Source organism: Chelonia mydas, chromosome 1 (assembly GCF_015237465.2).
Source record: "Chelonia mydas isolate rCheMyd1 chromosome 1, rCheMyd1.pri.v2, whole genome shotgun sequence".
NCBI classification, from domain to species: domain Eukaryota; kingdom Metazoa; phylum Chordata; order Testudines; family Cheloniidae; genus Chelonia; species Chelonia mydas.
In genome coordinates this window covers 341348206-341485809 of record NC_057849.1, presented here as the reverse complement: position 1 = coordinate 341485809, position 137604 = coordinate 341348206, and the positions used below count along the sequence as shown (strand labels likewise).

General features: G+C 46.5%; 4 protein-coding genes across 6 annotated transcripts in view; 1 reads left to right on the top strand and 3 right to left on the bottom strand.

The window, feature by feature from the left end:
• Positions 1 to 18971: 18971 nt before the first annotated feature.
• Positions 18972 to 19421, bottom strand: LOC102933404 (calmodulin-A). Its single transcript, XM_037902365.2, has one exon. The coding sequence runs from the start codon at positions 19419 to 19421 to the stop codon at positions 18972 to 18974; it is 450 nt and encodes a 149-aa protein (XP_037758293.2).
• Positions 19422 to 24353: 4932 nt separating this feature from the next.
• LOC122461428 (calmodulin, striated muscle) lies at positions 24354 to 27327 on the bottom strand. The gene has a single exon (XM_043521039.1). The coding sequence runs from the start codon at positions 26898 to 26900 to the stop codon at positions 26451 to 26453; it is 450 nt and encodes a 149-aa protein (XP_043376974.1). The 5' UTR covers positions 26901 to 27327; the 3' UTR covers positions 24354 to 26450.
• Positions 27328 to 45178: 17851 nt separating this feature from the next.
• On the bottom strand, positions 45179 to 113615 carry NET1 (neuroepithelial cell transforming 1). Of its 2 annotated transcripts, XM_037889385.2 has the most exons (12): positions 113419 to 113615; positions 76312 to 76378; positions 72271 to 72330; positions 52640 to 52747; positions 51609 to 51776; positions 50696 to 50758; positions 50066 to 50162; positions 49856 to 49932; positions 48998 to 49255; positions 48572 to 48742; positions 47586 to 47772; positions 45179 to 47223 (listed from the first exon to the last, which is right to left on the bottom strand). In XM_037889385.2, exons 1-12 carry the CDS (start codon positions 113580 to 113582, stop codon positions 46823 to 46825), a joined length of 1821 nt encoding a protein of 606 aa, XP_037745313.1. In that variant the 5' UTR covers positions 113583 to 113615; the 3' UTR covers positions 45179 to 46822. The 2 variants fall into 2 exon arrangements, with proteins under 2 accessions (XP_037745313.1, XP_007056002.2); XM_007055940.4 differs by lacking the exons at positions 72271 to 72330; positions 76312 to 76378; positions 113419 to 113615 and adding an exon at positions 58584 to 59356.
• A 22531-nt stretch (positions 113616 to 136146) lies between these two features.
• Positions 136147 to 137604, top strand: part of LOC102932947 (tubulin alpha-3 chain) — an 8356-nt gene continuing 6898 nt past the window's right edge. The window contains exon 1 of one of the 2 annotated variants that reach the window (XM_027818320.3): positions 136147 to 136260. In XM_027818320.3, the coding sequence (XP_027674121.2) occupies positions 136258 to 136260 (3 nt within the window). In that variant the 5' untranslated portion in view covers positions 136147 to 136257. Of the gene's footprint in view, positions 136261 to 136292; positions 136427 to 137604 lie in introns of those variants that run through there. The other variant, XM_043520947.1, reaches the window with a different exon arrangement.

Genomic DNA, 137604 nt, shown 5'->3' with positions numbered 1-137604 from the left:
TTAGTGTGACATTCCCCCCATGCAAAGAACAGCCCTCCATTCTAGGGTTTGCTCATAGCAAAACAAGAGAGAGTACAGCCCTGTGTGTCTCCTCCGGAAAATGCTGCAGCAGCTTTGCCTTGCAAAACGGCAGTTACCTCCAACAGGGTACTTAGAAACGGGATGGTGCAGGGTTATACGCAGAAAAACAAGGCGCATGCATCAGCCTCCCTCAGGGTTAGGGTTGTCGATGGTGCAAACCACCAAAGAGCGGGCAAGCTGAGGATTATTTTGCTTTAGTAGAGGGCCTGCAACCAGCAACTGTCAGTCCGGCGAGGAGGTGGCCATTGAGTGTTAACCATTGGAACAACTGACCTAGGGATGTGGTAAATTCTCCATCACTTGAAGTCTTTATTTAAAGGCTGGGTGTCTTTTTGAAGAGAGGAGCTATAGCTCCAACAGAAGCTGTGGGCTTCATATAGGAACCACTGGGTGAGATTCTTTGGGCTGTGTTATGCAGGAGATCAGCCTAGGTACTCTACGGTCCCGTTTGGCCTTAACATCTATGAAGAGCTCCTCCCACCCTGGAGAGGAGGGAGTAGGACAGCCATCCTTTGAAGCATCTCTGAACATGTTCCCCCTCAGAGCCCCCCAGACAGGACTGCTCAGATGGGCGTGATCCCAGAAGGTCCTATTCTGCTTCCCTTCTCAACCCCCAGCTGCTCAGTGGGGGTTACTGCATCATCACTGCCGAAATGCATCCCTTTCAGGAAGTCCATCTTGCAGCTTTTATGGCGGGAACTCCCAGCCGGTCCCCAGCAGAACGGTCTGTACCTTCCCCTCTATTTGAACATACCTGGGCGTGACGGGGGTTTGTTTCCCTAGGCCGTGAACTGGGTTTAATCATTAATGGGCATGAATTCTGAGCGTGAACGTGGCTGTGAATCACCTTTGTGATGTCCTGGCTTGAGGCGCTGATGTGCACGATCAGGGCCTGAACTTGCACGCCAGTCGTCAAGCCGTTGACTTACATCATTGTCATGAGTAGGAAGTGTGCTACCCTGCCCCATGGCAAAGCCAGCCAGCGAGGGGGGAAGCTGGCACAATGCAGCAGTAGCATGTGAGAGAGGGAGCAACCCAGCAGCCACGGTGTGGACAGAGAGAAGGGGCTGAGAGCGGGACATGTCGGCTTTTAGGGTGGCAGCCTTAATGCACAGCTGTTGCAGAAACTTCCGTCTGTCTTTCTACCTGCGTGTCTCCCATGTCTGTAGTATCTGAGCACCTGCCTTAGAGATCCAAGTGGGAAACTTTACTGACCCTGGTAAAGTCAGGCCGTGCTTGGAAAGTGACCTCCCCAGAGCTCCCTGTACGCTGAGGAGAGCTGGGTGTATAGCTATGCAGCATGGAGTTCTGCGCATGGCTCAGACGTGCTTTACAGTAAGGTTCTGTTTACAGGTGGTTCATACATGTTGCAGACGTGAGCAGTACATGTTGTATGGTCATAAGCAGCTCGGGAGAAGGCATTATAGAACAGGGGCGGGCAAACTTTTTGGCCTGAGGGCCGCATCAGGTTTCTGAAATTGTATGGAGGGCCGGTTAGGGGCGGCTGTGCCTCCCCAGACAGCCAGGCATGGCCTGGCCCCCGCCCCCTGTCCGACCCCCCCTGCTTCTCGCCCCCTGATGGCCCCCCCCGGCGACCCCTGCCCCATCCAACCCCCCTCTCCTTCCTGACTGTCCCCCCGGGACCACTGCCCCATCCAACCACCCTTTCTCCCTGACCGCCCCCAGACACCCTGCCCCTAATTGCGCCCGTCCCCTAACCGAACCCCCCATTCTTCTCACCCCCTGATGGCCCCCCCGGTGACCCCTGCCCCATCCAACCCCCCTCTCCTTCCTGACTGTCCCCCCGGGACCCCTGCCCCATCCAACCACCCCTTCTCCCTGACCGCCCCCAGACACCCTGCCCCTAATTGCCCCTGTCCCCTATCCGACCCCCCCGCTTCTCACCCCCTGATGGCCCCCCGGCGAACCCTGCCCCATCCACACCCCCCCTACTCTCTGTCCCCTAACTGCCCCCGGACCCCCTGCCCCATCCAACCCCCCTCTCCTTCCTGACTGCCCCCCCGGGACCACTGCCCCATCCAACCACCCTCTCCTTCCTGATTGTCCCCCCGGGACCACTGCCCCATCCAACCACCCCTTCTCCCTGACCGCCCCCAGACACCCTGCCCCTAATTGCCCCCGTCCCCTATCCGAACCCCCACTGCTTCTCACCCCCTAATGGTCCCCCGGCAAACCCTGCCCCATCCACACCCCCCTCTCCTTCCTGACTGTCCCCCCGGGACCCCTGCCCCATCCAACCACCCCTCCTCCCTGACTGCCCCCAGACACCCTGCCCCTAATTGCCCCGTCCCCTATCCGACCCCCCCTGCTTCTCGCCCCCTGATGGCCCCCCCAGCGACCCCTGCCCCATCCAACCCCCCTCTCCTTCCTGACTGTCCCCCCGGGACCCCTGCCCCATCCAACCACCCCTTCTCCCTGACCTCCCCCAGACACCTTGCCCCTAATTGCCCCCGTCCCCTATCCGACCCCCCCCGCTTCTCACCCCCTGATGGCTCCCCGGCAACCCCTGCCCCATCCACACACACCCCCTACTCTCTGTCCCCTGACTGCCCCCGGACCCCCTGCCCCATCCAACCCCCCTCTCCTTCCTGACTGCCCCCCTGGAACCCCTGCTCCCATTCAACCCCCCTGTTCCCCGCCCTCTGTCTGCCCTGATCCCTATCCACACCCCTGGCCCCTGATCACCCCCCGAACTCCCCTGTCCTCTATCCAACCCCCCCCCCACGCTGCTCCCTGGCCCCTGCCCCTTTACCGCGCTGCCTGGAGCACGGGTGGCTGGCAGCGCGAGTGCACCAGGACAGGAAGCCACGCCGCGCAGCACAGAGCACCGGGAGCTCAGGGGCCGGGCAGGACGGTCCTGCGGGCCGGATGTGGCCCGCGGGCCGCAGTTTGCCCATCTCTGTTATAGAAGGTTATTGGCCCTGGTGGTAAGTAGAGCTGTTCGAAGAATGGAATTTCTGTCCCACAGGAAACTCCAACGTTTCAACACTGGTTTTTGTCCTGCGACGGGACGAAAGGTCAAAAGATGGAAAATGTTCCTGGAGCGAAAAGTCCTTGCGAATGTTGCAACTGGGAAACGGCGGCACCTACCAGGAATGCTGAGTTTCAGAACGTCGACGTTCTCAAAACGAAACGCTTCATTTTGCATTGGCCCCTCGAAGAACTGGAACATGGCGTCGGCGTGGGCATTTTCTGGGAGAAAATGTAGATTTGGGGGAAACCCCACATTTCCCTGGGGAAGAATCTTCCTGAGAAAAATGTCAGTGCGCTCGAGTAAGAAGCAGCCTATTGGTCTGTTGGGTTTGCTTGCAAACGATGGAGCCGTAATAGAAAACGAGATCCCTGGCTCTACTACTGACTCCCTCTGTGGCCTTGGGCAAATCCCTTACCCTCTGAAACGGGGCTGGGGGGTATGTCTACACTGGAACTCGCCACACCCACACTAGTTCTGATTGAGCTTATGTCCTAAAAATCATAGAATATCAGGGTTGGAAGGGACCTCAGGAGGTCATCTAGTCCAACCCCCTGCTCAAAGCAGGACCAATCCCCAACTAAATCAGCCCAGCCAGCAGCATAGCCGTGGCTGTATGGGTTAGCTGCCCCGAGTACATATCTAGGGTTTCAGAGGAGATCGTCCTTGGAGCAGCTAGCCCATTCCTGCCACTCGGCTACACCCCCTCCCCCATGCTCCACTGTAGACCTACCCTCAGTTTCTCCATTTATTTATCATAGGTACTTATATGACCTCCAGCACCACAGTGTCTGAGCACCTCACCACCTTTACTGCATTTATCCTCACAACACCCCTGTGAGGTGGGGCTGTGCTATTAGCTCCATTTTACAGATGGGGAAACTGAGGCCTAGCGTGGCTACGTGTCGTGCCCAAGGTCACACAGGAAGCCTATGGCGGAGCAGGGCATTGAAACAGTCTCCCTCTGTCCCCAGCTAGTGACCTAATCATGGGACCATCCTTCCTCCTCATCCTTAATGTGGGGACAATAGTACTCATTTATCTCACTGCCTGGATGGGCATGGTTGTGAGCGCAGGTTATTTAGATGACGGTAAGATCCTAGGAAGACAGGACATGTTACTAATTATTTTTCTCCTCCCTCCAAGCTATCGGGTGGGCCCAGAGTACGGGACACAGCTCCTCCACTGCGATAAGGGGTGAACGGGGGGCCTGACACTTCGGCCCTGCAGAGCAGTAACTTCCCGTAAGCGCTGCTAGCAGGTGGCAGTTCCAAAATCCAGACCTGGGGTCTGACCTGGCAGTAATTAGCAGCGCCAATGTTAGAGATCGAAGCAATTACGCTCTGCCAGCAGCCCGGCCAGCTGTCTCTCCTCACGCTCGCTGCTGCGGCCAGTTCCTGCTTTGCTTCCCTGGCTTGCTGCATGAGGAGTGGGAAGGGGATTAACATCCTGCTGCTTTGGAAACAGATCCAGGCCCCAGCGCCAACACACACATCCCTGCACAGCGCTCCAGACCAGGACCCACGTGATTTTCAAGCAAGGCTAACATCTTCTTCCTTTGCCGTTCATTGCTCTGTCCTGGGACCTGGCCTCGCTGGCAGGCTCTGGCTCAGGCTGGGAGGCAGAACTGGACTGGCACCCCTTTTCCGTTTACAGTAACAGCCGCTGGCTACGGTTCAGGCATGGGGGGGGGAAGCGATCGGCCCCCTCCTCTGGCTGTTCTAAGCAATGAAGCTGTTTATGTAGCACTCCGGGGCCTGCCACCTGCAGATGGTTACGGCAGAATCCAAGGCCTTGGGGACGACACTGGGACTGTCGGAGGAAGGACTCCACCACCCCCACAGAAACCTGTCCCTGAAAGTTCTTATGCTGAGCCCTTCACCATGCTAGTCAAGACCTAGGGGCGGGAGGCTGGTCTGGTGGTTAGAGCAGTAGCCTATTGCTCAGGTAACATGGGTTTGAGACCCTACTTTTTAAAGGTATTTAGGCACCTAACTCTTATTGAGGTCCATTGAGTCTCTCTGGGTACGTCTACACAGCAAAATAATTTCTGTGGCAGCAAATCTCAGTGCTCAGGTCTCCAGCCAGAGCTCGAGGGGTTGGGTCTCAGAGCATGAACAGGAACGTCTACCTGGCTATTTTTAGCACTGTAGCACAAACCCAAGTCCATAGAGCCAGGGTCCAAGGCTCATGGCTACGGGTGTTTTTTTGCAGTGTAGATGTACCCTCTGGTGCTTCAGGTCCCCATCCGTACCATGGGGATAACAGCAAAGCCCTGCCTCCTGGGCTTTGTGAAGTTAAATATGTAAGAGATGGCATGGAGCACATGCTATGGTGATGGGGCCAGGGAAGTATCTAAGATAGGCAATTCCAGAGCTGGTGATGGACTCCAGAGAGAGATTATATCCACCCTTCCTCCCCTGGAGCGTCTGTGGTGGAGTACATCTTGGAGAGGCCCCCTCAGGTCTGAGCTTCCAAGGATCTTCCCTTAGAAATACGAAACAGACGTGTGGGGACATTCCGACCTTTCTGTGATACCAAACAGGTTTGAAAGCTAAGGCCAGACTGGCGTCCAGGTCATTCTTCTACCTTCTCCCATTTTGATCACCTCCGTCACAAACCCCTGCTTTTGTGCCCGTTGATCACCCACCGGGGGTGGCCAAATCAGACCTAGCTCATTTCAGTGGAAGTGGGCCAGGAGTCATCGGCAGACACCACCCTTCCATGTGCCCGAGGGGAAAGGTCTATTTCAAATTCCTTTTAAACTGCCCATGTATTGTTTACCACTTTGATGTCCTGTTGCCTAAAAAAGCCTCCCCGGATCTACATGACTCACCCAAATGCCTATGCCAAGAAGGGCTGATGTTGAAATGTAGTCACATGGTACATCCACCCACCTGTCCAAAGCCAGGTTAATTCCTAGGAGAAATCTTTAGAACCATCCCTTTTTTATCCACTCTGTTTCCTTTCTGGGTTTTTAATCACCTAATGTCCTCCCTTCTTGTAGGCAGGCAAACTAAGGCACATGCCCCCTGTGTACAATGCAGTTTGTTATTTGCTGGAACAACATTGGTTACAGTCACCCTTCTCTTCACTTCTCTTCTCTTCTCTACAGGTTCTTATACCATACTGATCACCATCATATCCAGCATTTCCAGTAGTACATTAAGCAACATGATTAACATCTGTCATGCATTGTTTGTTCTCTTATCCTCTCCCCAGGAGGAGAGGCGTGTGCAGTAGAGTGTCTTGGTAGTGATTTTTTTTTTTTAAATAAGTAAGCCTGTTGCTATGTGTTTATATTAGAGAAGGCAGGTCGAAGACATGGGAGCTCATTCCACAGTCTTGGACCGCCCCTAGAGAAGGTTCTGTCTCCTGTACAGATGAGCTTTACTCCTGTCAGGATAAAGTCCATTATGCCAGAGGAGCGTAGTTGTTGACCACGGTCTTTGCGCTGGAACTTTAGACGATCTTTTGGAGCTCCTGGGCCCAGGCCATGAAGTGCTTTGATGATAGTAATGGAGTAATGGTCTCAAGTTGCAGTGGGGGAGGTTTAGGTTGGATATTAGGAAAAACGTTTTCACTAGGAGGGTGGTGAAGCACTGGAATGCGTTACCTGGGGAGGTGGTGGAATCTCCAGTTTTAAGGTCAGGCTTGACAAAGCCCTGGCTGGGACGATTTAGTTGGGAATTGGTCCTGCTTTGAGCAGGGGGTTGGACTAGGTGACCTCCTGAGGTCCCTTCCAACCCTGATATTCTATGATTCTATTATTCTATGATAAGGACGGAAGATAAGCCACACACCAGGGGTTTATTGATCAGGTCTTTCACACCCATTGCCTCTGCTGTGTGCGTAGTCCCCATGCTGTGTGCATGGCCGGATGTTACGGGGATGGTGGAGGTAAGCCAATGGGGTTACTGGCATGACCTGCTTTGCTGGGCTGGAGCCATTCAGCGCCTTGCAGGATCACCTCAGGGTTGCTGTCATGGACTGGGATGTGGGCGGTAAGACCTATTGGTCAGCGTAGGAGTCAGGAGCCAGGGACCTGAGCCTGGTGACAGAGCCAGAGTCAGGAGCCAAGCCAAGGGTTGGAGCCCAAGTCAGGAGCCAGGGGTGGGGTATAGAAACAGGGATCTGGAACAAGGCTGCACTCAAGCATCACGCAAGAAGGCAGAGTCCAATGTAGCAGCCAGCCAGAGATCTACTTAGTTGCTTAGACAACGTCCTGGGCCTCCTTCCGGCTTAAATAGTACATCTGAGCCAATCAGGAGCTTCATGGGTGGTGTCTGTGGTGAGGTAGGGTCCACCGGCCCATGCTTCCTGCTGGCTCCAGCCAGCTGCCGTGTTGCAGCTGCAGACTGCCTGGGGACCCTCACGGCTGCGGTAGTGTTAACTGATTGAAATGCCAATAGGCCTGGTGAGAACAGAGAGTGTGGAATCTCACTCTGAATATTCTTCTTCATTCTGTCATGGCCCAGGGCCCGGCAGTGCTAGGCGCTGCTCAAACACAGAACAAAAGGACGGTCCCTGCCCCGCAGAGCTTACAGTCTAAATATAAGACAAAAGACAGAGACAGGCAGACTGGGAAATCCAAGGAAATCTGGGGCTAAGGTGTGGATTCTGAAGGCAGGGATGTAGCATGGGGAGTGGCGACACTGAGGAGCACAACTTGGGGAACTGAATACCCAGGGCAGATAGGATCAGGGAGTGAGTCCCCTGGCAGGGCTGATCGCTCTAATACTGCTCTTTGAAAACACAAAGCGCTCCCCAGATCAAGCAAACAATCTGTTTCCCTTTTCGGCTCCTTACTGGATTAGTGTCTCCAGCGCCGAAAGCACAAGTAAACCTCCACGCCTGGGCTGGTGCCACCAAAAACAACCCCGAGAGCTCCTTGGACTTGCTCTGCCATTTCTCGACTTGGACCACTTTTGCTCGCAGTCAGCACGAGTTGCTGGGAACCATTAAAGGTTACCGAGAAGAAAAACAATTCGAAATAAGCCATGTCAGAAAGCTCTGGTAATTAAACATCCCAGGAATAGAAAGGGATAAAAGGTCAGGCCTAAAAAAAGGGTGCAGTTTTAGAGCAAAAATGTCCCATTACATTTTTACATTTTACATAATTACATTTATGGAAGGTCTAAATTTAGAGGCTTTTATGGCTCCTAAAAACAATAGTCGTGCATGACCCTCTGGCTTAGTTCACACAGGCAAATCCTGTCTTTATTTTCTAGATGTAGGTGCATACAAATTCAGCCTTCTGCAGAGGGGCAGCACAAGTCCTCTACACCACTAACTCCCACTCAAACCCTACTGGTCCACAGGGCTCAGTGGTGCTGGCTCTTTGCACAGGGGTGAATTTCAGCTCAAGATCACAGCTAGGACAAGAGATACTGGTGTGTCAACAGTATCTCGCCAGTTAGAAAATAACTTACATGCAATCAGAAATGAAAGAGGGAAAAGACCCATTAGATCACCTACTCTGTTCTCTCCTCCCCTGCTTTAAGCTGTCAGTAGATTGTTCCCTTAGAATATTCCCCAGCTCTCTGTACAATCTGGTTTTAAACAACTTAAGAGATGGGGCTTCTACCATTTTCCCTGGTCTAGTACTGCAGATCTCCTAGTATGGTAGATCTTCCAGTCTAGTACGGTAGATCTCACTGTCATAAAATATTCCCTGATATTTTGTCTACAATTTCCCATGTTCAGTTTTGTCCCATTTACCTTGAGTTGCCCCATCCTTGGGCCACACTAAATAATTCCTCTCCTGAAATACCTATGGATTGTTATCCTAGCTCTCCCTGATGATCAACATCCCCAAGTGATGTACATCAGCATCGCTCCACTGACTTCCAAGTCACGGGCCCCGATGGGATCTTGCCAGAGCAGATGGAACGGTCCTTCAGTGGGTTCATTCCTAGCTCTCTGTCTAGGTTTGCGCAACTGCTCTTCCTCCCTGGGGAATCCTGGGCACATCGGGCTCCCATGAGCCACCCTCCTGCTCCAGGAGGATGTAAAGCCACGAGGGGAGACTATGAGCTGTTTGGGGCAGCAGTCTCACCCGCGTGCTGATGACACCTGTCTCTCTTTAAGAGGGCTTTTTCGCCTTCCTCCACAGTGTGCAGCCCGGGCCAGTTGCTGGTTTGAATGGGAGTAAATGGTGGATTCTCTCTAACTTGAAGCCTTTAACTCAAGATTTGAGGAGTTCGGGAACTCAGCCGGAGGTTAAGGATCTGTTACAGGAGAGGGTGGGCGAGGTTCTGTGGCCTGCAATGTGCAGGAGATCAGACTCGGTGATCGTGATGGTCCCTTCTGGCCTTCAGCTCTGTGAGCCTTATCTGTCCCCCGGAGCGAGCACCTCACAATCTTTCAGGTATTTATCACATCCCTCCCCTTCCCCCTGAGAGGAAGGGCCGGGCTGTTATCCCCACAGCATGGATGGGGAACGGTGGCACAGAGAGCCTAAACCCGGATCCTCAAAGGTATTCAGGCTTCTAATGTCCATTGAAATCAACCTGGAAAAGAGGGGAGGGGATGCATTTTGGCAGAGGGGGAAGCACTGGTGAAATGGGCAGAGGTGCCCCGTCCCTGGCGAAAGGGGACCTTTCTCTCCCGGCCCCGTTGGATCCGTTGAGGTTCCTGGACTCTACGGAAGTACCTTAGTGCCACTCAGCATGTCTCCTTGCTAATCTATACCTGGCCATGGCCATCCACGCCTGCAGGCCGGGGAGCTGCAGGCACCCTGGCCGAGATGGCAGTCAGTGGGCGATAGATCAAGGGATCCTTGAGGGCTATCCAGGAAGCTGTGGCCAGTGCAGAATTCAGCTGGCCTTTAGCCGAAGGAAGCCGGAGATAAAAGGAAAAGCAGCGAGGTCTCTGCCTGCCCTGGGCGACTTCCCAGACTCCCACTGACATGCCGCTTGTTTTGCTTTCTTGCCCCAGCACGAAACGCTGGCGCGAGGAGACACATGGGGCTGGCGCCCAGACAGAGATCAGGAGGCCCCCGCCCTGCTGAACACCTTCAGGGCCTCGGCGCCGCACCCACCTGGTGCCAGCAGCCACAGCCGGTCCTGCAGCAGGCGGGAGAGGGGACGCCGGAGCCAGATGGGCCACAGTTATCCCTGGGGTAACTCCCTCCCCCCTAGGCTTTGTCACAGACCATAAATCAGAGGGGGTTTCGTCGGTGGGAGCCAGGAGTTTAAAACAAGGGGGCTCCTGCCGTGGATTTCCCCGCGCCCCATTTCCTGCTCTCCCCCCGCCCCCCCACAACGCGCCCGCAGGCTGCTGCGGGCTCAGATTTCGAAGGATTTGCACGGCCGAGCACAGCCCTAGTTCATGCCGCACACGGTAACATGAGCCGGCAACAGCCGCTCGCGTCGTTAATTCAAACCAGGGCTGGCTCCGAGCTGCGCAGCCAGCAGAGCCACCAGGTCCCGGGACGTCAGACGTGGAACGAGGAGACGAAGGCAGCCTGGCTGTCACCCTCAGGCCAGCGGGCCGGTAGGGGGCAGGGTCCTGGGAACACTGTGGTGGTGGCATGCCTTGCTCCGGATCATGGGCAATTGCCACCCGCTGACTGGGAGGGGCACTGACAGGCATAGGGAGGAGATGGTCCCGCCCAGCGATTTCCTGCTCGGTGGGCTTGCTACGGAAATGGCCTCCTTGTAGAGTTCACATACACACTGGGTCTGAGTCTCAGTTATGCTAAGCACAAAGGGGCCTTAAAATGAGCCTCCTTGGCTGGTAGAGCCAGCATAGGAGCGCTGCACTGACCCATCTCTCCAGCCCCTCGTGTAGGGGGCAGGTCAGGGGTGCTTCAGGGAGGTGGCTGGAGTGCTCTGCACTGTGGCTACCCGCTGCTTCCCAGGGCCCATAGGGGGCCATATCGAGCACAACTTAGAGCAGCTCCAAGGCTGCTCTAACATAGGCCAAAGGCTGTACAGCCCCAGAATATGAGGAACACAGAGGTTTCTTCAATCCCCCCAGGCCACACTGTCCCTGTCCAGTCAACAATTTGTACAGTGGGGGTGCTGAGAGCTATTGAGCAAAACCCAAACCCTGCGTACGATGGAAATCACTTCAAGCCACCCCAGCACCCCTAGCTGCAGCACCCCTGTTCCTGTCCCAGGCTAAGGGGCAGAGTGATGGAGGGTATGGCTACATTTGAGCTGGAAGGTGTGAGTCCCGGGTAGGTGCTAGGTCCGCTTGAGCTGGCGGGCTAAAAAGAGCAGTGCAGCTGGGGTAGCATGGGCAGTAGATCGGGTTAGCCACCCGAGTGTACGGTTACCATATTTCAGGTGCCAAAAAGTGGACACTGGGGGGCGGGGGAACAGCTGGAGGGGGTACAGTTGGGGGTGATGGAATGGTTATTTGGGGGGTGCAGGAAGGGTGTGTGTGTACTGGGAGGTGTACCTGGGGTGTGTGGGAGGGTGGTGTGTGTGTGTGTACCAGGAGGGGAACCTGGGGGATGCGGGGGGGTGTGTGTGTGTGTGTGTACCGGGAGGGGTACCTGGGGGATGCGGGGGGGGGTGCGTGTGTGTGTACCGGGAGGGGTACCTGGGGGATGCGGGAGGGGGGGTGCGTGTGTGTGTACCGGGAGGGGTATTTGGGAGGTGCTGTAGGGGGCACTCACTGGAGGTGGGGGGGGGCAGTGTCACTCCCTGGCACAGTGGCAGGGCGGCTGACACAAGCCCAGGACCATGGGCGGTGGGTATCATAGGCTGGGGGAGGCTGTGCCTCCCCAAACAGCCAGGCATGGCCCCGCCCATGCTCCGCCTCCAGGCCCCCCCCCGCTTCCCGCTCTGGGGCTCCCCCTGTGCAGTAGCCGTGCCACCTGCCCTCCCGGTGCTCCAGGGCTGTGGGGGCCGGGGACACTCTGCCCACCCTCCCAGCGCGCCGGGCCTGGGCACGCTAGCCTGGGGCAGGGGCCAGCGGCCACGGTGGGGGGGGGGCTCTGGGCTGCACGGGGTGGAAGGGGCAGGGCCTCAGGTGGAAGGGGCGGGGCTGGGGGCTAGCCTCCCCTAGCCGGTGCTTCACGTGCCGCCCGTGCCTAGGACCCAGCGCCAGCCATCATCAGCACCTCCCTGCGGGGCCCTCCCCCCCGGTGTGGGAGCTGGGGCTGCAGAGAAATGGACCAATCAGCTGCAGATGCAGGGCAGGGACCAATCGGGGCTCTTTCTGAACTGCAACGTCTGCTCTGCAAACCCCCCCCCCCAGGCTTTGAATCATTTCAAAAATCCACCCGGACGGAGAGCAGACAGAATCATAGAAGATCAGGGTTGGAAGGGACCTCAGGAGGTCATCTAGTCCAACCCCCTGCTCAAAGCAGGACCAAGCCCCAACTAAATCATCCCAGCCAGGGCTTTGTCAAGCCTGACCTTAAAAATATCTAAGGCAGGAGATTCCACCATCTCCCTAGGTAACGCATTCCAGTGGTTCACCACCCTCCTAGTGAAAAAGTTTTTCCTAATATCCAACCTAAACCTCCCCCACTGCAACTTGAGACCATTACTCCTCGTTCTGTCATCTGCTGCCACTGAGACCAGCCGAGCTCCATCCTGTTGGAACCCCCTTTCAGGTAGTTGAAAGCAGCTATCAAATCCCCCCTCATTCTTCTCTCCCGCAGACTAAACAATCCCAGTTCCCTCAGCCTCTCCTCGTAAGGCATGTGTTCCAGTCCCCTAATCATTTTTGTTACCCTCCACTGGACGTTTTCCAATTTTTCCACATCCTTCTTGTAGTGTGGGGCCCAAAACTGGACACAGTACTCCAGATGACAAAGCGGTCGTGTCTGGGAACCCCCGGCCATCTGGTAACCCTACCCGAGCACAAACCCGCCCCGATCCCCTGGGCACCTCGTCAAGCAGCCTGCCTGAGCTACTGCCCCTGCTACCCGGGCTGCACGGCTATTTTCAGCCTGCTGGCTTGAGCAGACCTAATGGCAGTATGTCTGTGCACGCTGGGAATCGCACCTTTCAATGCAAACATACCCTGAGACTCCAGCCTTCTGTTTCCTGGCCCGAACCTCCCAGCCCAGCTAGTGCATTCTGCCCTTCTCCAGCCAGAGACTTGTCTGCATGCTGCTTTAGCCAGGGGCCAAATTCACCCCTGGTGCAACTCCCGTGACGGCAGCAGTCACAGCTGGACTGAGTTTGCCCCCTTGTCTATAGACCTACATCAAGAGCTTTGCATGGCTTCCCCTTCCTCTGGGAAGTTCACCCCAGCCCCAGCACTGCTTGGGTAGGACTGGTTTGCTGACACAGGGCTTCCAATGCGGAAAACGGGGATCTCTCCCCCCTTTAAAAATGGAACCTGCCACTTCCAACTCTCACTCCCGTCCCTTAGACACCAGGGTAAAACCAAGGAATGCAGCGGAGTTACTACTGATTTACACCGACGCTGCCAGGTGTCTGTGAGTAGGCCATGGTTTCTCTTGGCCTCCACATTCCTTTCCAGTTTGGCTCAGGCCCGTTGTTTACTGGGTATAACGTCACATGCCTTGCGGAGAAGAGACGGGGCTGGCAGCCTTGATGTATGGGCTTGACTCAGCCCCTGGGATCTGCTGCATGTCACAGGCCCTGGAGGTGCAAAGCACACCTGGAAGAAGATCACAGCTCTCCCCCCCACCCCCCAACCCGGGAGGTATTCACTGCTGCCCCTGACGACATAGAGCAGTGGTTCTCAAACTTTTGTACTGGTGACCTCTTTCAAATAGCAAGCCTCTGAGTGTGACCCCCCCTTTATAAATTAAAAACACTTTTTTATATATTTCACACCATTATAAATGCTGGATGCAAAGCCGGGTTTTGGGTGGAGGCTGACAGCTCGCGACCCGCCCATGTAATAACCTCATGAGCCCCTGAGGGGTCCCGACCCCCAGTTTGAGAACCCTTGGCATAGAGCAAGCAGTGCGTGCATCAGGCCCAACGTTTGCAAAATGTTCAACCATGCCAAGATGAAAGGAGCTGAATCAATGTAACTCCGAACTATTTTCTGTGCAGCAGGGCTGGACGCTCAGATACTTCAAGGGCTGTTTGGTTCACCTTAGGAGCTCTTCCAGATTTTCCTAGCGCTTCACTCACTCCCTGATGGTGTTTCCTTCCAGTCCGCGAGCCACAGGGCAGTTCGTAACTAGATGTTTTGGAGGCTCGTGCTTGGGCAGTGGACTGCTGGTGGGAAAACAGGCGCTGGCTGTGTGTGTTTTATGCTGAAAATAGATACTCAGGAGCCAGAAAATGCGAACTTCCTCCGTATAATCCTAGCAGATCCCAGAGGGGCTTGAAACCGGGGGGAGAGTGTTTGTGAATGCGTGTGGGAGTGGGGGGAGATTTCATAACTCTCATCCCAATGAAGTTTATGGCTGAGGTTTTTTTCGGGGGGGTGGGCGGGAATGGGCGATGAGTTTATTTGTGGAATAGCGACTCTTAAAGAAGAGAGACAAACCTGGGAGTGCTGGCAAATCCCAGAGCGCACACAGGCTATTGGGATTAAACCAACAACAGCCTCTCCCTGCATTTCCGCAATCCTCCCAAATTCCAGGAGAAGTCACTCCAGAGTGCCTAGGTGTGTCACCTACTTTCAGTGACAATCAATCAATTAACTCAGGTTGGCTTGAAAATGGGGCCAGGGTTATTGCAAAAGTGAACCTGGCTTGAGTTTCCAGTTTGTAACCAAAGCCCATACCAGGTGATTTGCATTGTTTTGGGTCTTGAAACAAAAATTGTACTATCTATCTATCTATCTGTAAGCAGGGGAATAGTCCCGCTCTTGTGGGGAACTTTCCTGGCTTCTGCACTACCCCGGTGAAGTGGGCTAGTGAAAGGATCTGAGTCCTCACTCCCACTTCCTTTACCCAGTGGCCTCCTTGCCCTTGAGGACTCCCCTTCCACTCTCCTGTCTGGCAGAGTCCTCGTAACCCTAACAAGGCTGGGCCCAGGATTCCTGGGGGGCTTGACCCCCAACCCTGCTGTGGTCACCTAGGACAGGGGCTAGGGTGTCCCCACTCCGGGGTACTCTCTCTGCACTGGGCACTTCTCTGACCCACTGACCATTACATACAAGTTAAAGCAAATGCAAGTTATTTAATCAACAATTAATTTTAAAAAGAATAAGGAAAAATGGGAAAGGTTAAAGGAAACACATCAACCCGCTCTGTGGCAGGGAACATCACAAACAGTGTCTCTGGAACGTCAGGGAAGTTCACAGTCTGTTCCTTGTAAGTCCCAGGCCTCCTTCTCCGGCCCTGGCTGTGCTGCAGGGATGCTGTGGGTTGGACACTCGCTCTGGTGGTGGCCACACGCTCTCAGGCTCTAAGTGGTAGGACCCTTCTTCCCAGTGTCGCCCCCGCCCTGTCGGGGTTACGATCCAAGCCTGGCCTGCAGAGCCCCTTGACTGAGACGTCTGCCTGTGCTGGACCCGCTGCCCAGGGTCCCTGTCGCTCTCCCCAGCTGCTCACCGCACCCAGCTCCAGACTGCTCCAGCCCCAGCTGCACCACTCGGTCTCTGCTGGGCTGCTGCTGCTCTGCCTCCTGCTGCTGCTTCTCTGGCCCCTCTGGCTCTGGTTGCTGCAGCTCTGCTCCCAGGACAGGTCTGCTCTGCAGGCTGCTTCTGTGACTCTGCTCCCAGCACTGACCTGCTTCCTGGGCTGCTTTTCTGGCCCCTCTGGATCTGGTTGCTGCACTCTGCTCCCAGGGCCAGTCTGCTCTGTCTGGGCTGTGCCTCTGGCTTTGGGGCTGCAGCTCTGCTCCCAGGACAGGGTCTGCTCTCTCTGGGCTGCTTTTCTGGTCCCTCTGGATCTGGCACAGCTCTGCTCCCCAGCTTAGCTTGGGCCCCTGCTTTCTCCTTAGCTCGGCCCCGCTCTGTCTGACCCAGGCAAATCCAGCTCACACTGAGGACGGGACCTCCCTGGCCTCCTGACTCTCTAATTAGCCTGCCCACCCTGTCATTCGGGCTGACCTGGAGCATTGGCCTCTCCCCATTGTTCCTGGGGGCTGTCAGTCTCAGGGTCCTGATTGCCCATCGACCCTTCCCCTTTTAGTACTGGGAGCTAGCAACTAAAACACTCTCACTGAATGTTAGTAAAGGGGCAACAGTCCCCTTACATATCTATCTATCTGTCTAAAGTGTTCAAAAATCATGAGTCATGCCCCCAAACTCAAGCAATTGGCTTAAAAATCAAGAGATTTGACAACAAATGTGGCATTCTTGTTATTTGCCTTCTGTTTCTGGAAACTTTGCGGGTCACTTGGGTCACATTTTCAAGATTTTCTCTGCAACCCAAAGGGCTAGAATATATATATATATATATATATATATATATACGGAACGCAGGGATTGTCATGTAGTCACATGACTCCAGGAGCTGGGGCTTTAAGAAACCCACCAAACAGGGTGAGACTTGTGATAACATTGTGAGAGTTGGCAATGAATCCATTTAAACATTTTTAGGCCTAAAATCAGCTCCTTCCCATTCCTCTGACAAACACTGGTGAAAGGCTGCTGCGTGATTCTCCCCAGGCCTGAGGACAACCTTCCTTCCTTTGTAGTTCCTGGCCCCCACACTTATTTCCTTTTGCTCAGACCATACTCTGCTTAGGCTGGTTTCGTTGGGGTAAATTCTCCTATGCTGTCAAACCCCCACTGATTGTAATGGAACCAGCATGCAGGCCTGTGGCCAGGATGTTCCAAAATGGCTGCCTAAAGTTAGGCTCCAAGACCCGGATCCTCAGAGGTATTTAGGCACCTAACTCCCATTTACTTTCACATCTAGGCGACTAAATAAGTGGCCTGGTTTTCAAAAATGCTGAGCATCCAGCACCTTCTACTGACTTCAATGTCCAAACCACAGAAAACCAGGCTACTTATTTAGACACCTAAATGAGAATTTAAGCAGTTAACTTTACCCGGTTTTGGACATCTTCACCCGTATCTTTGCTCTCAAACCCTAGTTTCCAGCTAGACCTAGCTTTCAGCCTTTCCCTTTATGTCATTGTCTGATTGCAAGCAGGTGGGGAATAAAACAGAAGATGAAAAGAGGGCTGCAGGAGAGAAGGGAAAAGAATTATTTATTGAAATGAGGCTATAATTTGGAATGGATTTGAGGCCAACTGTGCCCTAAGCAGATTCCTTTGAAGCTAAACATCTCAGCTGATTTGTCAGCGGCTCAGGAACAACAGAAGAAAACGTTTTCTGGTAGGAGACTTAAAAATTGTACCGAGGTCTGGGGGGATTACACCTGTTTGGCAAATGTCTGACTTTAAAGTTTGTATTGTTATACAATATTTATGGGAACACGGCCCGCCGAGTCAACAGCATGGAGCCAGTTGCAAAGGGCCTGAAGTAAAGAACTATCTTGTACCCATATGTACCAGGCATTGATTTATCTGCATGTTTTGCCCATGCTGTGTTTAAAAAACTTTCCATGCCCCATAAAAGGCCCAGTTCCGCTCTCAGCTACAGCAGTGTAAATCTATTTCCGTCAGTGGAATTTGTCTCGTTTTTTATTGGTGTAACTAAGAGCAGAATTTGGCCCAAAGTAATCAAACAAAACAAGAGGGAAAAAAGGGGGTGGAGGAGTTGTTCTGTGAGCTTTCTTCTACTGGCATTCGGAGTGTGTTTAGGGGAGCAACTCTGGATTTAAAGTAGTGTACATGAGAACAGAAGCCTGAACCTTTGCATTATTTCTCCTCCATTCCCGCTCCCTAGAGATCCACGCACAATCTGGAATCAGAGGAAGGGCTCGCAGTCACTTCATAGATTTCTTTAGGGGATGTATCTGACCCCAGAGAGAGTTCCCACGAAAGCTCAAACCCTCGTTGAGCCTTTTGGTCAGGAAATATTCTCAGGAGGGATCTCCAGCTATTACAAAAGCCAACATTTGAACTCTATCTGCCTTCCAAGTTACAAGCAATAGCTTTGCTCCAGCCAGCCAGAATGCAGAGACAGGACACGCACCGCCCGGCATTCATGCACCTGCTAATCTGACTCCTATTCTAAGCGATGCCGTTCGGATTACTCTGCTGCACTCGTCGCCATGGTATCTGGGTGCCTGTTGAGTCCCTTCAGACAACTGCCTTTGATGGAGTTGAAATCCACCGTTGAGTTAGTTATACGTATGGCTGGGCCTGAACCAGACCCCAGCTATTGCCCTGGGTGACCCCCCAAGTTAACTTTAGAGACAGTAGCCCATGTAAAACACAAGCAATGTTTGCAAACAAGGGCAGGGATAGTGAGACAAAGGGAGAATCATAGACTATCAGGGTTGGAAGGGACCTCAGGAGGTCATCAAGTCCAACCCCCTGCTCAAAGCAGGGCCAATCCCCAACTAAATCACCCCAGCCAGGGCTTTGTCAAGCCTGACCTTAAAAACTCTAAGGAAGGAGATTCCACCACCTCCCTAGGGAACCCATTCCAGTGCTTCACCACCCTCCTAGTGAAAAAGTTTTTCCTAATATCTAGCCTAGATCTCCTCCACTGCAACTTGAGACCACTGCTCCTTGGCCTATAAAGCCTGTAATAATGGCTCCTATAGGGCTTCTTCTGTTTCAGGTTCTCACAGCCACCTCACAGAGGTAGGTACATGGTATTCTCCTCTTCGTACAAGCGGTGAAAACAAAACCCCGTGGAGAGGTTAAGAAACTCCAAGGCTGCACAGTAAACTAATGGCAGAGCTAGGACTAGAATCCAGGGCTCCCGACGCCAGCCCCCACCTTGAACTGCCATGTGACCGTGCCTCCCTCAGTGTTAGACTGCCTCCCACACACAGTGGAAATATATATGCTGGAGTTCAAATGTCTGGGCATCCATGGTCCTTTGGCAGTGGGACAGACGCTTCTGCAGATGAGCTAGAAGCCAAGCTATGGTTCCTGCACCAGAAATTGAACAAGTTCAGTAGGAGACATCTTCACTTTGAGGCCATCATCCTCACAAACTCCTCGTAGTTGACTTGCCCGTTGCCATCTGCATCGGCCTCCTTGATCATCTCGTCCACCTCCTCGTCCGTCAGCTTCTCACCGAGGTTGGTCATGACGTGCCGGAGCTCCGCCGCGCTGATGTAGCCAATCCCATCCTCGTCAAAGACCCGGAAGGCTTCCCGGATCTCCTCCTCGCTGTCCATGTCCCTCATCTTCCTCGCCATCAAGGACAGGAATTCGGGGAAGTCCACCGTGCCGCTGCCGTCGGTGTCCAACTCGCCGATCATGTCTTGCAGCTCGGCCTCGGTGGGGTTCTGCCCCAGCGACTGCATGACATTCCCCAGTTCACTGGTGGTGATGGATCCATCACCATCTTTGTCAAAGAGCGAGAAGGCTTCTTTGAACTCTGCGATCTGCTCCTCTGCCAGCTGGCCGGCCATGCCGGTGCCTTTTCAGCGTCCGTGCCTCCCTGCTCGCTGAAACAGTTTGCACTCGGTTCTCTTTGTGCTTTGCAGATAGCCGAGCCCTGGGAAAGTCTCCTGTGACTCCTTGCTCAGGGATGAAACAATGGCTTGGAGACAGACAGCAATACACGGTTCACACTTTTCATTGGTGCAAATTGAGTCATGGAGAGAAATGAGACCATCCACACCCTCTTCATTACCTAAGTGCCAGTTCCTGTCCAGGCAGGAGCCGAGAAAGCTGGAATAGGACGTGTGCGCGCAGGAGAGAAAGGCAAACTCGAGTGCCCACAACACCGACGGTCGAAAATGGCACAGGCCTTTGTCCTTAGCTATCGCTTCTGTTGCAAACAGTAAAGCTCTGTCTCCTGCATGCCTCGTGCACTCTGTGGCTGTTGGAAGGCAGGACGGGGCCTGAACGGGCTCCAGACCACGTCTGCGGAAAATTGTTGTTGGCTGCAGAAAAGGAAAAGCAACCGGCCTTGTTTAAACGCTCCAGCTGAACTCCAGCCCTTTGCCACGGGCCAGCCCAAGGGCTGCATGCCATTGGAGTGTGCCGTTAGCCCCCGTAAGTGATGCACGGGCCCTGCATGCATCCCCAGCACAGGGATAAATTTCCCCCGTCTGTAGTCTAGCCTGGTCAGCTCAGCTTTCATTGACACCGCACCCCCCCTTTGCAAGTGTAACCCCGACAGACCCCGGTTGTCGGCGGGCAGGATTGAACCTGGGACCTCTGAAGCTAAACGCATGAGCCTTTACTGCATGAGTCAAAAGCCACCTGGCCGCTAGCTACGGCTGTAGCAGACTCATTAATCTTGAAGTGGTCTCGGTACCACTAGAGGGGACAGAGCACCACACCCAGGAGGTGTGTGGGTTACACAAGCTCTTTGCTTTGAGAGGGAGTGGAAGGTTATTCCCACTGGGGCTGGAGCACTCAGAGCACCGTGGGACATGTCACTGCAAGGCCGATTGCCTTGTGCAGGCAGTCAGGCACCACTGTCTGCTCCACCAAGCAGCTGGTGGGCGAGGGGACACTCGGGCCAGGGAGCGGGCAGATGTGTCATGAAGGCAGTTCCCTGTGAGGGAACAGAGCTGTGCTAAGAGAGGCCTGTGTGTTATTGGCCAAGCTTGTGAGGCCTAAGAGCTTGTCTATAGGAGTTATTCCAGAATAAGGCAAGGTGTGAATGTAACTCAACAGAGCTATTTCCGGATAGCTCCCAGTGTGGACGCTCTTGTTCTGGAATAGTTTAGCTACTCAGGTCAGTTCCCCTGACTCTCAACCCCATGGCATTTCGCTGTCTGTCGGGACCGTGGAACACGATATTGCTTGAACACCACCTCCAATCAATTGCAAAATTTCAGGGAGTGTCCTAGCCATCGGTGGGAGGAACCTTTTGGATTTGGGTGAACGTCCGGGGGGAAAAAAGGAAGGGAGAAATGGAGGACATACAGAGCCCTCGGTATCTGGTTAGCAGAGCCAGCAGCTTCAGTCACCTCTAGATCGAAGAACTAGTTAATGGCCTCCATTAACACCTTCCAACACAGCAACAGCCCATCTCAGCTCTGCCCATATGCCCCCCGGAGATTAAAATGTCGGCATCCTGAAAGAAAAGCCAGGAGAAAGAAAGAAAATAAAAGCGGTGAACACAGAACCCCTGGCATGGGAAAAGGGCAGAGTAAGGGACCCTGGCACGAAGAGTCGAAATATCCGGGGCATGTCTGCTATAATTAGCCTTCTCTTTCTGAAGGGGAAACCGAGGCACAGAGCGAGTGAGGGCCAGGTTTTCAAAAGTGTTCAGCCAGCATGCTGGGAGCTGAGCTCTTTGGAAAAACGGGCGGCAAGTGCAACCGTGAGAATTTGAGAAGCTGCCCCTCAATGGCCAGTGCAAGGTCTCCCAGGAAGTGTGTTGGATGTGGAGTACTGGAACAAGGGGTACTCTGGGTGCAGCAGGACCCCTCCAGCTTGTACAGCGAGAAAGTGGCTTGTTTGGTCTAGGGCCGTGATTCTCACTTGGGTGGTGAGAGATCCCGGACAAGCCCTGTAAAGGCTGTGTTTGGTGCGGTGCCCCCTGGCTTGACGTACTAATAGCAACTGGATGCTTTACACTTATGTTCAATGACTTTCAGACCCTGCACTATAAAAATTGCTCCAGAGCCCCTGTGTACAGCAGCCAGCACCTGAATTTGCATCTCCCCCCAGTGTCCTAATCACAAAACCAGATTAGCTGCAATCTGCCCTCTTCCTCCTAACCAGTGCTCATGGTATCCACCAGTGAAATGACACGAATGGGTCTTCACCAGAATGGCATCTCCATCAGGCTGTTCCCTCACCTCTGCCTGCTCCCTCCATGGGATTGTTTCAGCTTTCAGGCCTCATGGATGGGGGGAAGCAGTAGACAGGATGTCTGCTCTGTCAACCTGTGGAACTCCTTGCCAGAGGGTGTTGCGAAGGCCAAGACTTTAACAGGGTTCAAAAAAGAGCTAGATAAATTCATGGAGGATAGGTCCATCAATGGCTATTAGCTAGGATGGATGGGGATGGTGTCCCTAGCCTCTGTTTGCCAGGAGCTGGAATGGGCGACAGGGGATGGATCTCTGGGGCACCTGGCATTGGCCACTGATACTGGGCTAGCTGGACCTTTGGTCTGACCCAGTATGGCTGTTCTTATGTTCTTATCTTGATTTTAGTCAGGCTTTTGACCCAGTCCCACATGAATTCACATAAGCAAACAAGGGAAATGTGGTCTAGATGAAATCTCTATAAGGTGGGTGCATAACCAGTTGAAAGACCATACACAATGAATAATTATAAATGGTTCGCTGTCACACTGGGAGGACATACCTGCAAGGATCTCTCTTGGGTCTGATGATTTTCATTAATGACTTGGTTAATAGAGAGGAGAGGATGCTTCTAAAATTTGTGGCTAACACCAAGCTGGGAGAGGTTGCAAGCCCTTTGGAGGACAGGATTAGAATTCAAAACGACTGTGACAAATTGCAGAACTGGTCCGACAAGTGCAAAGTACCACAATTAGGAAGGAAAACATATGCACAAACATAACACTGACTAGACAGTATTACTGCTGAAAAGGATCTGGAGGTTATAGTGGCTCGCTAACTGAATATGAGTCAACAACGTGACACAGTTTGGATAAAGGCTCATGTCATTCTGCAGTGTATAAACAGGAGTATCGTGTGTAAGACCCAGGAGGTAACTGTCACGCTTTACTCAGCGGTAGTGAGGCCTTAGCTGCAGTGGTGCCCGAACAGAGTGGCCAGGGAGCCACGGCTCTCCCATTTTTTGAAAGTGGACGGGCCTGGCCCATCCACTTTTCACCACAGGCCCTGGCCTCTGCCCCTCCTCTTCCCCCTGAGGCCCTGCCCCCAGCCAGGTTAGCAGCTGGAGCCCATAGCCTGGCTGCGGCTCCAAGGCCCTGCGCCCCGGCTGGAGCCGGGTCAGGGTAAGAGCTGCGTGAGCAGCTGTGCGAAGTCCGCAGACCCTCCACCTGTCCTGGGAGGGGGGCCTGGAGGGGGGGGGGACATGGGACAGGGGCTGCTCTTGGGCCCCCCACCTCGGGCAGGTGGAAGGGTCCAGGCTCCCCAGCCCCGCTCTGGCTTCTGGCTTGGCCGGGGGGCTGGGGCCTTGGGGGAAAGGATGGTCAGGGGTGGAGCGATGGAGGGGGCAGGGCCCCTGGCCCGCCCACTTTCGGGAAGGCTCTGTTGCCCCTGGTTCTGGGTGTGACACTTTAGGAAAGATGTGGACAAACTGGAGAGAGTCCAGAGGACAGTGACAAAAAGGATAAACAGTTTAGCAAACCTGACCTATGAGGAAAGGCTAAAAAAATGGAGCATGTTTAGTCCTGAGAAAAGAAGACCGAGGGGAGGACTTGATAACAAATATGTGAAGGGCTATTGTAATGAGGACTGTGATCAACTGTTCTCCGTGTCCACTCAAGGTAGGCCAAGATGAGATGGACTTAATCTGCAGCAAGGAAGAATTAGGTTAGATAGTAGGAAAAACATTCTAACTACAGGGTAGTTAAGTTCTGGAACAGGTGTCCAAAGGAGGTTGTGGAATCCCCATCACTGGAGGTGTTGAAGGACAGCCTGGTTGGGCAAACACCTGTCAGGGTTGGTCTAGGTTTACTTGGTCCTGCCTCAGCCCAGGGGTCTGGACTAGATGACCTCTCAAGATCCCTCCCAACCTCACATTTCTATGATTCTGCGCCCTGAACTCCATCCTGGTCATTGGAACCAGCCTATTTGGAAGAACTCATCAAGCCTTCCATCCCTACTCTTCCTCCTTCTGTGTTATATAGGGCTGCCCCCAACCCAAACCCCTGGTTCTAAGGTGGGGATGGAACCAGGATGCCAACTCCAGAGCTGCATCTGGATTTCAAACGCCCTGAAGTTAACGGATCTTTGGCTTTTGGGCGTTTGGTTTGGATCATTATGAAGAGCGGAGCCATTTCCCAAACACAGATACGGGTTTTGAACACCCTCAGTGTTTGGGGTGGGGGGAAATCAGACCATGGGGTATTGTTCAGTAGATGCATTGCTGTCTAGCTAGAAAGTGTGGAGGAGGTGAGCGCAAGAACTCCTGGGATCTGAATCACTGCTGCCTTGCCCCATAGGTAGTCATTTGCATCAGCAAATCCTGCTTTGGTAGCATTTTACACCCACACTGAACTGGTAGAAATAAACAAGGCTCAGGCAAATCTGGGCTTCTGGCTTCCAGCCCTATGCACATTCCCTCAGGCCAAAGGGCCTACCCCAAGCAGCCTGGAACCTTGGGCTGTTGGTAACCAAGCTCGAGCCTTGACGTTTGCAGCTTGAGCCCATCCTTAGTGCCACGCGATCGACGCTTTTTCTGGGTTCTAGCTGGGAGTGGAGAAAAGGAAGCACTGAAAGTTCTCTGGAAGCAAATAATCATTCCTTTATTTGAAAACAAAGCTACCACTTGGACTAGCGGAGGGGGAGCTTGCACCAGAAGCTGATCCTTTTGAAAACGATCGGCTACAGAAAATGGACACAGAGGCACAACAGAAGGAAATATTTTTCTGGGGCAAGCCTGGCGGTATACAGAAAAAAGGTGAACACAGTGGATTCTAACAGCACGTCTATGATGCTTGGCAGGTAATTAGGATTCCAGCAGCATTCCTGGTGTTCCCAGGGGGTGAAATTCCTGCACGGAGACCTATGTGCCACTTACATCCCATTTTGCCTTATAGACCCCGCTCTGCAAACATTTACACCCCGGCTTAACTTTAACCACACGACTAGTCCCATTGACTTGCAAATTTACTCTATTGTGAGTAAAGCCCATGCATAATTATTTGCAGGATCAGGGCCTCTGAGTTTAAGTGGGACCTGACTTATAAGCCTTTTTGTGGTGTTCTGCACATGGAATGTCACCCTATATCATGAGATCCAAAGCCCAGGGAGTCCCACTGTGACGTTCTCTCCTTGGAAAAGCAAAGGGGCCCCAGTTTGAATGGCCAGCCTTGCACCTGAATAAGACACCCGTTTTGCAGAATTACAGCTTTACGCTTCCCAGTGTTTTGATAACCATTTGAATGGACGACGTCTGAAGGGAACTGCAACGTCGCCCAAATGGTAGTCACAGTGCAGATGTAGCTATCCACTGTGTGCATCCTTAACGGCCAAATTTCCTGTTTCCTAAAAGGCAAATAACCCCTGAGAGAAAATGAGCATCTAACTTATTCGCCTATCCTCTCCCCTTCCCTTAAGGTTTGTACCATCAGGAATAAGACAGACGCAGTGCCAGCAGTACAAAGATTTCTTTAGGATATATTCCCAGGCTGGCCACAAATTCCTTGGAGAAAATTTCTATAGAAGCTCCTGCAGTCAGTCCTCATTTTGCAATTCAGGCCACTGGCAAATCTTAGGGGAGGCCAACCGCTCGTCTTTGTTCATGGTGTCTAGGGTTCAAATTCGAATGGAATCTGGCCTCTGCATTGTGACTCTTCTACCCAGACCAGCAGAATCCACTTCTGTGCTGCACAAAGACAAACTCAGACAGACAGACACCAGCTAAGATCACAGTGAAACTCCCCTTAGGCAAGTGCCTGCGGGTGTGAACCCAACCCTCACAACAGGTGTCCCAGAATTCCGGGGAGGTTGCGGGGTGGGGGGGCAGTGGGAGGAATTTCCAGATCAAGAACAAGATTTATAGAATCATAGAATATCAGGGTTGGAAGGGACCTCAGGAGGTCATCCAGTCCAACCTCCTGCTCAAAGCAGGACCAATCCCCAATTTTTGCCCCTGATCCCTAAATGGCCCCCTCAAGGATTGAACTCACAGCCCTGGGTTTAGCAGGCCAATGCTCAAACCACTGAGCTATCCCTCCCCCCATTTGTGACTTGGTCCTTTTTTTTTTTTTTTTTAAACTAATAATGAGCACACAGCCCCAGTCTCGCATCCATATCCATGCAAGTGAACCCTTGTGCCCGTATGGAACCCCAGTGACTTCAGCAGGGCCCCGCTTCAGAGTGAGGGTCTGCTTGCATGGACCCAATGGCAGAGGCAGGGTCTGGATCTGGCTTGAAAGTCTGTGCAAATTGCCAAGGACGTGATCTTGCAAAACCCCAGCCCTGTTGAGGAATCCCTGCTCCTAGGGACAGTCACTGATGTCAACAGGAGTAAGGGCCGGAAGGATCGGGCCCCATTTGTTGACTGTCCTTGGGACACGTAAGCTCCAACGCCACATGCTGCCTAGTCTAAAGGAAACCTAATTATTGCAAGAGGCATAAACCAGGTGTGTAACCAGAGACGCTAAATTTCAGATGAGCCACAGGGCTTAGCTAACAAACAGGGTAAGTCACAGCCAGCCTTTAGAATAAAGTAATAGAATACAGGGGAAGAAACCAACAGAACAGCAAAGACATGCACAGGCCTTGGGCAAGAGGGGACGGACCATTGACCGGTAGATTACAGTGAAAGGAAGCAAATGAATGAGTGAATGCGGTACCAGGAAAGTCAGTTCTTCACTTCTCCGTCATCATCCGTACAAACTCCTCGTAGTTGACTTGCCCATCGCTGTTGCTGTCGGCCTCCTTGATCATCTCGTCCACCTCCTCGTCCGTCAGCTTCTCGCCCAGGTTGGTCATGACATGCCGCAGCTCCGCCGCACTGATGTAGCCGTTCTTGTCCCTGTCGAACACCCGGAAGGCTTCCCGGATCTCCTCCTCGCTGTCCGTGTCCCTCATCTTCCTCGCCATCATGGACAGGAATTCGGGGAAGTCCACCGTGCCGCTGCCGTCTGCGTCCAACTCGCCGATCATGTCTTGCAGCTCGGCCTCGGTGGGGTTCTGCCCCAGCGACCGCATGACGGTCCCCAGCTCGCTGGTGGTGATGGACCCATCCCCGTCCTTGTCGAAGAGGGAGAAGGCTTCTTTGAACTCTGCGATCTGCCCCTCCGTCAGCTGGTCGGCCATGCCGGTGCCTTCAAAGCGTCCGTGTCACACAGCCTTCCTGCTCACTGGAGCAATGCACACTCGGTTCGCCTTGCCTCAGCACGCACAGCCAGCGCGTGGGCACAGGCAGGGAATGGCCTCCTGACATGCGTTGTTCACGGTAAATCAGAACATCCACACCCTCTGCATCACCGGAGAGCCTGGAGCAGGCTTCCACGCCTGGGTGAAGTCAGTGGGAGGATCAAGCCCCGTATCCTCTTCGCAAACAATGCGGTAAGCAGGAGCCATGGCAGCCAGGTCAGCAGGGGACAAGGGGTTAATAGAAGGGGCGGAGGTATCCGCAGAGGGGGCGTATTGATATTAGCATGGAGACTATCAGAGAGGGACTAAATATCTTCAGTGATCTGTCTCTCTGTCCGGCCATCTGTCTCTCTCGCTGCAGAGTGCCCGAGGACGCTGCCTCATCGCAGGAAAAGAGAATTTAGAGATGTTTGGCCAGGTGCCATCGGAAGATTCATAGCCGAGATACCATGATCTAGACAGAAGAGCCATAACTGGTGAAATCAAGGAGGGTACAGTAGCTCCCTCCCCCCTCCCCCGTTGATTTTCCTCCTCTTCCTTCAGGCTTAGGGCTCAGATTTCTGTGGGTCTGTAATGTGACGCCAGCCAGTCATTCATGCTGTTCATTAAAACCGGGGATACATGCAAGTTGTCTGCCCAGAGCACAGTTGTGGTCTCAGAGCCTGATTGCTCCCAGCTGCAGCTGCTGTGCTAGGACTGGGAGTTAAGAGACCAGGGTTCTCCTCCCAGCTCTGCTGTGGACTGGCTCAGTGACTCAGTTTCCCTGCCTGTAAAAGGGGATAATGATGCTCTATGGAGGTGAAGTGTTATCCACGTAATATTATTAGTATGCTACATAGCTCCTGCAGCTCTCCACGCCAACCTGTGCGTCCCACAAGGTGCAGACCCTCAAAGGTATTTAGACACTTCAGTCCCATTGAAATCAGTGGTGCCTAAATCCCTTTGAAGATCTAAGCGCAGAGGGGCCATAGCTGAACCAACGGAAGGATCAATTTCTCTCCTCCTCTGCCACAGACACCGGGCACTGCAGGTTGGGAGAGGGCAAGCGGAGGGAATCATGGGACGTCAGCTGGTGGAGGGGACTGTCTTCCATGGGTGGCAAATGCAAGGAGGAAAGTTCAGGTGACTTGAGCCCTGGAGCAGGCCAGGCTTTACAGTGTCTCTTTCCCGGCTCAGCCCCGTGATCATGGCTCTTGCTCCTTGGACTGTAGGCAGCCAGATTCTGATCACGTGCCATCTGCCAATGGCGTGGTGCCAATCTAAGAGCTCCAAGCACAAGGGGGCCCTGGTCAGCGACTGTGGCTCCAAGGTGCTACCACAATGCAAATCAATAATAATAATAATAATAAGGGAAAGTCCTGGGTGCTAGAGCTGGTAGATTTCAGAGCTCCCAGGCAATAACCCCACGGTAATTTCCCCACGCCAGCACGTAGCTGTTGAATAGGAGCTGGCTGGAAGGGATATCTTCTTGGGGCCTTTATGACATAAGTTTTAAAATGTTTAAAAAGGATCCCGGCCCTTCACTGGCGTGATGGAGCTTGTTTCACTGAAATCCAGTTTGCAGGAGAGAAGCTGTTAGCCCTTTAGAGCTCAGGTGCAAACCCTGGACTGCTGCCAAGAGGGATTCACACATGGGGCTGGCATTTGACAATCCTGGCTCCCCGGGCTTGGTTTCAAACATTCACGCACTGTGATGATGGCCAGCTGTGAAATCTCTGCCCTGGTTTCTCTTCTGCCAAAGGGTCAGCTTTTCGTTTGGCCGAGGGCCCCTTTCCCCTGCCAGAGCTGCAAAGGGGTGTGAAGGTGAATGAGAATTAGGCCCTCTGATTTCATATGAATACAACCGAACCGAGTGGAGACTTGTTAGAAAGGAAAGAAACTCCAGGGGTGTAATACTAATGATCTCACAATCATTCAGTTACAGTTCCTGCTAATAAATAACAATCATTATAATAATAATAATGGACAGCCTAATCTAAAGTCCAATAGAGGCAGGGAAACTGAGGCACAGAGCGGCGACTTGAGTTGAGTCTGGTCTAAAGGCCCAGTACGAGTCTTTTCACTGCTTCTCTAGTCCTCACTGCATCCTTGCAGGGATCGCCTAATGGCGATTCATGGCTCAGCAAATCCGGGCCACAGGCATGCACCTGGAATTGTCTTGCCTTGGCCAAGTTTGACTTCAACGGAGCTCTGGGCCAGCACAGAACTCCTTGCAGCACTGAGCCCACCGGGCTCAGATTATGTGGTAATAAGTGTGGTTAAAAATACCTGAACAGCTACATCGATGTACTCTGCTCCAAGGAGCTTACACATGCCAGTCCCCAGTGCGAGCTGTCTGGCATTGTTCAGCGGTAATATATTTACAGAAAAGTGCCCCGGACTGCAAGCCATTTTCCAAATCATGGGCCTGCTGTGGCTCTTGGCTCTTACTGGTTCCAAACCCAGTGTAACGCCATCGAGTTCGGCGGTGTCACGCCGGATTTACTCCAGGGCAAATGAGATCAGAGTCTCATGCCAAGCCTCTGCGCCACAAGGGAACTGCTGAATCCAGCATGAAATGAAACAAAAAGTTGGTCTTGTGCGCTGAAAGAGACAGATGAGAGGAGCTGATTCCAGTGACATCCTGTTTGTTACTGACTCACCATTTCAAAAAACAGGGGGACGCCAAGAAATGAAACCACTGCATTTGGGAGCTGCCTGGAAGAGATCTTCTCGAACGGGATTCAGTGTTAATAACAATTTTGAATCTTTGTTTCTTCTTACTGATACATTTTTGTGAACGGTGGTGTTATGTAAGAGAAATGGGAGCTGCCCCTTTAAGAATAAGGTGGATGATCTGCTCCCAGAGGTGACTGGCCTACAGCTGGGTACCTAGACAGTCTCTGGCTGCAAAAGCGGCCTAATGAAAGTGTTAGGGTTAGGGATGCTGGAGACTGAGTTTCAATTTCCTGCTCTGTCGCAGCTCTTCTATATGCCCTTGGTCAAGTCACTTAGCCTCTCCGTGCCTCAGTTTCCAATCTGTAAAATGGGGGTAATAGGACCTCCCTGCCTCACAGGAGGGTTGTGAGGTTAAATGCATTCCAGAATATGCAGTGTTCAGATACTGCAGTAATGGGGGACAGGTATGTAACTGCGCTAGGCTGTGGTTTTGTGCTTCAATCCCTTTTTGTTCCGGCGGCACCAGGGTAGCAGAGAAACTTGCTTAGCTCAATCTTTTCCCCACGGAACAAGCCCAGCCCCATCATTTCCAGCTATTGCAAATGGCTGCTGAGCTTGAAAACAACCCCACGATCCAGTCAAAGGAGCTGCAACCCCCAAGGCTTTTGTGGGTGCTCACAGCATCTTAATATTTTCAGTGCTTGCACCCTGGGTTCCCTTCAGCAGCCAGCTTGCTGCTGTGCAGGGCCCCGAACAGAGATCATTGTTCCACCCGCTGTGGTGCACAATGCTATAGCTGCTAAATGCGGGGTCTGGCGTCCCAGCCTTGTTTCCGAGGTCACTCTTTATTTGACAGCTCTAGGTGGAGGCTGCAAGGATAGAGCAGACTCATAAAAAAAATCCCCAAACAAAACGCCCTGTGATTTTCCAGGCAGATTGAAAGGATTTCCTGAGCTGGGCTAGACAGTTTCCCTTGCTTTGTGTAGGGAAACAGATAGTTTGTTTCCCCCCTGGATTTTCCTAGATCTCTTTTAAAGCACAACCCTTTTGATCTTTGAAAACAGCTCCGTGTTTATGCCACAAAGGCCAGCACACAAGCAATTCGGGTGCCCAAGTTGCCTGTGGAATTGCACATGCAGTCAGAGCAACTGCATGTGCAAATCAGGCAGGCAAACCTGGGGGAAATTCACCCTTTTGCAGAAGGCTTGCAGAAGACAAGGACCCAGGAAGACTGAGTCTCTTCAGGTCCCCTGCGGGCCACAGGCCAGTTGAGAATTGCAGAGCTCAAGCACACTCTGCCCAGATCCTGACACGCCCTTTCTGCTGTGGGGAGCAGTTGGTGTAGGAACCGGTGACACCAGCTTTACACCCTTGCCTAGAGAATCCTCTTTGTGCACCTTGAGCCAGAAGGAACAGGGAGGAATGACTCTGACTTGTGATGTCTAAGCCAATGTCGCATAGACATTCCGGCACATCTGTGCTCTTTTCTACAGTTGTTTTCGTTTGTTAAATGCAAGCCTGAATAATGCATCTTCCCTGCCCTTTTCTGCCTTCTGGGTGCTTGATTTCCCAGCTGTCACCCTGCACATACTATACTGTATAACAGTTTGCAGCGTGCTGCATGCTATTCAACTTCACAGCGGGAGAGCGAGAGAGAGAGCTCACTTTCATAATTCAGCCTGACCTTGTCTACCCCAGGCGATGATAAATCAGCTCATGACAACCCGCTGGGCCTGGCCAATTCAACAACACCGAAGCCCGGCACAGAGCCGATGTTCTGAAGGCAAGTTCTCTTCATTTTACACTTCTCCAGCAGGCAGGACCACCCACCGAGGCACAGCGACGTTTACCTTACTCCTGGAAGGCCGCCAAGGTATACAATTTCAAACAAAGCTGCAGAGAACTGGGACTAGGAACAGCTCCGGGCCCTATCAGAACCTGGTGTTCTTTCCACGCTCTCAGCCAGCGCTGGATGCCGCTCTCTTTATATGGATGCAGCTTCCACGGACTTGCTCCGATGTAACTGAGAACTGAATCTGGATTGTCATCTCTAATGTACCATACAGCTCCCACCTAGAACAGCGGGAAGAACTCAACGGCAGCCTGACCTATCTGCATGGGGATTTATCACAAAGGCATCATGGTCATTTTTTTGGTCCAGTGAGGATTACCCATGTTTTTAATGTTGTGCTTTAATATTTGTCTGCGTTTGTCAGAAAACTGGGTATAAAATCAAAGAACGGTGAGGCCACCCGCTCAGTGATCCAACCATCCATCCATCCACCTGTCTGTCTGTCTATTTTCTGTAAAGCCCTTCACTGTAGTACCTGAAGTATCTCCCAGATAAATTAGATCTACGTAGCCAGGAAACTAGTAGAAAAAGGGGCCAAATTCTCTGTCAGTTTACACTGGCAGAGACTTTGACCCAAGGGATTTTTGGGGAACCCTGCAATAACGTAAGCAGGCATTCCGGGGGACGCCCCCTTTCCCCCATATCCATGCAGAAGGCGTGTGAAGGCAGAAGGTGCCCTCCGATGGGAAAGGGGATGACCCTGCCAGGAGATTTCACTGATTTGCCAAGTGAGGGCTGAAAGAGCAAAGGGGAGTGAGCAAGTCAAACGCTGTAGAGGGGCCTCATGTCCGGGGCACGTCCTGTCCCTCCACCCCTCCGTGGGCAGAGAAGGCCATGGACGCAGTGGATCTGGTGCTGGCTTTCTGCAAAGGTAGATGGGAGAGCCTACCCAGGATATTCACACACACAACACAGCTCCACAGGACCGGTGCAGAAGGGGAGTTTGAGATGGGGCAGCCCAGGGCCAGCAGACCCACCAAGAAATCTCTTGTAAAAAGGATGCCATGTGTCCCCACAACACCACTGCTTCTCTTTCCCTCAGGGCCCCCAGGACTAGTTCGCCCTCTCCCATATCTCTATCCTCTCCTTCAAACCCTTTCATCTTCACCCAGTCTACACCCATAGCTCTCTGCCTAACTGCGAGGCCCCCATAAGTCTCTCCACAACAGCGCCTCTCCACCATCTTGTTTCCTTCCTCTCCACCATCTTGTTTCCTTCCTCTCCACCATCTTGTCTCTTCAGCATCCGGCTGCCCGCCAAAAACGGGCCATTGGGGGTTACCTGAGGAGCGTTTCTGAGCTTGTGCGACTGCCCCCGCCTCCCCCAGCTCCCACTCTTTGCGTGTGCGCCAGACGCCCCAGAAGCCGGGGAGAGGCTCAGCAGGCAGGAAGCTGGGAGTCGCGGGCAGGAAAGGAGCAAAGTGCTCCGCACACGGGGCATTGTGTGGTGGCTCGAGCCGTGCCTCAGAAGGCACCGGACAGCGCCCCATGCGCCATCTCCTCACGGGACAGTGAGCAGCATCCGGCAATGGGGGCGGGGAGATAGTGACTAGAGGGGAAGCAGGACAAAGCTAATTCCTCCTCCCTGAGGACACCTCATGCTGGGTGCAGAAGAGCTAGGCCTCATTGTCCTTTTCATCGGGAGGAGCCCCTGAGCCCGACTAGCCCCTCCACCCTCCGTTGTCAGCACCGCGTTCCTCAGGTCTGGAGTGTGGAAAGGGTCCCAGGGGCAAAACCCCAGGGGGAAGCCCAACGTTCTCCAGAGCATCCAGCTAGGAGCCCTGGGACCCTGTGGTAGTGAATGGCCGCCATGTTAAACCTCACTTCCACTGCCAGCTCCCTGGGAACGGGGGGAAGATGGGGTCTGTGGGCATGGGACTTACAGGTGCCCCGGCTTCCACAATGGAGTCACAGCCCTGCAGTGAGGGCAGCATGTGACTGGAAGCTGGTGTCTCCGGGCTGGGGCGGGCAATAGGGAAGCTGGGAAACTCTGGGCAAATCAGGCAGCAACCAAATCCAACCACCCAAGAAAGTGATTTCCGATCCCAGCTCTGCCTCTTACAGCCCATCTGCATGGGCTAAACGGCCATGCCCGGGGGTCAGACTGGAACACAGTGGAGCCCTGAGGGTGTTTTAACGCACTTCAGTCTTTCCTGTGCAGAGGGGCCAAACCATGGGAGACATAGGCACCGACTCCGTGGGTGGTCCAGGACTCCAGCATCCATGGGATAAAAATAGCCAGCCACAGTGGTTCTGTGGCCCGAGGGCTGGCTGACGATCAGCTGTTTGGGTGGCCCCGGGGTTGGCCGCCAATCAGCTGTTCAGTGGCCCCGGGCCTGGCCGCGGATCAGTGAGTGGCTGGCGGGAGGCACTCGGGGGAAGATGGACAGAGAGGAGCAAGCAGCAGAAGGGCGAGGGAGCCTTGGGGAGGGGCGAAGGTGGGGGTAGGAAGAGGTGGGGTGAAGGCAGGGCTTTGGCGGAAGGGGCGGAGTGGGGGTAGGGCCTCAGGGCGGAATGGGGCTGGAGCACCCACCAGGAAAAACAGAAGTCAGCACCTGTGATGGGGGAACCATGTTACTGAATCATGGTGTAGTCTTGTAGGGAGAAGAATGGGCTTGTGCATAAAGCAAGAGGCAGGACTCCTGGGTTCTATTCCTGAGCCTGTTGCAGGCTTTCTGTGTGAACTCTGGCAAATCACTAAGGCCCAATGGACCTTAGGTGCCTAAATCCCTTTGAGGATTCGGACCTCACTGTCCTCTACGTTTTTGGGTGTCCACCTTGAGACAATGAAAGGGGCCTGACTTCCAGAGTAGCCACAACTCCAGTTGAAATCCATGGGAAATGGGGGTAGGCAGCACCTGTATCGGCATCTCCGGTTAAGCACCCCAAAACCAATGCACCCCAAACGCATGGACACTTGAACATCTGGGCCTTTGACCCTCCCCGTGTTTCATTTTCACTGGGGATAATGAATGATACTGCCCCTCACAGAGTGATGTTTGCAAAGCACGCTGAGAACTCATCTGGAAAGAATGACAAGCGTGCAGAGTGCTGTTATTGTTATCAATTGGACAGGCCATTTTTCCGGATTTATTGCCAGCCTGGTGGAACCTGTTTGCCAAGGAACAAAGCAACATTCACTCCTGGAGATAATATTTAGGTAGGGGCCAGCTTTGACAGCTGCTGGATGCTTATATCTGATCTTATGCAATGACTTGCCGTATAATTGCGAGTGGAATGACTTGATTTTCTTTCCTGCTCCGTATTAACTGAGATTTAACCAATGTTGTTACGAAAGAGCACCTGGCAGTCGGCCAAGATCGCAGGGAGGGCTGGATTGAAGTAGCCTGAAACAGGCAACTGCCATCAGATAACAATGGGTTCTCTAAAGCCAGAAGGATTAAACAGAATGGGATGATGATGCCAGCTTCTTGGGCAGGCGATGGACGTTGGAACTTGAAAAACAAAGGCAGGGTTGGGGTGGTGTTGCCTGAAACCCCAATCTGTAGAGTTACCTGCTAAATGAAGATGTGGACATTCAGTTCTTGGGGAGTTTGGACATGCAGAGCCTGATCCAAAGCCCAGGAGAGTCAAGAGAGGTGTTTCCATTGATGTCCATGGACTCCGGCTCAGCTCTAAAGACATTTACTTTTCTCCATGCCCCATGAGCTGTAACGCTCTTCTAGTTTCCATTACCCTAAATCGTTCCAACTGTACAGTGTGATCTCAGCACTGACTGATGTAACTTGAAGGGAGAACATCCACGTAAACTAATCTGATAGCTACACCTATCTGCAAATGAATACATGGTGCCTTACTGTGAAAGACAGCCTTTAGCTTGGGTGTGCCGTTTTGTGCCCAGAATTAATTGCACCCATATTTATATGCTGGTAATTAGTGATGTCATCTGATTGCCTGCACATATCAGGTGGCTGGGTGGCAGAATCCTATCATTTGTGTCTGCAATTAATCGTGAGCACAAGAATGCAGTAATATGGGGATAGATAGATGTGGAGGAGGATCGCGAGGTAGATGTACCCAGTCACAAGAATTAAAATGCCAGATGATGACCTGTTCTGTTCATTCCCTCTGGGGCACCTGGCACTGGCTACTGTCAGAAGACAGGATTCTGGGCGAGATGGACCTTTGGTCTGACCCTGTCTGGCCATTCTGATGTTCTTATTGCCGGGTGCACCAGAACAATCCACACTGCAGAAAAAGCCCAAGCAAAATAGGCTCAAAATAAGCGACTTGCTTCAGTCCCTCTGATAGAGACAATTCCGTTACAAAGCCATGGAGCTCTGGTAGCTTTCATGTTAAGATGCCTGGGTTTGTTTCTACTTGGCCTTACTTTGCTTTAGCAAATCAAGACGATTTTGTAGTGAGCTTATCAATGCCCCTGGTAAAAGCTCTAAACACAGCAACTGATCAACCATCCCCACGAAGCATGACGAGAGACGGATTCATTCCCCCTAGAGCCCTGGCAGGAAGGAGACGGATATGGGCCTACTTCTGTGCTGTTAGCTTGCAAATGGAGCAGGCTGCTTTTTCCTTTTCTGGCCCTTGACCAGTAACAAGAGATGCAAGAGATCTGCGGATGTCAGGAGAGAGCCCGATCTCAAGGCTCTTTGACCCAGAATCCCAAAGGGATGGTAAGAATCACAGCTATTAAAAGCCTATGAATTGGTCTAATCAACCCCTCTGTCAGGGTAGCACCACAGTCTCCTCTCCATCGCTTTGTCTCGTCTAGTTTTAACGGTCTCATGTGGTAGGGGATCCTGCCACTTCCCCCTGGAGAATATGCCGCAGCCCGACCCAACAAGGGTCTCCTAGGTTCTAAATCCTTCAAACATGGAAGACTAAGTGACCCCGAATAACTGGTGGTGGTGTTGTTAGTCATCATTTGTCCATATCGATGTCTTTGAATTTTTCCTCAGAAATCAGTCACTCCAACACATTAACCCATTTGTGAGGGATCTTCTCTGAATTAGTCCCACTTTCTTTCAACTCCTCCTCTTCTCTGTCACGCTGTATGAGGGTGGATACTCAGGGCTCTGTCCGTTGCAGTTTTTGCTTTACACCGTGTCTCTGGACAATCTGGCGTCACCTGTCATCTCTGTATGGGGGACTCAGACATTTCTCTTTCTCTGTCTACCACCAAACCACTTCCCTCCATCCCATCCTGTCTCTCTGACATCTCTTGGGTGGCTTCAGCTTAGGGTGTTTCTTAGGTTTCAGAGTAGCAGCCTGTTAGTCTGTATTCGCAAAAAGAAAAGGAGGACTTGTGGCACCTTAGAGACTAACCAATTTATTTGAGCACAAGCTTTTGTGGGCTACAGCTCATTTCATCGGATGCATCCGATGAAGTGAGCTGTAGCCTACAAAAGCTTGTGCTCAGATAAATTGGTTAGTCTCTAAGGTGCCAGGTGTTTCTTAGGTATTTCTTAAAGTAAAAACAGGACAGCTCAGGACTTGCCCGAGCTGAGCCGTCCTCCTTCACCCCCCCCCCCCCACCTGGGCTGACCCACCGAACCCCATGCCGCTGGGAGGGCAGAGGTCAGCTCTGAAGGAAGTGCCTGCTACCAACAGCAAATTTCTCCACTGCTGCTGGCAGACAGCGCTGCCTTCACCTGAGCTCTGGGCAGCAGCCGCAGCTCTCTGCTTTGCCTTGAAGCCGGGACACATATCCGGTTTTGGCAAAAAGGTAAGGACTGCCAGGACACAGTTGATAAAAGGGACTGTCCCAGCCAAAATGGGACATATGGTCACCCTACTTCAGCTGAAATTGTGACAACTGTGGTGTAACTTTAACACCATTTTCAATACAAGCTATCACTTTTAGTGATTTCCTGATCCTGCTTGCAGCTAGGGGACTCTGTAGGGAAGCATGTGATCTGGGCTTCTGCACTGCACTCAGACTCAGTCTGCAAAGAGCCAGTTTCTAGCGAGGTGGGGGTAAATTGTGCTTCTCTGTTTTAGGGAGCAGCCTGCTTTGTCTCTCTCTCTCTCTTTTGAGGTTCTTGTGTGTCATTGTTCTGAATTCTAAGAAATAAAGTAGTGTGATGTTGCAACTAAGCAGCAAGAGGCCTTTTATGTTTTCATTAACTTCACTGCATGTAGGCCATGAACATAGGAACAATGTGCTCAGTGCCCATGGGCTGAAAACCAAGAATTCCTGAGTTCTCATCCCAGCTCTGGGCCTCAACTTCCCCATGTGTAAAATGGGGATAAAGACACCTCTTCCCAGGGCTGTCATGAGGATTCAGTAGTTAAGGTTTTGTCAAGTGCCACGTCTTAATACACTCGTAAAATGGCTGGGACCAGGGAACACCAGAGGACAAAGTTCACATGAGGCCCAGTGAAGAAGGTGGTGTCAATAAAGATAATGAATGATGTTGCACAATCATACGCAAAGAGAGCAGAGCCCGACTTAGGAACTAGGTTAGGAAATGGAACGTACAGTTTAGAGCCCATAGAAAAATGTAAAAATGTGAGGATCTGGGGGAGGTGCGGGACAGCAAAGGGGGAAAAAAAAACCCAAGTCGTTAATAGATGGAAAATTCCTGCAGCTCTCAGTCAAGTGCGCAGCTGCAGTAAAATCAGGCTAACAAGCTCCTGAGCTCTCTCAGCTGAGGGTTATAAAAGGACAAAAAGATGTTAGCCACTCCACAAAGAGTTGGTTGGACTCCATTTAAAACATCACATACACGTCTCTGCTCGTTTATTAGAGGATGTTTTTCTGCTGGAGCAGAGAGCGTGATACAGGGAAACATAATGGGGGTAATTTGGGATCTTAAGGGCAGCTTTGATGGGGAAATGGTTCAGGGAGTTGAGCTCACTCTCATCAGAGAGCAAAGAATTTCCACACAGGGTGAGCAAATCTGCGTCGCCCAAGGGGAAACTGAGTAAAGAGTAGGTCAGGCTGGGGAAGGAGTCCAAGGCAGACAGGGCAGCAGCCCAAAATTAGGGCAGAGGCACATCATTTCATTCTTTGTTTACATGATTGCACCGTGACTGGCACTTTCATACGAAGGGAGTGCGGCAGGCAGACAGACAGACAGATCGAGCGCAATCACTTCTGATTTTATCCAGAACGATTTCTTGCAAAACTGATAAACTTCTTGCCCTGGGGAAGCTGATCTCTGGGTTTCTAAGGTTTCTATTGTTTCAGAATCCATAACGACGCTACCTCGGTTTACACCAGTTGAATATCTGGCTGATAGATGTTAAAGCTAGAAGGAACCATTTATGATTAGTTTGACCTATGATTTAGTTGGGGTTGGTCCTGCTTTGAGCAGGGGGTTGGACTAGATGACCTCCTGAGGTCCCTTCCAATCCTGATAGTCTATGATTCTATGACCTCCTGCATAACCCAGGCCATAGAACTCCACCATGTGCGTCCAACGGGAGAGTAAGTGAGCATTAGGCTACAGAGCTCAATAGGTTGACTATAGACCATGTCCTTTAGCACCACATCAGATCTAGGTAGCACACGTGGATGAGAGATAGATAGACAGATATTCCAACGTGACGAATTAGGTCATTAAAGCAAATGCAGATGTGTTTAGAAGACATCTGGGGTTATGTTGGAAGAGCGCCAGACGGGAGGGAAATGGAGAAGGGGTGACCGATTCTGTGAATAAGAACGGTGAGGAAGCTGAGATGTGAGATACGTTTGCCAGTGAAAACTCTACTGAGCCCAGTAGCCATTGTGTGTTCTGAGATTCTCTAGGTCCTGTAGCAGGGTACAGAAAAATTCAGTCCCAGCTGAGCATTAGTGATACATCATTGCACGGATTTACACATGTCATGTGTTCAGAACTCTCCCCGCCTCTGGCTGTCCTGGATTTCACGCTGAGGATCATAGGCTGAGCATTGTTGTTATCTTAGAAAAAACATGCCTCTTCGAAAGTCAGAGTGCAAAATCTGTCCCAGTACACAAATACCAGAGAGATACAAAGAGCCTTGCAACCAGACGTGTGTTTGACACTTTGCTCAGCTGGTAGCTTAATAAATAGAGGCACAAACTTCATCGGAGTTTAATGTCCAAGCTGAGTTTTTTAACAAGGCCAAGTTTGGTCAAGTTAAGATTTGGGGATGGAAGGATTGCAGGAAAAACTAGCCGGGTCTGGTGCTATTACTGTCTGCAGGCTGCTCCGTGCTAGTAGAAATTAGCGTTCAGTTTGTTTGGGGTTTTTTGCATAAGCCTCTTTGCTAGAGGGTTCTGAAGGATGACCCCGTCCAGTGCAACGTTCATGCCAGTCTCCCAGGTTGTATTGTGTCTAGCCTGAGCAGAAGAGATCATCAGCTGAACACGTGCACCTGGTTCAGCGGCCCCAGGGGCTTTTGATTAACTTCCTGTTCAAGTTTCGTGCTAGCCAAAGGGCAGCGGGTCCTGTGGTTAAGGCAGCGGCCTGCCATTTAGCAGAACTAGGTTCAGTGCCTGCTCTACCTCAGGCTTCCTCTGTGAGCTTGGGAGAGTCACTCGGTCTCAAGTGTAACCTACGGACAATGCTCACTCCGCCCACCCTGTGTCCCTAGATAAACCGTAAATTCGTCATGTGTTTGCTAGTGCCTGGAGGCACTTCTCTGGCTCTCCTCACCATAACATACAAGCACCTCCCAGTCTTTAATAGAGTCATCCTCACAATACCCCTGTGAGGCAGAGCTATTAGCCCCAGTTTACAGATGGGAAACTGAGGCACAGAGCCACTAAGTGACTTGCCCAAGGTCACACTGAAAGTCAGTGGCAGAGAAGGGACTAGAACCTAGGCCTTCCAGTTCAGTCCCCCACCCACTGGCCCATCCTGCCTCGCCTGATGGGCTCTAACTGTGGGCGGTGCAACTTAATACAAATAATCGTAGTAGCAGAGACTGGCTGTGCAGTTGTAGAGGCTTTATATGCACTTCAAGTGAGAATGGAGAGTGTCCTGGCTTCATGTCTTTCCCACTGCAAGCTCTGCTGTTTCACTTCCTCTGTCCCATAGCACAGGACGGGGAGCCAGCACACTGGGGTTCTAAAGGGCTTGGAGATCCGTGGATGAAAAGCTCTAAGTGTTAATATTAATCTTCTCATCAAGGGGTGACTATGACAGGGATTAAAAATACAGGAGAGCACAGGTTAAAATGAGACAGCTTCTGGCACACTACATTCTCTTCCCTCAGTGGCCTGGTTTCTTATCTGAATCAGTTACTTTGCTGAAGAACTGGTGCCGGTGGAAGCAGCAGCCATCAGCAACGGCTGTTGCAAGGAATCTAATTAATGACCCACACAACTTTCTGTGGGTTTTACCAGCAGAAACAACTCATCAGCCGGCTTCACTGGCTCATCGTCCACTTCCTCATCCAATCCATTAATACAGCTATTAAATAGCAACCTGCTCGCAGCCTGCCTTTGCTTGGCGTAGCAGCTAGGCGCGAGGGCCCCCCGATTATTACTCTACTCCACGGCAGAACCTTGCTCAGGCATATTGATTTTCCATGGTTGTTTGCAGTGGTGGTGTTGCCGTGTCGGACCCAGGATGTTAGAGCCGCAAGGTGGGTGACGTAATGGCTTTTATTGGACCAACGTCTGTTGGGAAAGAAACACGCAGGCGAATTCCAGAGCTCTTCTTCAGGACCTGTGTGGAGTTCGAAAGCTTGTCTCTTTGGTCCACTAAAAGCTATTACCTCCCTCACTTTCCCTTTCAGAAGCTCAGCTGGCTTGACCTGATCACGTCCTACTTACCCCAGGTTATGGTGGTGGCCGCAGCTACACATGATCCTGTATCCTTTATTCCCACCAGCAGAGAGGAAGGATGACTCTGTGGTTAAAGCACATGAATGGAAGTCAGGAGCCCAGCACTTCACTCCCACCTCTACCACAGACGTCCCATGTGACCCAAATCACACAGGGCCTGGTTTTCAGATGCACGGAGCGTTCGTAACCCCAAATGAAGTCAACTGCAGCTGCGGGGTGGGAGAGGTCATGGGAGACGAGATCACGAACTTGCAGCAGCAGGCTCAGTAGAAAGCAAGGTTAGTGCTTGGCCAGGGAACACCTGCCAGCACCAGTCTCACCTCAGGGTAAGGAGGAGGCCTAACCCCAGCTAGGCCAGAGCAATCCCATTTCACTGATGTAGACAGGACAGCGAGAGTACCTCCAACAGACCCGGTTGGATGATGCCCCACGACGCTGCTAAGTCCTTTATGGTCTCCTGGACAAGGAGCTGGGGCAGCTCATCTAGTCACCAGCTGTGTGGCTAGTTCATCTTCCTCATGCATGGCCAGAAACTTCCAGCCTTAATTACTGACTGAGAAGCAACAACTAAGAACGAAAGTAAAGTTCCCACCCTGGGAGCACAATGTGTGTGTACGTCTCTCTCCTTTAACATGTCAGAGAAGCCCCAAGAAAAAAAGGGCTGTCACACCTGCAAGAGCGGCCGAGTGTTTAAAATATTGTAAAGAGGAGACACACACATTGTAATTTCGAGCTATACACACAGTGATGGTGCTTGGTGCTTCTCTAGCTTCTTCACCCCCCAAGTCTCTGAGTATTATTGGTAAATTCACTTTAAAGGCAAATTATATTCGCTCTTCCCAACTAATTTGCTGTGTGCGGCTAACTCAAGACAGCAGACATCTCTTACTTGTTCTGACAGTCACTATCCAGGATTTTCCTGCTCTTCAGAGAGTAGTTAGGATTGGGTTAATATTTGAGTGCTGACATTGTCCTGGACCCTGTAGCGAACACAAACATAGTCCCTGCCTTTACCTGGTTACAGAATTACCTTCACTTCCTATAAAGTTCACTCCAGGCTTTTAAACACAGAGGCCTAGCCACATCCAATTTTTTTTTTTTCTTAAAATTTTCCATCGTTGCGATCACTGCTGCAGATCTACTGGTGCTATCAACAGGGGAAGTTCTACTCCAGCTCGGCTGTTTGTATTTCAGCTCTTGTGTTACCTAGATCTGCTCTGAGCAGCATTGGAGGACATGGGCAAACCATCTACTGTCCCAGGCCATGCTGCCTGGGAGGTAGCAACTGTCAGACACGTTAGGGAAAAAAGTTTAGTGTAGAGCCAGCCAGGATGTGAGTTCTCATAAACAGGAGAGAGGGTCTTATGAACCGGATGGGTCTACTCAAAAACAACGGTTTGGGTCCATGCCAGCTGAGCTCTTTATTCTCAGCGATTTAAAATGTTCACTTTTCCACAAGTGTGGGTTTTTTTGGTCTGCTAACAAGTTGATCTTTCTTCCAGGACATGAACTGCCTGAAGAACAAGATCATCCATTCAAAACCCCACTGGGAAAGACTTCCACATTAGTCACCGCCAGTTGTTACTTACACTTGCTTCCAGGAGTTTGCATTTTGCACCCCTACACCAAGTAAAATGTCTTACTCCTCACAGCTCCTCTAACAGCTGTGTAGCTCAGAGGTCAGGTCGCTGTTAGGGCATCACTTTGCAGAAATATTACTGGACTGTCTGATAAAGCTCTTTGCCGAATGTCCTGACACTGTTCTGGGGAAAGAGGCACTGGGCCCTAAGTCCCTCTCCCAACCATGCATGTATGTATCCCATTCTTACCCTTCCTTAGAGACTTGCAGATAGTTATCGTTTGTTTCTAACATAGTATTGAAAAATAAAAGAGATTCCTTTCTAGGTGGTTGCTTTTCAAAATGGGACAGTGAGTCCTTCAGATCTGTAAGAGAGCAAAATGAGCATCTCTCTTAGTAGTAGTGCCTATGGACCCAAACCGTTGTTTTTGAGTAGACCCATCCGGTTCATAAGACCCTCTCTCCTGTTTATGAGAACTCACACCCTGGCTGGCTCTACACTAAACTTTTTTCTCCTAACATGTCTGACAGTTGCTACCTCCCAGGCAGCATGGCCTGGGACAGTAGATGGTTTGCCCATGTCCTCCAGTGCTGCTCAGAGCAGATCTAGGTAACACAAGAGCTGAAATACAAACAGCCGAGCTGGAGTAGAACTTCCCCTGTTGATAGCACCAGTAGATCTGCAGCAGTGATCGCAACGATGGGAAATTTTAAGAAAAAAAAAAAAATTGAATGTGGCTAGGCCTCTGTGTCTAAAAGCCTGGAGTGAACTTTATAGGAAGTGAAGGTAATTCTGTAACCAGGTAAAGGCAGGGACTATGTTTGTGTTCGCTACAGGGTCCAGGACAATGTCAGTACTCAAATATTAACCCAATCCTTACTACCCAATGCAATATCTGTTGAACGGGTTACATAGGGCCAGTTGTCTTATTCATTGGATGGTCACTGACTTTTCTGAAGCCCTACTCCATCTGAATCTCATTTTCCAGAGACCACATCGATAGAGCAACTCAATAGATGCTTTTAGATAATCAGTCCCAAAGCTCTGAGAGATTCAGGAATGCCACACCACCTCTCCCTTTGGCTTTCATTAGAAGATTGTGTCTATTTCTTGGTTGGTTGTTTCAATGAGTTATTTATAAATCTTTACCAAGGAAGGATTCTCCCCCCCCCCGGCCCCTCCTCCGAATTTTTACTGAGTGAGTTTGAAAGCAGTATCGGAATCGTTTTTACACCTCAGTGGAATGTCTGTAGAGTTCTCTCTGATATGTCTGGGTCCAATCTGGTTTCAGGGGGATAACTGGAAGCTAGCTCTCTCTGATTTTTGGGGGATAACTGGAAGCTACCCTCTCTCTCTGATACTTGGAGAATAGAGAGAAGGGAACTTAAGTGAACTTGGTCCATGGTCACACAGTATTGTTTGTTCTCTTTGTTGGTCCCATTAACAAAAAGTGTGTCAGTAGAGATGGTTTGCAAATGCTCCCATGTCTGATTGGCAAAGCAAGTACAGTATATCTTTACAGACTGTTCTAAACAAGGCATTCACCTGGTCTAAAACAGAGCCAAGTTTAAAATGACTATGCCGGGTCCACCCCATCCAGGCAAAACATAATTATATCCGTTAGATTAAAATATTTTGTAACAGTCTAGGCTATCCGTTCAACCCCAGAATACACAGAGCCTTTCGATCTCAGGGAAAAGCCAGGGTGAAAAGAGAATAGAGGGTCTATTGGGGGGCACTGACACCATCATCATCACTGGTTTAAATAGATACTTTTGCATCTGTACTTCCAGGAGTTGAGAAAATTAAAAACACACTGCTTGAATGGGAGCAATTTGGGTTGTATACCCCTTTACAGAATGAGTTCTGCATGTGTCATGCATGGAAGCTTGCTGCTGTCAGAGTTCCATTTTGGAACCTCAAACGTAAAGCAGTAAAAACTAGGCTCGTGTCTAGCCAAGTGTTAGGGTTATTGGTGCAAAGCTACTGGGTAATTCGTAGCCTTCCCAGCATTAGACTTCATGAAGTCCTTCACAAGCTGGAGAGAGGACTTCGATCACAACCAGCAATGGCTCCCAGGAACTGCAGAGCCCACATCTCAGGCGAGGTGTATTTGACAATGACATTGGTGTTTGCCGATTTACAGCAATGGGCCCTGTCCCTTCTTCTGGCTCCTCATTCTGTAAAACCCCTTGTCATGTGACTAGCTCTTCTGTACACAAGTAGTCCCATTGCTTTGGGTGGGTCCACTTTGAGAGACGGTTTGTTGAATCAGTAACATACCCTGAAACAAAGAATACTGCTTCCTGAGAGGCATGATATTTGTGATGAGGAGGATTTACTCAGGGATATTTCCACTTCCCCCCTTGCATCAACATACACAATACAAGTGAGATGCTGTCAGGAATTTAATTGTACTTGGCACTTTAAACTGTACAGTACATTTACAGAGAACCACTCATTTTGTTGTGTCTATTTACATTCTTTTCCAATTTTTATCACTGCCAGCCCAACAGCTTGCACATAATAACTCTTTACATCCGAGTTACAGACTCTTGAAGGCTGATTCATGTAATGCTTTAGGAGCCTTATTATCGGCTTTCATTACTGTCTCAATGAAAGGAAAAAACCTTATCGTTTGAATTGCAGCAGTTACCACTTCGTATAATTGTTCCTATGCCATTTTGCAGCATAAGGCTTACTGAGTTACTTTCATTCATCCCTATGATTATTAAGGCCACCAAAAATGTGTCAACTTTGTTATTATTACAAGTATAAATACTTGATCACTTTCCATTTCTTCTCTTCATAACATCACATCCTTTCTCTTCTCCATTCTTCTATGACATACAATATACCCTCATGTTTGCCTCCAGAACTGTCTTTCATATTCCGATGAACTTCAGATGTTTCATTTTGCCACATAAAGCAAACAACTTTCTCTTCTGCGCAATTTGCCACTGTCAATGCTTCTCTCCACACAAACCTTCTGCGACATTCTTAAAGCCTTCAGCTCTTATTAACACAGTTGTCTTTCAGTAGTCTAGAGCACACACAAGCCATTTAACTTGCTTATCATAACCAACTCAAAATGCTACACTGAGTGAGTTGTTTTCCCTTATTCCTAGCCGCTCAAAACAGTATGGCTTGGTTTCATTTTGCAAAGTTTTGAATTGACTTTAAAAAATAGAAGGAAAAAAAAAATATATATATATACACACACACACACACACACACACACACACACACAGAGACATTTTTGAACAAGAAAGATCAAGTACTTAAAGAAAATGCCAAGTTCAAAGTCTCAAAATACAATACATTGAAATAATTAAAAATACAAAACAAAAAGATCTAAAAAAACCTATTTTAAAATATAAAAAATTAAATACCCGGCAGGTTATGTAAATGAAAATGAGGAATGTACAGTGAGCAAACAAAGATGAAGAGTTCCAGTAGGTAAAATGGAAAACTCATTGAACCTGGGGTCTGTTTTTTAAAACACTGTATTGCATGAAATAAAATAATCCAACACTGCAAAACATGCATCTCATAAGGGCAAGAATACAAAATTGCTCAGCTTTAGTTCTAATTTTAAAGTTCTTTTGCAACATTGATCCAAAAGTTGTGAATGGCGCATAGCCTGAAACTTGCTGGATTTCCCTCAAGGGAGCACATTGACATTATCGCCAATACAGATTACTTGATGTTTTCCCGTTTCAAATACGGTACCATAACACTGCTTTGGAAAACTGAAGTCTACTCTTCAAGTCTGCCATTAAATAACAGTCAAAAGCATGGGAACTTTTGAATCATTGTTTATTTCACACTAAAAATCTGAATCAAGGTTGCCATATCTTCTTCAAAAAACAGACTCCAGCTCAACAGTGTTAACTGCATACCAGTAGCTGCCATTAAACAAAATACATTTATGTTCAGCAGAGTAATCCCATCATGCTCACGTTACAAGAAGAAAAATGTACACATTATTTATAAATAAACAGTCCTTCCGCTAGGAAATCCCTGGGCTCCTTTTACACTAATGTTTCTTTCCGTTTGCTGCTTAATGGCTTTTCTCTTGTTCTTTTGTGCCCAGATTGCGTTCTGTGTGTTTTCACGCTCTTGGCTTCCTCCATGTCCATAATGGATCCACACTCTGATGTGTTTTCGTCTAGCTCCATCTGAACTATACCAGACATAGTGGACTGCCTCCTCTGGACTTTGACGTTGGAAGCAGATGGGTTGTTCTCTTCAGACTCTTCACTGAGCTCGGGCAATTCTTTCAGGTCTGTTGGAGCAGCAGCCCGCTGGAAAGGTGCGATGGCCATTCTAATATAATTAAACCATTGCTGCTTGTGGAAGATATCATTGGCCTGCAGTGTGTGGGATTGGCCGGAGGAGGGGTCTTGGAACCGAACTCTGAAGATATTTTTAGCTGAAGATAATCATCAGAAAAGGAAAATCAGTTCTGCAAATTAGTACTTAAGGATTCTATTGAGACTACTGTCCTAAACATCTGTTTATGTGTTTGTGGTTATGGAGGAATTTCTCAAAACATGTGCATTGAACAGAGAATGCAAAGCATCTAGTCTGCACATTTGATTTCCACCATTTCAGACACAATTCACTTATGACGGTGCAAAGGCAGGTCACACACATTTCCTGCCTGCTCTCTGAGCAGGACTTAAAGTGCACACAACAATTCCTAGACCTCCCCACATGTTAACATAATTCCTTTACACCGAGTGGCTTGACAAGTGTGCATTACTAATGAGGACTAATTGGCTTGTTTTGTACCTTTATCTGAATTGCTAAAAGCCCCTCTGAAGGACCCTCCCATTTTCACATCGCCATCCTGCAGGTCCTCCAGCACCAGCTCCTGAACTGGGATCGGTTGTCTGTACACCTGGTAAGAGTGACGCTCATTACGAGTGACTGGCCGAGTTAAAACCAAGATGTCTTGGAAGAGGAAAACATACAGCTTCTAAAAAAGGAAAAAAAACCCAGAGTAGCCTTGTGGAAATGTTTGCGTTTATAATCAGATTAAAACATACTGTTCTCAAAATAGTCACATCACTCTGGGTTGACGCTACACTATCATCAATCCTACCTACATGAACCTCGTTAAATGTCCTGTTATAGTACCTCTGTAGTAATACATGACCCCTGACAATGATGGTATTTTCATAAGACTGTGGGTCTGAATCTGCTCTCTGCGTATGTCCACTGTTCTTTGTAAAGCTCTATAGGGCGTTGTTGTAAAGCTAGTGCGGTGCTATCAGATGCTGCTGTAATTTAAGATGACTTGGGGAGAAGATAAACCGTTGTCACTTCATTTCCACTCAAGTAGCTCTGTGCAGACAGCATTTGTTTGGAAGAGCTAAAGGCCAGATTACATTATTGGGAATGTTATGACACCTTCACAGTAAATGTTAAGACAGGAAAAACTTTTTGATTGAGTGCTAAATGCATAGCATGCTTCCTTTGGTAGTTTTATGCGAATGATTTTGCAATATCTGAAGGCCCTTAGAAACACTGGCAGTAGTCAGCTTTCCTGTAAAATTAAATAAAGCAAGACATCACATGAATTCTCTTTTTATGTATTTTGGATTCGTTAGCGTCCTCTAAAATTAGGGCTGAGGGCTTAAAGGATCCCTGCTCTGCTCTGGCTAACCAACAGCTTCAGTCTATCCTTCTCCAGAGGTGGGGATGAAGCGGGAGGAAAGCTCCCAATTTCAAGCTTTCAAATTAACATAAGACACCAATAATCAGACAAAACTTACATGCCCATTCTTATTCTTCAGCTCCCCATGGCACAGTAACACTTTGCTGGCTTCGATTCTAGGGTCCTTTTGCTTCTCGTCCAGATATTCCAGCTTGTCAATGTAATACTGACATTCTGATTCTCCCTTCTTCAAGTTGATGTCAGAGAGGACTCCTTGGATTATAGAGATCTATAAAACAAAATGTTTTAAAAGTTTGATTGCATGGGGATTTATGCTTTAGTTTACCCATTCTTTAAGCTCTGCTATAATAACTAGCTTTGATCCTGTAAGAGCTCAGGACAAATCACCCACTGAATTTCACTGAAGTTCCATTTGCAGGATTGGGCCTGTTTTGAAAAACATACCCCTCCATGACTGAGGATTTAAGAGCTTTCTTATAACCCCAGAGTTATATGGTTATGTAATATCTTAATTATTACTTACTGCTTCTTCCAAAATCTGGACATCAGCATGATCTTTAGGAGTATGTTTAAGAATTTCTTTTAAGAGCAGTGGATATTTCACCAGCCGACTTCGAGGAATATCTAGGAAGCTCCAGAGGTCTAGCTTGCGACTGAAAGGGGATTCAAGACAGCGCTGAAGGAAGTCCTGGACTCTACGGTCTTGCTTCTTCTGATCCAGAAGAGCTTTGGCTGCCAATTGGTTACTGCAGTAACCTTTGTAGGCATTGAGTCCTGGTAACTAAAAGGACAACAGAGCAACATTTATTAGCTCACGAAAGCTTATGCTCAAATAAATTTGTTAGTCTCTAAGGTGCCACAAGTCCTCCCTTTCTTTTTGTGGATACAGACTAATACAGCTGCTACTCTGAAACCATTTGTTAGATTCTCTTGAGGGAAGTATTGACCCATAGGAACATGTCATACTTATGCAGTTGGATTATCTCTTAACAGACTATTTGGTTTGACCTTAAAACGAGCTGAAGATTTAAATTGCATATGCGCAGTTAATTTGTGGGGGGAATGGCTCTGCATCTAATCCTTTGACGTTTAAGGTTAAACGGTGATAAGAGTCCTGCGATCACCTCACTTATAAAGGGGCCGGAAAAAAAAGACATTGCACATTTAAGTCATCGCAGGGGTGAAATTCTGGCCCCACTGGTGTCAAAGGACTCCCATTGATTTCAGTGCAGCCAGGGATTTCACTTGAGATCTTTAACATAAGGCAACAAAAGCGTGTTGCTTTGTAGCTACTAACTTCAAACCTCATTTAAACTCATCACAGTTTTAGGTCTTGTTTCCCTGTCAGCTAGTTAGAGTAAATGACCAAAGTGATACTCACCCATTTCACAAGTATGGGCCCAATCTGCTCCACTGTTCCATCAGGTCTTGTTGCTTCTCTGAGCCTTGCCAAGAAGTCTGAAATTTACAAGCAAAAATGGGAAATGCCACAAGCATCTCAGGTATGGGTCAGGAAGTCTTTAGGATTTGAATTAGAAAATGCAGATTTTTAACAATTGTCCAAGACTGAAAATTAGGTAGCTGCTCTTACCTTCATGCAGAGGGATATAAGAATCCAAGTCCCCAAATATGTGTGTGAGTTCCTCCTCTGCCATGATAGACAGTTTCAACATGGGGTCATGATAAGCCTGTCAAGGAATAGTGCAAAATTACATCAAGATCCCCCCAAAGAAAGTTATTAAAATCCCCCCAAAGAAAGTTATTATTATATTTGGGAAAATATTTGTAGATCTACAGTTATTAAGAGCGGGAAGGTCTCATGTGCAGCCTAGGTCTGACCCTGCACTCATGGACGTTAACAGCAACAGTCCCATTGACTTTGAGTGCAGAATTGAGCCTTATATACAGGTACTAGGACCACAAAAGTGAAGAAAAGATTCTAGTACCGAAACTGCTCCCAAGATAACTTTTATATGGGGAAAGAGTACCCACAAATATTTGCTGTGGAACTAGATTATTGCAGAGTATACTTTTTCACCCGATTTATTATGAAACAATCCAGTACAATGACTGTAGGACTGTTCACTTCACCATTTTTAATGCAATACACAGTGGGTTCAAAGCATAGTGCTAATCCACACTCTGTTTGCACACATGAAGATGACCTCATTAAGCTTTTATATGTGATCGCTGACCATAAGGAAAGAAGAAAAATACTAGCCTTTCTGGCAAGTTTCAGATCCTCAATTAAATCCTGTTCTCCTCTGGACAGTTCATATATTGCCTGAGAGAGAGAGAGAGGGCAAGACATTGAGTTATTGCCTCATTTGAGAGAGCAAAGCGGACAATGAAGTCTAGCTGCTCTTTGAACGTGAACACATTGCTACGTTATATACTTTGTACCCCACTTCTGTTCAGTTTTTGATAAAAACCCTAAGTGTGAGTAACAAATCAAAGTCTCTGCATAGTCTGAAACAAGCAAGGTTCTGCTGGCTGAACTCCAGTGTGCCACCTCAGTGTTACAATCCAAAGTAATTCCTCCCTCTTCCTTTGTGCTGAGAAAGGTACACTACTCTTAACTGTGTGAAAGCTTTGAAACTAAACGGCCAAACTAAATACTAGCACCTGCCTACTCACGACTTTTGCATATGAAGTGCAGAGATTTACCTGAAAAGAACACGAAGGTCAAAATCCCAGAATTCATTACTCGGTTTCTACTTAGTCAATAGAAGTGCTGCCTAAAAACTAAATATACAAAGGCCTCACCATTTGGCCCTTAACCCACTGTCAAGAGCTTTTAGAGGAAATAATCTGGCCTTAAAAAAAGAACTCTCTAGTCTAAAATTTCAAAAATGACTAATAACTTTGGATGTGCTGAGCACCACCTTCTGAAAAACGAGGCTCCCTTGAGGCATCTGAAGTTGGGCACTCAACATAACTAATCAATTTAGCAATAGACTCCTTAATTTTCAGAAAGTTAATACAAGTGGATCATTTCCTCTAAGTCAGAGCATACCACAGAATACAATCACTTTAATAAATAACAATTTCTCCCTCCCCCTTCATCTGCTTCCTCTTCCTCCGAACAGGATAACTAAAGGTACCAAATGCCTAATGGTTGATTGACAGCCTACCTCCTGGCGTTTAATTTCTTTGGTGCTCAGGGTCTCTTTCATGTTGACATCTAACATCTCTGACCAAAGGACACTGTTTCTTCTTTTAGGAGGTGTTGGGGCGGCAGATCTGCTACATGACTTCTGGGAACAGCCGGGGGATTTGCTGTCACCACGGAGGGAAAATGACTATTGGAGGGGGAAAAAAAATATATGAAAAGTTTATTTCTTGCAGATGTACATAAGTGTCATCCATACACCACTCCCAACCCCCCCTTTGCCCTTCCTCTACCGCCCAGAACAGGAAGACACACTCAGAAGACGCTTTTCCTCAAGTAAAAGGAGTATTTCATAACTGGTGATAAAGCCCCTATGATCTGCAACTGCCAGACTCTTTCCTCACATCCCTCTCATCACACTGTGAACCAGAATTGCTTCTGGAGGAGGAAAAAAAATGGAGACTGAAATCTAGTTACAAGGCACAATGAAGCGCATAAATTAAGACTAATTCCACCTCTGGGTTCTGGTGATGCTAACAATCTCTAGTGTTTTGCAATGTCTCTACATCTGGGTTATAGATCTAGGTCTAGTGTAACTCTGTGTTTAAGCACACACTATAATACATACCATGTACATTACTAGAATATACACTGATTTGTGTATCAGTTGACTCCCTCCTTTTAAGCTGGTTTATTCCTTCCCCCTTCCTAAACTGCAAGCAACATGGATATTTTATACTACCTAAATAAAACCAACAGAAGCAGCAAACTCTTCACCCCTCTCAATGTGCTTGCGTGGCTCAGGAGCATAGAAGAGGTCATTCCTGGAGCATATCAGATTTGATCTGCATTTAGGGACCTCGTAGCACTTAAGAGTTACTTATCAGGTGTGCATTCAAGGGAGCTTTTTTCACCATGAACCAGGGGTGGTTTAGGAACCTGCAGCTCCTTTCTGTGCACTGATTTGGTATGGGTCAGTTTCCCAAGAGATGCCTTGAAATTATGGCATCAATTCCACAGGGCATATTGCTTCCATATTCACATATTCTTTACCTGTATTGTCTGACCAAAACGCCGGACTGCACCATTTCTTACAGGGGAGATCAAGTTCGCCAAGGATGTGACCCGAGCTAGAGGTCGAATCCGCTTATTACTTGGCTCCTGTAAGTTATAAACAAAAAAGAACACATTATACTGACTGTGGTTTACTTAGCCTTGATGTATCAATGCTGCCCAGGCTTGTTTAAGGCATAAGCAGATTTATAGTTTCAAAATAGAGAAAAGCACAGTGCTTTGAAGCAGTCATCCCCCGTAAACTCAAACCGGACACTGTCAATATTTAAACATGAAGGTCACACTCAAGTTGCAAACAAGTTCTTCAGTGTTGCAAGAGACAAGGGTAATGGAATCCATTATAATCAGGATGTTCAAAATTAGTTGTGAACAGTAAATAGGCAAGACTCAGAACGGCTTCACTCTTCTTGTGAACAGCTGGAGACACACTAGCTGAGTCGCAGCCCAAATGTAACTTGTCACCACCCCCTTGACTGAGCTATGGCAAATTTACACCAGATGAGGATCTGCCCTTTTCGTGTCAGGACTGAGTGTTTTCTCCCAAGGAGAACATGGATTCCATTGTTTTATTTTGTTTTGGAGGCAGGAGGCATAAAGAACAGCCAGAGCGCAAGACAGTTTTATGTAGCAAATATAACAAATGGCAGATGTATTACATGCTGGACATCCCAGTGAAGCACAGGTAAATATGGAGGGAGAAGTCAGCTGATTAAATTTAAAGCTCTCAGCCTAGAATCTATTTTTCTAAAATGAGAACAGATTCTCTTCCGTATCATTTAACTCCGAAAAACAAAGTTGTTAATTTTGCAGAACACTGATTTGTGCAACGAGTTTCATCAATAAATATTAAAAAATTCTGTTCCAGTGGAAGCACCTCCATAGACGGAAAGTCATCATCTCATTGCAGCCTGTAGACTCTTAACATCAGATATGATTTTAATAAAATAATCAAGCTAGGGTAATTACAACATATGGTTCCTGATACAGAGTAACTGTCCGAAAGTATCTTTTGGAAAGATATGCACAATGGGAGGTAAGGCAAGGATGGAATGAAAGTTTGATGCTAGAAGAAAAACTGCAAGACAGGCAAAGTATTCTGTTATACATAAAAATAATTGCAAGTTACATATCTATAGTGAATGGCACTCTGAAATTGACTGCCGGATCACAGTGATACTTCAGTTAAGGTTTACTATTGTTATGTTTACTTTAAAAGAAGGTTTAGACAACCAATGTAATGAGTTAACCTAATTAGCTATTTTATCAAGGTCTTATCAGCCACTTTTGGTTAATTATGGTGGATTTATCCCTAGTAAGTAGAAAGAGAATAAGGTGGAGAATGAAAAGATTACATAAGTGATTGAGATAGGGGCCCCTACGGTCTCCATTTCCTGTCTCAGATTGCGAAGAAAGTACCTAAAGCCATAGACATTCTTTGCTTCTGTGTAGTAAGGGTAGGGACAAAAACCAAAGAAGGAGAAAAGGAACATATGGCACTGGATTTGGATCACATTTGCCATGGTGGGAATCAGGCAGAGTGCCACTCAAGGCAGAGGAGTTGCACTGGGGTAAAACCTGTGTAAAGGAGATCAGACTGAGGCCACACTATGAATAGCAATCAGATCTTCCCATATACAATATTAAGCAAGATATGACTGAGGGGAAGATATAAATGAAGTCTTTAGAGCTGTAGGGGAAAAAAGCAGCACTTAATTTCAGTAGGAACAAGAGCATCAACTATAGCATGAAAATAATTTCAGCACAGTATAAGATAGCTGAGGCCACATTCACACGTGCCACATTCTAACAATCTTAAAACAACTAAGATATTACAGGTATCAGAAAAGAGCTGCAAACAAAATGACATTAAGACTAGGAAGTTGGTTATCCATTTCATTTATGCTGAACATACTGGTTATGTCCCAGTGACCATTATTTGCAACGGAAGACCCATTTAACAGTACTAAATACACAGAGTCCATCAGCAAAGAGATTATTCAAACGTTAGAAAGCTCTGGCCCATATTCTTTGGAAGAGAGGGCACCTTAATTAATCATAAAAGTTTCTGAAGGGAGCATTGGGATGGATTCTACAGTTCTATTTAACTTTATATCAAAGTACCAGAATGAAGCTAAGAAAGGCTTGAGAGTTAGTGAGGAACATAAGCAGAATTTATACAGACATTAACCAAATATGCAGATCTACCAAGAACAGAAATACAAATGAGATGAGAAGGAAGAATGTGGCAGTGAAAATGAACAGTGTAAGAAATCTCAGTGTTTCAGATGAGATGTTTGTATAATATTTCTCAACTCACTCTGATAAAGGGTCAAAGGAGCAGCCTTTCTAGATCTGAGATACAATGACACACTATATGCACTAATGCACACATGTGAATGCCTTTGCAGCACATCTGTGCGAGACAGAAGTGACACATGCATATGCACAAGGCCTGGCAGAAGGCATTCCTTTCCATTTGCTAAGACGGTACAAAGGAGCTCCCTGTTTGAATGGATTTATAAATTACCACTCTTCTGAACAGATAAATTGATACAAACTGAGACATGCCAACACTAGTGGGAAGTGAAAACAGCAAAAGTACTTCTCTTTCTTAAACAAAGAATAAAGCCATACACCCCAAAGTACTCCTGTGCATTAAGGAAGAATGAATTTTGCACAAACCATCACCAGTAACAAATTAGCACAATCAGAAAGCTTTCTAGATAAACATGCCCTCCACCAAGGAATTCAAAGCCAGAGAGCCTTGGCTACATGGAGAGGGAAAGATCGCCCAAAACAGAAACCACCATAACACCACAAACTTAGTTTAGCAAAAACCTGTTTTCCTTCTTCAAAGGATAAATACTGCATTTTGCCATGCTCTCACATGCTCTCTGTATGTCAGCTTTGGGTTTAACTCCACATTGGGCCAAGTTCATACCTGGGGTAAACCCCATAGTTTCAACTGAGTTTATATTAGGGATGATATTAGCTCAGTATTTAAAAGTACTGCATTTGGAAACAGTATAGTCCATTGTTGGGTAGCTCTACTTACGGAAATCTACAGTTTCAAGAAAAAACTAACATTTATTCAACTTTCTTGGGTTTTAGTTCAGTGTCAGTGCTGCAATAGTTAACAGCATGTCTCTTTCCATTTGAAAAACCAGTTTTTCAAGGCCTTTTTGTTTGTTTGTTTTAAACAAAGTATCTGGGCTAGACATTGCAGGCAAAGATTTCAGGTTGAAAGCAATGCTTCCACTTTCCATTCAGAAGGTAGAAGAGGCAGAGAACAATTAGGAGTTTCCAAGACCTTTTCCTTCACAGATACAAATGTGACACATTTTAAAAAGCCACATTTTGTAGCTGATTCAGTCCAAAGTGGTTTCTGTTTTCTTTAAGTGCAAAAGGAATTAAAATGTTAAGAGCCTGCACTGTGTACAATATTTCCTCCACAGTAATTATTACTGTTTTTACAAGGATCATGTACTACATCATCAGGTATAGTTATACATTCCACATACAAGGGCATACAAACATGGGAAAAGCTGGTGAGAAATTGAAAAAATATTCACAGCACAAATTACTGCCAAATGTTACCAGTGAGATTCAAAAGGGACTGAACTCACTAGTTCAAATATGGTCTCTGTCAGAAGTGTACAGATGTAATTGCTATCTGAGAATTATTTAAAGATTTATGTGAAACGAGTCTGCTTGAGCTCAGTCCAGTTCTTAGCAGATAGTTGTCCACATCTCAAACTGAGTTTCAGCAGAGGCCAAGTATTGAATAAATTAAACCACCTTCTCACTTCCTTGTAGTGAAAAAGGTGATCACAGTGAAGGGGGAAGCATTGTGCTGTACCTCTTTGGTGGATGAAGGACTTCCCTGGCTGGCGACAGCAACTGAGTACCTGGCCCAAACACTAAAATTCACTTAAAGTAATTACTGACACCCCAAACCAAAAATAATAATTACATGTCCAATACGCAGCCTAACATATAAATACATACAAGGATACAGATTTATTCCTTAAACTGTTTTTACCTTGTTTATTTCACAACTCTCTCAGCATCTAGTTTTTCTTATATATTATGAAATGACAGTAGTGACTCCTTAGCTGAGGTTGCATTTAAGTTTCTCTACTTAAAGCAGGATTATAAATTTTTAGAAATTGACACTAAAAGAACTTTAATAGGATGTCTTGTGTCAAATAGACTTTTACTGCAGAACTGACTTTTTTATAATGTACATCTCTTAACAAGATGATACCGTAGGCAGTACATTTCTACTGGATTGCTGGACTTGTGCCTTGCGTCAACACACGAGGTATGCAATAATCCTCCAGGAATGCAATAGGGCTGACTTACACAACATTAACATTGCAAAGCTTTTTTTTTTTTTTTTTTTTTTTTAAATAACCTTACTTGTTTACACACATAGTAAACACCTTAATAGAAAAAACATGTGCAAAGCAGCCAATAAGAAATAATGCGTGAGTCATTAAATAGCAGGGTTTTAGAAAAAGTCTTATGGAGGAAACAAACCCAGTTTAGGGCCTGATCCTGAGAGCATGCCCTTAACTTTACTCATACAAGTAGTCCCAGTGACTCCAAGGGGACTACTCACATGAGCAACATTACTCAGAGGCATACATTATTACAGGATCAGGCCTTTACACATTTAGGATAAAATATTCAAAAAATGTCTAAGTGACTTAGATGCCTAAGTCCCATTTTTAAAAGTGACGTAGGCGCTTCTAAATCACTTGAGTTCATAAGCCACTGAAGTGCTTTTGAAAGTCTTACCCATCAGATTTAAGTTTATGGGATTCTATAAGATTGTCCTAAATCTTTCTTAAGTTTTTTTTTATTTTAATACTACACTAAAAACAAACACTTAATGAAAGACAAAATAAAACTAATTCTCAAGGTATGGAAGAGAAACAGTATAACCAATCATCGGCAGAAAAACAAAAACATGAAATACCACTGATCATAAATTCTTAATTTTATGCTCTCATGTTAGCATTAAACAACGCTTCAAAAATACTTAAACTTACTATAAAGATCTGGAAGAAGTACCACACGATGCCAGCTTTTAGCTAAAACAGAATTATTAGAATTTTTTAAAAGAATGTTTTAACCTTTCTAATCTCTAACAAAAATAAAAATACATAAAAACTCTGAATCCTGTGTCCTTAAAGTCCTATTCCAGCAAAAAGAAAAAGATATTTAAATTGCCACAAAGTAATTCTATCCATATAATTCCTTGAGGTCAAAATTAAAATAAAGTCCAGACTAAGCAGTGTCCAAGACAGATAAGCCACAGGTTTAAACTGTTTCCTGTTAGAGGAAGGGTATAAAATACAAACTTGGCAGAATATAAAAAAAGTTCAGACCTCTCCGCTGCAATTTTCTGTTTTCTCGATCTACCTCAACTACTAAGGAAGTTTTTCTGAACATAGTCCTGTGAAAACTGTCATTAAAGCAGAAGTCTAATACAAATTAAAAATTAATCTACATACAGCAGAAAACAAACAGGTGCTCTATCTGTATCAGATATGGCAAGTTCCAAAGTCCGCTGTGCTAACCGACTTCGGTTTGGAAGTCAGAGTCTAACTACCCAGAGTGCACGTACTAGATTCAGTACTCATTACTACTTCGTAGCTGGTAAAGTCTTTAAGGCTATGTTGGTACAGTGCCTAGCACAATGGAGTCCTGTTCCCAATTGCCCCCTCGGCGTTAGCATAATAAGCAGGATAAGTGCTGGAGCAGTTTTGCCATAAGAAGGATTAATCTTCTAACACACAACAGTTGACAAGAGACAAAAAAGTCAACGGAAAGCTGTTAGAATTTGGACCAGTTCACCATAAATCACACCAGGATAAAAGTATCCAGGCAGCAGGGCCAGAAAGGGTCGCCTTACCTCTTGTTCTCTGAAAGATTGATTCTGAGCATCTAGGACTCGAATAGTCCTTTTAATAGGAAGGAGACCTCCAACTTCATCATGAGCCACCATGCTGTCTCCTGCCTTCAGAAGCTTTACTTTTAATCCACGTCCGCAGTCCCTCCGCTGCTACTTTACTATAAACTCCTCTCCGGAGCTCTCAGAAACCTGCGGGACGGTCTCGCTCATGTTTCCATGGGACAGCACCGCCTGCCTTGTGAGCTGGGAGTTCAAAGCACGCAGACCTCAAGGCAGCGGGAGGGGCAGGAACATATGTTTCATGGGCGTGCTCCCGCGGAGTCGTGTATCATTCGTGAACTGACCGTTAATGACACACCTACGCCTCTCCGTTTACACGCGGGGGGGGGGGGGGGGGATCTTTTGTACCCGGAGTTGAAAAGCTGGTTTCTTCCCCCTCCGACATGAAGGAGGGTAACAAGTTTTACTAAAGAGGAATGCTTTGCTTCAGAGACAGATTCTCAGCTGGACTAGTGTAATTCCTAGACCCAAGCTAAGAGAGAGCTAAGCCAGCTGGAGCAGCATTTCAATACTTTTCTAAACTTAAAGATAGGCATTGCTATGCCAAATCAATCTAATCTGAGATCCTGCCTCTGATGCCAGCCAGTACATAACACTTCAGAGGTTAGTAGAAAATTAAAATAAATAGGGATGCATGCCAAATGCCTTCATTTGGAGGGACTTTGCTTGCTACTTTGTCCCTTCCAACCAAAAAGCCCTGAGTCCTAATCCAATGCATTTCAATGGAGTTGAAAGGTGTGGCCCTATTTAAATGTGAGCAGGTATTAGAAAAGCCTTCCAACAGAGCTAATTATTCTTGCACTAAATAAAGGAGAAGAGGCAGGGGTAAATCCCCCACAGGCAAACAGACTGCATCCCAAAAGGGAAGGTTGGATTATCCACCCATCTAACATTGCAGCTGTGCCAGCTAAAATGAATGTTAGTCTAAATGATTTTATCATCACTTTCTTAAAAGCCTGCTTACACTGTCACCCTGATATCAAGTAGCAGTGAATTCCACAAGCTGAATATATGGCACATAAAGCAATAATTTCCTTTTCTCTCGGGTAAGAGTTGCCTTAGTGTCACAAGAAGAAAAGGAGGACTTGTGGCACCTTAGAGACTAACCAATCTATTTGAGCATAAGCTTTCTTGAGCTACAGCTCGCTTCATCGGATGCAGAATACAGACTAACACGGCTGCTACTCTGAAACCTGTCTTAGTGTCACAGTCGCTCCCCACACTAGAATTCTTTTTTCTAAAACTGCGGTAGGGGGAGTTTAGGGGTGATTATTACTGGCTGTTTTTAACTACCAATCCAGTTAACAATTGGATTGCAACCAAACAAATTCACCCTCCCCAGAGATTGTTGAGAATTCCTCTTCTGCCAAAGCCCCATTATTTGTCACACTCTCTCCTTCCACTTCTTTTTGTCCAGGTTTCTCTCAGGATTTATTTAACCCTGACACCGTACATCAGGAATCTCTCTTCCTCAGGCTGAGATAAACCAGGTTTCTTTCCGCTGTGGCAGGCTGTGTGGAAAGTTCTGTGGAACTATGGAAGAGGGGTTGCATTTTTTATGTTTATAATGAATGCTGGGAAGATTTTTTCCCCTTCAAATCTGGCCTTTTTTTCTGCCTTCATAGTCTGTTTTTTTTTTTTTTTACAAAAATAGTTTAAAAATGCAGATCTGATACTGATGTTCACAGCAGATTCTATGGACAACTGGAGAACCACTGGGATTCTGACATCACAGAACTAAGTGGAACCTGAGCAACTGAGAGCAGGGATTTTTACTAAGACTGTTCAAAACTTCTATTTTCCATTTGGTTTTTCATAACAGCTATTGAACCAACCTGCCTAACGATCAGTTGGAATAAGAACACTGAAAAATTTCACACTGCTTGGAAGGCTCCCAGTCCACTTGGCTACTCCAAGGCAAGTGTCAAATGAGAACAAAGAAGATTTAATATTTCTAAAGTAGGGGGGGAAAAACTTTAAAAGGTCAGAACTTCTATATACAACAAAAGGAACCAAAGAAAGATCAGATGCTTTTTTTCTCCCCTTTGAAGTTACCTTGAACTCTTCCACACCCTCATAGGCCAAGTCTACACTAGAAGCTTTTGCTGGTATAGTAATGTTAGTTGGGGTGATTTTTGGCAACATTTCTATACCGGTAAAAGCCCTAGTGTGTTATACCAACAGGAAAATGCTTTTTTGCCAGCACAGCTTATTTCACTTAGAGAAATGGTATAAATTATACCAGCAAAATCATCCTTTTGCCAGTATATCCTGCATCTACACTAGGAGGGTTTGCCAGCATTAACTATACCAGCAAACCGTTCCCAGCACAACCCTGGTCATTATCATTTGGATTTTTCAGTCAGATTAGATAGTGGTTGCTATATGGTAGAGTTTTCTGCCAGCCCATGCTGGCCTAGGAAACAATGCTTCAACCTTGGTTCCCAACTTGGAAGCACAACCACTAGACCAGCAGACCCCTTCCATGTTCGACTCCCTCCATCACTCTCCACTTTGGTACTCCCCTACAGAGATCTCCCCTCAACAGAGGATCCTTTCTATTTCACTCTGCTTCATTTTTATGCAGGAGCAGAATAGATGATATTCTCCACTGAAGGATTCTTGTGCTCACTAAAGAGTCATAGATTACAGATTCTAAAGCCAGAAGGGACCAAGATGTGATCATCTAGTCTTATCTGTGTGGCACAGGCCACAGAACTTCCCCCAAATGATTCCTAGAGCAGATCTTTTAGAGATGCAGTGAGTAGGTCTGGCGGATCCACAGGATTTTTACAATCCCAGATGCAATCTAAATCTTTTATATGGGAATGTCATTTTTCAGTAGTTTATTTCCATTTAGTGCATACAGACACTTTGCCATTTTTAGAAAACCAAATGCCCAATGAAGCAGACTGCTGGGCAGCAAGTAGACATCTTTGTTCAGTTTTCCAGTTAGATTTGCTCTTTTGAAGCTTCTCATAATCCCCAATTTCTCCTTTATCCAAGTCGTTTTGTGTAGCCAGAAAGTTTTACTGATGAAGTATAATCAGGAATTGGACGTGGCGGGCATTGAACACTATTGGTCCTGATACCACTTCCTGAGGAATTCCAATGGTAGCTTCTCCCCGCTGGAAGGAGCAGTCATTTATTGATTTAAATGTTTAAGAACTGCACAGAGTTAACAAAGAAAAGGTTCTGATATGGACAGTCAAACAAGAGGACGCATTATGTGGAATCTGGTATTTAAATTATTAATTAGTAGCTTAGAACACAATATTCTGCATCTTGAAAGCACTTTAGAAAGTATTGCATACATTGTTATTCAAGTGCTAAATAGCATTTCTTATTACAGAGCCTCAGGGAAAGGACCTGGTGCCATATATTACTGAAGCATATGACTCATCTGCAGGAAGATCCCTGTTCAGTTGCATGCCTTTCCACATGACACCTTGTGTCTAGGTCTGATTTGGGGTGATGCAACTCAAGGCTGATGTATTATGTGTAAGTTACATTACGGAAATGTCAGGATCTTCCTATGACACATATGGAAAATCTATCATGGCACATTGTGCGCCACCTTATATGATGCACATTAATGGGAAACATTCTCGGCATATATGGTTCATTTATTACAATGCATTGTTAAGGATCTTCTGTGGGGAACGCTGATATTTTAATACCACAACGTAAACCACATGCAGCATCCGATGAAGTGAGCTGTAGCTCACGAAAGCTTATGCTCAAATAAATTTGTTAGTCCCTAAGATGCCACAAGTACTCCTTTTCTTTTTGTGAATACAGACTAACACGGCTGCTACTCTGAACCATGCAGCTCTCAGTTGCCATTGTAATGGATGAGCTGATTTCTGAATTCCTCCTACCTACAAAAACCTGTTTCGATATTTCTCATCACCGGCAACACTTGGGCAAACTCCAGGCACTCATCATTTGAGCAGTACAAACACACGTACAGTAACATGGCAAAAACAGCATTACCATGGGTCTATGTTCTTACATGAACTTGGTGAATGTTGGGTAAGTAAATTTAAGATTGACAAATGATCATCTAGACACACCATTGAGAAGAGAAAATATGCTGTATAATTCCAGTTTATGTTCTTAATCGATTGATTTCATTTTTTATTGTTTAAGTGTTCAAATGCCCCAAAGAACATTTTAAGTAGTTTATATGATTAAAATAAATCCTAGTGGGCTTGATTATCAGTTCCAGCCAAGCTACTCTAAGTGTATGAAGAGGAGGAAGGATAATCCAATTGCTAAGACACTGGCCTAGGACCTGAGAGATAAGGGTTCAAGTCCCTACTCTGCCACAAATTTCCTAAGTGACCTTGGAGAAGTCACTGAGCATCCCTGTAGAAGGGGGATAACAGCACTGTCTTGCCTCATAGGGGTGCTGTGAGGCTAAATACATTAAAATGATTGTGAGTACTTTGAGAACTACAGATTAAAAGCTAGGCATTATTATTATTAATGCCACCTTTACACATCCCTGTGTTCTGGGTCTGGTCAGAGGACTGTGTAGCATAAATCAGAGCTGTTTTAACTTACATCCAGCAACCCGAAAAGGCCTTTCTGGCAGTTGAGAAGAGTCAAAGAGCATAAGTCTCAGTTCCAGTGGCTGTGAGAGGAGGTGGGAAGAGCTGGTGCAATAAAGGGATGCCCTAAGACTGGGGATTCATTGGCCAGATTTTTCAGCTTTTATGGGTTCCTTTGGGCTGCTGGAGCAGTGAAATGGTCTGTTATTTAACTGACAACTGGATCCAACTTCTTCAAAGAGGGAACCTGTTGCATTTCATCATGTTTGGCTTAAAAGTCTCCTGGAAAACTGAAGTATCGATAACCTTTTGCAGAATAAACATTTTATTCATTTTCAAAATGTAAAGTCCACAATAACGAAAATAACTTTCAGCTTAATTTCGGTTTCTTAGATGCTGAAACCCAACTAAAAAGACAGTTACCTTTTCCGTAACTAGTGTTCTTAGAGATGTGTTGCTCATGTCCATTCAACTTAGGTGTGTGTGCTTGCCACATGCACTGGTGCCAGAAGTTTTTCCCCCAGCTGTATCCGTAGGGGACCGGCTCTGGCGCCCCCTGGAGTGGCGCGCACATGCTGTGGTATATAGGGTGCCACTGGTTCCCCCCACCCGCAGTTCCTTCTTGCCGGAAACTCCAACAGTGGGGAAGGAGGGTGGGTTGTGGAATGGACATGAGCAACACATCTCGAAGAACACCAGTTACGGAAAAGGTAACTGTCTTTTCTTCCATGAGTGCTTGCTCATGTCCATTCAACTTAGGTGACTCCCAAGCAGTACCCCTCGGAGGTGGGTAGGAGTCCATGGACGTGTAAATTGCAACACAGCTCTGCCCAGCGTCGTCCCTGGCCTGCTGCGTGATGGCATAGTGCGTCATGAATGTGTGCACTGAGAACCACGTTGCGGCTCGACAGATGTCCTGGATTGGGAAGTGTTCCAGGAAGGCTGCCGAAGATGCCTGCGTTCTGGTTGAGTGGGCTCTGACAATCGGCGGTGGAGGGACTCCTGCCAACTTGTAGCAAGTCCGAATGCAAGAGGTGATTCAGTTAGAAATCCTCTGCATGGACACCAGGAGGCCCTTCATCCTATCCGATGTAGAGGTCCGATGTTATAGATGCCCACGCAGGTAGGAAAGGAGAAAGGCGGTTGGCAAAAATGTGGGAGGGAGGATCCTGGGAACAGGTTGAGCTCGACTGAGAGGCCTGTGAAGGCTGTTGGCTAGGACGCCTCTTGTAGCTTCTGGATTTCTTATGGGGAGGCTCCTGGTGTGGGTGGCTCCCCTGGCCCTGAGGCTGCTGCAGTTTAAACCACTTGCAGGCAGGGCTGGGAACATACAGGGCCAGCATTTTAAGGGTCGTGCAGGAGTCCTTTAGGCCATGGAGCTTATTGTCCATCTGTTCCGCAAATAGGGCTTGTCCATCAAAGGGAAGGTCTTGCATCGACTCCTGAGCCAACGTGGACAAGCCAGAGAGGAGCAAGCCAGGATGCCTGGCGCCTGGTGAAGGCCCAGGCCATGGTTCGGGTGGCAGTGTCCACAGCATCTGACGCTGCTTGGAGCGTCGCCCTGGCTGTAGGCGTGCCCTCCTTCATAATAGCCTGGAACTCCTTCCTAGAAGCCTCAGGAAGAGAGACCTCAAACTTGGCCATGGCTTGGCACATGTTAAAATCATAGCGTCCCAGGAGGGCTTGATGGTTGGCCACCCTCAACTGGAGACTAGAGGACAAATAAACCTTATGCCTAAACAAGTCTAGTCTCTTGGAGTCTTTGTTCTTAGGGGCAGCCCTGGGTTGACCTTGTCGCTCCCTGTGGTTAACCACTTCTACCACTAAGGAGTTGCGAGCAGGGTGGGTGTATAGGTACTCGGGTACCTTTGGATGGCACAAAGTACTTGCGCTCAGCCGTCTTGGAGATGGGTGGCAGGGAGGAGGGAGTTGCCACAGGGCATTAGTGATCTTAGACACCCCATCATGAAGGGACAGAGCCACCCTGGCCAGTGCTGTGGAGCAGAGGACATTGAAGAGAGTGTCTGACAGCTCCTCTAGCTCCTCCGCCTGAAGACCCAAGTTGGCAGAGACCCTCTTCAGTAGCTCCTGGTGCGCTTTAGCGTCATCCAGAGGAACGTGGGGAGGAGACCCCATTATAGCCTCGTCTGAGGAGGATGCCGGTGCTATAGGGTCCTCCACAACCATTGGTGGCCCAGTGGCTTGTTCCCCTGCTCCTTCTTGGACCTGTGGGGTCCTCACACCAAGGGCTTCGTGCACTGGAGGAGGGCAGGGGAGAGAGGCAGCTGCTCTCTCTGAGGCTCCGGATAAGCAGCAGGCGGCCTGGCAGTGCTGGGTGAACAGCCATGGGTTCCACAGGTACCACGGCGCTGGCCACTGTGCCGGTTTCGGTGCCGACAATGTAGCCGGTACCGCAGCTTGTCCCACCGTCAGGAACCTCGCTCCGAACCGGGGCTGGATCCTGAGCAGTCGCTCCCAGGTGACTAGGACAGAGCGTAACAGTGGCTCTGACCCGACCGGAGCCGGTCACTCCGCCCGGAGTCCGATCTGGAGTGGGATCTTAGGGACCGGTAGCACTCGACGGATCCACAACCGCTTGGAGCCGGCTATCTACGTCTCACACTTGACGAGTGGTACCGGGATGAGGAGTAGGACCGGGAGTTGGAATGGGCCCGGTGCCGGGAAGAACCCGCGCATGGCGATGCCCTCCTTGGGGATCGGCGACAGTCCAAGGAATGGTAACGTCGATCCCTCGACGGGTCCCTGGAGCAGTACCATGGTCTCGGAGATTCTGGGTGCCGGTACCGGTACTCCTGCTGGGGGGGTGGCGCATGCCTCCAAAGGTCTGTGCCCGGTGGCCGGCGAGCTGCGCCTCGAGCCTCTCTGCCAGTGTCCAAGGTCCTGGGACCGAATGGGGCTGCACTGCGTCTGCCTTTCACGGTCAGATGCGTGGTGGCTATGTGAGAGCGAGCACTGGTGGGATGTTCCCCATGATGGGGAACAGTGCCGCTGAGGTGGGGACCGAAGGATGACTGGGGAACTGCAGGAGCCAGTGTGGGTGGCACTGGGAGGGACACGATCTCCTGTGCTGCCTGAAGGACCTGTGGCGTGGACGGCACCTGGAGCTGACGGAGGCCTCTGCCGCTATCCGAGGTGGCCAGCAGAGAGCAAGCTGGGCTACACCGCTCCACCAGAGCTTGGGCCCCAGATCCCGATGTGAGTGAAGAGTTGCCCGGCCTGGGAACTTTCTCACACCCAGTCTTATCCTTTCCCTTGCAGGAGGCTGGAGACTGGCCTCGCCCCACCTTCTTGGGCTTCTTGGTCAGAGCCACGGATAGTGACCGGTGCCGGCCAGTGGATCATCCCGGTGGGGCACTGCGGGTCATGGTAGGTCATGGTACTCAGTGCTGGGTTGGAGCGTTGTTCCGGTGCTGGGGTGAGGGCCGACTCCAAAAGGAGCACTCTTAAACGAATACCGCACTCCTTCTTAGTCCTTGGCTTGAAGGACTTGCAAATTTTGCACTTCTCACTAACGTGTACTTCACCCAAGCAACGCAGACAACTTCTGTGTGGATCACTAACGAGTATGGGCCTCTTGCAGCGATCACAGGGCTTAAAGCCTGGGGACCAGAGCATGCCCCATCCCAAGGCAAAGTCCCGTTTGGGACCTCAGAAGTCTCTAGCTATAGCTAAGGGATTTATAAACACTAACAGAAACCATATACTGTACACTATAATACAAGAGATAACTAGTTCGTACGAATGAGCAGCAACAACACTAGCTGAAGCAGCCACAGTTCCAGCACCATCACTGGCAGCAAGAAGGAACCAAGGGTGGGGGGAACTGGTGGCACCCTATATACTGCGGCATGTGCGCACCACGCCAGGGGGTGCCGGAGCTGCTCCCATACAGATACTGCTGAGGGAAAAACTTTCAGCACCGGTGCATATGGTGAACACACACACCTAAGCTGAATGGACATGAGCAAGCACTCGAAGAAGAAATACTGGTTTTAATTAGCTATTTTTAACGTCTCATATATACTGTCATGCATAACATGTAGGTACTTGAATAAATATGAACTCATGTTAACATTCAGGCCATCTCATCCTTCTTTGTATTTTTGTAACTTGAACAAAGTCAGCCACCATCATCTGTATAGTTGAATTGTTTACTGGTCATGATCTGTGTTTAACATTCCATTGCAGATATTTATATTCTATGTCAAAAACTCAAAGCAGTATACTTGAACACAGACAAAAGTAAGACATGACACATCAGTCGATTACTGGGTCACATGAAGTGTTTGCATGCAGTCTGAAATACTGAATTTTATTGGTAAGATGAGAAGGCTTTATAATTATAATGGAATTTAATAAAAATAAACAGTTACAAATATTCCACACAACAGAAGTGAACTAGCACAGATGGACTTTTTTTGTCCTTCAATTTTTAATTAAAATTAGCATTTGAGACCTCTGTGGGAAGACAGTTACCACAATATTTACATTTGTGACTCTAGATGTATGTTATCCCAGGATATGAAGTCATAAATCAGTTTCCATCCTGCTAATATGGATGCAACATTAGAAGAACTTTACTGTAGAAGCCTGTGACATTTATGAAACATAAAATTTGTCTCAACAGCAAAGTATTACCATAAGTGAGAAATTTGTTTACACAATTGCGTTCAGCTCCTGTACTGCTCATGTCTCAAATGTTATAGGGAGGTGTGGTACTGACTATCTTAGCCAATCTCAGAAATGCTAGTTTTAACGTTTATTTCCAAATACATTTTTTCAACTCATGAATGGGCAAGTTGTTGCATGAATTTACATTACCACACCTGACAAAAAAGTTGATATGGTTCTCTTTTAAAACACATCAGCAGTTGGCGGGGGTGGAGAGTCAGAGGGAGGGGTAAAGAATCAGATTTATGCTCCTTTTGTGCATCATTATGACACGTGGATTTGTAAATTTTAAGGCCAGAAGGGATTACTGTGATCATTTAGTCTGATCTGTTATATAATATAGGCCATAGAATTTCACCCAGTAATTCCTGCATTAAGCCCAATAATTAATTTATGGTTGAACTGCAGCATATCTTTTACAAAAACATCCACTAATGACTTAAAGAATCCAAGTGCTGGAGAATAAGAAGAATGTGGCCTGAGAAGGGATTTTGTTTTTCAGCTTGTTTTCTACATTCGAAATTCAGGTCTTGTCCACTGTGTTTTCCTCAAAGACCGTGACTGTCTACACTAGAGTTTCTTGGCAATAATTTCCCTCTGTTGACAATACTGATGTGGCTCTAGAGCTAGTGTGGACAAAGCTCTGCCCTTATTCATATTGAGTAACACTTACTCACATGAGATGGTCCCATAAAGGTAAGGGTTGTGTCTCCTTTGCACAATTCCCTTTTCCAAAGCTGTACCTTCACATACCCAAGCACTTAAGGAGAACTCTATTTTCCCAAACATTAGCAACCCATGTTCACTAAAGAACTGTAGGCCTGGCAAGAGTTGATTCATGAATGTTACTCAGCATGGCTTCATGTTGCTTCTGGCAAGATATACCATCAATCTTGGTCTACTCCCTATCAGATAAAAGAAAGGTCATAATCTGGTTGCTAATAAACATCAGAATACATGCTTTCAGAACCCACAGCCTGTGTGCACTCTCAATGAATCATTCCACCCTTTACAGAACAGTACAGAGACAATGCAGTGTGCTGTATAAGCTGAGGTTTTACTTCAGAAAAAGTAATAGGAACAGTTAAAATGAATGACAAAACACAGTATCTACGGTGGCTACGCTCACTAAAGAGTCTAGGGAAGTCTAGGGTCACCAAAAGGTTTCTGGTGTGCCCCAAAAGTGGGAGAAGTATAACATTTGTAAACAGCTTAAACTTGGCCTATTTTCAGTTTATCTTAAAATCTGAGGGAAAACTTCAGGGGAGTAGAAAAAAACCAAAATCAAACCAAAAAAATGTGGGTCTGTCACCATTTTGGGCTTTGAATGCTCCTCCATTTAATTTAAAATACTGGATATTTACTGGCACATAGAACACTGAACGAGAAAATTTTAGTTTTTAATAACATGAAGGGACATACCCAAATCCTTAAATTCAGGCTAAATATTCCTTGCCTGTACAAGATATGGTCATTACTCCTCTACATTAAAAGTTATATACACTTTATATTAATTAATTTAAGGGAGGACGATCCGGTGGTTAGGATGCTAGCCTGGGACTTGGGAAACCTGGGTTCAATTCTCTGCTCCACTTCAGACTTTCTGTGTGACTCTCTGTGCCTCAGAGCCCCATCTGTAAAATGGGGATAGGAATATACTGCTTGTGTTATGCAGAAGGTCAGAATAGATGATCCTAATAGTTCCATTTGGCCTTACAATTTACTCACTGGATACAGACAAATCTAGGTTCTATGGGGCCAGGGTTTTTGTGCTGGTTTTTTTTTAACCTACTCACTGTAATAGATACAAAATCTAGATAAAACAGCTCACCAATTTGGTGAGAATAAAGATAAAATTTCCAGAAGCACTTCAGTGACTTAGGAGTCTCAGGCTATGTCTACACTGGCCTGTTGTGGTTTGGTTTGGTTTGGTTTATGGGGGTACAAATAGCAATGTGCACCAAAGTGCTGCACTATAACTCCTCCATGTGGATGCTGTGGGAGCAAACTAGAAGGTTCCTAGCTCGCATTAATGTAATGCTCTTCAAACAGGACTACGTTAATGCGAACTAGGTCCCTTTTAGTTTGCTCCCACAGCACCCACCCAGGGGAGTTACAGTGCAGTACTTTGGTGCGCACTGCTATTCAGACGCCTCTACTCCAAACTGCAGGGCATGTAGACAAACCCTAAGTCCGATTTTCAAAAATTGCTTAGGCACTTAGGAACCTAAGTTGCTTAAGTGTTGCTGGAAATTTTACCCTAAAGCCGGGGTGGCCAACCTGTGGCTCCGGAGCCACATGCGGCTCTTCAGAGGTTAATATGCGGCTCCTTGCGTAGGCGCCAACTCCGGGGCTGGAGTTACAGGCACCAACTTTCCAATGTGCTACAGGCTGCTCACTGCTCAACCCCCGGCTCTGCCCCAGGCCCCGGCCCCATTCCACTCCTTCCTCCAAGGCTCCCGCCCCTTCCCCTGAGTCTGCCATGCCCTTGCCCCTCCCTCCCCCGCCCCGAGCCTCCTGCACACCACAAAACAGCTGATCGCGGCGGGCGGGAGCCGCAGGGATGGAGGGTTAGGTGCTGATCAGCGGTGCTGCTGGTGGGTGGGAGACACTGTGGATGTGGGGGGAGCTGACGGGGGGCTGCTGACTTGTTACTGTGGCTCTTTGGCAATGCACATTGGTAAATTCTGGCTCCTTCTCAGGCTCAGGGTCACTCCTGCCCCAAAGCTTTGACTTTGATGGCTTTAAGGATTTTCTAAACCTTGCCAATTGTGTTAAAAGGCATGTACATACATTAAATACACACAACTTAATGGACAGGCTGTACGGTAACTAGTATCAGAGCTATAAATAAAGTTTTAAAAGGTGTTTGAGTGTATTTTGTAGGTGTGACTCCAGAACTATCAAATTAGAGTGTCACAGACAGCCTAACCATTTAAAAACAACAAGGCAAAAGGTCAAGTTAAACAAAAGACACACTATGAGCTTTTAACTCTTTGTGCTTTGGGACTTTCCCCTTCCTGCAGAAGTCTCTGTTAAAACTATTAAAAGCCAATCCCCCCCCGTGATCTACCACTGTGGATGTGAGTCATAATTCGTGGGTATTTCTGTCTAATCCAACAGAATTGAGGGCTTTTTTTGAAAAGTTCCTTCTGCTGGCACGTTTACTGAACATACCACTCCTAGGAAAGCTGAGGAGTCACAGGCCTGGCTTATACTTAAAACATAGGTTGATATAGTTTTGTCACTCAGGAGTATGAAAAACACCCCGGAGTGATGTAGCTATGCCGACTTAATGCCTGGTGTAGACATGGCTAGGTTGATGGAAGAATGTGCATTTTGACCTAACTACCAATGCTTGGAGAGGTGGATTACCTACAGTGACAGAAAAGACCCTTCCAGCACTGTAGGCTGCATATACTTTATGGGGTTAGTGCAGTATAACTATGGCACTGTAGTCCCCATAGCATAGACAAGCCCACAAAATGACATCAATTTGGTACTGAACCTCCCCAACCTACCCAATGTGTAGATATCGTTATTGTGACACAGTAGCCCTATCTGATATTCTTTTTTGCCCTGACTTGAAGGAACATGTACTGAAATACCAGGAAAATATAGGGAGAGGCTTGTCCAGAGCAGTGGATCCACTGCCTTTTTCTGCACGGAAGTGATCATTCATGGAAAGCAGCAAGCTGTGACTGATACCCAACCACAGTGTAAGGAAGTTAATAAAATAGTGCACAATCACAAAAATAATCATGGCAACAAAGGCTGTAGAGAATTGAGTGTAGGTCAGACAAACAACCCCCCACCAAAAAACTAGAAATCAAGATTAAAAAGCCATGAAGACTAATTAGCTATGAACTCAAAAATTACTACTTCCCAGAAGGAATATTTCATCCCTCTTTCTCCCCCTACTCTGAGAATTCGCTTACAGTCAGATTGTCAGAACAGCTAAACTACAAGTAATCTTCCCTTTCCAAAGAATTGGCTTGGATTGTTTCCCTGGAAGCAGATTTCTGACTCTAAACACCCAGAACATTTACTGGAGTCACATTTTAACCTTAAACACATTGTTATAAAATATTAAGTTTTCTATATGAAAGAGTTACACACACCATAAAGTCCAGTTTGCCTGAAGTGCAATACTGTGTGCCTAAGTGAAATATGAATTAAAGCAGAATTTGAAGTGCCATCTTTACCACTGTTATTTTACATCTCAAGTGCCCATCACTTGAATGTGCTCATGTGCTTCCTTGGGTTTCTTTCACAAGATATTAAACATTGGGGAATTTCTGGGGGTTATATAAAACTACAATAGCAGGACAATTGAACCTGACAGAACAATACGGTGAACAACGCAATGCTTGACTTACCTTAAAATCAAGGCTGTAGAGACTGACAACATCATCATCTTTCTCTCTCCGCTTCCTTTTCTGTAATAAAAAAAACCAATCATATCTAACCATTTGATTATACTGTGGAAAGCATGCCTCCCCATATATTATGCTAATACACAAGGCCTGATTTCAAAACTAACCGAAAGATGCTCTCCTTAGTGCACCTGCAGAACTGTGGGTGAAAATAATTTCACGAGTAATTTTGCAATGGGAAAAAGCATTTCGACTTGTCACTTTACTGCATCCACAGATCATACACTTATAAGTTACTTGTTCCTTTATGCTCCCCATAATTATAACTGTGAAGACAGAACCAAAAGACAGCAAGGAAAAACTAAAGCAATGGAGACTGAAGTGCATTCATGTGGCAGTTAGCACTTTGAATGGATTCAGGCATTTAGTTAATAAAATCAGATACTTTTTATGGTTTCCAAGCTCAGCAGTTAATAACAAAGCTGGGATTTTCAAAGGAGTCTAAGGGAGTTAGGTGCCAGGTCCCACTGAAAGTCAATAGGAGTTGGGGTTCTAGAACCCTGAAGGGGACTTAGATGATACCATTATTCCCAAGATGTACCCCAACCTGCATGGATGGGCTCCTCAGAGGAGCCTAAGGAGGCCTTGAAAATCCCAGCAGTGTTGGTGAGAGTAGAATTTGGGGTATAAGGGTAGCTTCTAGTTCCCCTTCTGGATTCCAAGAACCCCACATTTTATTTTACAATGTTTTCATTACCACTGGGCAACTCTTTCCCACCCCGATAAGTTTTCTTACCAGTCCATATTAGACAAATTTATGTTTAAATATTAATTACAAAAGCACAGAAATACATTCGCTCACATTAGTATTTTCCTTCCTCAGCAATTTAATCTAATCAGAGTACCAAACAGAAGTTAGAATTTCCATGGTTTTCAGTCATTTTATTCTGTCTGAATATTTTAGTTCTAAAAGACAATACACAAACTCTCCAGTAGGGTGACTGAGGTCCACTTGCTGATTGAGGAAAAGCTTCTTATAAAATATATGTATAGCATTTCATTTGTGAGGCTTATACGGAACTCGATGTCATTATTTCAGAAGAGATTTTTGGCCGGGTTAATAATGTGTGCAGGTAAATACTTGTTTTTTAGGTTAAGTTCAATAAAAAGTTCAAAATAGATTTTTGACTAGAACTTGCAACAATACAAGACTTTAAGACACCACGTCTTTTTTGTTTGAAGATTCCCCCCTCCCTTTATGCAAGTCAAGTATATTAATGTCTTCAACACACAGCTCTGGACCCAACCCCGGGCTCTGAAGCAAAGCCAAAGTTTTGTTTTTAAACTGGCTAGACTTGGGTAATAAGTACTGCATTGCCCAGTTCCCCTGCCCAACATAGTTTCATTCAGTACTCAGACATTTGACTACAGAGCCAGCTGTATCATTCTTACATGGCACCAGGACAGAAACAGATTCCAAAAAGCCCACCTGTTCAAACTGCTCAAACCAGAAGGCTTAACCAGCATAGCAGAAGGAAAACCATGATAAATACTGTTCTCTGACATTATGTGTCTGGCTAGCAATAGTCACAATCAAAGACATGATATGTAAACCCTCTTGAGAAAAGGTCATGTGGAAAATATATTCCTATGAAAGGTATTAGTCTGTAAAAAAGTCAGGAAGTATTATTCAGGCTACCACAGAGGTATTGAAAAAAGCATGAGCATTTTTTAAATGAAACTCTTTGAGGGAAAAGTCTTTCCAAAATAAGTAAGCAAAACAGCATAAACAGACACAGAAGAATGCCATTAATATTTGTATTAAATAACCCTCAGGCATGGAATGTAAAGATCCAGTAATACATCATAGAAAAGCAGCATTTTTCAGTCTGCAAACAATTCTAGTCATCCTATTCCCCCCCACTCATTCTGTATTACTAGGAACATTTGCATGAAAATACCTGGCAAATACCTAAAGAACAAAGATCCTTTCTGCTGCTTATTGTCAACCTGGAAGTCCTAGAAGAAGAATAGAACTTCAGGTGAGGAATGTGCGTCAGGACCGAAACTCCCCAAAGATCAAAACCCCTATTTTCAGACAAATGTCTCTTGTATCAAAAACAGTATGTTGTTAGCAGTGTTGTTGTAGCCCTGTTGGTCCCAGGATATGACAGAGACAAGGTGGGTGAGGTAACATTTTTTATCTTTTACCTCACCCATCTTGCCTCTCTAAAAACAATATGGTCAGTATTGGTTCCAAACACGAGAACATGTGAAGGTTTCCAATGAGCAGGTCTCACATCAATGCCAAGGTTCAACCCAACTTTCAATGGGATTTACCCACAGACCCCTGGGCCCTTATTATGTATAGACATTGGAAAGTTAGAAAGAGGAGGAATGCAGGCATGGAAGTAGGGGAGGAGTTTGGGTTAGGAGGCTCTGTTGCCCATTTGAACCAGAGAACTAGGCCAGGTCTACACTATAAACTTCAACGGCATAACTATGTCACTCAGGAGTGCGATGAGGTATCATGTGGTGACCAATATATAGATATGCCAGGAAAATATCCTTGTGTAGATGCAATTACCCCAGCATAGCTTATTTCACTTGGGGAAGGAGGGGCCTTGGCTGGAATAAGCTCTAGTGACAAAATTAGTTTTGCTGGTACAGCTGCATCCACATTAGATGTACTTTGCTGATAAAGTATGCTGGCATAACTATACTGGCAAAGCCTTCCAACTGTAGATGTGGCCCTAGACTCTGCAGCAAGGGTGGGGACTCGTGGGCAACAGGACCCAGGCATTCATCCTCCATTATCCATGCCCTCTTTTAGCTGTTTTTGTCACATATCCAAGCTCATTTAAATAAAATTGGGCCGTCCTCTATACATGTGAGCCCTCCTTACAGTTGATAATTCTGTGGAGGAAAGTCCCAGTCTGAAGTATTTCCTCAGGTCCATCCAGAACTTGTCCCTAGCAAGTCACAAGCAGCTTGCCAGAAGGAGAAGCTGCCTCTAGAGCAGAGCTGAAGTTCTAGGGTGCCCACTGGCTCTTCAAGATGAAGGAGAAGCTATGTGCATTGAGATTAAGAGCAGGTAATTGAGATTGATAGTGGGAACTGTTGGCAGAGTTTAGATAAACAGTTAACTCATTCAACACCAGTCTCCTTGCTTTTTGCAGTTTACATTGGTGGGGTATGAAATCTAGCAACACTTACTCTAATTTAGAGTTAGAGAATAAAACATGAGTATACAAACAGCCAAAATGAAAAGCAGAGAAAAACATACATAGAAAATAGAGATAAATAAGTTCATTGCTTCAAATGCTTTCAATTTGTGATGCTGGAGCTGGATCATTTGAGAGGATATAATTTGTAGGGCTAACCACTGTGATTAAAAAATGAATATTAAGTTAATCTGTAACCATCAGATAAAACCTTAGAAAGTTTTTTTTTTAAAGTCAGCTTTTTATTTCCCCTACTTCACTGCATTATTATTCACACAACCTTATAAACATAGATGACACTTTAATGTCCATGCCCTGAAGAGTGACCAATGTAAGGCAAGCCAAAGATGGCAGTAGGGAGAATATAGGACAAGGGTTACCACAGTAAGGCTTTTGGGTGCTTCAGTTATTATACCCATAAATCAGCTACAGCTTTTCAGTATTACAAAATGTTACTTCTGCAGTCCTATTCTAAACCCTGTTTCGAGTACCAGCTCAGTCACATTTACCCTGCTAAGTGATCAAAAGCTGTAGCCTAAATAAAAACGGCAGGTACCATCTTGATACTCAGAGAACCACAAGCATACAGTCAAGTTAAGGCCAACAACATAATAGAGCCATCAGCTCTATTATGTACGAGTCACTAGTCACTCAAGAGTCTCAGAATGGCTCAGTGAGGAAGTGCTCATATTTGCCTAACCAGAAAGAGAACAATATGTTTCTTTCTTCCTTATCCAGGAAGAAGGAACCTGATTTATTTAGATTATTTCTGATTGTTAACAACCTTTTGCCATACAAATATAGTGCATGCTTTACTCACCAGAGTGAAGTCCCACTGCGGCCCAGGAGTTAGAAATGTGAAAGAGCTGCCTCGTCGCAGAGGATATCTGTGTGTTGAGAATGTATAAAGGTAAATAAAATATGGGTTGTTTCAGCAATTGAGAAAATAGCTACAATTCACTCCCCCTTGAGAAAATAGCTACAATTCACTCCCCCTTTCCCTGTTCGTTGTTTTAAAATCCTGTGGTGTAACAACATCCCATGCTAACACTGTCAAATCTGAGCAAGTGTCCCAAATCAGCTCTAAATACTTGTAACCTCTGTGACAAAACATATTTCCTGTGGATTTTTTCAACTCAAGGTAATCAGCTCACAATAGCCAAAGTCCAACATGAAGTACCTCATTCCAAATGGATGGAACCTGACCCGGAATGGAACCATCCCAAGGGGTAGACCATGCTAAAAAAAAAACCCAATATCAGGAGGATACCACCTGAGATTCAGTCTTTTGTTTCTGAATTCTCCCTCACAGGCACAACTCTGTAACCTGAAGAGAGGCTAAGATTTGAGAGGATGCCCGAACAACCTTGACTGTTTTCTGACAGATCAGAACGCTGCTACTTGTTAACTTAATCATAGAAGACCCTGCCAGGACTTTGAGAATCCGACTCAGGTGCCAAATCCCCTAAAACCTCCCGTATGAAAAAAACCATGAGCCTCAGGCTACACCTACACTGCAGCACTTACTGCGACTCAGCTGCACTGATACAGGTGCACGTGGTAGCGATTGTGATGGAGACAATCGAAGAGAAGCTGTAACTATGTCTCTCCTGCCGACATAGCTCTGTCTACAATGGTGCTTAGGATGGTATAATTTACATCGCTCAGGAGTGTGGATTATTCACACCCCTGAGCGACATAAATTATACCGAAGTAACCTGTAGTGTATACGAGGTCTCAGACTTCTCTTCTGATGGGTTCTGGGTTAAAGGAGTACAGGCCACAGAGACAGTGGGTGAATACTCCACTCCTTATGAACAATTTTGTCTGGGGCAAGAGGAGCACCTCTTGAATCTCAACCTCACCCCCATTTGCCATCTATTTATTATTAATTACATTATCATAGTGACCATGAACCCTTCTCAAGGACCAGGTCCCCATTGTGATAGGTGCTGTATAAAAACAGAACAAAGACAGTTCCTGCCCCAAATGGGTTACTCTCAAAGTAAAAGATGAGAAACAACAGATGGCTATAGACAGGGGAGTACAATGAAACAGTATGAGTCACCATGACTAAACAGGTCAAAATCTGAACCAATCAGCTATACTACATTATAACTTTCTTAACTATACAACTTGAGGAAACTAAACATCCCACACCAATCCTGACAGAGAGAAGTAAAAACATCTGGCCTCATTTTCCATTGTCAATGGAGTTGAAATCAATGAAAGCTGCAGGTCTGCTGCATCTTGAAAATGAGGCTATCAGCTTTTGCATAAACTTGCAACTGAGAATTGAGGCTTGCTCTTTCAATAAGTCATCCTCATCAACAAAGCAAAACTGTCGAAAAGCAATATATTCAGAACAAGGTTAAATAAAAATATCCTGGGACCGACACGGCCACACCACCACTGTATCCATCTAAGTCATTCTACAGTACTACAGCTGACCCAACAAGTTGTGTTCCAAGTTTCACTGCCCAGTGGATTTAACGTACATTTCCAGCAACATTTAGTTTATTCTGAACATCATATTAAGAGATACTTTTGCCCAAAATTTAGTTTCTGCATCTCAAACTACTAGTCCTAAACAATGGGTTGTTCCCTCTTTCTGACAGCCAGTTGAATCAGCTAATAGGGCAGATTTTACTGTGCTGCGTTTTCTTTGTGAGCTTGTGACTAGCGCTAGTTTGAAAATGTTGGACAAAATATAGTTTCATCAGAAAATTCCAATTCACTGGACTGAAATGTTTAACCGAATCTATTACAGATTCCGATTTCCCTTAGCACCTACATGTGGTGTTTAGATGCTGCTTGTAATTATTAGAACTGGGAGCACTGGCTGTTGGGAGTCTGAAAGGACAGGAAACAGGAAGGAAGGAGGGGAAGTTGAGGAGGCGGCGTGAGAGCTACCAAGGGTGCAGCAGCAGCTTGGTAAAGAGGTTTCCACTTTAAAAATAAAGTCCTATTGAAGTTTGTTAGTACCTTGCCTGCTCGCTACAACATTTTGGAGACGAGGATGGATCTTCTGCCTCTGAACCCACCTGCACCCTTTCTGCAAAACCCAGGTGAGCCTCCAATTGCTTTTACTGCCTAGATCCATATGTTTGAGACTTATCTGCTTGCAATCACTGCTACAGAGATTTCTGAAGTAAGAAAGCATGCTCTGCTAATCCACTGCCTTGGAGCAGAAGGGCAGCATATATTTTACACTTTTCCCCTTGCCGATGATAAATATGAGACTGCACTCACTGCATTAAAGAACTTTTTGTGCCAAAAGTGAATGTAGTAGCTAATCGCTACAGATTTCGCCAGCATGAGCAGAAAACAGGGGAGACTATAATGCAGTATATTGCTTCCCTGAGGAGCCTGATTGTAACTTGTGACTTTGGGAATATGGCAGATGAGATGATTAGAGACCAGCTCATTGAGAAAACAACCATGCTTCGTGTAAGAGAACACTTACTTCTAGAACCACAACTTACACTAGAAAAAGCAATAACCATTGCTACTCAGATTGAGTCAGCTACAGCTGAAGCCAAAATAATGAGTATGGATACAGGAGGCACAGTCCAGGCTGTGACTCCTTTGCAGAAAAGTTCACTATCGCTGCAGACAAATGATTACAAGAGAAAAACTAATGGAAAACCACCGAATCAGCAAATTCAAAATACAGTAAAAGCATGCTTTTGCTGTGTATCCCCACAACACCTTGCAAGCTACACAGGATGTCCGGCAAAAGTAGCACAGTGCAATCATTGCAAAAAGATTGGGCATTTTGCTAAAGTATGTCACAGCAGCCAGTTCAGTCAACAGGTGCATGCAGTTACAATACCAGACGTTACTGTGCTGAGCGTGGACAAAATCACTACTGCACATATTCCAGAACAAAGTGCACTGTAAACGTTTCCACCATACCCTTAGGCACATCACACTCTAATCAGTTAATGTTGGACACTGGCTCAGCCGTATCTATACTACCTGATTCCATCTATTTGCATTATTTTAAAGATGTGCCTCTTACTGAACCCAAACTTCACTTGGTGTGCTAGTTGAAAAACCATATTCCAGTACATGGCTGCCTGTCAGTAATAGTTACTTTTGGGGATTGCTGTGTAACTGCAGAGTTCTACATTGTCCACAAAGGCATTCCTGTCCTTGGCAGAGATTTACTGGCTGTTTTAAATCTCAGAGTAGTTAATGGATGAATTGATCTTCCTCAGCAAAGCACTCTTGCGGTACACACACCAGTTTCAGCTGGGACCCAACAGCAGGTTGAGGAGAAACTCGGCTGTGCTTATGGGTTTCTGCATAAAGTTAAAATGCAGAATAATGTGATGCCTGTGTTGGGGACACTGGGGCATGGCCACTAGGTAACTCGAGGGGATGGAAGACCACGAGTGTCGATGAAGCCCCCTCGCACTAGGCCCAGGTGTCCTTGGCCCCCCTCCCGCCTGGAGGCACTCGCAGCAGCTCTGCGTACTAGGCCCAAGTGTCCTTGGCCCCCCTGCCTGGAGGCACAGACAGCAGTTCTGCTGAGAATCTGCAACAATATGCTGCAGAGTCAGACTGCCTGAAACTAAGCAAGGCCAAACAGGGCAGATATGGAAGAACAATGCTGAATAAAGCAGCTTTATGTATAGTTTAACAAATGATACAGAGAACCAGGGAACTAGCTGGGAACTGGATTGGCTGGCTATATGGATACTTGGGGCAGCTTGCTATTGGATAAGTATGCTGGGAAAAAGGATGTATAAAAGCCTGTGTAACTTCCTGCTCTGGGTACAGGATTTGAGATTCAAATCTCCCTGTACCTATTTGAAGCTTCAAATAAACTTTTCTGCTTCTCCACCCCGTTGTGATTATTGGGTGTAGCACACCGGGTAACGAACCAACTCAAGCTGTTGTTCAGCCTCTCAGCACTGGGTGCCGGCAACACCTGTAGGACAGAAGTTACGGTGCTTAGCATTTTCAGTCAGGGAAGCTGTTTCAGAGGAAATTAGAAAAATTGTTCAAAAGGACATTATTGAAGAGATTGACTCCTCGGAATGGGTTTCACCTATAGTAGTGACACAGAAGAAGGGTGGAGGCATTCACCTTTGTGTGGACTTAAGGGAGCCAAACAAAGCTATTGTGATTGACAGCCATCCTCTTCCTCACATAGAAGTAGTACTTGCAGAACTCCATGGTGCAAAGATGTTTTCTACTTTTGATTTGCGGATCACATACTACCAGGTTATGTTGCATGAAGATAGCAGAGACCTCACAGCATTTATTACACATGAGGGACTATTTCTTTTTAAACGTGTTCCATAGGGTCTCGCATCTGCCCCAAGTGCCTTCCAAAAAATAATGTCATTGATTCTGAAGAATCAACATGGAGATCAGTGCTATCTGGATGATATTATCGTGTTTGGAAATACTTCTGAGGAGCATGACAATAACCTGCAGTCTGTACTAAACTGCATCAGCTAAGCAGGCCTCAAGCTCAATAGGTCCAAATGCAAATTTAGACAAACTGAACTCTCCTTTCTGGGGCATACAATTTCACAGGCTGGACTAAAACCTGATCCAGATCATATCCTGGCAATTTCAAATGCTCCTCCTCCAACAGATTTGCCAACCTTACGTTCCTTCTTGGGTCTTACCTCCTGGTATTCAAAATTCATTCCCAATTATGCTTCTGTCATTGAACCATTATGAGAATTACTATGGAAAAGTTCAACCTTAGTGTGGACAATGGATACACAAGCTAGGTGAAAGACTTGATTGTACATAGTCCAGTACTTGCACTATTCAGTCCTGCATTGCCCACAATTGTAACTACTGATGCTTCTGATTATGGACTTGGGGCTGTCCTCACGCAACTTCATAAGGACAACACAGAGAGGATTGTTGCATTTGCTTCAAGGACACTAAGTAATGCTGAGAGGAAATATTCTACAGTTGAAAAAGATGCACTTGCTTGTGTCTGGGCTACTGAAAAATGGAGAACTTACACACAGACCACAGCCCTTTGATGACGTTGCTCACCATGAAAGGACTGGGAAGAACAGGATATCATATTTCTAGATAGTCTGCAAGACTACTCTCTTTCAATTATGAACTGGAATATAAGCTTGGAAACCAAAAAGTGGTAGCTGATTGCCTTTCTCGCCTGCCTTTGCCTTCACCAGATGGTCCACCGGAGGATGAGGATGTAGTAAGCGCACTTACTGCAGTTACAAAAGAACAATTTCAAGCTGCTTGTTCAGTGTGTCCAATTCAACAAAAACTATGGGAATTTCTGACAAAGAGATGGCCCAGTAACCCTAAAAACCTTGACCCAGTTTTGCTGCCTTATTTTAGAGTTTGGGATGAACTGTCTTTGCTTGATGGTTGTGTGCTACGAGGTACACACCAGCTACTTGTGCCAAAAGAATTACAGTCAAAACTCATACAGCTGGCACACGATACTCATCAAGGAATTCTCAGAACAAACAACGACTACGGGATCTGTATTGGTGGCCAGGGATGGACTCTCAAACTGAAGCACTCATAAAATCCTGTGTCACTTGCCAAATGTATGATAAGACAGCAGTGACATGTACCCCTCCATTACAGCCTGTTCCTCTTCCTGAATCTGCATGGGAAAAAGTGGCGATTGACATTGTAGGACCCTTTGATACTGCTCCAAGTGACTGCCATTATGCCATCACTTTAATAGACTATTTCAGTAAATGGCCTGAGGTAGCGTTTACATCGCAAATCTCTTCTGCTACAGTAATTAAGGTCCTCTCTTCAGTTTTTAGCAGGGAAGGTAATCCCAAAGAACTGGTTTCAGATAATGGTAGTCAATTTACTTCCCTGGAGTTTGAAACTTTTCTAGCAGAGAGGAACATTTTACACAGAAGGTCATCCCTATACTACCCTCAAGCCAATGGGGCAATCGAATGGTTTAACAGAAGTTTGAAATAGAGTTTGCAAATGGCTAAACTGGAAGGGCAATTGTGGATAACCTTCACTACTGATTTCTTGCAAGCATACCGGGCTCCACGACATGCCACAACGCAAAGATCACCCGCAGAGTTACTGCATGGGAAACAGATGAATACTAAACTGAACATTGCTGGATTGTTGGGGAAGACAAGAGAGGCTATTTTAGAGGAACTAGTGACAGCATCCCAACAGAGGGCCACAAAGACAGACATGTGGAGTGATGGTTTCCTACAGCATTCACAAAGGACTGAAATGGAGCACATGGCCCTGGAAAGAGACATGATGCAGAGGCAACCAGCTGTGATGGAGCATCTTTTGTTACAAAGCTCAAGCATTGCACCCCAGCCTTGTGTTGTCCTGCAAATTATGGAAAACACATCATATTGGGACCACCATTTCAACCACTCTCATTACTGGTCTTTCCCACAACAATCAACCACTCTGGAGATGAAGAACTCACTGAAGCGCGTCACCTACAGAATTTGAGAGCACTCCGTCACTTGGCCATGTCATAGCTCTACTGTTCTTGAATTTAAAAAATACAACAAAAAACAAAAAAAACCAAAAATCTTAAAGTAGTGTAATTTGTTCCCTATGTTATTTGTTAACACTATATTTTTTGGTACAACTCTGCTGAAGAGTTTCACGGAGGTACAGCTTAACCCTACCCCCATAGCATCAACTCCCAGTAAAATCAATGCACAACATTTCAGTCATTGCCTTGATTATACCACCTTCCTTACCCACAACTGCACCCTGGCCTCTAAGTAGGAGAAAAAATGCATCACTGACGCTGTTTCCCTGACCCCTTGGGGAATTTCTCAGCGGCACCCTCTCTGGCTGTCAGAGTTTACGGCCAGAAGGAACTGACCTCCTATATATGTCTCTCTCTGGATGGAGGTAGCCTGTGATGTGTATCTATATATCTGTATCACAGGCCACCTCCATCCAGCACCCATCCATAATGGTCAGAAAGCCTGTCCACCCCCTGCTCCCACTGATCCATTAATGTCCACATGGTCTTCAGGGGGAGGGGTGTGCAAAAATTCCCTTGGTCATTCCAGAAAACAGGCCTGAGTTATTAAAGACCCTAGCACCCTGGACCTTTCCAGACCACCCCATGAACAGTGAACTTTCTGTGGTGATCAACCGGGCCTTGCAGTACCTGGGAGAAATACCCCTCCCTGTTGATGAAGTCTTTGGGTTGATGTAGGGGGCAAAGAATAGGCATGTGTCCAATCAATAGCTCCATACAGTGTGGGAAGCGCATCTGTGCAAAGCCATCGATAACCTCCTGTGCACTGTTAAGCTTTATGACATGGCACAGCACCACCCTTCTCATAGCTTTACAAACATCCATGACAACAGCCCCAGTGGTTGATCTACCAACACGCAACTGGTTAGCTACAGACTGGTAGCAACGGGGTGTGGCAAGCTTCCAGACAGGATAGCTACATGCTTCTCCATGCTGAGGAGAATTCTCATGTGTCCTATTGCTGCAGCTCAAAGGTGAACTCTGCAGATTTCTAGGAAAGTGGCTTTTAACTGTCATTCTGTAGCTCTGCCATCTCTGCTGGTCATCCCAGTTCTGCATCACTATCCTGTCCCACCTGCCAGTGCTAGTCAACTGGGCCCAAAGGGCAATCCACTGAGTAAAGCTGCTCCAGATAAACGCCCGGCAGAAGTAACTGCTTGATTTCATCGATCTGCTTCTCCTCCTCCTGCAGCTGTGTTGCTGCGGCATAAGACATCCAAAGACTAAGCCCTGGCTGGGATGATTTAGTTGGGGGTTGGTCCTGCTTTAAGCAGGGGGTTGGACTAGATGACCTTCTGAGGTCCCTTCCAACCCTGATATTCTATGATTCTATGATTCAAAGCCCTATGGAGCCACAGAGCCAAATCCATCTGCCTACGCGACTGTCAATACAGATGTGTCATCCTGTTCATGATCATGGTGCTTAGCAATGCATTTTCCATGTTGCCAGACAGCTGTTCAAAAATGGCACTGAGGCAAAATATAGCTGAATTATGGGATGCCACGAGAGGAATCATGGGAGTTTGTTAGTTTGACCCCAAGCCCCAGATTTCCTGTAGCTTTTGATAGGCACCCTACAATGCATGACAAGAAAAATCAGAGCATAGAGTTGTACATAGCACATTGCACCATAGGATATCTGTCCAGAATGCTGCACGGTTAATTTGAACAAGCGCAGAGGTGCATGGATGCAAGGCTTAACATGGAAAATACCATAACAAAGCAGGGTGGAAGCACTTCAGTTTGATATAGTTAAATTGCTGCACTTAGAGTGAACAAACTAATCCGATATAACATCCCCAAACAGAAAAGCTTTTAAGGTACATCTATACTGCAGCTGGGAACGAGCCTCCCAGCCGGAGTCGACAGACACGGACTAGCTCAGCTTGAGCGAGCACACTAAAAATAGCAGTGTGTATGTTGTGGTTTGGGTGGCAGCTCAGGCTCTCGAGCCCACATGACCCCCCTGCATCTGAGCTTGGGTGGCTGGCCCAAGTCTCCCCCAGAACTGCAACATCCACACTGCTATTTTGAGCACACTAGCTGAAGCCAAGCTAGTGTGGGAGTCTGTCTACCCAGGCTGGGAGGCTCGCTTCCAGTGGCAGTGAGGACAGACCCTAGGAGACCAATTTTCCTGAGCAACTTGGTGTTGCAGAAAAGTAACCCCTCCCCCTAAGAAACCCAGAAGTGAATGACTAGTACCAGTGGTTAGAGTTATTCATTCTGATTCCTGAAAGGAGACTCCTCTTAATAGATAATTATCTTGTATCGTTCTTCCCAGTATCCCTCCCTTCATGATAGACTGCGCAGATACAGCTGGAGGAAAGGCAGGCACACAAGTAACATGCACCAAGCATTTTCTCCAAGTTAATGAGGGGCTTGAAGGGGCTTGTAGAACAATGGAAAGAGACCACTAGTAAGCTGAAGCAGGGAGCATTTTGTTTTAAAAGAACATTTTTTCCCTTGGCTCAGATTAACTTTGGAGGGAGAACAGGGGGAGTTAGGTGAACAAGTTAAACATTTTCCAGATGTAAGAGCTGCAACTATACTCTGCAGAGGCAAAGCTCTCCAAACTAGAGAAAGGATATTGAGACTGCCCGAAAGTATAGAGAAATCTGCTTTGGTGTGCTCTCTCGGCTTAAGGAAATGAGGTGCTTACCAAAACCAGACAAAAATAATTCCACCAGTCTTGTCATGCCTACCTTTTCAACAGTGCTTAAGAACATATGATTCTGTATTAAAAAGCGTGTTGCCTACTACAGTCCTGATTTCCACGCTAAAGGTACATGTAGCTTAATGGCCAAAATGCAATCCAAAAAGGAAAAATGGGGCTTTAGCATTGTAACTTAAAGGTAATCTGCAAAGGATGCACAAAATCAGACACCCATATTTACGCAGGCAAAAGGGACCAAACCAGGTTTGGCAACATAGCAGGGAGGAGACAAGTGGCCCCAATAACCCTCCTGGTGGAAGTTTGGGCAATTTACTATATAACATATCACTAAAGATAAAAAAGCCTAGTAGATTGGTTCTAATGTGAAACAATCAAGAGTGACAGATTACATGTCTAAGGAAGTATTGTCATTGTTCAGTGTCTTCCTGGACTAAACAGTAGGACCTTCTGATATACCCAAGTGGCTTCTACTGAAGATAACAGGAGCTATGAGCCCATAGAATCGCCATCAGAATTCGATCCCGGACAACAGCAGGAACTATCTAGGCCAATGATCTCATCTCAAAACTAAATGAGGTGATGTCCTTCAAAATTGCAGTTCAAAAGGGGTAAAGAGTAGTGCTCAGCAACATGCAGCCATTTCTGTAACCCTGCCAGCTACACGGACATTGCAGATGGGCACATCTGCAGTACATTTTCTGTAATCATTTAGGAGGAACTTAGAAACACAAATGTTTCGGTCAGATTATTTTCATAATGGTTACCTAGCATGTTTATACTGATTTTTTGACTGTCTGAAAAGAAGGTCTTCTTTGTTTCAAGTCTTGTTGGCAGGGGGTGGGAGAAGGACTGTGTACAGAATGTTGAGAGTATCAGGTGTCTGTGCCTTTAATCCCGTATGACCAGAATAGCACATGTAAAACTCTAAAAGGTGTACAAAATGGGCATCCCAGGTTGGATTTGGATTTGTTGGAGTAGAGTATATATAGGCTTGGCAGAATTCGACTTTTTTAAAAAACAAACAAACAAACAAACAGTTTTGACAGATAATATTGATGTATTTTTTCTGATTATCAATTTAAATTTTCACAGTTGCAGGAAATTATGGGCGTGTTAGACAATAATTATTTAATGACAATATCTAATAAGCTGCCAAGCAGCATTTTTCTTACTTTGTCAATCTGTAAATTTCTATTATGATTGCTGGAAATATTTTTGTTTGTTTGGATGTGTGTGGTTATATCCTTTACTGATAACAATCAAATCCTTCCAACCTTAAGTATATAGCACAGGGGAGCCTGTACCTATCCTGGCTAATGCAACTTCTTTCCCACTCGTATTTAATGTAGCTTTCTTCCTCCATGTTGTTTTTTTTACACTTTAAGTCTGTACCATTTGGTCAGCATCATTGAGTCAGTCTGCACCCATTCTTTGTACTTATATTTCATGGTTTATCCAGGAAACTGCAGAAACACTTTGATCTGGCAGTTCCCTTAACCTTAAGTCCAACTAAAGATCCAAAATAAATTCTTTAGACTGGGCAGCAATTCTTTATTTCCTTCCCCTCTCACTCCCAAACTTTTTTTGTTTTCACCGCAACTTGCTTGTAATTTTAAATACAAACCATTCACATCAGTTAAATGCTATTTGATTATGTATATTACAGGAATACAAGCATTTTGAAACCGGTAGATTACCCTAGTGAATGACATTTCATTTGAGATCGCAAAAAGCACAAGAAAAGACTTCATACTTATGCCTTTGAATCTTAATTTAAAATCTAACAAAAAGAGCCTCTTTTGATTTCCCACCATTTAAAAAAATGTCTATTTCAGCAGTAACCAGTGGCCCCAATCAGGAACCCCCACGTGCTAAGCAGTGTAAAAATGGAGACTAAGGTTCTTGGGGCAGCACTTGCCCCTGCTTCCCATATCTAAGACGACACCTAGAAAAAGAAAACCACCTTAGGAGAAACTAGTTGACAGAAGCACTTGAAATCCTGGAGAGAAAAAAATGAGGTGGAAGATCATCGTACGATCACTGCTCATAGGGAAATTGCACTGGTAAATTCTACATTGAGTCTAATTCATTCACTGCCATCAATAATACCATTTATAGTAGCACAAAGAAGGACACTTTGCCTTGATTATATAGAAAGCCCAAAATGATGCTCTACTTTCTGGCAATTTGTTTTGGTAGAGCTACTCCCCAACTTTCTGGTAGTATCAGCAAGGGCATCACCCTTTGCAACTCTGGTGCAATTAGTAATCTAGTAGTAGCCTGAGCTTTCAAATAGCAAAGCCATGAAAAAAAGGTCTGCTGGGTGATGTAGTTAAACAGTGAACATAAGAAAACCTACATCCAACTACTACTTGGATAGGACCCTGTGCTGCTGCTACTACTGATCTCAGAACTTCTTGTACTTTTCAGACACCCTGGAATAGCCATTAAATTGGGGTGGGCAAAGTACAGCCTGGGGGCCACATCCGGCCTTTCAGATGTTTTAATCCGGCCCTCAAGCTCCAGCTGGGGAGTGGGGTCGGGGCTTGCCCCGCTCCGCACGTGCCGTGACTCTGCGCAGCTCCTGGAAGCAAAAGCATGTCCCCCCTTCGCTCCTACATGTAGGGGCAGCCAGGGGGTTCTGCACGCTGCCCCTGCCCCGAGCACTTCCTCCACAGCTCCCATTGGCCTGGAACCATGGCCAATGGGAGCTGCAGGGGCGGTGCCTACAGATGGGGCAGCGCATGGAACCATATGGCCGTGCCTCCGCGTAGGAGCTAAAGGGGGGACATGTCGCTGCTTCCGGGAGAGCCATCCAGAGCCTGCACCCCTGACCCCCTCCCACACCCCAGCCCCATGACCCAGCCCTGACCCCCCTCCCACCCTCCAAACCCCTCGGTCCCAGCCTGGAGCCCCCTCCTGTACCCCAAACCCCTCATCCCCAGCCCCACCCTGCAGCCCGCACCACCCCCCACACCTCCCCCAACGCCCTGCCCCAGCCCAGAGCCCCCTCCCGCACCCTGAACTCCTCATTTCTGGCCCCAACCCAGAGCCTGCACATCCAGCCGGAGCCCTCACGCCCTCCCACACCCCAACCCCCAATTTCGTGAGCATTCACGGCCCGCCATATAATTTCAATACCTAGATGTGGCCCTCGGGCCAAAAATTTTGCCCACCTCTGAATTACATTGTTCTTCTATATTGGAACAAATTCTGTTTCCTAAGGAAGCTTCTTTAACCACCTTGAGCATGTCTAACCCACAAAGAGGGTACAGGCTGAGAGTGAACTGTGGTTTTCTCTTTTCAGATTTGCTTTTGTGTTTTGGTGGAACGTTATGGCCACTTGTCTTAAGAGGTTAGCTATCATTGTTGACCACATCAGCAGATAAGGCCAGAGTAGATTAACCAGACGCTGCTATCCTTGGATAATTGCAAAATTGACCTCCACATAGCTGTGACTTGGCCATCTTTCCCCAATAAATATGGCAATCCCCATACACTGACCACAATTTCATCACTAAGGCCTTATCTACACTAATGAGGTAAGTCGACTTCAGTTACGCTAGTTAAATTATGTAATTGAAGTCGATATAGCTTAGATCAATTTACAGAGGTGTCTACACCTTGCTATGTCGGCAGGAGACTGTCTTCCATTGACTTATCACACCCTCACCAGACCCGCTAAATCGACGCCACTGCATTGATCGCAGTGGCACCGATTTAGCACATAATGAAGACAAGCCCTTAGAGTCTCATATCTTTTCACTGCAGACTTCCGCTATGGTCCAAGGATCTTCCTTCCAGTTTCCCTTCAGGCTTCCCTCCCCAATGGGATATCTATTCCAAGCCAAGATTTAGTAAACGCGATACTCCCTAACAATTGTTGCTAGGATGTGGCTTCTAGCCTCTCTACAAAGGAAAAAGATGATAATGAATTTCCAGTAGTACTTTCAGCAGTCCACTCCTCCCCCCCCAAAATCCCTTAAACTATTCTGGTTGCTCCAAAGTTGTGAGTGAACTACTGTGTTTGGTGCACAAGGGCAGTTTTTTTGGCTTACAGTTGTTGCAGCACCTCATCTGGCATGTTTTGTAGCGCACTCTGCTCTGGGAAAAATATATTTGATGAGTGAATAGGTTGTAAGGATACTGTTCTGGAGCTCCTTCAAAACCAAAGGAACACATCTCCGACTTCTTCTCTGGCAGGAGAGCTCAGATTTTCTTCTTCATTTTCTAAGACAAACATTCTAGAGAGTCTATGGTTGTACGGAAACAGTGGATGCATAGATGTCATGGGTCACCTGTGAATTCCAGGTCTTATCAGACCAGCAACCAGAGAGACACCACTAAAACCCACCTGGAGCTTCAAATGATGGGGTATAAATTAGCTGTTACCACTCAAGAAAGAGATCTTGGAGTCATGGATAGTTCTCTGAAAACATCCACTCAATGTGCAGCGGCAGTCAAAAAAGTGAACACAATGCTGGGAATAATTAAGAAGAGGATAGAAAATAGGACAGAAAATATAATGTTGCCTCTATATAAATCCAGGGTACACCCACATCTTGAATATTGTGTGCAGATGTGGCTGCCCCATCTCAAAAAAGATATATTGGAATTGGAAAAGGTTCAGAAAAAGACAACAAAAATTATTAGGGGTATGGAACGGCTTCCGTATGAGGAGAGATTAATAAGACTGTCTTTTCATCTTAGAAAAGAGACAGCTAAGGGGAGATATGATTTATGTCTATAAAATCATGACTGGTGTAGAGAAAGTAGATAAGGAAGTGTTGTTTAGTACTTCTCATAACACAAGAACTAGGGGTCACCAAATGAAATTAATAGGCAGCAGGTTTAAAACAAATTAAAGGAAGTATTTCTTCACACAACACACAGTCAGCCTGTGGAAATCCTTGCCAGAGGATGTTGTGAAGGCCCAGACCATAACAGGGTTCAAAAAAGAACTAGATGAATTAATGGAGGATAGGTCCATCAATGGCTATTAGCCAGGATGAGCAGGAATGGTGTCCCTAGCTTGTTTGGCAACTCGTTTGGCACAGTGCCTCCTCAGGTCTGGCATCCCATGCCAGTGCACAGTCATTTCCTAGGCTGTGCATTAGGCCTTGTCTCAGTCCATGCATATCTTGGAAGATGAGCAATAGCAGATCTTTGCTCCTGGATATCCTCTTTAGGTCTTCAAGGAGAGAGGTGAGAAAAGATCCATAGGAGGAGCGCTCCAGTTCTCAGGCTGTAGATATTGTTTTGTAATTGAGAAATAGTATGCGAATATAAAAGTGTATGATGCACATGGGAGAAGAATTAAAATTGCAGCTATACCTGGCATTACTAGACTTGAGTGTTTAACCATGTGCCAGGTATGTTGGATGTGTAACAAACGAAATTATTTGTGCAGTAGTTTCCTCTTGTTTTTTTAATGCTTAATTGGTGGTGGGGATTAGTCAGCAGGGGGTGGACCTGTGGGGAGTAGAAGCCCCACAGCTGCTGACAGAGAACATTTAATTTGTTAGCAGCCACATATGCACTCTTCTCTGTTGCAGGATAATTTCTGACAAGTGTAGCTCCTGAAGAAGGAAGTTTTATGTGTGCTCAGCCCCTAAATCAAGCAGGCTTTTGTGCACCAGACAAGACTGTCAATCAGGTTTGTATGCAGTGCATAAACATTCAGTTATAACATGGGATAATGGCTAAAAATGACCCTGACTCCCAACATTAACTCCTCCCCCCCACCCTTACCCTTAAATCAGATCTACTCTGGATCCACTTTTCTGCCATTTGTGTAGACAAAGAATGCTTTAGAGATATCTGTCAACAATGCAGGACTCCCAAGGAAAAATTCCAGCCACATCCCAGATGTAAAGACTTTCCCATTAAAAGTTTATGAAGAGATTTTTTAGAGAAAAAATGGCATTTATGCCTTTGAGGCCTGGTCTACACTACAAAGTTATGTTGCCGTAAGTCATCTGGCATAGACCTATTTGTACATGTCTACATGCTCCAATTGGTCTCCAACCGATGTAAGTGCTCCCTTACGGTGACTCAGTAAAACCACCTCTCCGAATAGAGTGGAGCCATGGTCGCCCTGCTGAGGTTGATACAGCGCAATTGTAGACACTGTGTGATCTGTGTCAACCCTAACAGTCCTCCAGCAGCTGCCCCACACATGCTCCATTCCCTGCAACGGAGACCGTTCTGGTCACAACTGTAAACTCCATTGCCCAGTGGTCATGGAGACCAGAAGCCTCCTCCCCCTTTCTTTAAACCTGCCAGATATTTTTGAAATGCCTTTTCCTGACTGCCCACCCTGGCGATCACATATACCAGCTCTCTTGCTGTGTGCAATGGACCATCTGACCATGCTGTCTTCATGCACTAGATACACTCCTGCCTGAAGTAGACTGGAGGTATTGGATCTTCTGGGCCTGTGGGGAGAAGAGGCTGTGTAAGCACAGCTATGGACCAGCTGTAGAAAAGTGGACATCTGCAAAAAGACTGCACGTGGGATGCAGGCAAAGGGGTACAACAGTGATCAGCAGCCTTGCCACATGTGAGTGAAATGGCTGCATCAGGCATACTTGGCCAGGGAGGCCAACAATTGTTCTGGTGCTTTTACAGTGAACTGCATGCCATACTTGGTGGATATCCCACTGGCACCCCAAAAACCATTGTGGATACCAGAGGAGCTGGAGACAGGGACCCCTGCTACGAACGAGGAGGAGGAGGAAGAGTAAGAGGGAGATGCAACAAACTGAGGTAGGGGGGGTCCAGCCATGCCACAAGTCAGGATACATTTGAGACAGCATTCCCTCTAATTTTCCCCACCCATGTGCAGAATGAATATGACCTTCATATTGGTGCACATAACAAAATTCATGTAGTGGGGGTGGGGCCGAGGGGTTTGGCGTGTGGGAGGGGCTGAGGGCTGGGGCAGAGGGTTGGGGTGCAGGGGTGTGAGGGCTCCGGCTGGAGGGGTGCGGGCTTTGGGGTGGGGCCAGGGATGAGAGATTTGGGGTGCAGGAGAGTGCTCCGACGGGGAGAGAGGACTCCGCCCATGGGCTGTGGGGGAGAGGTGCCTCTCCCGGCTGCGGCACCTCCAGGGCTAGGGCTGCAGGATAGGCACCCCTCCCCCAGCCCTGGCAGGTCCGGACCGGCCCGCCCCGCCTGGGTCCGGACCTAGCTGCCCAGGTTCAGGTCGGGCTGGGCCACCCAGGTTTGGGCTGGGCCGCACCGGCCGGGTTTGGGTCGAGCCGGGCCGCCCAGGTTTGAGCCAGGCCACAACTGGATCCGGGCCAGGCTGGCCTTGGCTGCTTGGGTTTGGGTCGGGCCGCCCTGGCTGTGGCTGGGTCTGGGCCATGGCACCCCAGCCGTGGCTGAGTTCTGGCCGGGCCACCTGGGTTCGGGCTGCGCTACTCCACTTGCGGCTGAGTTCGGGCCAGGGTTGGGGCACCTTGGCCGTGGCAGGTTGGGGGCCGGGCTAGGTTGCAGCCGGGAGAAGGCTGCCCCTTCCCCAGCCGGGTTCTCTCAGCGCCTGTGTGGCGCTAAATAGGCTGCTGCATGGCCACGCAGCTTACAGGAAACTTGGGTTTGAGACTCCACCACAGTCTAGCCAGTCCTGCCAGCCAAGCATGGATGAGTACGATGAAGGAGGAGGAATCTTGGGTAAGTGTGTACATGCATTTTTCCTTACAACGTTTGCATTTAGTGATGACACCCAGCCCACCCGCAAGTTAATAAAGGGGGAAAAGCTGCTGCCAGGGTGGAGGTGGAGCAGTTGTTTGCTGCCTTTGAAAAGTCCACCCTGGCAGCAGCTTTTCCCCCTTTGCCTCACAGATATTATGCAGAACTCAACATGCAGCTATAACTATTGGGATATATTTCTCACTGAAATCCAATGTAGTGAGTAATCAGTACCAGCATCCCTTCAATCTACCAAAAGCACTTTCAACAGTCATTCTGCACCTGCTGAGCCAAGAGTTGTATCCTTCCCTGGTGCTGCCGAGGTGGTGAATGTATGCTTTCCTGAGCCAGAGGAGCAAGGAGTAGGCTAGGTCTGCTAAAATGACTATTGGCGTTTCAATATTGACAATGATTATCCGCCGGTCAGGAAAGAATGTCCCTGCTTACAACTCTCAGAACAGTCCTGTGTTCTTAAAGATGCGAGCGTCACACACCTTCTCTGAGCAGCCCACGCTGATATCAGTGAAGCATCCCCTGTGATCCACCAACGCTTGCATAATCATAGATATGTAGCCCTTTCTGTTGATGTACTCTGTGGCAAGGTGCGCTGGTGCCAAAATAAGGATGTCCATGCCATCTGCAGCTGCACTGGAACCCCACTGCTGAAAATCCATCCATGACATTCTGGGAACTTAACCCCAGCTCCCAGAGATCCCTGGACAACTCATTTCTACCCCCAAGAATTGCAAAAAGTTTCGAAAAGGCATCGCACCAGACAGCAGAGTATGGCACACTGGAATATTAACCGGTGGTGCACCGCACTTTGTATTGACACAAGCATTCCTGGCGAGAATACACAGCACCAATGCAGACAGCAAAGTGTGCACGCATACAAGCAACACACAGACTTTGACGGCTGGGTGCCAACATAATTTGCATCGACAAAAGTTTGTAGCATAGACATAGCCTTAAAACGCATTCAGTGTTTCAAATGAATTTCAAACTAGGAGAAAGTTTCCAGTCAGAGGGCAAAAAGCATATTCCAGAACTAGCTGACATTAGTTGTACTTTAATGTCACTTTCTCCACTTAAGCCTCAAATACCCTATATTGAATGCTCTCATGGGAGAGTAACAAGGACCAAATAATTTAATGTGCTCCGAATGCATGAGAGCAAGATTTCCACTCCAAGTGCTATCCCACTGAGAATGTTTAGATTCAAAGCTAGATAGCTATTTTGAGTTCTTGTGGGAACAAATTTTGATCCAAAAAAAACATTAGAGGCCATCACAAGAGACCAGTTGACAAAAGATACGCTTTTAAAGTTGGTTGGTGCAGAATCTCTCTTATTTAAGGCCTGGTCAACACAGATTTTGCACTGGTAGAACTATTTCTGAGAGTGGTATGAGTATAAAGAAAGAGGTACTAGTACAACCCCAGTGTGGCTGCAGTTAAACGGATGTAAGGGATCTGACACAGTATGGCTTATTCCCTTTGTTGTACAGGAATAAACTATACCAGTATAACTGCATCCATGCTAGGGAGGTCGTGCAGCTTTAACAGTACTGGTATAGTTAAAACGGAATAACTTTTGTATTTAGACAACCCTCATTGCCCCTTGCTGCAAAACGATAGCAAGAACACAGTATAAAAACAAACACAGAATTGCTTGGATCTAAAGCAATCAAACAGTATTTATTTGCACTGAGTGGTCATTGATTCTGTGTACACAGTGACATTCAGCTGGAAGGGGAGAGGAAGGGTCATGTCACCATCCTTTCCTAATTAGGAGGCACACAGGTTGCTGCTGTGCAGCGCCATCCCTCTTCCTCATCCTGCTGGGAAAGCAAAATTCACCTTCTGATCCTGTGAGAGGCTGGAAAAAGAACATCCAGATTGCTTTGGAGGCTAGAGAGAACGGGACTTGTGCGCAGAACTGGGATTTTATTTGGGCAGGTGGATTAAGGAAAGCATAGTAGAAAAATATTAGGGGCTCATAAACTAAACCGAGCAGGGGGACCGAAAATCAGAAGATACTATGGAAGGCCAAGGAGAATACATGCCTGAGGATTGGAGGTTGGGCAGAAAACTATTGCTGGGTGGGGCTGTTAAGCCCAATGTCTATACAGTGCAAGAAAAAGATGTTACGATAAACAGACTTTAGAGCGTGGGTGGCATGGCAGCACTCAGTGACCTCATATTTTAAAAATCTGATGAATTAAAGATGTACCTTGGCCTTACAAAAAAAAGTATTTCTATTGTATTATGTTTCCTTTCTATTAGGGCAGCCCCTTTTAAGTTATTTTCTTACTAAACACAAGGTAAGCAAGCACCCTCCTCGTACTGCTGGATTTCTAGGCAGTTCTGCATGTCAACAATTAAACAACTGATGATGTCAGATAGTCACTGTTGACAGATATGCTAGATCGGGGTGGGCAAACTTTTTGGCCCGAGGGCCACATCTAGGTGGGGAAATTGCTTGCAGGGCCGGGGCAGGGGTTTGGGGTGCGGGGGCGGAGTATGGGAGGGGATGCGGTGTGCATGAAGGGGCTCAGGGCAAGGGTTTGGGGCAGAGGAGGGGTGTGAGGTGTATGAGGGGGCTCATGGAAGGGGGTTAGGGTGCAGGAGGGGTGTGGAGTGCAGAAGGGGGCTCAAGTCAGGGGGTAGAGGTGCAGGAGGAGTGTGGGATGAGGCAGGGGGCTCATGGCAGGGAGTTGGAGTGCACGGGGGTGCAGGGTGCAGCAGGGGGCTCAGGGCAGGGAGGCGGGGTGAAGAAGGTGTTCAGGCTCTGGCCCAGCGCCGCTTACCTAGAGTGGCTCTGGGGTGGCAGCTGTGTGCACTGGGGCGAGGGCAGGCTCCCTGCCTGCCTGCCCCAGCCCCGCACTGCTCCAGGAAACGGCCAGTACCATGTCCCTGCACAGCCCCTGGGGGTGGGGTGCAGAGGGCTCTGCGTGTTTCCCTCTCCTGTGGGTATCTCCCCCAAAAGCTCCCATTGGCCGCGGTAACCCATTCCTGGCCAATGGAAGTTTTGGGGGAGGTACCCACAGGCAAGAGCAGCGAGCGGAGCTCTCTGCTGCCCCACCCCCACCCCCAGGGGCTGCAGGGACGTGGTGTGGCTGCTTCCTGGAGCGGCGCTGCGCCACAGGGGTGGCAATCCCGCGGGCCAGATCCAAAGCCCCGAGGGGCTGGATCCAGCCCGCGGGCCATAGTTTGCCCACCCCTGTGCTAGATCATTAAGCCAGTAGCAATCCTGTGTGTCTCCACACACAGGATTTGCACTGTTTTTATTCAACTGGTTTATGACAGATTTTTGTGCAACTGATGCAATTTTTGTGCTTAGACAAGATTGGAGTCTCCTCATTTCACTTGTGACTGTGTCTTCATGCTGCCCTTCGCTCCCAAAATAGCCTTCCTCCTTGTACATGCCTAGAAGTTTCATTCTCCTCAATGCTCACTTCATTCATCTACTATTCCTGTCCTGAACTTGGCGTGGGCGCAGTTAGTTGTCACTGCTACAGCTGACCATAACAAAGATTTTGCAAAACAACAAAAATATGAAGAAGCAGAGTAGTGAAGGGGCTGAAAGTTTAGGACAAGAATCTTGAACTGTTTAAGATAAAGTGGGGAGTCAGTGGAAGCATTCAGAGACTGGGGTGATGAGCAAGTAAGATACAGCTGCCAAGATCATTTTGTATAAACAGAAAGCAACATGGCTGTCTGGGAGGCTAGAGACGAGGTGGCTGCAGTAATCATTATGGGAAATGAGGAGGGATTGGACAAGAGTTTTAGCTGTCTGGAGAGATTATAAGAATTGCCTTACTGAGTCAGACCAATCGTCCATCTAGCCCAGTCTCCTGTCTTCTCTGACAGTGGCCACCAAGTGCTTCAGAGGGACGGAACAGAAGAGGGCAATTTATGTAGTGATCCATCCCATTGTCAAGTCCCAGCTTCAACCAGTCGGAGGTTTAGAGACACCCAGAGCATGGGGTTGTTGTCCCTGACTATCTTGGCTAATAGCCATTAATGGATCTACATTTCAAGAACTAATCTAATTCTTTTTTGAATCCAGTTATACTTTTGGCCTTCACAATGTCCCCTGGCAACAAGCTCTACAGGTTGTCTGTTCATTGTGTGAAGAAGTGCTTTCTCATGTTTGTTCTGAATCTGCTACCTATTAATTTCATTGATGACCCCGGGTTGTTGAGTTATGTGAAGGGGTAAATAACACTTCCTCATTCACTTTCTCCACAACGTGACAGACACTTCTATCATCTCACCTCTCAGTCGTCTCTTTTCCAAGAGGAACAGTCCCAGTCTTTTTAATCTCTCCTCATATAGAGGCTGTTCCAGATCCTTAATCATTTTTGTTGCCCTTCTCTGTACTTTATACAATGCTAATATATCTTTTTTGAGATGGGGCAACCAGAACTGCACACAGTATTCAAGATGTGGGAGTACCATGGATTTATATAGTGGCATTGTCGTATTAAGTATCCCTTTCTTAATGGTTCCTATGTTAGCTTTTTTGTTCGCTTTTTTGACTGCCATTGCACACTGAGCAGATGTTTTCAGAGAACTATCCACAGTGACTCCAAGACCTCTTTCTTGAGTGGTAACAGCTAATTTAGACCCCATCGTTTTGTATGTATAGTGGGGATTATGTTTTCCAACATGCATAAGTTTGCATTTATCAACACTGAATTTCATCTGCCATTTTCTTGCCCAGAATTAGATAATTGAAGTTAGCTTAAGTTTGGTTAAAGAAATATGTGTTGTTAAGAAAGGTCCTAACTAGCAAGTAAAAGAAAGGCCTTGAAAATAAAGAGTTATAAGGCCAGAAGGAATGAAGTAGGAAGGATGTCTGGGTCAAAGAATGACTAATGAAATAAGGGGCATTTCTAAAAAGAAGGCCTCTGTCTGATAGGGGTGACTGCAGATGTTTTTAAATAAAACAAAGAATCTGCCTTAAAAAGAGCCAACATGGATCGTCCCACCCCCACAGGGTTTCAAAGATTAGGGCCTATGTGAATCCAGGTGCAGAGGAAAAACAGTTGGTCAGCAAGGAGGGGAAGAGATAGGGAAGAAAGGCCTGGGGAGAAAGGAGGTTATAAATCTTATCTGGATTAAGACTGGAAATAAGGGTGAATGGTCTCAAATTGGTTTTTAGCTGAAGATAGTAACTGGGAATGACATCACTTATTTGTTAAAGGATATAAAGAAGTAAATGCTTAAAGGGTTCATTGCTAATACCTTCCTGACCACACTGGAGCTGACTAATATGGGTCTAAGCACCCCTGGTGGGTTTAGCCTGTTTGCAAGTATCTTGATCAAATGCTAATAAATGTTTTGTTATAGTTTGGATGTAGTAAATTGCTTATTATTTAGGCTTTTTAGGCATGTTTAGAGCAATTGTATAAATACAGTTTGGCCTTTGGATTTAATAAAGGAATTTACGGTTAAATTAATGTCATGATAATATCCTGCATAAATAATAATTCCAACACCTTGGCAAAGGCTTTCTCAAAGTCCAAGTACAGTATATCCACTGGGATCAGCCTTGTCCAGATGTTTGTTGACCCCCTCAGATAATTCTAATAGACTGGTGAGGCATGATTTCCCTTTATAAAAGCCACGTTGCCTCTTCTGAACATATTGTGTTCATCTATGTATCTGATAATTCTGTTCCATACTATAATTTCAACCACCTTGCCTGATACTGAAGTTAAGCTTATCGGCCTGTAATGAACAGGATTGCCTCTGGAGCCTCTTTTAAAAATCAGAGTTACATTAGCTACCCTCCAGTCATCTGGTATAGAGCCTGATTTAAGAGATAAGGTACATTTCCACAGTTAGTAGTTCTGCAATTTCACATTTGAGTTCCTTCAGAACTCTTGGGTGAATACTTATAACTGTTTACTTTATCCATTTGTTCCAAAACGTCCTCTGACACCTTGATCTGGAACAGTTCCCCACTTGTGTCACCTGAAAAGAAAAGCACAAGTGTGGGAACCTCCCTCACAGCCTCTGCAGTGAACACCCTGCAAAGAATTCATTTATCTTCTATGCAATGGCGTAGTCCGGCCTAGTCTTCCTTGATACTCCTTTAGCACTTTAATCATCCAGTGGCACCACTGATTGTTTGGCAGGCTTCCTGCTCTGATGTATTTATTTTATTTTATTTTGCTGTTAGTTTGTGTCTTTTGCCAGTTGCTCTTCACATTGTTTTTTTGCCTGCCTAATTATACTTTTGCACTTAACTTGCCAATGTTATGTTCCTTTCTATTTTCCTCAGTAGGATTTGACTTCCAATTTTTAAAGGAGAGATAGGTAAGAGTTTTATAAGTGTTACAGAAGTAATAGTGAGATTTGGAAATTGACATTCCAGTAGAATCACAGAGCAGGTATTTCATGTAATAAAAGTTTCACAGGTATTTTCAGTTATTTTGAATAAAAAGGGTCGAGTTGTTTTTGGGGTGTTTTTAGGGTTGGAGGAAGCTCCACCACCCCATTAATAAAAGAACTTGGCTTACAGAAACAAGAAGAGAGATTCCACTAGTTGTGAGCACAGAAAGCCCTTTTGAAAAATTCACCTTGCTTTGTTCTACTAGAGGTTATTCAAGCTTGAGAGAATATTTCTGGTGCGTTAATACAAAAGGATTTCACTTTGTCTTCTAATCTAAACATCACAAACAATTATCTCCGGGGATGAAAATGCACTTAGGGCCCAGAGCAACCTCAACTCCGCCCCCTGGTGCATATGTACTAATACTGCAATAGAGTCTTATGATGATCATATAAAATGCAATATACAGTACGCTGTACACACATTCATAGGCAGTAATCAAGTTAAAGACAAAATCTGAATAAACCGAGGGAAGAGCACTGCACTGAGGTTCTTTTACAAATTGTACTGGAACTGCACTGCAAATTAGGTCAAAGCTTAAATAATAATACAAAATGCCACATACCTAAAGCTCTGTGCAGCTCAAAAGCTGGTCTTTCACCCACACACGTTGAACCAATAAAAGATATTACTTCACCCAGCGTGGCTCTCTAATATACATAAAGCTACAGTTTTAGAAAAATACAGGTTTTAATATAGTACCGGAAGAGAACACATTTTGCAGTATTGTGTGGTCATAAAATACATATCTACTACACACAGCAACTTTTTTCCTCAAAGGTTTACAAAGTACATTCTTTGCGTGTGACTTGTAATCACTTTATTTAATATAAAAACACAGTCATATCTAGGGTGGAGTGTGGCAGCTGCTTAACTGCAAACAGTAATAAATTCAACCACTTAGGTGAGGAAGTAAAGGCCATGTTGAATAGCCATTAGCGCACTATACCGACAGTCAGACTGCATTATCCCCAGTTCAGTCACTAATCTCTCGGGATCTGTTTCCCCATCTGTAAAATGAGTATAATAATATTACCTGTCTCACAAGGGTGTTTGTAGGCTTTGGGCCCCATCCTGTACACACAGAGCATGCAAAGCTCCTAATGCAGAGGAAATGCCATACACACAGGGCTCACAGGATGGGCCCTTAGTTAATGCTTTAAAGAAATTTGGATGGAATCATCTGAAGAGCTCAAGTGACTCAGGAACACAATACCCACTGAAAGTCACTTGGGCTCTTGTGAAAATCTCACATTTTGGGACCCTCAGATGTAAACTGAGCAAACACAGTAACATGCACTGAGTGCCCTAACTGACCAAAAAGTGGCTATAATTACAAACAAAACAAAACAATACCACCATGAAGACTATCACGTTTGCAAAAACAATTCAACTCGATTGTAACCTTATGTGCTGGATTATGCAATAGAAGAGTTTTGTACTCTCTTCAATGCCACAACCAGAACGATGCATTCTGGAGTATCTGCAGTGAACCTGGAACCACCCAGCAGAATGTACAGATTTTCTTTGTATGTTAAAGTTTAGACTTATGTGATGATTACCACCCCATGCCTGGCTACATTCCTCCCCCAGCCCACACACACAAAAGTGTCTAGGGTGATTAGCATGTATTTCTATGCTTGGCTCAATTTTCAGGTTTCCTTTGCAAATCACCTTTAACTGGATTTAGCGTGTGTGGGTTAGAAGGAGACTGATCAGAAGAGAGGACTCTCATGAAAGGAATAATCATACAACGGGGGGAGGGAAATATCACCCTATTATGTTCAAGAACAGGTTTCAGAGTAACAGCCATGTTAGTCTGTATTCGCAAAAAGAAAAGGAGGACTTGTGGCACCTTAGAGACTAACCAATTTATCTGAGCATGAGCTTTCGTGAGCTACAGCTCACTATGTTCAAGAAGCTATTTTTGTTTTTACACTGGGAAAAATGAGTTACACACCACCCCTTATTAGTAAAATAAAATGAAATCTACATGTAGTCCAACTGCTGGATTTTTAATATAAATACTGGGCTCAAAGTACAAGCAAACATGAGAAATAAAACACTTAAGTTTCTACTTTTTTTAACTCTACCCTAAAATATCAAAATTGCTATCTTATACTGACACCCAGAGGAATAAAATTTAACTGCATTCCCTCCCTTATACAGTGGCTAAAAATTCACAGCAAGCACCTTTCCTAAAGTAACTTTAAAAATGTGAGTCTTAACAAAAACACCCAAATTGCATATTCTGAGATTCCCTATATTCCAGTCACACCATAGTCTCCCCTCCCATTTTAGTTTTATTGTTTTTTGTTTATGAATATAATCAGAGTGATGTAGCATGACAGTATACAGAGTGTACTTTTTCAAACATGTCTTTTCAGTAGGGTTGGTTTTTTTAAATGTTTAACTTCCAAATCAGATATTTTGGCATTTCAGCCCCACAACATTCATGGTTGAGACAGGGACTGACAGGTGCTACTCTAATGCAGGAGGTGTAGCACTAAAAGCAGTAATAAGCTGGCATTCTCTGAGGTTCCAGCAAGGGGTGGAAAAATGATGGGGGAGGAAAGAGAGAAACGCAAATCCATTGTGAACAGATTGTGTATGTGGTAGAGACAGCCGTGCTGCTACCCCAAGAGTCCTCATATTTGTGATCCCACCCTTCCCTCTCAATTTGCACCTCAAACCGTTAGGGAAGGCTGAGATATATTGCATGGCAATATCTGAATACAGATGATATTCAGCTGTATGTCCACTTAGATTCTAAAATCTCTGTACTCTCCCACATGATAAAGGGTCTGGGAGAAAGGTGAACTGTTTGTGACTCAATCCAGATAAAATGGAGATTATGCTTGTTCGTGGTGGGAAGTGTTTAAGTGATAGCAGACACTGCCTCTGTACATTTAAGGGTGTATGTCTTCTGTTTACCAGACTGGGGACTACTGGATTCTCAAGTAGTAGCACTGGCCCACAGTGCACATCCATGACTAAATTAGAAGACTGCATCCACTCCGGCCGCTGAATTGATCATCTCTGCCTGTTACCTCTTGGCTAGACTACTGCAATGTGCTCCATTTATGGTTGCCGTTGAAGTCGACCAGAAAGTTACAACTGGTACAAAATACTACTGCCCACTTCCTGAGCAAGGGCAAGTGGCTGGGAGTTCAGGAAACCATATTTGATCCCAAGTGTTGTTCATTTTCAGGTACAATTCAATCCATTTATGTCAATCTTTAAAGCCCTAAATGGTTTACAACTCCACTACCTGAGAACTCAGCCTATCATCCTACACTCCACTACAACAGTTAAGAGCAACTGAAGGCTTTTGGATAACAGTTCTTGAGGTTCAAATATTACAGACTCAGCAACCCGGCTCTCAGAGGTGGGCTGCTGTGTCCATAATTTGCTCCATTAGATGTTCCACCAGTGCCAGAGTGCAAGAAGCTTTTGTCTGATATTCTAATGCACTGAGAATAAGTTTGGATACTTTATATGCTTTTTAAAAAGTTTCTGAATAACTGTTTATAGCTATTACAGAAAAACAACGCTTTTCAAAAGAAAAACAAGAACTGCAAATTAAAGGGAGTTGGAGGGAGATGAGATTTCCAATGTTTATACCTTTGCCATCTTTTGGTTCATCAAAGATAATTAACTGGCATTTCTAACTTTTCAATGATATTTTCTGACTAATGCCAAGGGAAAGTATTTTCCATACTGCACGGGGTACTTATTGAAAAGGGAAAAGGCAACATCTCTACAAGCTGTCTCTTCTACCTCTAAGGGGGAAAGGAGAGATCAGTCCCCACGCCCACTCAAGATTTGTCCTCTTTATTGAGGCTGTCACCACCACCTAGGGTGACTAGATAGCAAGTGTAAAAAATCAGGACGGGGATGGGGGGGGTAATAGGTGCCTATATAAGAAAAAGCCCCCCACCCTCCGTCCCTATAAAATCAGGACATCTGGTCACCCTTCCACCACCAACAGCCAGTGACAACTGCAATGGTGATTTTTATTCTGTGGATGTTTTCCCACTGAACAGAGATGAAACCATTTCATTTCATGTAAGGATTGGTGTGTACAGCCCTGCAAATCTGGGGATATCTGCATCTGCAAATGTGGCTATCCACAGACCATTTTTGCAGATCAGATGCGGATACAAATTTTGTATCTGCTCAGGGCCCTACTGATGTGATCTATGAATAAATTTAATTTAGTTTCCATGGGACATTCTTCCCTGATGCATAGTTTTAACTCTAATTCCATTCAGTTTTTAGGGACATCACACTTTTCACTTTCTGAAATGCCTTATACTGTACTCTTTATAAACACATTTTTAGTGTGTGTGGGGGGGAGAGGGTTATGTGTAGATCATTTTCTGAAATCCTAAAACTACCTCAGTTTCCCCAGTGAGTCAGGGATTGGGAAACTGCTGCTCTAATATACAAGGCAACCCTCTCAGCAGCATACTTTGAGGTGACAAGCTGCCCGTGTTAAAGATGGCTTGCTAAGAGAAAGCGTAAATTAATGCCCTTTTTGCTTGTTTTGATGTGTAAAGGCCTAAAAGGGGTGTGGGGCTTGGGCTTTTTTTTTCTTAAATCTTAGAAATATCAGTAGTGTCAACTTTTTTTCTGGTGGGCTCAGCTGTTTATTGTGAACTTTCTTAGCCTTCAGTTGAAGGTTCATATGTTCGTCAGCTACCAGAATATGTCAAAATTAGAAGTGGGGTTATAGAGTTGCGTGGATGCTTCTGTGAAGGGGTGTGAATTTTCTGTAATATTTTGTATGAATACTGTGCTGCATGGTTAACTAGATGGTGGGCAAAAAGGTTGTTTACTCTTTACAGAGACCCAGAGATAGAGGTGTAGCTGATGCCTAGCTTCTCTGGGGCCTGAGGCCCCTTGCCCACGGAGAGTCTGAGAAGACATCCAGGCACCTGGAGTGGCCATTATTTGGTACTTAGCAACTGATGACCATGGATGGCCCACCCCTCCACAGGAAGCCAGCTGTGTTTGACCAGCTAGAGAACAAAGGGCTGAGGAGGAGGGACAGGTGACAGTGGTTGTCCAGGGACAAGAACAAAGGTGTCCAACTCAGGTGGACTTGCTGAACGGAACTCACACTGAAGAAGGGGTGCTGAAGGCTCCAGGGTTCAGTCCCAGGATGTGGTGAAACACCCGTGAAAGAGTGTAACCCTAAGGGGCTCTGGCAAACTGAGGGGGTCCTCCCCGGAACTGTTCAAGAGCATGGGACCTGTAGATGCAGGACAGCTTCTCATTGCAGTTTTTGCAAGATGTAGTTTGTAGTGCATGCAGATTGAAACATCCTACTCTCATGTCAACCACGGACACAATTCCCATAATAGTCCAAATAGTAATTGAAACTGAAGGCACATTTGGGAAATCTAGATAAACATGTAGTTTGTCCTATATTAAGCTTTCTGTGAATTTTAACTGCTTTTTGGGAGGTCAAGAATGTGAAGAGACAAAGCAACTGAATCAACATACAAAGAATTTAGGTACTTAATTTCCATTAGTCTTCACAAGAAGAAATCTTCCATCAATGTGTATTTACATTGTGGGTGAGATGTTTCCTTCCTAAATTCCTGCCCCCGCCCCCCCAGCTGTTTTAAACTTATCTTCAGTTGCTTTGTCATTGTGCCTTCATCTGTACCACTCTGTCAAGTTTCAAATTTTATTCCTCCACCCCTTTTGCTTCATAATGTTAGTTCATCTCTATCATGTTCCTTTCTAGAACGTCTTTCCTTCCACATATTAATCTCATTGCTATCTTGTCACTACTTTCCATTTCCGTGCAGATCCTACGCTTTCCTCCAAACTTTCCACGATGCAGTGGCTTGACACTTACCACAATCTGCATATTCACTACCTCTCACACAGAGCAAGGAAGCAGATTAGTGTAGGGTTCAAGCTGATGCAAGTCTGGAAGTATAGAATACAGTGGAGGATCCATTAGGAAAGGGAATGAAGGGAAAAAAGAGGCAACAAGTAACATTAGCCAACTGGTAACTGAGGTCCGAGAACAGAACTGCCTTCACCTCAAGCAATAAAATTCAAATGCTGCTTATAGGAATTCATAATGGGGACTAAACTCTTGGCATTTTTAAGGATAACTTTCTCAAGTCAGTCAGTTTCCAGGGTTGTCAGATAGACTGGTACCTTTAATTAGTATTACATTCACTTCAACATGCAGTAACATTTTGATTTCATTGAAAGCATTGACAAATTTTGCCATTGACTGCACTGAGGGTCAGGATTCCACCCCAAGATTTTTTATTTTACTTTTAAAATCTTAGTAATGACTTGATTTAAAGCAAGTCACTGCTGTTTGCAAGGTCAAAACAAGAAAAACTTATATTTACAACCCTATCAAATGATCATAATGGCTGTTGTATTATAAAATTGACAATTGTTACATTTGTAATGGTAAAAGTTAGAATGGTTCTATGTCCATCCAAAATTTATAGTTTCAAGGCCCAAGTTCTATCCTCAGTCAGCAAGCATAATTCCCATCAACTTTAGTGGGGGTTACAGCAGGGTGCAGTGAATTAAATCAAAGTAATTTAAATAAGATGTTCATTTAAAATCATGCTTACAAACAGAAAACCTTGATTTAAATCACTGATTTGAATCTTATTTTGCATTTGTTATTTTCCAAAAAAAGTACATCAAATATAGCCTTTACACTAAATACTTTTTGCCAACTAGGTGGCTACAGTATATGTATATATTTAAACAATTATATAGCTTAACATACATTTATTCAGTCTTAAGTTTTACATTTACTACGTTTTTTTTTTTACTACAAGATAATAGTTGTCTTTTTTACTCAGGATTTGTTTCAGGATGTATCTAGATGGAAACTGGAATTCAATTAAATATGTACAAAACCACATTTAAAATTTTTATTAAAATGAAAGTACCTTCATATGTTCTGTTTATCAAGGCAAGTTTTGCATTTAAAACGGATCAAACAAAGAAAGTATTAACTCACTTACTACAGGTGACAGATTGTTTCTGATTGCCATGGAACAGACTTTCAGATAGTCAGATGCCTAAAGATGCAGATAGGCACTTTTGAAAATCCAAGTAGGTACCTAAGAAGGTTAGGTGTCTTGAAAATCCCACTAAGCATTTATCTGCATTTTTAAGTGTGTAATATCTTTGAAAATCTGGCTCAATGTCCAAGTTTTTAGAATTAGTAGATCTCATCCTCTCCCTACTTATTCATTTATTCTTAGATTGGAAGAGGAAAACAAGCCTTCCTGCATTCTTAACTCTCAGTTTCTCACCTATGAATAAACTCGTCCAAATGAAGAAATTCTCTCTGCACCTGCTTGACAAACTGAAACCAAAAGTAATCAAGGCAAAAGCTTTTCTGCACAACAGAAACAGAGGAAATATATAAATACCAGTATCCATTGTAAAGAAAAAACAACACAGCAGAACCCCTATTTTACACCAACTAATTTCATAGATTTTCATAGAATACCAGGGTTGGAAGGGACCTCAGGAGGTCATCTAGTCCAACCCCCTGCTCAAAGCAGGACTAATCCCCAATTTTTGCCCCAGATCCCAAATGGCCTCCTCAAGGATTGAACTCACAACCCTGGGTTTAGCAGGCCAATGCTCAAACCACTGAGCTATCCCCAATTGGTGACTGAGTTCATAAAAGTAAAAGAGTGAATAAAACTGAACATCACTAAAGTACAGTAGGTACGGTGCATGAAACTGTAGTATGGTGCACTGCATTGATTTCTTCTTGTCCTTCAAACCATTCCAAAGTGATTTCCAAAGCGCTGAAGGCATGGGAATATGAAGGGATGTCAACATGTTTTCATTGATATCAATTTCATTGTGTGATTCCTCCCCCTTGCTAAGGAAAAATATTCCACATAAGTCATCATTTGTAAGATTAGTGTTTAAAACTGAGGTTCTACTATAGATACTTAATGCAGTACATGACATTGCAACATTTATAGAACTTGAGTTAACCTCAAAAGTTAAAGATTTTTGTCTTTTCCGTTCTGTATATAATTAGAAAAGCAGCATCTTTTAACATTACAATTTGAGGAGGGCTCATTGAGCCAGCACATTTTTTACATAAATGATTTTAATAGATTATAGTACAGTTAGGGCTGACCATAAGTTGTCAACCTCAAAATTAATTTTAACCAGATTTTGAAAATAAAAATTCTGATGTATTTTTTAAATGAAGGGGGCCAGGGAGAGGGTGACACTCAGATACAATTGGGGGGTTGAAGTAGTGATTTTTAATAATAGTTGTAACACTTATATAAAGTGGAAAGCAGTAGGAAGAGGGAGGCCTTCTCAGTATTAGTGCATGACCCCATGACCCACTGGAGATCTCAGGACCGATTATACCCATCACTCCTAATCTTTATATTTGCTTTGGGCTCAACCAGTCCTGTCTCAGCATCTGGGGTTTAACTCAGCAGCAAAACTCTGCAAGAAACATCTAGGACTGGAAAGTCCTTTCCTTTGGGAATTGCCTGTGAACATATTGAGGGTCCTCTGAGGTAAGTGAAAGGGGTGCCTGGATATCTAGTCTTTTACAGGAGGAACTCTGGGTTTAACTGTGTAGACTGGCACTTGGGAAAGATCCTATGTTTATCCTTTAATTCATAGGACTAAGATTATCTAGCTTCAGCAGTGATAACACTTGTTATCCACCCTGAGTTTCACACAATTATGAAATGGTAATACTGTATTTTGCAAGCCATCAGTAACATGCTTGCCTTGAGATTACTATTAACTATAGCATGAACAACAGATTACGCAACTGTATGTGGACAACAGAATGTAAGAACAGGCATTCTTGGTCTGACCAATGGTCCATCTAGCCTGGTATCCTGTCTTCTGACAGAGTGCCAGATGCTTCAGAGGGAATGAACAGAACAGGGCAATTTTGAGTGATCCATCTCTTGTTGCCCAGTCCCAAAGTCTGGCAGTTGAAGGTTTAGGGACACCCCGATCATAGGGTTGTGTCCTTAACCATGTTGGCTAATAGCCATTGATGGACCTATTCATCAAACTCATTAATTATTTTTGAACCCAGTTGTAAGTTTGGCCTTCACAACTGCCCCAGCAACAAGTTGTGTAAATTACTTTTGTTGTTGTTTATAAACCTACTGCCTATTAATTTCATCAGGTGAGCCCTAGTTCTTTACCCCTTCACATAACACTTCCATATTCACTTTCTCCATACCATACATGCTTTTACAGACCTGTCATATCTTCCCCCTTCCCAGTCATCTTCTAAACTGAACAGTCCAGTCTTTTTAATCTCTCCTCTTATGGAAGGTGTTCTATACCCCATATCATTTGTTGCCCTTCTTTGTACTTTTGCCCATTCTAATATCTTCTTTGAGATATGTAGTGTTCAAGGTGTGGGTGTACCAAGGATTAATATAGTGGCATCAGGATATTTGCTTTCTTATCTATCCCTTTCCTAATATTGCTAGCTTTTTTGACTGCCACTGCACGTTAACAGGGAACTAGCCACTATGACTCCAAGATCTCTTTCTGGAGTGGTAACAGCTAATCAAGACCGCATCATTTTGTATGTATAGTTGGGATTGTGTTTTCCAGTGTGCATGAGAAGCAGGGGGAAAACAAAAATGGAAGAGGGAACCAAGGGAGAAAATGGAAGGAGGCCAAAAAGGATGGGTCTTACAGTAACAGGGAAACAAAAAGATTGTAAAAATCACAAAACTACTCAGGTGCAGTAACAGACTCTGAAATAATTAAAAACCAATTAGGATTTCACATTCACTCTTCTTGTTAAGTGTTCTCTTAAAAATAATACAGTAAGGTGTCTCTGTAACAGAAGATTTTAAAATGTGTCTAAATTTTTGCAAAGCTGCACTTAAAATACTGATTATGTTAATACAGTACACTTATATAACTACTTTCTCCAAAGTTGGAGCAAGGTGGAAAGTTCCATTTATTTGTTAATGTTACAACCAAGTTTGTTTTTCCTTTTATCTAAGTCAGTAAAACCGTGTACTGTTCATTATTTTACCAACCACCAAATGGCTGGTAGCAGCTCCCAATATATATAAAAGGAAAGATCTATCCCAAGGAGCTTAAACACTCATTTCAGACAAGCCACAACAAGAGGGTATAAAGAGAAAGGAAAAGAAGAAGAGGAAAAAAGAGACAATGGCATCACCACCATTATTACTTGGCTGCTAAGCTAATGATGAATCACAGTCCGACATAACAGATTTTTTTAAGCATGAGATAAATGGGAAGAATGAATAAATATAAGAGTTAAATGGAGAGTTTCTTGCAGAAGGTGGTGTTTGGGAGGGATTTAAAAGAGAAAAAAAAGACAGTGACTTCACATACTAGTTCAGGAAGGACATTCTTCATTCACATCTTTCCTGAAAATTCATCCTTTTCTTTCTGTGCAGACAGCCAGGCCCTTATCTTCCATCATGATTACAGTAACTCCATCTCTGGCCTTCCTAGCAGCCACATCATCCTTCCCCAGTCCATGCAGAATGCAGCCGCTAAGATCTTTTTTTTTTGTCTGCTGCTCTGACCACATCTCACACACATGCTACTTTGAATCATTCTTGTTACTCCTCCTGTTTTACCACATCAAAATGAAGGTGAGGACAAGAAGCTTAAAGTTCCTTCATAGCTCCACATCACCTTACTTGAGCACTTGCCTCATATCACGTCCCACTCACATCAGTGATGCCAGCCTTAAGACGCTGACAAACAACTGTTTCTTCTCCACACTGTTCTGTCTTCATGGATCAGTTCAGGGAGGGCACTCCATGTGTCACTACAGTTTTCTTTCTAATCCTCCTCAAGGCTGATCTCTTAACAGTGATGCCTATAAGAACCCATCCAGTTAATGATGATCAGTCAGGTAACAACTGAGGACAATTTGCTCTTTATTTATAATATATCTATATATAAAATTGCATATATTTGACTATTTTTTCTCTTCCCTACCCATTGCATGTGTCTTGTCATCTTACATAAGAAATCCCTCTGTATTTGTACAGCACACAGCACAATGGTGGCCTGATTCTGACTGGGACCTCTGGGCATTGCTACAATACAAGTGCTATGTAATTTAGGCCTCAGCACGACAGGGAATGACTGACCATGAATAAGAGGACATTTGAAATGTTAACTGATACTTTTTTCAGGTTTCTTAATGATTCATTTATCTTTCACCAAAAAGCATCAAGTGTGAGTTTACTTAGCACATGATCATGCCAAATGCAGGTGCAACGTTGCAGCTGGAACTCTGTCCCCACATGGAACTTCCTTTGATTCTGATTGGGGTCTGCATGGGCACAGGACTGCACCTGCATGGATCATACTGCAGGACTGGAGCCTAATACAAGATGACACAGTCTGTCCACAAAATAGTCATGTTATTTCCTTGTACTCCCTTATCAGTCTGCCTGTATCCATCTGTTGTCTCTGGTCTTCGATTGTAAGCGGTTTGGGGCTGAGACTTTTCGTTCTGTTTGTACAGTAACTAGCACAATGGGGTCCTGGTCCATGAAAAGGGCTGCTCGGCATTATGATAATACAAATAGTAAGAAGGTGTTCCATCAGCTTATACAGCAACCTAAAGCTTTCAGCATTGTTATCCCCCATCTATGCTACAATTTGACCCATCCCAGCTTATTGTAGATAAGGTTTTTAACATTAACTTAAAAATGCTTGCATAAGCAGTTGTGCCATCCAGAGTGGAAGGTGTCTTACTAAAGCCGGTCATTTTCAAATAACTCTCTAAACAATATTTTATTTATTTAGATTTAGGCTGGCCAATTAAAGAAACACCTTTCTCATGCTCTGTGGGCCTTTGACACTGTTCAGCAACTTAGTGTACACGTTAAACAAACATACTGCCATAATTGCCCCCAGTACACAATACGAGAATTATGCACATTCCACATCAGCTAGTACATTTGTAGAAATCATTTTCTAACTCTACAGGTAGTAAGAAGAGAAAGCTAGATTGAATATTTTTGCCTTGACTTTTCATAGCTTTGAGTTAGTAGCTATAATACTCAGAATGCCTTTCCCAGACCTGAGGAAGAGTGCTGTGTAGCTCAAAAGCTTGGCTCTCTCACCAGCAGAAGTTGGTCCAGTAAAAGATATTGCCTCACCCACCTGGTCTCTAATATTAGTTTTATATCATTCTAATTTTTTAATCAAAATGTGATGCAGTACCAAGTCAAATGCCTTCCAGAAGTCCAAGTATGACATCAACACTATTACCTTTATTAACCAAACCTGTAATCTCATAAAAAGATATCAAGTTGGTTTGACAGAATCGATTTTCCATAACCCCATGTTGATTTGCATGAATTACATTACCCTCCTTTAATTCTTTATTAATCAGATCCCATATCAGCTGCTCCATTTATCTTGCCCATGATCAATGTCAGGCTGACAGGTTTATTAGCCAGGTAAACCTGCCCTGCCTTTTTAAAAACTGGCACATTAGCTTTCTTGTATCTTCTTGAACTTCCCCAGTGCTCGAATGCTTATTGAAAACCAATATAATCGTCCTGCAAGTTCCTCAACCATCTCTTTTAAAACTCTGGGATGCAAGTTAGCTGGACCTGCTGATTTAAAAAGTCAAAGGTCACTTCCCTCTCACCCCCCAAAGGAAAGAAGACTTTCAGAGTCCTGACTTCACTGGCAGACTCAGATTTCAAGTGTTAATGGTGAGATTTCTCAGCTCGTAATTGGAAGGATGGAGACACTGAATCCTTATCAAAGGAGTTATTTGACTGAGACACTAGGTGTTAGAAGTCCAGATAAAACCACTTCCTATCCAGATTTCACTTTCTTTCTGTTTGAGATGGCATAATCCTTCTAGTTCTCCAACCAACTATGGTGTCATCCAGACAGTGTAGTAAACACCTCACAGTGTAGTGTTATTTTTCAATAGCAGAGGCAGGGGGGAAACGCCTTTAAGGTATTTTTATGCCTTTTTTACAAAGGAAGAGGCAAAAAGTTTATTTTCCCTTGCTGGCCACCTTTCCAGCAGCCTCTGTCTTTTTGTTCAATTTGTACAGCACCGAGCACAATGGGGGGGGGTCCAAGTCCATGGCTGGGATTTCTCCCCCGCATTGCAAGACAAGCAATGCCTAAGAGCAACAAACAGAAACCCAGCCTGGGTCAGGACCCAGCTGCAAAGGCTAGACCTGCGTTTAAAGCCTCTGCCAGCTTTCCTCCTCTGCCCGCCTACACCTCTGAATTTATCCTTAGATGGCGGGGGCCACGGGAAACGATTCATCCCTGCACAGAAACAGTCTCCGGCCTTTTCTCTTTTTCAATCCGCTTCCAAAGCGGCCAGCGGCTGTTCATGGGGCAAGAGAAAGGCCCGGCGCGCCCGGGCAGCAGGGACAGCGGCCGAGGAGCGCGGGGAGGGCCGGTGCCAAAACCCCCGTTCCAGCCTCACGGGGTGTTTAAACGGCGTGGGGGGGGGGGGGTTAATCCGGAGCGCCCCTGCAGCCAGGGGGCTCGTGCCCGGCGGTGACCGGGAAAGGGGGGGGGGGGGGCGCTCGGGGGTCCCGGGCCCCAGGGAGGCCGCTGGGGTCGGCTGCACCTACCGGCTGCAGGAGGAGGCCGAAGCCGCCCCGATCCCGTCCGGGGTGGTCTCTGTCTCCGCCGCGGGGGAGCGGCCGGGCCGGGCGCTGGTGCTGGCCCTGCTCCGTCTCCTCCTGGGGGGCTTGTCCCCGCACGGGCCGCAGGCGGGGCCGGACCCGCTCGCCATGCCCAGCCGCCTGGCTCCGGGCAGCCCCGGGGGAGGTAGAGGAGGGGCGAGCGGGCGGGGGGGGAGGGGACCGGGCCGGGCCGCTCCAGCGCACTGGTTAATGGCGGCGGCGGGACCGCAGCGGTTTGAAAATGGCGGCGGGCACCCCCCGGGCCAATCAGCGCTGGCGCTGGTTGCTAGGAGACGGCAGGGCGGGCCAGAGGCAGGGCGGCGATCGCCGCGGCGGGGAGGGGGCGGGGCCAGGTGGGGAGCCCTCAGCCACGGGGCGGGGCTGTTTGTGCCGAAAGCCGGGGGAGGGGCAGCTCCGTGCTGCACATGCGCCGTGCGCCCCTGTAGCTCGGGGTGGGGAAACAGAGGCAGAGAGAGGCAGCTCAGGTCTCCTTGTCCCCTGCCCTTCCCCCACCCCGCCCACATTGCCTCAGCTGGCTGGTACCCATGATCCTGCTGCCCCACCAGCCCCACAACCAAGGCTGCTTCTCGGCCAAGGGCTTGATAATAGCCCCCGTGCTTTGGAGCCCACGAGAATTGGGGGCCGGGGTGGGGAATCAGGGGCATGTAATGTGCAGCTGGGAGCCAGCCTGGGTCGGTAGACGGGCCCTAGCGGGCGCTCAAGCTCACACACTAAAAATAAGCAAGGACGGTGTAGCTCCAGCGGTTCCGCCTCCTGCCCCCCAAAGTGAGCACCCGTCCCCGCTTCTACTTTCAGCACCGTCGCTCCAGCCCAGCTAGCCTGTGTCTGTCCCTGGGGGCTAGGAGGCTTGCACCTAGCTGCAGTGTAGACACACCGAAAGCTCTCATTTGTTTGCACCCTGCTGCCTTAAGGAAATTAGGCTCTAGCCCTGGCATGTATGATTTTGGAGGGCCAACCTCACATAAGGACAAATCTACTGAGCTGCTTGTAATTGCAGTATAAGTGCTGTTCCAAGTTTTGATGTGGTGAAACTAGTTGTTAGCTGAGGAAATTAAAACAGGAGGGGGGAAGTAGTCGTAGAGGAGAGGAGGCTGCACAAAAGCAAGCCGTGATATTATCTAATGCATGAGGACTTGAGCTAGTATTTCATACAGTGCTAGAATCTACAGGATAATAAATACTATGTTTAATGCCATTTCTGATTTTGTCTTTACAGATTTTTTGCCCAACTAAGCCTGCTCTCTCCCTCAGGGAAGAGAATTTTGGTTTTAGCATAGACCCTGTCACCTAAGAATTTTTTTTGCAGATTTATCAGTGTTGCCAACTGTGACGTGGTTCGGTCACAGAGATCCCCTTGGGACTGTCACCTGATGTGCTGAATGTACCTCTGAGCCCGTTTTCCCTTCCAGCTTGGGACTCCAGAACCCTGCCTTGTTGAGCCAGACACGCTAGCCTGCTGCAACACAGACCCAGGGTCTGAACCACTCCCCCAAAGCTGCAGATTTTAACCAAAAACTGCTCAGCAGGTCACCTATCTCCAGCACTCAGACACCCAGTTCCCAATGGGATCCAAACCCCAAATAAATCCATTTTACTCTGTATAAAGCTTATACAGGGTAAACTCATAAATTGTCCACCCTCTAGAACAATGATAGAGAGATATGCACAGCTGTTTACTCCCCCAGGTATTAATCACTTACTCTGGGTTTATCAATAAACAAAAGTGATTTTATTAAGTATAAAAAGTAGGATTTAAGTGGTTTCAAGTAATAACAGACAGAACAAAGTACGTTACCAAGCAAAATAAAACAAAACACGCAAGTCTAAGCCTAATACAGTTAAGAAACTGAATGCAGGTAAATCTTACCCTCAGAGATGCTCCAATACGCTTCTTTCACAGACTAGACTCCTTCCTAGTCTGGGCCCAATCCTTTCGCCTGGTACAGACCTTGTTAGTTCCAGGAGGCATCTTAGGTGAAAAGCCAGGGCTTTCTCATGACTGGGACCTCTCTTTGTCCTGCTCCACCCCCTTTTATAGCTTTGGCCCAAGGCAGGAATCCTTTGTCTCTCTGGGTCCCCATCCCTCCTTCTAAATGGGAAAGTTTAAGATGGATTTCAGTTCAGGTGACCTGATCACATGTCACTGTAAGACCTCATTCTTCCGACATGTACACAGGAAGGCTTGCAGGGAAACAAACCATTTACAACCAATTGTCCTAGTCAATGGGAGCCATCAAGATTCCAAACCAACAATAATGGCCCACACTTTGCATAATTACAATAGGATCTCAGAGTTATACTTCATATTCCTAGTTTCAGATACAAGAATGATACATTCATACAAATAGGATGAACACACTCAGTAGATTATAAGCTTTGTAATGATACCTTACAAGAGAGCTTTTGCATAAAGCATATTCCAGTTACATCATATTCAAACTTATAAACATATTTTTATAAAGCATATGGAGTGCAACGTCACACCAACTTCTACCACTTTAATCAGAAGTTTTGCCCTCTAGCACTGAAAACTTTTAGCATGGAATTAAAAAACTGTAAACAGGAAGAAAACGGAAAAACAACAACAACAACAACAACAAAAACAACCATGAGGCATATGAAAGAGTGTTTTGCAATGATATTATGGGGTCTGATGGTTATCTATACCATTTCATGGACTTCTAGCATAATGTAAAGGATCGTGGTGCAATTCAATCCACTAAGGCCTGGTCAACACTACAGAGTTAGGTCGACGTAAGCCTCCTTTGTCAACCTAACTATGGAAGTGTCTGCACTAAAATTTTGCTCCCACCTCTGTAACTGCCCTGCTACATTGATTTAACTCCACCTCCACAAGAGGCATAGAGTCACTGTTGATGCATTTAGGTTGATGCAGCGTCAGTGTATTATGCTTATGTCGACTGTTACTGGCTTTCAGAAGCCATCCCACAATGCCCCACGCTGAGAGTACAATCATACAAGCATTCCTAGTGAGGATGCACACTGCCAACAAAGAGCAAACTGTAGACATGCACAAGCGATGTAATTACTGTGGTGGCTGTATGCCGACATAAGGTAGGTTGACTTAATTTTGTAGTCGAAACATGCTCAAAGTCATTAAAATAAACTACATTCGTTGACACCCAGTTTTACAGGATACTGAAGCCCGGTCTAAAGTACAAACTTACATCGGTATAACTACATTACTCAACAGTGTGAAAAATCCACACCTCTGAGCAACTTAGTTATACCAGCCTAACTCCTGATGTAGACAATGCTATGCTGATGGGAGAGCGACAATGGATTAACTACTACACTGATGGGAGAAGCTCTCCTGTCGGCGTAGTAGCATCTTCACTAAAGTGCTAGAGTGGCACAGCTGCACTGTTGCAGCTTTTTAAGTGTAGACCTACCCTGAGCTTCCCCAGATAGGGCAGGAGGACAATGGATGTTATTCTGTGTTAGCGCTGAAGAGTTGTTGTTAGCCAGTTCTTACAACTGAAGTCAAGTTTGGCCATCTGTGCAGGTCTGCCATGGTTTTCTCTCATGCTTCTGGTACTAGCAAGTGCTTTATGTGATCTATGTAGAAGAGTTTAATATGTTTCTTCATAGAATCATAGAATATCAGGGTTGGAAGGGACCTCAGGAGGTCATCTGGTCCAACCTCCCGCTCAAAGCAGGACCAAGCCCCAACTAAATCATCCCAGCCAGGACTTTGTCAAGCTTGACCTTAAAAACTTCAAAGGAAGGAGATTCCACCACCTCCCTAGGTAACCCATTCCAGTGCTTCACCACCCTCCTAGTGAAAAAGTTTTTCCTAATATCCAACCTAAACCTCCCTGACTGCAACTTGAGACCATTACTCCTCGTTCTGTCATCTGCTACCACTGAGAACAGTCTAGATCCATCCTCTTTGAAACCCTCTTTCAGGTAGTTGAAAGCAGCTATCAAATCCCCCCTCATTCTTGTCTTCTGCAGACTAAACAATCCCAGTTCCCTCAGCCTCTCCTCATAAGTCATGTGTTCGAGTCCCCTAATCATTTTTGTTGCCCTCCACTGGACGTTTTCCAATTTTTCCACATTCTTCTTGTAGTGTGGGGCCCAAAACTGGACACAGTACTCCAGATGAGGCCTCACCAATGTCGAATAGAGGGGAACAATCACGTCCCTCGATCTGCTGGCAATGCCCCTACTTACACATTGCAAAATGCCATTGGCCTTCTTGGCAACAAGGGCACACTGTTGTCTCGTATCCAGCTTCTCGTCCACTGTAACCCCTAGGTCCTTTTCTGCAGAACTGTTGCCTAGCCATTTGGTCCCTAGTCTGTAGCAATGCATTGGAGTCTTCCGCCCTAAGTGCAGGACTCTGCACTTGTCCTTGTTGAACCTCATCAGATTTCTTTTGGCCCAATCCTCTAATTTGTCTAGGTCCCTCTGTATCCTATCTCTACCCTCCAGCGTATCTACCTCTCCTCCCAGTTTAGTGTCATCTGCAAACTTGCTGAGGGTGCAATCCACACCATCCTCCAGATCATTAATGAAGATATTGAACAAAACTGGCCCCAGGACCGACTCTTGGGGCACTCCACTTGATATTGGCTGCCAACTAGACATGGAGCCATTGATCACTACCCGTTGAGCCTGACAATCTAGCCAGCTTTCTATCCACCTTATAGTCCATTCATCCAGCCCATACTTCTTTAACTTGCTGGCAAGAATACTGTGGGAGACTGTGTCAAAAGCTTTGCTAAAGTCAAGGAATAACACGTCCACTGCTTTCCCTTCATCCACAGAGCCCGTTATCTCGTCATAGAAGGCAATTAGATTAGTCAGGCATGACTTGTCCTTGGTGAATCCATGCTGACTGTTCCTGATTACTTTCCTCTCCTCAAAGTGCTTCAGAATTGATTCCTTGAGAACCTGCTCCATGATTTTTCCTGGTACTGAGGTGAGGCTGACTGGCCTGTAGTTCCCCGGAGCCTCCTCCTTCCCTTTTTTTAAAGATGGGCACTACATTAGCGTTTTTCCAGTCATCTGGGACCTCCCCCGATCACCATGAGTTTTCAAAGATAATGGCCAGTGGCTCTGCAATCACATCCGCCAACTTCTTTAGCACTGTCAGATGCAGCGCATCTGGCCCTACAGTCTTGTGCTCGTCCAGCTTTTCTGAATAGTCCCGAACCACTTCTTTCTCCACAGAGGGCTGGTCACCTCCTCCCCATGCTGTGCTGCCCAGTGCAGCAGTCTGGGAGCTGACCTTGTTCGTGAAGACAGAGGCAAAAAAAGCATTGAGTACATTAGCTTTTTCCACATCCTCTGTCACTAGGTTGCCTCCCCCATTCAGTAAGGGGCCCACAGTTTCCTTGACTTTCTTCTTGTTGCTAACATACCTGAAGAAACCCTTCTTGTTACTCTTAACATCTCTTGCTAGCTGCAACTCCTAGTGTGATTTGGCCTTCCTGATTTCACTCCTGCATGCCTGAGCAATATTTTTATACTCTTCCCTGGTCATTTGTCCAATCTTCCAGGTCTTGTAAGCTTCTTTTTTGTGTTTAAGATCAGCAAGGATTTCACTGTTAAGCCAAGCTGGTCACCTGCCATATTTACTATTCTTTCTACACATCGGGATGGTTTGTCCCTGTAACCTCAATAAGGATTCTTTAAAATACAGCCATCTCTCCTGGACTCTTTTCCCCCTCATGTTGTTCTCCCAGGGGATCCTGCCCATCAGTTCCCTGAGGGAGTCAAAGCCTGCTTTTCTGAAGTCCAGGGTCCGTATTCTGTCTTCCTTGCACTGTCACCTCTTATTCCAAACACCTGCTATTTTGGTTGAAAGAAGCAATTTACTTTTTCAGTTTGTGCATAAGAACATAACATAAGAACCTAAGAATGGCCCTACTGGGTCAGACCAAGGGTCCATCTAGCCCAGTATCCTGTCTTCCGACAGTGGCCAGTGCCAGGTGCCCCAGAGGGAATGAACAGAACAGGTAATCATCAAGTGATCCATCCCCTGTCGCTCATTCTCAGCTTCTGGCAAACAGAGGCTAGGGACGCCATTCCTGCCCATCCTGGCTAATAGCCATTGATGGACCTAGCCTCCATGAACATATCTAGTTCTTTTTTGAACCCTGTTATGATCTTGGCTTGGCAGCCCTTAGTCTGTCACTTTCACCATTTCCCCTGCAGGGACAGTTGTCCCTATTCGGGCTGGTCTTCACCCCAGCAAAAAACCCAGATGGTAAGAGACAGTCACTACCTTCGTCTGAGGGACAGCTGAGGACAGGGGCACTGTGGGGCTAGTAAAGAAAAGTTTTTAAAAAATTATAAAGACTGGATTGCAAGTTGATTCCATCTAAGATTGGACAGCCTTAACACTAGCTTTCTGGCTCCCACCAGTGCTAAGATGGAAGAGTCTTTTAGAAGACCTAGATTAACGTGGTCTGCTGTAAGACAGTCTCCACTTCCATTTGGCAATTGTTCAACAATATTTTGATACCCAGGAAAGGTACATGTACAGTATGCATCTCAGTGCTGTAAGTTACTGCATAGAGTCTTTTGCTAAGTGACAAGGCTATTCAGAGGCTGCTAGAGAGCACACCACAGAGGTGCAGCTGTTTTCAGAATGAAGTTAAATGTTATGTTGCAGAAGATTGGGGTATGAGGATTTATTTGTTAGAGTTCACCGTAGGGCTAAGCAAACATAACTTTGAGTGTCTAGGCAAAAGTTCGAGGGGTACAGAAAGGCCAGATGGTACTTCATTCGGACATCTGCTACCGCAAGAGGTGAAATGAAGGGTAGGCAGGAAGAACGTATTAGATAGATCAGATTTATTGTCAGCAGGAAAGTCTCCTGCAAAGCCCGAGTAGTCAGATTTCAAGTCTTGATGTGGTTTGAGAAGATCAGACAGTCTCAGAAGAGAATCAGCTTTGCTTATTTTATTGAGTTGCTGGCTTGTAGCATGACAAGGTGCCGGGTTGTAGAGTATCTAGCCTTTTGTTCCCACTTTAATTGTTGGTCAGTAGATTGGACTCATCCAGCCAAGGTTTGGTATTCTCCTTTTTCTTTACTTTATAGTTAAGGATTAACATTCATCATCACCTTCTTCCTCCCCATCTGCAGAATCCCACCCTCATCGTCCTTCTCGAGAGCAGCCATGTCCTCCCTGCTTCAGAGAAGTCCCCCTCCTCCATCCCCTCCCCTCCCCCACATACCAATGCACACAGGCCCATTTCACATACATCAGCTCAAACCTGTGATCCAGCTGGACCAGGCTTCTGCAGTAGCCATGGCTGCATGGTTAAGGCACTCCATCTCACTCTGGCGGACCACCTCCAGTTCACCCAGCTGCAAAATGGGTACCTGATCCATCAGGTTAGGGCAGTCAAATGCAGTTGGACGTGACGCTGGCCACACCACTCCCTTGCGTACAGTTGGCTATGAAACTGATGTGCCTGCACTGTCAGCCCAATGAGCCATTGGCTGAGGGGAACTGTGATTATGGTGAAAGAACAAACATTTTATGTCTTCTTTAATTGTTGGTCAGTAGGTTGGACTCATCCAGCCAAGGTTTGGTATTCTCCTTTTTCTTTAGTTGGTGTTGGTCCTGCTTTGAGCAGGGGGTTGGACTAGATGACCTCCTGAGATCCCTTCCAACCCTGATATTCTATGATTCTTCTGCCATGCTGAACTCTGAGCTTTTGCCTTTGACAAGCCTCTTCCTGCCCTGAAGGTGTTTCAAAGGGATCCACAAATCCCTTTTGTTTCCTCTTTGCAATCAGATCCTAGGGGCTCTCACCTACTCTGATGAATTATGTACTGAAGTTTACAGCTCCACCTCTCCCTGCTCAGACCAACATATCTGTATGGATGTCTCAGACCTTGTTTCTAACCCATTCCCTTTTGCACCCTATGCCTTATTTCTCAGCCTTGCTCCCTTCTCCCATTACTGAGAAGTTTCGAGCAGCTGTTGTCTTTCCGTGTGGGAAGCACCCTCAGTCTGTCACTATCCTTGGCAACTCCATTCCGTTTGCTTTCCCTCGCGGCAGCTCCAGTGCCACATATTTTCTGTTCTGCTGCCTGATTCAGTCTAGTCAAGTTGGACTGCAGAACATCACGATGCAGTGATTTGGTGCCTGGCTCTCCCTGCACCTTTGTCACTGACATGGTTGTCTGGCCTATTGAATCAAGGGCAGCTACACGGTAGCTATGCCAGTGACCATCTAAAATGAGGTTCAGCCATTTACACACTAGCTAACGTTTGTGTAAAACGTCTGAGAGTCTGGAGTGCTTTAGAGCATTGCAATAGTCCACTCTAGTCACCACATCAAAATCCAGTTAAAACTAACAACGCTCCGAGGACAAACTAAGGCCCTGTAACCAAACACAAATTGAATTGTAAGCCCACAAGGTGCAGTGGCCCCTCCCAAAGTTGTTGGCAGCATCCTCCTTGTCACTGATGAACTGCTCAGGGTGGAGCAGCAAGCAATAGGTCCCGGTTCAAATCCCATCTGCTAAGTTGTAAATGCAATTTAATTATTCTAACCCAGAGATCCCGAACTGTGGCCCATGGACACAGTGCAGGGCTCTCCTTACTGTCAGCCATTACCTGGAGGTATTTGCAGCAGTGAAAAACTTGGATAAGAGCTTGGAGGCCTGTATAAGTATTTACAATGCTAACAGGTTTCAGAGTAACAGCCGTGTTAGTCTGTATTCGCAAAAAGAAAAGGAGGACTTGTGGCACCTTAGAGACTAACGAATTTATTTGAGCATAAGCTTTCGTGAGCTACAGCTCACTTCATCGGATGCATTCAGTGGAAAATACAGTGGGGAGATTTATATACATAGAGAACATGAAAAAATGGGTGTTACCATACACACTGTAACGAGAGTGATCAGGTAAGATGAGTTATTACCAGCAGGAGAGCGGGGGGAGGTGGGGGGAGGGGGAGAAAGAAACTTTTTGTAGTGATAATCAAGGTGGGCCATTTCCAGCAGTTGACAAGAACATCTGAGGAACAGTGGCGGGTGGAGGGGGGGGAATAAACATGGGGAAATAGTTTTACTTTGTGTAATGACCCATCCACTCCCAGTCTCTATTCAAGCCTAAGTTAATTGTATCCAGTTTGCAAATTAATTCCAATTCAGCAGTCTCTCCTTGGAGTCTGTTTTTGAACTTTTTTTATTGAAGAATTGCCACTTTTAGGTCTGTAATTGAGTGACCAGAGAGACTGAAGTGTTCTCCAACTGGTTTTTTAATGTTATAATTCTTGACGACTGATTTGTGTCCATTTATTCTTTTATGTAGAGACTGTACAGTTTGTTTGACCAATGTACGTGGCAGAGGGGCATTGCTGTCACATGATGGCATATATCACATTGGTAGATGCGCAGGTGAATGAGCCTCTGATAGTGTGGCTGATGTGAGTAGGCCCTATGATGATGTCCCCTGAATAGATATGTGGACACAGTTGGCAACGGGCTTTGTTGCAAGGATAGGTTCCTGGGTTAGTGGTTCTGTTGTGTGGTGTGTGGTTGCTGGTGAGTATTTGCTTCAGGTTGGGGGGCTGTCTGTAAGCAAGGACTGGCCTGTCTCCCAAGATCTGTGAGAGTGATGGGTCGTCCTTCAGGATAGGTTGTCGATCCTTGATGATGTGTTGGAGAGGTTTTAGTTGGGGCCTGAAGGTGATGGCTAGTGGCGTTCTGTTATTTTCTTTGTTGGGCCTGCCCTCTAGTAGGTGACATCACCTTCAGCCTCCTTGTGGTTACATAAGCAGCAGATCTTTAGCTTTAGGACTGTACAAACAAAAAGTAAAACTGCATTGGGTATATTATGTAGTTATAATATCGAACATCAGAATGACTACACATTTTGGTTAGGTATTTTGTAGAGGAAGTTATACATGGCATGATGACTCATTTCAGTTTTCAATGTTACATAAACAAAAGTCAAAAGCATTTGATATATGAAAGCATAGGTGCCGACTTCCTCTGTTCCCAGAGGGTGCTCAAGCCCCCACTCCACCCCAGGCCCTGCCCCCGCTCCACCCCTTCATCCAAGTCCCCTTCCCACCTTCCCCTTACCCCTCCCCGCCCCCACTCCACCCCCACCCCACCCCGTTCCTTCCCACCTCCACTCCTCTCCCTCCCCACCAGCGCCTCCTGCATGCTGCTGAACAGCTGATTGCGGTGGGCGGGAGACGCTGGGAGGGAGGGGGAGGAACTGATCGGCGGGGCCCACTGGTGGGCTGTGGGAGGAGGGGAAGGAGCTGATCGGGGGGGGGGCTGCCGGCGTGTGTTGAGCACCCGCTATTTTTTTTCTGTGGGTGCTCCAGCCCTGCAGCACCCACAAAGTCGGCGTCTATGTATGAAAGTGACAATACTGCAGAGCTGTAGGCTTGAATCATTAAGCAAACCAGAAGTAATCCGAGTTGCAGACTTACCCGTCCAGGTCCACTTGGTCGTGTAGCATTCTGTAGCAGAAGACCAACTGTGATGGAGTGATAGACTGAGCCCTGTTCCTCAGTTTTGAATGGAGGTATCCAAGTTTAAAGAGATTTGTTCTATGCTTGCTGGATACGGATGCAGTTATTTTCCCCAGTTCCCTGGCTTATGCCAGTATTTGCCAGCACCATGTCCTAAACTGTTTTTTTCCTGGGAAACTGCCAACCCTCACAGTGGAAGGAAATTGCTACCCAGGTCAGTGTGGGGGAAAAAAATTAGGACCATGTAGCACATCTTGGGGAGAAGAAAACCAAACACAGCAGAGAAGCTTGTTCAGTGGAAGAAGACAACCAGAAAAAAGTGGGATGGGACCAGCTGGCAGTGGGAAGGAGGATTAAACGGACTGCTCCTAACTCCATTTCTCCCCACACACTTGGTGTAGTTTTTTTTAAATGGACCATTGTTATGACCATTGTTATGATACTGTAGTTTAAGATACTGTCCTATGAGTTTTGCATGTAACTGGTTGCTGTAGCGGTCACGAAGAACCTGCCTGACACTTAAGTGGGAGAGGAAGTGGTCCACCCAGTTGCAGTAGGGAAGGGAGCCATCAGAACCTCGGTCAACACGTGGACCACACTTCGGAAGAGGTTGAGTACCCCTGTTTTGAGCCATGTGACGGGACTAAAAAGCTTGTTTTGTACCTGGAGAAGGGTCTCCAACTGATGAATGACCCTGTTTACATGTGGCAGAGCTGAGAGGGCAATTCTGCCCTGCCCCCCAGCCTGTCAGAAAGAGGATCAAACTATCCTGGCAGAGTTTCTGTAGAGACAGTTTTCTTACCAATGCCTGGTGGTCCCAGGTCTATGAACTGTGCTCTGGGCACGTGCTTTCCTGATCTGGTCTCACTGAAGAAGGTCCCAAAGGAAGAGTCACGTTGTTCAGTTGCTTTATTACTAGAACTGCTGCCATCTGGCTGGATCCCATGCTCTAGACAGTACTGTTCCCAACAAGCATTGCCCATCGGGACTCCAGGCTGGCCAATATGGACAGAAATACACTCCTTCTGGATAGGAGAAGGAAAGAGTGAGACATCCTCCACAATCCTGTCATTGTTTTAGTTTCCTGTATTTATCTCCTGGCACCCTTTCAACGGTACCACAGTTTGTGGTTCACTTTTGGAGTAAGCAAGCCACCCTTCCTTGTGAAGATCTGCAGCACTGGCTGGAGTCAGATGTACCTTCGGGTTGATGTTATGCCGGTTTCCCCTATCCCATCCATACTCGCAGCTATGCCGTTGCAGGTCAGGCTTGAGGCATCACACCCAAGCAATTCTAGTCCTCATCCTTTTAAACCTAGGCTAAAACCAAGCAATCATGCAGTGCAATTATGTGGACCAGTGTTGAACCGGAAAGACACCACTTCTCATTTAACTAAGTATTTGAGCAAGAGCCTTGTCAATAATGCATGAAGAGCTCCTGACAAGGAAGCAAAGTCCACTTCTCCCACTTGGGCTCGTGTATATACTGTGAAGACATGCGCTCTCCAGCACCAACAACCGTTACTTGTGCAAACTTATTTTCCCCTGCTATCCTGGCTTTACTAGATCATGGAATTTTAATAAGCTTTCGGAATATCAAACCTTTAATCCAAGGCTCATAGACATTAAACTCATAACATGTATAAAGGTAGGTACAGCTATCCCTTTATAAGGGTCAGAAAGCAGGAACTAAAGAAGTTGTGACTTGCCCAAAGCCATCTATCAAGTCAGGGGTATAGTTACAAATAGTACCTAGGATCCTTTATGCTGTGTGCCATTCTTCAGCCACTAGATCACTCTGCCAGTCAGACAAGTGATGGAGTTACAGCTCTGAAGCGTTAGTAATTGTGTTAAGAGTATTATGCACATAACTTCAGACTTTGAGGTCTTAAAACTGACATTAATTACAGGCTTACAGTCACAGCATGCAGCCACTGCAAAGGTGTGTAAAAGAGGAAGGGTTTGTACAGGGCTACGAAAGTTCCAAGTGGCATTATAAGGGGTCACCTAGTACAATTCCGTAGGAAGGTTGCCAAAAAAGACAGTTTCACCCCATTTTCATATGCTTATAGCTTTCTTTAAAAAGAAAACTATTGTAGGTTGAGGTTTCCCCAAGGCTTGGTCTCTGTGCAAAGAGAAAGGATTTTGCTCAAAGGAGAACTTTCAGCCACTTGACTTCCTCAACTCAAAAGAAAAGTATTAAGAACCAAGCTGGCGTGTAGAAGGACACGCTGCTCAATGAGGACTAGGTCCATGGTCATTTATTAGAGGTTGGCTGGATTATACAATTGACACATGTGCATTCAAAATCAGCTTGTTTGAGCTTCAAGATCATATGCATTGTTAAGCACACAGTTTAAAACACTTGTCAGTAGGCACCTGTTGGCCTTCAGGATTCAAAGTGACCAATTCTGTAGAATTTATACACTTGGCAATGTTAGTAGTTTAAGAACTTACACTGCCTTCAAAGATTGCTATCTAGAGGATTCAAGACAACTTAGAGCTTTATAGTGTCATAAATTACATTAAAAAGAAAAGGAGTACTTGTGGCACCTTAGAGACTAACCAATTTATTTGAGCGTAAGCTTTCGTGAGCTATAGCTCACTTCATCGGATGCATCCGATGAAGTGAGCTGTAGCTCACAAAAGCTTATGCTCAAATAAATTGGTTGGTCTCTAAGGTGCCACAAGTACTCCTTTTCTTTTTGCGAATACAGGCTAACACGGCTGCTATTCTGAAACCCATAAATTACATTGACCAGGTTACCAAAGATTGTGGTGGATTCTCCATCTCTGACAATTTTGTCAGAGATCTGCTCTAGGAATTATTTTGGGGACATTCTAGGGCCTGTGTTATACAGGAGGTCAGACTAGATGGTCCCAGTGGTCTCTTCTGGCTTTGGAATCTATGAATAAAGCTTTAAGCCATAAAGGCTCAGGTGATTGGAGTTCTTTTGTGACTAAGTATTTGAGGCCATTTAAAAAGCCCTCTTGTATTTTCATCTTTAAAAAAATACTTGCACTTATTTCTTAAGTATCTTTTCGAGATGAAAACTAGAATTGCACTAAAGCACCACTGTTAGTCATCAAGCTTTCGGCGATGGAAGAGTTAGGATTTAAAAGCCACAGTGGTAACTGCAACCTTTGTATCCAGCAGGGGGGTTCTCCCAGTCATCACACACCCCACTACTATCACCTGTCCTATCCCAATTACAGGGGTCCCCTCCCCTCGAGGGGTACCCTCAGTGTGAGGATATCATGACATCATCTGGAAAGAGGGTCCCAACTAGGGAATCATTTCCCTGTGCTCCAGCTTGAGGTTCTTCCCAGACTTTCATCCTCTCAACAGCACAGAGACTGCCAGAGTGGGTGTGGGACTTTACTGTGTACTGGAAAGTCTCTTCTATGTAACTCTGTCTCCCTTAGCTCCTCCAGTTCAGCCACTCTGGTCTCAAGAGCCTGTCCTTGGTCTCTGAGGGCCATGAACTGCTTGCACACACATGCCATCTGCTCACAAGGCACGTAATCATACTCTGCAGTCAGTGCAATAAACTGGATAGCCCCCACTCTGCTGCTGGACTTCTGCCTGCATTCTCTTTACTCTTGGTGCATGCATATGTGTCAGTGCACTTCTTTTAGGGGGGACATGGGGAGAGGGAAGATTGACTACTTGCCTAAGTTTAAAGAATATTTTGTGTAGTGGGTGTATCTGGCCCTCTCAGCTTCCTCACAAAACGCACCTGTTTGCTGCTCCTGGTTGCTGGCTTCACAGGTTGCAGACCTCTCAAGACATCTGTAAAGAGGTATGTGCAGTGCTGGGTGGGAGCTAGTGGTTGTGGTTCATTTTAGCTACCAATGACATAGGGAAAGGTAGGAGACAGGTCCTAGTCCAAATTTAGTCTGTTAGGAAAGATTAAAGCCAAGGACCTCCATGGTGGCATTCTCTGAAGTGCTTCCAGTTCCATGTGCAGGGCGAGTTAGACAGGCAGAACTGCAGGAGGATGCAAGTCTCAATGTGTGGATGAGAGAATTTAAGATTATTACAAACAAGGGAACCTTTTGGGAAAAGAGGAGCCTCTACAGGAAGGATGGGCTCTACCGAAACCAAAACGGAACCAAATTGCTAGCATGCAAAATGAAGGTCAGTGGAGTTTTTAAACCAAGAGCTGGGGAAACTGAGCAGCACACCTTTTCAGACAGACATAGCCCTTAGAGGACGATGTATTAAAAGGGGACGCTCTATATCTAGTAAACAACAGAGGATAGAAGTTGTTAAAGTACATGCAGGAACTGAAGAGAAACAGTCAAATGAAAAGAGTCCCACTCAATTACATCACATGAAGGCAGACAACCAAATATTGACAAGTTTTATAAGTGCTTGTATACAAATGCAAGAAGTCTAAATACCAAGATGGGTTAACTTGAGTGCCTGGTATTAAGTGAGGATCGTGATATAACAGGCATCACAGAAACCTGGTGGAATGAGGATAATCAATGGGACACAGTTGTGACATTATTGACATAATCTGTGACCGTATAGATCATTGTTGCAACCACTGTTATATATTTGCAGCAAATATTGTACAAAGGTTGTTGTGTAAGGTGTCTATGGAAAGGTTATGATTTTCTGATTATGATTATGCTATCTGTATGGGCGTATCATTTTTGTAGTTGAAGTTATGAATATTGGCTATGTACTTGTATATCAGTGTGTTTTGATTCTAAGTAGCCTCAGTGAAGCATTTGGTCAGCTTCTTGAGAAGGGACTATTCTCAGTAAGTGCCCAATCAAGAAACACTTAGCTGACAGTGAACTTTGGGAGACGCCAGTCCACATCTGAGCTTTCCTGGGAACTTTCAAACTAACATGTAAATAATGGCATCAGCCTGTAAAGAACTGAGTCATGCATGGACATGTGGCTTGCCCATGTGACTCCAGGCTCCATCTTGTTGCTGTGATCATCCACAGGGCAGAGGATATAAAAGGCTGCTGCATCTCCTCCATTTTGTCTTCAATCCTGCTTCTTACTTCTGGAGGAACCTTGTGGCAAACTGAAGCTGTAAACAAAGGACTGAATGACCATCCCGGCTGGGGATGTACTCCAGAGACTTGATTTGAATCTGCAGTTTATTCCATCACTGCTACAAGCCTGAACCAAGAACTTTGCCATTACTGTATGTCATTGATTCCATTTAACCAATTCTAGCTCTCATCTATATTTCTTTCTTTTTATGAATAAACCTTTAGATTTTTAGATTCTAAAGGATTGGCAACAGTGTGATTTGTGGGTAAGATCTGACTTGTATATTGATCTGGTTCTGGGGCTTGGTCCTTTGGGATCAAGAGAACCTTTTTTCTTTTACTGGGGTATTGGTTTTCATAACCATTTGGCCCCATAATGAGTGGCCCTGGTGGTGATACTGGGAAACTGGAGTGTCTAAGGGAATTGCTTGTATGACTTTTGATTAGCCAGTGGGGTAAAACCGAAGTCTTCTCTGTTTGGCTGGTTTGGTTTGCCTTGGTGTGCATAGAAACCCCAGCCTTGGGCTGTAACTGCCCTGCTTTAAGCAATTTGTCCTGAATTGGTACTCTCAGTTGGGTCCCACCAAAGGCAACGTCGTTACAACAGTAATACCAGGGTACAAAATATGTAGCCATGATAGAGTAGGCTGTGCTGGTGGGGGAGTGGCACGGTGTGTGAAAGAAAGCATAAAGTCAAATATAGTAAAAATCTTAAGTGAATCAAACTGTATCATAGAATCTCTATGGACAGAAATTCCATGCTTGAAGAGTATAGCAGTAGGAATATACTACTGAGTATCTGATCAGGATGGTGATTGTGAAATGCTCAAAAGAACATAAGAACGGCCATACTGCGTCAGACCAGTGATCCATCTAGCCCAGTATCCTGTCTTCCGACAGTGGCCAGTACCAGGTGCCCCAAAGGAAATGAACAGAACAGGTAATCATCAAGTGATTCATCTCCTGTTGTCCACTCCCAGCTTCTGGCAATCGGAGCCAGGTACATCCAGAGCATGGGGTTGCAGCCCTGACCATTTTGGCTAATAGCTGTTGATGGACCTATCCTCCATGAACTCATATAATTCTTTTTTGAACCCTGTTATACTTTTGGCCTTCACAACATCCCCTGGCAATGAGTTCCACAGGTTGACTGTGCGTTGTGTGAAGTACTTTCTTATGTTTGTTTTTAATTTCACTGGGTGACCCTTGGTTCTTGTGTTATGTGAAGGAGTAACTAACACTTCCCTCTTCACTTTCTCCACTCCAGTCATGATTTTATAGACCTCTATCACATCCCCTCTTAGTCATCTCCTTTTCAAGCTGAAGAGCCCCAGTCTTATTAATCTCTCCTCGTATGGAAGCTGTTCCATTTCCTTGATCATTTTGTTGCCCTTCTCTGGACCTTTCCCAATTCTAATCTATCTTTTTTGAGATGGGTGATTAGAGAGGCTACAAAGTCAGAAACCCAATAATAATGGGGGATTTCACCTATCCCCATATTGACTGGGTACATGTCATCTCAGGAAGGGATGCAGAGATAAAATTTCTAGACTCCATTAATGATGGCCTCTTGGAGCAGCTTGTCCTGGAATCCACAAGGGGAGAGACAATTCTTCATTTAATCTTAAGTGGAGCACAGGATCAGCTATAGTTACCTCATGGATCAGAACCACTGAGTAATAGTGACCACAGTATAATTAAATTTAACATTCTTGGGGGAGGGCGGGGAGGGAATACCAAAGAAGCCCCTACTGTAGCATTTATCTTCAAAGAGGGGAACTATGGGGAAAAAAAAAAGGGCGGAAGCAAATTAAATAGAACAGTCACAACAATGAAATGCCTGAAAATTTCATGGAAACTTTACAAAAAAAACAACAACAAAAAATGCACCATAGAGGCTCAAACTATACAGATCCTTTTGTATTATTTGGGGTAAGAGAACCAAAAAAAATCCACTGTAAGAGGTGGTTAGAGATGAAAAGTCAAATCCTACTGAAGAAAACAGAAAGGAACAAACTCAGACAAGTCAAGTATAGGAGTATAAGGCAGGCCAAGAAAGACTGAAGAGCAACTAGGAAAAGACATAAAGAGCAAAAACTGTTTAAAGTACGTCAGAAGCAGTAAGCCTGCCAATCAGTCAGGGGGACCCCTAGACGATAAAGGAGCACTCGGGGAAGACAAGGCAATTGCCCAGAAGCTAAAGGAATTCTTTTCCTTGGTCATCACTGCAGAGGATGTGAAGGAGGTTCCCCATCCCCTCCTGAGCCATTCTTTTTAGGTGACAAATCTGAGGAAGTGTCCCAGACTGAGGTGTCGGTAGAGGAGGTTTGGAACAAATTGGTAAGTTAAACAGTAATATGTCACCAGGACCAGATGGTATTCACCCACAAGTTCTGATGGAATTAAAATACACATAGGCGGTACGTAGGGGGGCATGGAGGGTCAAGTGCCTCCCTAGATTTCTGCGTGGCCTGCCGGGGGCTCTGTCCTTCTCCTGCTATGCCTGCCCCCTGGCACGTGTCCTGCCTCCCGCTGCGCCTACCCCCCCCCCCCCAGCACGTGTGGCCACGGACCCTGGCAGCCGAGCCCGGGCAGGGAGAAGAGGGGGAGGGACCAGCCCCTTCTGATGCCCGCTGCTCTGGGTCTCTGCTCTGTGAACGTGGCCACTGCCTGTGAGAGCCTGGCTGGGAAGGTGGCATCAGGCCGCCCCCCGCCCAGGCCCAACTGCTGGGAACAGGAGCTGAGCAAGCCGAAGCCTCCTCCCTCCCACCTTCACTCCCGGCACATTTCCAGCTCTCTCGACCCCTGTCCCTGGCAATTAAATAAGGAAAAAATGGGAAAGGTTAAAAGAAAACCCGTCACCCCGCTCTGTGGCCCAGGGACGTCACAACCAGCGTCTCTGGAACGTCAGGGCTGTTCAGTCTGTTCCTCGCACGTCCCAGGCCTCCTGCCCAGCCCCTGGCTGTGCTGCAGGGATGCTGCGGGTCGGACACTTGCTCTGGCCGTGGCCACACGCTCTCAGGCTGTGGGTGGCAGGTCCCTTCTTCCCAGCATCAGCCTCCCCATCGGGCTTATGATTTCCCGCCCCCTGCCCTCCCAAGTCTGGCCTGCCAGGCCTCTTAGCTGGGGGCATGCCTCTGCGCTGCGCCCACTACCCAGGGTCCCCTTCGCTATCTCCAGCTGCTCACTGCACCCGGCTCCGGACGGCTCCCCCTTCACTCTGCCTCAGCACGGCTGCTCTGCCTCCAGCTCCCTGGGCTGCTTCTCTGGCCCCTCTGGCTCTGGTTGCTGCAGCTCTGCTCCCAGGACAGGTCTGCTCTGCAGGCTGCTTCTGCTGCTCTGCTCCCAGCACTGCCCTGCTCCCCGGGCTGCTTCTCTGGTTCTCTCTGGCCAGCCCAGCTCTGCTCCCCAGCTCAGCTTGGGCCCCTGCTTTCTCCTTAGCTCAGCCCCACTCTGTCTGACCCAGGAAAATCCAGCTCCCATGGGGGATGGGACCACCCCCCTGGCCTCCTGACTCCCTCATCAGCCTGCCTGCCCTGTCAATCAAGCTGACCTGGAGCATTGGCCTCTCCCCACTCTTCCTGGGGACTGTCAGTCTCAGGGTCCTCCTGATCTCCCATCGACCCTTCCCCTTTCTTTTGGTACTGGGAGCTGGCCAACCAAAAAAACCCCACTGAGTTTTAGTAAGGGGCCAACACTCCCCGTACAGACGCATAGGTAGAGACAGCCCCTGCCTAGAAACTGGGATCAGGAGGAGTCACACTAGCCTGGAGAGGTGATGGTGTTGAGGGTGCAAAGCCAGTGAGTGGCCAGGAAGGTCCCAGAGTGATGGGTGAGGGGCTGGGGTGAGTGGGGAGTGTTGGAGGGCTGTAGGGAGAGGGGGTGTTGGTGGGCTGTGAGGCTGGGATTTTGGGGGCGAGTGGAGGATGTTGGGGACTGGGGCCAGTGGGGCTGAGATGCCAGGGACCGCAGCGAGCAGGATGTATGTCAGGGCTGTCAGGATAAGTGGGGGCTGGCGGAGGGTTGTGGGGTACATGTGGGGTGGGAGGGGCATTTGGGGATCTGTGTTGGGGATCAACAGTTTGGGTTGAAAAATTTTGCCCAGCTCAACATGTGACGCAAGAAAGTTCTATAGGTCCACCTCTTCCAGGGAGGATTCCAGGTCTGGGAGCCACCATCCCGCTTCATGTATGTTCTGCCATATCCGTTCTTCGGGCCTTAGTCTGCTCCTCAAGAGCCGTCCCTGGGCAGAGCCCTGTTACCAGGCTGACATTGACCTACCACGGCACAGCACATTTAAGGTAGGATAGGAAAGATAATTCTTTTGAGAACATGATTGGAGAAAAATGGAGGTGAAGTCAAGATTGGCAGGGCATAGTGGCACCTGTCCTTTGGGAAGGCGGCTTGCTGAAGTTCCAGCATAACTGGGAGGTAACAGACACACCCTGCTGGCAAGCATGGGCAGCGGGTAGGGGAAGCGGTGCCTCCCCAAACAGCCAGGCGTGGCCCCACCCACACTCTGCCCCCAGGACCCTGCGTCAGCAGCGCCGCTGGGCTCCAGGAGCTGGGGCCACACTGCCTGCCTTCCCGGAGCTGGGGAGGCCGCAGGAGTGCTGCCGCGCGCTCTCCCTCCCGGTGCTCCGGGGCTGGGGGGCTGCTGCTGGCACTAGCCAGCCTGGGGCAGGGGCCGGCGGCTGGGGAGGGAGTGCTCTGGGTTCCGGGGTACGCGGAAGGGGCGAGGCCTCGGGTGGAAGGGACGGGGCTGGGGGCTAGCTTCCCCCAGCCAGCGGTTCGCACGCCGCCCATGCTGGCAAGGCAGTGCAGATATGTGCAGTTCTGTACCGCCCAGGGGTCTCAGGCCATGGTGTAGGTGATGCAGGGGGAGCCAGTCCTCTGGAGGCTATTAGCGAGATCAGCTGTTCAAACAGCTCTTTCTGCTGAGCTCTCTCCTCCTGCTGAGATCTGTTCCAGGAACGGCGCTGAAACCCTTTCCTCAAGCTGTGCAGCCAGCCTGAGCCTTCCCTCTTGCCTCACTCCAGGCCTTTCCTCTAGCCATCAGTCCTCTCTCTTTGGCACTGGACCGACTTGATGGCCCTGTCCAGAACTTCAACCCATAAGCTTATCACAGAAATGCTTCCTCTTGGAATGGTCCAGGTGGGGACATTGGCCCAGGCTTCTGCTGCAGCGTGGGCGAGCCATGGAGGTACCGAAGCCAGGAGAGGTTGAGGGGCTGGAACAGGACAATGCACGGAGGGTTATTGTCTCAAATAGCTCCATGCAGAAGTGGCAGAAGCTCCCTAAAAGTGTGTGTGGGGGGGCCACTGGTGCCCAAACTGTGGCCCTGCCCCTGCGCCGCCCCTTCCCTGAGGCCTGCCCCCATGCGGCCCCTACCCCGAGGTCCTGCCCCCAAAGGGAGATGTTATTCCACGCTGTTGGTGGGGAACCTGCAGCGTATGCAACCGAAGTATTCAAATAGACAATGACTGAACTGCACATCTGGGAGTGGAGTGGGCTGGTCAGCTAGCGAGGTGGCCCTGGAAAATATGCCACTCCCCGAAATGTGGTTACCTGTCTGGAATTCCTGCTGCGAGAAAAGTTTGCAGCTGTCCGCACCCGTAATTGGGTCAGAATTCATGAGGGAATCGACAGGCTGCTGTGTTAGCTTCCACATGGTTGCATGAAAATACACAGAACTCCCCCGCCATCCTCCTCCTTCCCCCACTCTGCACTCCGCCCCTGCCACATTTCTAGGCAAAACTTCAAACCCCAGTCGAATTTGGGACAAATGATTTTGTCAGCTATGGACTGCATGGGATTGTGGGATACATTTGGTGGACTTTTGGGGCTAGAGTCGAGGGAGGGCTGCGTCTACATTGCAAAGCAATAGGACTTGAACCCTGGATCTTGGCTTGACTCGTGCTCAGACTCTCCACCCCTGCAGTGTCCTAAGACCCATAGGTCTGAGCCCAAGTCTGAGAGATTTGTGTGTAGATGGAGGGGGGGGGATAAGGTTCAAGCCTGAGTCTGAGCCCGGGACCAGACCTAGACAGCCTGAACTGCTTATACTAAACTGGTTACAAGGAGGATGACACATGAGGGGGCCCTCTAGTATTACTAACTGATCTCTCTACTGGTTCATTAAAAACACTTCAGGCTGTTTACACCTGTTTTATGCCACCAGTTTTAAAACTGGTTTGAATGTTTGAGGCTAGTTCTAATGGGACAGTCCAGTGGTTAAGCTACTAGTCTAGGATGTAGGATACTTAGGTTCAATTCCCCCCTCTGCTACAGGCTTCCTGTGTGACCTCGGGCAAGCCACTTGGTCTTTGTGTGCCTCAGTTTCCCCATCTTCAAAATGGGGGTAATAGCCCCATCCTACCTCACAGGGTGTTGGCAGGATAAACACATGAAAGCCCGTCAGATGCTCAGACACCATGGTAATGGGGACCAGATCAGTGCCTTAGCTAGACAGACAGTGTACACAAGCCCATTGAAATCAATGAGACTGTTCACAGAGTGAGGCCTTACTGACTGATAAAATTTACCCCTGGGCCAAGGGCTGCCTAAGCTCCAGGCACCACTTTAGATCCATGGATGTCAGAGTTCAATGTTTGCAGGATGGGGGCCGCTGGTGATGCACAGGACTGGTGCGAAGTCTCTGTGCAGGGCTGGATTTCACCAGCTGTCACAACGGGGAGTGGAATAAGACAGGCATAGGCCTGACCTTGTAAGTCACTCTTCACGGGCAGACTCCTATGCCCAGGGGGAATCCCACGGATGGCAGTGGGGTCCTTGGCACAGACTGACTTGCAGGATTGTGTCCACAGAGTAGCCAGGACACAAGATAGCATTGGCAGCGTTGTTACTAATTAGGATGTGGATAACTGCGGCTTGGGAGTGGTTAGTTTATCCTTATGACACAGCGCAAGCTTCCCCTCAGCTCGACTAAAACCCTCGTGGGTTATTTGTTTATTTACTTACTTTTCAATCACATCCCCCTTTGAAACACACTTGGGGCCAAACACCTCCCACCCAACCCTATTCAAATCAATGGGATTGCACCAAGCGCAAGTCAGCACAGAATCCGGCCCCTAAGGGATTGTGTTTCAGGCAAGCCCAAAATAGGGGTCTCTGCCCCTTTAAATGAGAAGAGTGCCTCTTTACATTCAGGTGGAGTCAGTTCTTACTGGGATATAAAGTTCCAGGAAGAGAGGCAGAGGCAGCTGGTTTGCTTAAATCTTAGGAAGCTTACAAAGCCATCATGGTAAGGCATGCATTATTATTTGTATTTGTGCTCATGTACAGGGGTCTTAAAAGCTGGTGATCTAGACACCTAGTCCTTCCTCTCTGGATGTTAATTCAAAGCAGCTTTCTCATTTAATTGTTGCTTGCTTTATAGTTTATTGAACCACCAGTTTGCTCCTTATAAGGTAAAAGCTAGTACTTGGATTACTCTAAGCGGCCCCCCTCACTCTGGTTTTTCTCTCTAAGATTTCAGCTCTTGAGCAGCTGGTGCCTGTAGAGTTGTTAAGTGTTTAACTTTTAATAGGAGTTGGGTTTTTTTTTGTTTTATCTGCAACTGGTCTATATAGATGCATGAATGGCTTTGGCAGGCTAAAGTACAGTATATTTGTGGTCTTTCCCCTTGAAATTAACACTTCAGCAACTGTAACAATGTATGAAACTAATGCATTTTGCAGAGGGTAATTTTTTCCTTATGAGCTGCCATGTTGCCTTTGTCTACTGTAATCCCAAGGGTTTGTCTATGTTAAATGAGTAAAATTACAACTGTCCTTTAGCATTTCTAATTTAATCTGGACTCTAAAGAGCCTACAGCTTTGAAACTCAAATGCTTTTAATATACAAGGTTTAAAAATGCATGCAATCTGCAAACTACCCAGAAAGTTTACAATAAGGTGACTTGGAATAATACAAGTATATTCTAAAAAATGTTTGTGGAATGCTGACTGTTGAATGTGACTTTATAATCTTGTAAAAAATGAAAAGGCATTTTCAAAACTTTTTTTGCAGACAGTGAAGTCAGACTTCAAAGTGCTGTTCTAGGGACTCTCCTGTTATAAAAATTTAACATTTTCATGGCAATTTAAATGCAAAAATCATCCAGACAACAATGTTTCATCTGTTTGTAGCCTGATGCTGTAAAATACAGCTTATCTTGGTGCAGAATGCAAATACTGTTGATCTGGTACCTCTTAACTGCATCCCCAAGCAAACTGTTCTTTCAACTTGCATTTCCTGCTGTTCCACTAGGCTTTTTCCATTTGCCACGCACTCATTTTAAAAATCCCAAGAACCATGCTATGCTGGGAGCAGGTGCTGTCTCTTGTGGACTAGAATAGGTCTGTGATCCAAACAGCTGTCTTTGCTAAAGCTGGAAAAAATGGCCACGGTGGTGACCTTAGCCACATCTTGCTAAAAACTATTGCAACTATCTAAATGGTGGGGATGGGCGAGCTGAGTAACACGCTTCCCAAATAGTACAAATACCAGCCCTGTGAGATGGATAACTTCAAATATCAGCCAGATTGAATCAGGAGTGGCCATGCCCACTAAGGATGGGCTCGCCATAAGGCCTTGGGTCTGAGCT

Excerpts from the sequence above, each read along its gene's own strand:
- LOC102933404 (XM_037902365.2), bottom strand. The coding sequence starts at position 19,421 with ATGGCCGGCCAGCTGGCAGAGGAGCAGATCGCAGAGTTCAAAGAAGCC.
- LOC122461428 (XM_043521039.1), bottom strand. The coding sequence starts at position 26,900 with ATGGCCGACCAGCTGACGGAGGGGCAGATCGCAGAGTTCAAAGAAGCC.
- NET1 (XM_037889385.2), bottom strand. The coding sequence starts at position 113,582 with ATGGCGAGCGGGTCCGGCCCCGCCTGCGGCCCGTGCGGGGACAAGCCC. Across the intron at positions 76,379-113,418 it reads TCGGCCTCCTCCTGCAGCCG|ATATCCTCTGCGACGAGGCA; the intron begins GTAGGTGCAGCC and ends CTCAACACACAG. Across the intron at positions 49,256-49,855 it reads GGCCCATACTTGTGAAATGG|TTACCAGGACTCAATGCCTA; the intron begins GTGAGTATCACT and ends TTGTCCTTTTAG.